The sequence below is a fragment of the Zootoca vivipara genome, chromosome 10, assembly GCF_963506605.1.
Source record: "Zootoca vivipara chromosome 10, rZooViv1.1, whole genome shotgun sequence".
NCBI classification, from domain to species: domain Eukaryota; kingdom Metazoa; phylum Chordata; class Lepidosauria; order Squamata; family Lacertidae; genus Zootoca; species Zootoca vivipara.
Genome location: NC_083285.1, coordinates 28,237,580 through 28,381,758, shown reverse-complemented (window position 1 = coordinate 28,381,758; position 144,179 = coordinate 28,237,580). Strand labels below are relative to the sequence as shown.

The 144,179-nt window shown below is 41.7% G+C and overlaps 2 protein-coding genes across 6 annotated transcripts; both read right to left on the bottom strand.

Annotated features, from left to right (window-relative positions):
• Positions 1-25,458: 25,458 nt before the first annotated feature.
• On the bottom strand, positions 25,459-58,107 carry KCNMB4 (potassium calcium-activated channel subfamily M regulatory beta subunit 4). The gene is made up of 3 exons (XM_035128030.2): positions 57,608-58,107; positions 41,777-41,904; positions 25,459-26,093 (listed from the first exon to the last, which is right to left on the bottom strand). The coding sequence occupies exons 1-3, from the start codon at positions 57,941-57,943 to the stop codon at positions 25,925-25,927; spliced, it is 633 nt and encodes a 210-aa protein (XP_034983921.1). The 5' UTR covers positions 57,944-58,107; the 3' UTR covers positions 25,459-25,924.
• Positions 58,108-70,368: 12,261 nt separating this feature from the next.
• CNOT2 (CCR4-NOT transcription complex subunit 2) lies at positions 70,369-131,019 on the bottom strand. Of its 5 annotated transcripts, none has more exons than XM_035126836.2 (16): positions 130,808-130,869; positions 97,357-97,426; positions 92,626-92,748; positions 90,174-90,240; positions 86,358-86,505; positions 85,726-85,908; positions 82,736-82,815; positions 81,618-81,743; positions 80,457-80,581; positions 79,079-79,199; positions 78,796-78,952; positions 76,347-76,408; positions 76,192-76,241; positions 75,551-75,651; positions 74,772-74,916; positions 70,369-71,615 (listed from the first exon to the last, which is right to left on the bottom strand). In XM_035126836.2, exons 3-16 carry the CDS (start codon positions 92,734-92,736, stop codon positions 71,529-71,531), a joined length of 1,563 nt encoding a protein of 520 aa, XP_034982727.2. In that variant the 5' UTR covers positions 92,737-92,748; positions 97,357-97,426; positions 130,808-130,869; the 3' UTR covers positions 70,369-71,528. The 5 variants fall into 5 exon arrangements, with proteins under 5 accessions (XP_034982727.2, XP_034982729.2, XP_060135649.1 ...); XM_035126839.2 differs by lacking the exon at positions 70,369-71,615 and adding an exon at positions 71,622-73,807; XM_035126838.2 differs by lacking the exon at positions 97,357-97,426 and having other exon boundaries at positions 130,808-131,019.
• Between the last annotated feature and the right edge of the window lie 13,160 nt (positions 131,020-144,179).

Genomic DNA, 144,179 nt, shown 5'->3' with positions numbered 1-144,179 from the left:
CAGCATTCATCAGCAATCCTGTTTCCTCAGCACCGCGGCAAAAATGAGATTCATTACCAGTAATACAATTACAATGTGTTGAGCAACTCTGAGGAAACATCAACTGCACTATATAAATTATCTCCGAGATCTATTAAAGTGTCATCTTTCTGCTGAGGAAATGAATCCTATTCAGTAATATATGATGTGAGAGCAAACATTTTGGATTGTACATCATTCTCCAAAGAATATAAATGACACTCCTTTTCTCATTTCCACTGCTCTTTGTTTTCATTTTTCTCCTTTGTACACCCTGTGTGTACAAACAAGACCATATCATTCTGTAGCTGCCAACAGCCATTTCAACCACTTCAGGAAGCCACACTTGTGATTGGTTCATGAATCTATTGCTCCCCATTGTTACCAAATTCTCTGCAGAATCAACGTCTGGTATGTTCCCAGAGACCAGATGAGTAAAAGTATTGACAGATTACAATGCTTTTGCATAAGATTGTTACCACTATCTGCTATATATTTTGGAAATGATTTGTCTCTTTGTTATGCCTTTGGACACCATTTATAGCAAAACTAAACTGGAATGCTGCTCTCCATGTACATATTGGGCCTCATATGAACTCCCCCCCCCTTTTTTTTTTACTGTATCATTTAGTTCTTGAATTCTGCTGAAGTACAGAGTTGATCTATTTAATTACTAGCTGCCTCATACCCAACATTGCTTGGGAATTCTAAGAAACAAACAACAACAACAACAACAACAACAACAACAACAACGCAGTTTAGAAAGGTTCGGTCCACCCTCTTGATTCAAATTTTTTAAAACACAGATGAAAACCTGCTCCATGATCTCAGGAACCATCCTCCCCATTCTATTCTGTGAAGTGATAATTGCTGCCAGCAACATAGACCACTGGTCCCAAAACATATGGGAAACCACCCAACTGGAAAAGCTAACCAACAAACTCAAACTAGCACGGAGACAAGCTACAGAGGATGCCTTCACCCCAGCGTGGTTCCCCTTTATTACATACACAACACAACAGGACAATGACCTATTGCCCCTTCAACAACATTCAAATCAATATGGCTCACCTGACCCAACAACCTAGCCCACCTCCCTCACACAAATAAACCACACCCCAATCAACTAAACACAACCAAGCAAGCTCAGGAACCCCTAACCTCTCATAATATCAATAATAAATAAATACTCAAAGAACCCACCCATGTGATGCTGACACAGTCCCCCCCCACACACACACTAAGAATAGTCAACAGAACGAAAAAACAATATCCCCATTTCTCTCCCCCCTCCCCAACTGCAAGATGTATATGACAAAAATGTCTCTCACCAAATGTAAACAAACTGTGAAAAAGACTGGATTCAAAGTGGAGACAACAGATGTACCGTTCCCCTTTTTATCTGTTTGCTTTGTAGCACAAAAAAACCCCAATAAAACTAATTAACTAATAAAATAACAATAATTGCTGCAAGCATCCTCATTGCTGTCACAGATCATTCCATGACATCAAAATGAGCAAGACTACACCGTGTGCATCACTAGAGTTCTGTGTGCAAAGCAGAACCCTTTAGAACTTTGGATCGTGTTAATACATTTTAAATGTAGGTACAGTCTAAAACAAAGACAAACTAAGCAACATGAAACTAATTTTGCAGTCCCTGCTTAGCAATCCAACACTTCTGATGAGCTGTGTTAAAGCTGCACATGTTATGCCAGTATTGAGTTTGAGTATTGGACTAGGATTGGGGAGACATGGGTTCAAATCTCCACTCACTTGGTGATCTTGGGCCAGTCACTATCTCTCACCCTAACCAACTTCACAGGGTACTTGTGTGGATAAAAATGGAAATAACCTTAAACTCTTTGGAGGGAAGAAAGGATATATTTATCTAATGACATGTGATTAATGTAATAATTCAATGCAAGGAAATCCCATTGAATTAAATGGTGCTTATTCACAGGCAAGTTGGTATACAATTGCATCCTAAAACAGCAGATTAGGCATGCATGATGCAGGGAGCTTAAGCCAATACAAAATTCCCTTTTTATGAAATACATTGTTAAAATAACATGAGAGGATAGTCTAAAGTTAATACTATTTTCTTAAAATAATAATAATAAAGCATTGCAGCAGAGACCATTGTTTCCTTTGCCAAGGCAATGAATTTTTCATGCTGAGAACTTAGTCCTACAACATTTCTGTTTATAAAACCAGAACTCTATGGATTTCAGGAGAACGAGGACTCCACAACCTCAGTTGATCCTATGATCCAGATCCAGATCCACTTCCAATTTTTCTTCATTTCAGCAGAGAAAAACTCAGCATATTATTATTAACTCTTCAACATCACTGGGACTTTAAAATCTTTAATGTTGGCTAGATTGTACTCTCTGTGCATGAGAGGGTGTGTGTGAGAGAGTGTGTATAAAGCACTACTATTCCTGCATCTGACTAAAAGTTTGCAAAGGATAAAATTGTGTTCCATTTAAATCATTAAGGAACATGCAACAGGCATAAAAGCAAAATGTCAAACTCGCAGGCCAAAAGCAGATTGCAAAAACAGGAGGCTAATCAAACACCTGGCAATTTGCACTACGCAGCTGGTGAATGAGTCTGGTAAGCTTGTTGTACTCATTTGTTTTGCTATCATTAAAAAATAATAGATACTATGGAGGGAACTCACTTGCTCCACAACACTCCTGCAAAGGGTTGGTGTCAGAGGTAGATGGCTTGATTGCAGATGCTATTACTCAGGGTCTGTCATTCCATGTTTTCCAGGATGCCTGAAAAATAGGTATGTGTGTGCTTAAATGGTTTGAGCTTTCTGCCAAATAATAATCTAATACAGTATCACATTTTAATCCAGGAATGGGGAACCTGCAGCACTTTCATTTCATTTTATTTTTAAAAGCATTAAGCAGCTCATTAAAAAAAATATTGTGGCACTGCCACTAAAATCATCATCATCATCATTTATTAAATTTCTATACCGCCTTTCATCTGAGGGTCACAGGGTGGTTTAAAATATAAACACAAAACACAAAACAAAATAATAACCCCCATGCCAGAGTTCAAAATATCATAAAATCATTTTTAAAAAATACAGACCAAATGCCCAAGCACTCAGTAAATCAATCCTCTAAAAGCTCTTGGCAAATCAGAATTTTTTTCAGTGAGAGATGAAATTTCAAAAATGCAGGTGCCTGTCTGATTTCAATGGGAATAGTGTTGCAAAGTAGGGGTGCTGAAATATACTCAAAGTCCTGTAGTGACTTCATGCTCTTTATTGCAGCTTGTAAAACAGTGAATAAAATGCCCCCCAAACCTTAGGCTTTTATATACAGTGGTACCTCGACTTACGAAGGTGATCCGTTCCGCGGCGCTCTTCGAAGGTCGAAGTCTTCGGTTGTTGAAGCGCCTGTTTTGCGCATGCACAAAGTGCGATTTTGCGCTTCTGTGCATGCGCCGACCGCGCACACCGCTTGTGCGCACGGTGAAAAGACTTCTGGGTTTGTCGACTTCGGAAGTCGAAACCTTCAGAAGTCAAGTTGTTTGGATGTCGAGGTACTGCTGTACATTATTTACACAATGACTCACGTCTGATTGGCTGATTCTGCTTCCCTCCTGGAGCCTGATTGGTCTTTTCCTGCAGGCCAATCAGTTGTTGCATTCTGGGATCCTACTTGCCTATTGTTCTAGGATCCAAGCTTAGAACATAACAGGTGCCATGACTATGCTGAAAGGTTTCATTTACATAGAAACTTGGCCTAGTTTGCTGTAGCCTCTGGCATAATTTCAAAAGCCATCTGCATAAACCAGGCCTCTGGCCAAAGGGATTTGTTCCTCCTCTGACAGCCTCCTGAGTGGGAAGAAAAAGAGAGGTGTCAGAAAGGGAGAAATGTGGTAGAAGAAGGAATAAAGGGGGGTGGCCCTGCCCTCTTTGGACTTTGGCCCATTGGTCCAGCCCACTATCAACATAGATTAGTTTTTGGCCTGATAGATTTATTACTTCCAAGAGAATGTGCCCCTCAACAACTCAGGGATGGGGGCAGGGGGAGGAACAGAGAGAATATCAGATTAGGCTGTAGATCACAATACTTTTCTAATGAAAACAGGGATGTCCTGACCTATTCTATTATAAATAATAATGTTAACAACAACAACAACAACAACAATACCCTGCTCATCTGACTGGGTTGCCCCAGCCACTCTGGGCAGCTTCCAACATATATAAAAACATAATAAAACATCAAACATTTTAAAATACTTCCCTATGTAGGGCTGTCTATAGTTGGAGACGCAGGTGGTGCTGTGGTGTAAACCACTCAGCCTCTTGGGCTTGCAGATCAGAAGGTCAGCAGTTCAAATCCCCGCGACGGAGTGAGCTCCTGTTGCTTCGTCCCAGCTTCTGCCAACCTAGCAGTTAGAAAGCACACCAGTGCAAGTAGATAAATAGATACCGCTGTGCTGGGAAGGTAAACGGTGTTTCCATGCACTCTGGCTTCCATCACAGTGTTCCGTTGTGCCAGAAGTGGTTTAGTCCTGCTGGCCACATGACCCAGAATGCTGTCTGTGGACAAATGCTAGCTCCCTTGGCCTGAAAGTAAGATGAGCGCCACGACCCCATAGTTCCCTTTGACTGGACTTACCATCCAGGGGTCCTTTACCTTTTTACTTATCTCCTTGGCTCAGGGGTTGCATTCCATGCTCTCCAACATTTCTCCAATGAAAATAGGGATGTCCTAAGGAAAAGTGGGACATTCTGGGATCAAATCAGAAATGGGGATGGCTTCTGTAAATCCAGGACTGTCCCTAGAAAATAGGAACATACGGAGGGTCTGGCAACACAATTGTATAAAATAACCATGTACTCTAGAGTAATCCCATAAAAGTACAATAATATTTGTTATAGGTCACCTCACCGTCAACAGATGTTCAAAGACCATCTACAGAAGCAGAAGACCATAACTTTGCAGCTGCTGCCTGTTGAACACACCAACAAAAGAACACATTGGATTATTTTTAAAGTCCTTGGAGGGTAGAATAGTGATTTTGACAAGCTCATTATATTTAACAAATATTGTAAAAAAATAAAATTAAAATAAATCAGATCCAATTGCATGTAGAAGTGATTAATTTTCCATGGGTTATTTGAAAGCAAAGTAAATAAATAAAATAGTGTTGCTACCGGTAAAAGCCAAGCAGCTAAACACATATTTGATAGAGGGAAGTTGTTTACAGCAGTCCAGGAATTATTCTGAAATATGTAGACCATAAATTCTGTTCTGACCATTGAAAACTTTAAAAGTATCTGAGGGAATATAATACATTTTATACGCTGCATTATTGTATCCATCTGTGTTCCTAACAAACCATTTACCAACCAAAGGTAATACAGTTTTTGTTGATTTAAATTATGTATCTTAAGTGTATTTTTATACTGGAATCAACAAATCCAAACTCTCTGAGCATGTGCCACACGTTTTTATCAACAGTTCATAAATAAAACAATTGCTTATTTAAAGCAGGCTCTTTGCATTCTACCTGACTACTTTTTTGTATTATGGATTTTCTTGTCAAGCTGTTCAGAGAAAAGGTCATCAGAAAGTTTGACTGGGGAGAAAAGCATTTCCAGGGAACTTAAAATTAATCAAACGCCCTTCCTTTATATTTCCGTGTACTCGTGTGTCACAGATAAATAACCCTGTCGCAACTGATCATTAACTTCTTTCTTCTAAGCATGTTTGCCTTTGTGTTTTTAGCAAGCAAAAAGAATACTCTACATTTATAGCCCCCTCCTAAACATGTTTAACCTGGGAGTCTATTTCACTCCCAAGCAAGTTTGCATAGATTTTCAGCTCTACAAATCCCATGCACATTTACCAGGGAGTAAACTAAAGCCCATTGAACACAGTGAGGCTATTTTTGAATAAAGGCTGTCTGGTTACTTGGTATATTATTATTTAAAAGGTAAAGGGACCGACTCTGGGGTTGCAGCGCTCATCTTGCATTATTGGCCGAGGGAGCAGGCATACAGCTTCCAGGTCATGTGGCCAGCATGACAAAGCCGCTTCTGGCGAACCAGAGCAGCACACGGAAACACCGTTTACCTTCCTGCTGTAGTGGTACCTATTTATTTACTTGCACTTTGACGTGCTTTCGAACTGCTAGGTTGGCAGGAGCTAGGACCAAGCAACGGGTCGCAGGGATTCGAACTGCAGACCTTCTGATCAGCAAGCCCTAGGCTCTGTGGTTTAACCCACAGCGCCACCTGCATCCCTAAATTCCAGGAACTAGAATTGTTGGTCTTTCAAAAAGCACCCCATGGCCCATGGGCAGAGCATATGTGGCCCTCCAGATGTTGTCAGATTCAAACTCCCATCAGCCCCTGCCAGCAAAGCCAGCAGAGGTGCCAACTTGAATAAAATATTGTGGGTGCCCAAGGTAAGCCCTGCCCCACATAATGGATCAAATGACAAGGTGCGCACACCCTATTTGAATGGCAATGCCCATCAACTTTGCAGGGGCACAGCTCTCTCAAGTATTTTATTGCGGGGGCCGAAGTTGCCATGGCCCCTAGGAGTTGGCTCCCATGATAGCCAGTGATCAGGGATGATGAGAAGTGGAGTCCAGGAACTTTTGGAGGGACAGAGCTTCCCATCCAGACTGAGCATATAAAAGGATTTCTCTTCAGTTTAATGGAGAAGAACGGCAGCTCTGTCCTTATGCCAATGGCAGTGGAGTTGCCACTTGGCCTGGTCCTTTCAGAACACTGGATTCCCAGGCATAGTGTGTAGTTTAGCACCAGCAGGGCTGGCCCACCCATGAGGCAAGGTGAGGCAACCACCTCGGGTGGCAGGCTCCACAGGGACAGCAGATCCAGCCTCCAAGGAATCGATTGCCGCCTGCTGCTGCCGCTACTGCTGCTGCCACTGCGGCAGTGACAGAAACGGCTGTGGCTCGCTTCTTGGAGGCCAGTTCTGCCACTTCTTTGGCAGCCCCACCCCAATGCCACTTCTACAGTGGCCTCTCGGCAAGTAGAAGGTGCTGCTGGTCTCCTCCCACCCCCAGGAAGGAAAATGTGGGGGCTGCCCTCCGAGGGTCTACTGGGCTCTGCACCCAGCTGACGTGATCCAGAACAGGCCCCTCCCCCCACCATGATGGCCTTTGATTCCCAAGGGGGTACCATTTTGTGGTTTGCCTCTGGTGCCAAAAATGTCTTGGGCTGGCCCTGAGCACTAACATAGGTCTCCTTTTTCTCCACACTGTCATTTGAAATCTTACCAGGGAGGTATGGAACTCAGAACCAAACTTGATGCATAAAATCCATGAATGAGATCCCCATTGTTGTTTCAATCAAAGAGCTTGCAGCTGGGTCGGAAAGCAGTACTGGGGTCTAGGGTTCCCATACCCTGAAGAACAAAAAACAGGACACATTTGCTGACTTCTGCTTTTAACTATGGGTCACGCTACCCGTGGAAAAGAGGACCTGTCCTGGAAAAAGAGGGCATATGGCAACCCCAAACTGCAATTTTATCTCTCAAACATACACACTCCAAGCTAAGGTTTTCCTTGCAGGGCACATAGCAGCTTCAGGGAGAAGGGGCAATTTAAACTGAGAAAAACGTGCAGTGGGAAAGGTTAAGCCTTCTGTCTGCCTTGCTTCTCCTTTGACTCTATTCCCTCCTTCTTGAGGCTGCTTTGGTTGGTTGGTTGGTTTAGAACAGGAATAGCCAAACTTGGCCCTCCGGCTGTTTTGGGACTACAGTTCCCATCATCCATCCCTGACCACTGGTCCTGTTAGCTAGGGATGGTGTGAGTTGTAATCCCAAAACAGCTGGAGGGCCGAGTTTGGCCATGCCTGGTTTAGAAGAAGCTTCATGATGTCACAAACGTCCCACTTCAGCACAGGCCTCTCACTTCAGATCTAGTTTGGCTCATTAACCACATGGAAATGGCAAGAGCATCACACAGGTCATTAAAGAAGTGCTCCTAATCCCTAGAAACTGTCATATACAGAGGTCTCCCTAGCTTAAGTACTGTCCACACAATGGTGGGCAGTGTCAATCCTTACACATCTGGATGCTTAAGTAATGTCATTTGGGACACAATTTTATTCGCTGTAGACATACATCTACAAGCTTCATTCTTTGATTTCCCTTTGCTCCCCCAGTCTGGGTTATGTGTGAAGTCTGGGGGCGTTCATGTTCACCAGAGGCTTCCAGCCAGAGCCTAACAATGACAAGGGGAACCTGCAGTCAAACTTGCAACTACTTTAGTACTATTTACCTGAGCTACTCCATGCCTTTTTCTTTTTCTTTCTTTTTTTGAGGGGAAGAGTGTTTCACCCCCATCCACTTTTTATCTCTAATAAATTCCAGACATCGTCTCCCATTGGACCAAGGAAAATCTATACAGCGTCGTCGTGAACCTTGGAGATTTAAAACAGAGGAGAAAAATAATTAACAGAACAAGTTTTTCTAATTATTGAAAAATTCCAAGGCAGGAAATAAGAGGTGTGCATTGTAATACTGAGATCATTCATAATGGGAGCAAACTACTAAGTGGAATGGTAAATTAATTGTGTTCATAAACTATAAAATTGATTTTCAGCTTTATCTCCCCCCTCAGTATGCTGCAGTCCAAAGGCAAACTACTATTGCCTCTGCTAGAAGGGATCATTTGAATGCTACCCCTCACCCCTTATACAGGAGGTCATACCAAGATAATTGGCTTCATCTGACCTTTAAAATGGATGTGCTCAGCAATTACAGGAACAGCAGCAAATCCAATATCTTTATAAAAAAAAAAGTGAAGATGGCCACATGAACATTCTGAAATGTTTCCAGCTTTGGTACATTAAATACTAACCTTTTTCAGAAAAGAATTGTTTTAGAAATGATTGCTCCCATTTTTTTCTTAATGCTGTTTGAGAAAATGCCTTTCCCAATCAGGTATTATTGACATAGGGGGAAAGTGCAGAAGGGATTATGAGCCATGTATTTTTCACATGCTCCGTCTCCTCTTACCGTACTTGAAATATAAGCTACCCTCCTTGAAACCGAATTAGACATTTGGGAGAAAGTAACTTGTAGCTTTTATCAAGTAAATTGTTTAGCTGAAATCTGTTTCTGGGCAGGTAACTTTACTTACAGTTGGAGTAAGGAGGAGTTGGCAGTCCTTTTTGGATCCAATACCATTGTCTCTCAAGACAGACGGATGCAAACAACATTTTATATATATATATATATATATATATATATATATATATATATATATAGGATTTTCTCAAACAGCAAAACATACAAAAATACAAAACACAAAAAGAGAATACAAAAAACAGAAAATACAACAATGCAAGAAAAAATACAAAAAATACAAAAAACAAAAATTCCAACTTATGACCCTTATTATCAATCTATTGACTTCCTCATTCCTCCTCCTTCTGCAATTCTTTACATATCACCCGTAGTAAACTCTAAATCTTATATAATTTCTAATTATTACTTTAATATTAGCTTATTTCTCTATCTTTTACATCTTATCCTTTTATATTGTGTCCAAATCTTACTTCTTAATTAAATTATCATTTACTTCTAACAATACTTATTTCACACCATTGTATTATCTACAACCTCTATTTTATCTCTCTCACTTCTACTAATTCCAGACGGATGCAAACAACTTTGTCCAACTGGGGAATGAAAAAGAATCTGGGATGCAACACGGCTGGGCTGCCTAGACTGATCTCCACTTAAAAATAGCCTTTCATAAAAATGGCAGAACATTCATCATCATCATTCCACCAGGGAAATGCCTCCCTATGGCCTCATCCAAATGAGAGCGTCCCACACAGTAGGTTGTAGGGAGCAACCAGGAACACATGGACCATATTTATTTATCTCTTGCAATTATTTATAAATCCTACCAAGGTGGCTTACATACTACATATTTTAAAAATAGCAACATATGAAAAACACATATACTTTTTTGGGGGGCAGGTATTTTAGGCCACCAACAGAGCAATCCTAACCATAACTACTCAAAAGTAATTGGCCTTTGAATTCAGTGGAGCTTACTCCCAGGTAGGTGCGATTCGGGTTGCATCCTAAGACTAACATTGTCAACAAGGGAAGCCAGTGATGCAGAAGAATATCATTATGAGCTCTGCAGACAAACATACGGAGTGCATTGGAAGGATGCTAAAATCAAGTCAAACTGCATTCTTCGGCCACAAAATAAAGGCAATCAGGGTAGAACTCAGGCAGAAGAAGAAGAAGAGTTGGATTTGATATCCCGCTTTATCACTACCCTAAGGAGTCTCAAAGTGGCTAACATTCTCCTTTCCCTTCCTCACCCACAACAAACACTCTGTGAGGTGAGTGGGGCTGAGAGACTTCAAAGAAGTGTGACTAGCCCAAGGTCACCCAGCAGCTGCATGTGGAGGAGCGGAGACGCAAACCCGGTTCCCCAGATTACGAGTCTACCGCTCTTAACCACTACACCACACTGACAGGTTTTTGCTGGTATGGAAGTGGCTTCCGGTATGTGATAAGGTGCTCCACAGTGATTTTTTTTCTAGAAAAAGAGGTCCCAGCACCATGAACGTCTCTCTTGTTCTCTTATAATGGCAATGGCACCCAGCTGAGAGGTGCCGGAACTGAGTTCTGGTGACTTCCGGCTGGAAAGAAAGTCCTGGTGCTCCATCACATTTACTTTTTGAAATCTAAAGAGATATTTTGATAGCAGGTGAGGATTGAGCACTGGGGTAAAAGGTGATGGAGTCCCAAGTGTAAAAAGAAAGAAAGTCGTAATACATTTTCCTCGATGGTCACATTTCACTGAGAGGGACCACATGAACGTTTCCGAGCACAGTTCAAAGTGTTGGTGCTGACCTTTAAAGCCCTAAATGGCCTCGGTCCAGTATACCTGAAGGAGCATCTCCACCCCCACCGTTTTGCCCGGACACTGATGTCCAGTACCGAGGGCCTTCTGGCAGTTCCCTTGTTGCGAGAAGCCACGTTACAGGGAACCAGGCAGAGGGCCTTCTCGGTGGTGGCGCCCGCCCTGTGGAATGCCCTCCCATCAGATGTCAAAGAAAAAAACAGCTACCGGTACCAGATTTTTAGAAGACATCTGAAGGCAGCCCTGTTTAGGGAGGCTTTTTAATGTTTAATATATTATTTTATTTCATTTTTCTGTTGTAAGCTGCCCAGAGTGGCTGGGGAAACCCAGCCAGATGGGCGGGATATGAATAATATATTATTATTATTATTATTATTATTATTATTATTATTATTATTATGAAGGAGAGATGCCTCTCTCTCTTCTCCCCACACAAAAACTCCACATCCCACAAATTGACTTTCCTTTGGTAGTGAATACGGTATGTTTTGGGGTTCAATTTTAGAGGGACAACCCTTCAGTAGGAAAGTATGTGAACATTGCCTGGTTGCAGGACTGAAGAAACAAAATTCACTCAAAGCTTTCCTCCTTAATCATCACTCTTACAACCTTAGAGACCCTGAAAAACGGTTCAGGAAAGTGTACATTTAAAAACTCCAAGAATGTTGAAGGAATCTCAAGGGGAAACATTGCTTTTGCATTTCATGCTCATTTGTTCTCATTTAGCTGTGAGCATATTAAGCTTGTAGCTTTTACAGTAGGCACATCACATACTTTTCTGCATACTTCTCCCTTCTATACACATCATCCTTGATTTACTTTTCCTGTGTTCCTTATCTCAGTAATTAAATGCAGCTCATTTGAGTGTCTTAGAAAACAGACAGTGTGAAAGATGGCATCTAAAGTAGGGGAATATTATTATACTATTGTGGGTACCTATGCCCCAGAGTAAATTGCTTATTCGGAACTTTCTGTGTGGCGCTTAATGTCACCCATGTGTAAAGCCTAACTTTACGGGACTCGTCCTAGAATTAGTCGTCCTACCATTCTGTGTATGTCACCATGAGGATGTGGTGGTGCTATTATTGAAAGACTGGATGCATTTAGTGCGGACATGAGACTGGGGGTCGTCCAGACTGGTGAAGATTTTTGCAGGTGTATTTTTTGCAAAAATAGTGCATTCATGGTGGATTTATACCAGACTGCCCCCTCATCATTCCATTCTATGAGTTGTTCCGTGATGCTCCCTCAATGTTATCACACTGTTGCCATCTTGCACTCTTGCACTGTAGAGCAGGGGTCAGCAAACTTTTCCAGCAGGGAGCTAGTCCACTGTCCCTCAGAACTTGTGGGGAGGGCTGGACCATAGCTGTCAACCCTCCCATTTTTCGTGGGAAACCCCCTTATTTCAATCAGTTTCCCGCTGCTATCCCGGATTGTAGATATCCCGTAAATTTCCCGGATTTCAAAGCAGTTCTTCTCCCTCCCTGCTGGCCAGGGAGGCTCTGCTCTGCCCCCCCCCGCAAGCGAGCAGCCAGCCACCACCCGGTAAAACACCTCGCTCGGCGGCTGACTGCTTGCTCCCTTGCCAAGTGCTGCCGGAAATCGCCTCTGCGCATGCCCGGGCATGCGCAGAACCAATTTCTGGTGCCACTCTGCCCATGTCTGTGCATGTCCAGCTTAACTAACAATGTTGGGCAAACCTCAGGTTTGTTTAGTTTGATTCAGCTTTATTTAATTTGCTCTGAAACCTTGAGCCAAATTGAATCAGACACTCAGTTTCTACTTCTGTGACAGAGTCAACCAACCACAAGAAGAAAAAGCAAGTTGGGTGTAAGTAACATCCCTGTAACATTTTATAAATCTGTGGAGAGAATTACCAATAACCAAGTTACAAGTCAGTTGTAATGGCCTCAGTAAGTGACGGTAAGGCATGATTAAATCTCTCTGGCATCCATCTAATAAGTGCATTGAGCTGTGATTTAAACCCCATTGACTTGGTGCTAAACATTTTCCTGGATTGCACCAGGTGCTTTTGAAAGTTATGTGGTACTCAGCTTCAGGTCTGAAAGCTACAATTTCAAAAAACCGTCGCTAAATTTGGTTAGGTTAGGTTATTGGTTTTCCAACAACAAAGTTGAGCTCAAAGCACATCACAGCCATAACAAAGCAGTGGAAAATTACATAATGTCCCCATCAATATAACACTATAAATAATATTTTTGAAATGTAAGGCATCCTAGTGCTGCAGCAATAAAACTGTTAGCACATTTGCAAAACTAAAATGAGTCAGATATGGTTTCAGATTGGATGAGGAACGGTGTGTTGAGATTCCTGCATTGCAGGGGGTTGGACTAGATGACTCTCAGGGTCCCTTCCAGTTCTACTGAAGGACCATGACAGAGAGTGGTTATTATTTAAGAATTCTATACAATATAATGATTTCCTGTCCAATATTTTAAGTATAAGTCTTTCCATCTTATGATAAGTCTTTCCATCATATGAAAGCCTTGCTCTGTAACTTCTACTTGAGAACAAAGAGGGAAGACAGTTAGATATTCAGTCCCCAGGTAAAAAGGAAGGAGGGAAGTACAAGCTAGACTCACAGGACCGGATAAGAAGGGAGGAGTACAGTGGTACCTCGCTAGGCGAATGCCTCACAAAACCAAAAAATCCTCGCAAACGAAAGCGTTTTGCGATTTCAATGGAGACTCGCAAGACGAAGTTTCCTATGGCGTGCTTCACAAAACGAATTTTTCGCTATACGAAGCGACTCGCGGGATGAATTAAATTCGTATTGTGAGGCACCACTGTATGGCAGTTTGGATTTCTGGAATGTATATGCTTTTTGTAGTTAAGTTTCGAAATCCTATGTAAGCTGGTATAATTTTAGTTCTCCTGGAAATCGTGTGTTTCAGGTGTTGCCTGTTTGTGACTGTCTAAAAGGATTGTGCATCCACGAGTGGGTGTGCAGTTTTGCGAACAATCGCTCTGCACCTTGCCATGCATATGCTTGACAATAAACCTGTTATAATCTGCTTGACTTTTTGTCTCTCTGTGTGACTCCATTGCTCCTGATGGGCTTAGGTCCATCATTTCAAGTCTATGATTCCATAATAATAGTAAAACCTGAAATCGTTTCAGATGTCCCCCTTGCTCTGCAGCTCTCAAACACACCTCAGGTCGACAGTTGTGTTACAGCTCATCCACATTCATGAACTGAAAATGTCACCGGAATCAAGTCCATGCCTACAAAAGGATATTGTATTGGAGGGGAAGAGCCCCTTCAACAACCTTGTTTGTAGGGCAGGGAACTCCCAGGCTTCCTACCCTTCAAATGTGTTCAGCAGTACAGTGGTGCCTCGCTTAACGAATGCCCTGCTTAACGTAATTTCCGCTTAACAAAAGGATTTTTCAAGTGGAGGTTGCCTCGCTAGACGAATTCGTTTTATGAAAAATTCGTCTAGCGAATCGCGGTTTCCCAGAGGAATGCATTGAAATTCAATTAATGCGTTCATATGGGCAAAAAAAAATATTCAAAAAAATTCAATGCATTCCTATGGGATTCGCTAGACAAATTTTTCGTTATAAGAAAAGACCCGTGGAACGAATTAAATTCGTCTAGCGAGGCACCACTGTACTCTATTTCTGATGCACAACAATGAACCTGGGCTACGTACACAATATTTTCACACCACACTAAACGTAACCGGCTGATTAGCACAATACTAATATATCATATTCTGTAATCACCTTAACACGAGACACACATAAGGCCCAAACCAGTCACATAATATAAAAAGTCTTCTAAAGTTTTTTAAAGTCCAAACCATATATATTGAATATTAGGCCCCAAATAAATCAATGCGTAGACAATGGTACAGCCAACGCAAAAGTCCATAGTACATGTAAGGTTCATATGAAGGTTCATAGAGTCCAGTACCATCAGCAAATTGGATACAATTGTAGATAATATACAAACAGAGGATTACAGGTACTCTGAAGGCTGTAATTTGCTGATGAAGCCAGAGATGGCGAAACAGGGATAGTTCAATCCGGATATCCTTGTCCTTCTCTCTTTTTATTACTTCATGGAATTGTTACTTCTCTCGTTTGGACTGATACTGAACTCCATGTAATATCAACAGTCTACGGTTTGTTGCCTCGTGGAATTGTCATATCCTATGTTTGGCTTGTACTGGACTCTATGAACCTTCATATGAACCTTACATGTACTCTCTTGGGCCCAGTGCACAGATTGTCCATTATACTGGCATCACCTAACATTCTGTAGTCTAATATGGCTTTGAACATCATTTACATTTACTGTTTAGCTTGTTTTACCTTCTCTACGCCAAGCAGCTGCAGAACTCCCCATCAAGCTGTGTTCAGGTTGTCCCGTATTATTCCTTTGTTGTTGATGGCTCTTTGCTGCCAGTATTATATTTTCTACAATTTATATTTGTTTTTAACTAACTTCCAAACAGTACTTTGCTTAATTTTGCCTCTATTCATTTACCTAAACTGCCATAGCTTTCAAAATATTTTCACTAAATTCATTCCATTTATAGTTTGGGGATATATTACCATGCAGATCTATGCATTTCATGCTCAGCTCCCTCGATAAAACATAACTTTGTTTTCTACTTCCCTGCTCATTTGTTTTCCTGTGTGGGCACTATTAACTTTCATGGAGCACAGGAAAACAGTGGGTTTTCTCTCTAAATCTCATAAAACATTGACCTAATAAAAACCACATTTCCTATTATTGTCTGAGCATGTTATTCAGTGATGGGGCTGGCGGCCGACTTTATGTTCTTTTTCAAGGCTCGATGCCTGATTACATTTTTATAGCGTTCTGGAACCACTTCAGGAAGCTGGTGAGGAAAAGAAATTACACAAATGCAAACATGAGGTGCAAATTACACAAATGCAAACATGAAGAAAATGGCCGCCCAGATGTTGTTGCTCCAGCTCCCATCAACCCCAGGCAGAATAGCCTATGGGCAGCGATGATGAGAGCCAGAATCCAATGGAAGTGCGAGAGCCACAGGTTCGTCACCCCTGCTTTAAAGCATTGGGCGGGGGGGGGGAGGGAATCTCTGGGATTCAAGACAGTTACTGCCAGTTAAAGCACTGAGGTAAATAAATAGTCTGACCTAGTAAAAGGCAGCTTCTTGTGTTCCTAAACTCTGTTTAATTCCATTGTGCTCATAATTTCACCTCATCAATGTGTCTCTGTTGCTTATTTGAAACTTGACAAGATATACCCGAAATAGCTAACTTTAATATTATGAAACTCAACACAAATTAGAGTAAACTCTGCCAAAACAAAAGGCAAAAGACAAAGGGGAAATTATTCCCAAGTATATAGGGAAATAATATTAAATTGAACGGACTGATAGCATTTAGGAATCTGCCACCGAAGTCATTCCCAGCTGCTTATTGATAGTGCCATTTCATGCTGCTTACTCAGAAGTAAGTGCCACTGTGATCAATGGTTCCGACTCCTAGATAAGTGTGCATTAGTTTGCAGACTAAGTGGCTAACAATGTTCTGAACTGCTGTGTAAAGATAGGTATGTAAATGTTATAATGCTGTTTTTAAAAATCAGTGCTACACACCATTTTTCAATTATGCTTACAGTTCTAATCACACTTTAACACAAGGGGTTCTGTTTTTTCAGATGCAGAAATGAGTTAAACAAGGTTTTAAAAATTGTCGCTGCATCACTGCAATTTAAAACAAAAAAATGCACACACTGTCATAAATTATAATAGTGGCATATTTTAAAACAACAGTCCCAACATAGGAGCACGTACATGGATTTAAGGTGCTTAACTTTCAGTAAAATCAGTGCTGTAAGCAGCTTGAGCCTATCCAATTTGCATTTGAAGTAATTAATGTGGGGCTATTCATAGGAACAAACCTTCAGTTGATCCACAAAGAACATTTTGCTTTTGTTTGAAAACCACCTGCTTATACAGATGACCATATAATTCAAGCCATGTGTTTATGTCTCACCTGCTCCTGATGTGTGGTAAAATCATATTTACTATTTGGCAGGATAAATCAAATGCTCAAAGTTGACTTACCTCAGGTAAGAGAGCTCATTCACCTTAAGGAATTTCACTGTCTGCATAGGCTCAATGGCTCTGTAACCTCTACATAACAAGTGACAATCAACATACACTCAACACAGACATTTGCAGCACATTAGAAGCTACCAGTGGTTGCCAGTCTGAAGTACCAACACTTTTTTCCTTTTTTTGTTGCCATTGGCAGCCATTTTGTGCTGGGACCCACAGCTCTTTTATCAAGATATGAACCCTATTTGTAAAGCACCTTAACAGGGAACTGTTGCTTTTGCCATGTCTTCATGTCCTGAACCCCTGGCCTACCTGGCAGCAGGTCAGCACGCCAATCCAAAGTTCAAAGTCTGGAGGTCAAGCCACACAAACCAACTCCAAAGGTCAGGAAGCACAGTCTAGGGTCGACCCAAGGAGCCAAGTCCAAAGTCCAGCAGTCAGGATACAGCCCAGAGTCAAACCCAAAGCACAGTCCCATAGAGGTCGAGGAGGAGCAGCCAAGCCAAGGTTCATCAGCACAGCCAAGCAGACACAGCACCTCAAGCACTGCTTCCCTTTAGTACTTTGCATGCTGATTGCAGCTTCTGGGCTTGATGTGACCCTCACCTGTTCCAAGCCTGCTCCAGCTGAGGAATCACACACCTTCTCCCAGAGCTAGTGAGCCCCACCTGGCCAACGAGGAAGCTTTGCCTTTGCCTGCCTCAGCCTCCTAGAGTGTTCCTCATGCCTCAGAGTCTGTCATGTTCGGGAAGACAGGGGCTCCTCTGGCTCTGGTGATGGGTCCTGCTGCTCTGGTTCCTGTGCAGTGATCCCCCATCCCTTCACTATCCTCCATCACCCCATATATTCTACACCTCTTGTTCTCCATCCTTAGCTTGCCCCAGTGTTTCCTAGTCCCGGCTACACCCCTCACTCGGATCCTTTTCCTCCTCCCTGCCGTCCTGCCAGTTCATGACACCTCACAATAAATAATGGCTTCGGCAGTGTCAGCCTGCTCACTGGAAGGACAGATCGTGAAGCTGAGGCTCCAATACTTTGGCCACCTCATGAGAAGAGAAGAATCCTTGGAAAAGACATTGATGTTGGGAAAGAAGGAGGGCACTAGGAGAAGGGGACGACAGAGGACGAGATGGTTGGACAGTGTTCTCGAAGCTATGAACATGAGTTTGACCAAACTGCGGGAGGCAGTGGAAGACAGGAGTGCCTGGCGTGCTATGGTCCATAGGGTCACGAAGAGTCGGACACGACTAAACGACTAAACAACAACAAAGTGTCAGCCTAAACAGGGCCCAAATGGCACCCCCCATCCTCCACTAACTTCAGCACTTTAAACAAGCCTTGCTGTCACCATTTATATACCAATTCCTGCTTTCACCTTTCCTGTTCGACCATCATGGTGTCCCCTGAAGTGGGTTGCTTCACCCTGATGCACAACCTGATACAGTGGGAAGGCCAGTAAGGAAAATTGAGTTTTAAACATTCCTGGAGGTCAGGGCTATGGATCTACTGAACATGGAGTGCAACCTCATTCTTAAGATAGCCATCGTGTTGGCACTTGGAAGGAAGGACAAAGAATGGCCGCTCCACAGTGTAAAGAGAATATCAAAAGAGGGCACAGATTTGCAAGTGCTAATTTATATGTATAAATGCATATTTAGAAATACATGTCTATATTTTTTTTTACCTCAGAAGACAATGAGGGCTATCTGTCTAAGGGCCATCTGTTGATGGGCAACTTAAAGGCCTCTTTGATCTCCCTTCTTTATCTTTAATCTGTAGTTGAATCAGACACACCTTCAAATAGAGGATTGCCCCACCATCCTAGGCTAATCCTAGAAAATCATCCAGGACCTAAGGTGGTGCCTAACCTGAATGTCTGTTTAACTGGAGGCCCAAATCATCCTTCAGGGTCTAAGGACCTGATTCCCTTGGCTCACCTGTTCTCTTGTCTGCTGACTCCTTAGAAAAACAGCACTAGAGATGAAAAATTTCCTTGTGATCTAGTATCTGGGATTGTCATAAGATTTGTAGTAGTAGTAGCAGCAGCAGCAGGGGTGGAGCAGGCAGGGGCAGGGGCAGTCCCCCCTGGGAACCGCCCTGGAGGGGGTGTCACTTGGGGCCATGCCCCCACCCCTCGCCTCTGCACAGCAGCTTCGGGGGGGGGGGAAAGCTGCAGGTGCGCTGGCTGAGCGATTGGGCGCCACGCGGGTGCCTGCTGGAGGGGGGTGGCACTCGGGGCTGCGCCCCCACCCCGCAATCGGCGCTTGAGCCTGGACGCTCCATTTAGGCTACGTTTAGAAGTCGCGGGGGCGCAATCCCCCTCTAACTAGCACACATGTGCAGCAGGATGCTGCGCATGCGTACAACGTAGAGGAGATTGCACACACACCCCCCGCGACTTCTAAACAGAGTGTGCAGGCTCCAGGTAGAGAGCTCACTGGTGCGGCAGGCAGGCGGGCTGCACCAGTGGACTATCTACCTGGAGCCTGGATGCTCCGTTTAGGCTCCGTTTAGAATTCGCGGGGTGGGGTTGCAATTCCCCCTACGTAGCGATGCATGCATTGTTATGTAGCAAAGCTGCACACACACACCCGGGGGCATGGCAATTTAGACTCATTAGAAGTTGTTTAGACTTGTTAGAAGTCTGTTACCCAGTGCTATTTTTCTAGAAAAACAGGTGCTGGACCTCACCATGAACAGCTCCCTTGTTTTCTTAGAATTGCAATGGTGCCCACCTGAGAAGTGCTGGAACTGATTTCCGGTGAGTTCTAGTTGGAAAAAAAAGTCCTGAATATACTCTTTAAAAATATACAAGACACCTACCATCCATATAAAATTATAAATGCGCGCGCACACAACAGCCACAGGAAGCTTTGGCAGAACACTAATTCCAGCAACATCACCTCAGCCCATCAAGAGCCTACAGGAAAAATGAAGTATTTACCTGGTGCTGAAAAGATGTCATTGAAGCCACCAGGTGGACAAAGAGCTTTATGGGCCAGTACATTGAACTGTAAAAAGTTCTATGCAAGAAAAGAAATGCACATTTTCAAATACAAAGGACACTATGGGGGACGGTGTCATCCATTATAAGGATATATCCTCTGCTATAAAACACATACCCAGCATCTTACATTATTCCTTCAATCATGAACGTTTCATCTTTCCAAATTTATCCATTACACTTCGTGATATTTGGAAGAATAATATATCCCTTGCTGAGACAGACGTACTTCTTGGTGTTCATTTGATCCCTATAAATATTGCTCAAGGGGAGCTTTCAAGAACCTCCAACCATTTTATTTTGCTGTTGGGTTGCTATTAAAACAGCACGATCTCTTTCTTTTTCTTTCTTGTATTATCTTTATCTCATTTGTAAGGTATAAGCAAACAGCTCTTTTGTTCCGTTAAAGAAATATTTCATATTCTTAACATTTTAGGTTAAAATATGCACTTCTTGGGAGATGATTGGACTAAAGGCAAGCATATACACTAGAATAAAAAGAAGTGGAGAGTGGAAAAAAAGTCATTATTCTCAATACAAACAAATGCTGAATAGTTGCTTCAGACCAACCAGTAGATGTTGCCTAAATGTACATGAACAGTCTACTCTTTCAGAATAGAAGCACACAAATGAATACTTGTTCTTATACTGTAAAAGTAATTTCTCTTCCATTTTTCAGGATTCAGGCAAATGCTAGACAAGAACTTTATTATCTCGTTTAAACAACAACAGCAACAGGAAACTTCTGTATCTACCCAGGTACACCTAGGTCTTGGGCCACTTACTAACTCCGCTATATAATGACACTAAACTCATCTCAAAATGGTCAAGCAAGTCATGGCCAGATCTCATTGACTTTAATATTACTTGAACAGAACTATTCTGGAATAAGTGAACTACAACCTCATATTCTGGATACAACCTTACTTCACACATGAGAATTGAGTCTCTCCTGTATGGCTCTTTTCTTAAGATGAAATAATTATGGAAAGACAGTTGTAGCTCCTCAAACAACGGTGTCTCAACCAAACATGATACGTTTATTATATTCAGACTGAATATACAAACCGAAATGTGCATTTGCATTTTTAAGGCATAGTAAAACTACGGTCCGAACCAGTGGCTCACACTTATCTTGTAGCTAAAAGCAACACATACAAAGCTGAATTTCAGAAAAGATGTATGGTCATGTTGAAATTATTTCCTATGTCAAATTTAGAGATCTGAGCAATAAAAAGCTAACCGGATTGAGATATCATAATAAAAAGAAACCTAATTGAAATACATGAAAGAGAATTAGCATCCTTTAATAAAGCTGAGCATCGGAGAGTTTGCTGAAGCAGAATTCTTCAAAGTAATGGCAATATAAATATTGAATAAAACAGAAAAATCGGGACAGTTGGCTGTGTCTTAAAAGATACATACACTCAGCAGGATGTGTTTGAAAAATGTGCAACCAAGAGGATCCTTCAAATGTAAATAAATAAAATCTCCACAGAACTGAGGAATAAAAAAATGCAGGTTTAACAAGAAATGCTAACGTGGTGACCCTCCAGATGTGATGGGACTCCAACTCCCATCAGCACCAGGCAGAATGACCAATTGCCAGAGGTGATGGGAGTCAACATCCCACAACATCTGGAAGGCTGCAGGTCTTCCACACGTTGCTTAATGGATCAAGTAGTTGTGCTGAAAGAAGTAACTAGGTGGGCAACAAACAAACCCTTAGTAGCACTTAAGAGACGTTGACATTTCTCACATGCTGTGGAAATCTCACGCTTTTTCGCTTCAAAGGTTCCGTAAAGTTTAGCCAAAAACAAAGCAAAAAGGGGAGGCATGTTCTCCTTGTCATATTGTCCCATTCTCCTGATCTGGGTGCAGCTATATAAGGGGGGCAAAGCAGAGAAAACCTTATTCCAAAGGATGCAACACATGCTTACCCCAAAAATTACGCTAAACAAGTAAGTCGCAGAGAAGCACCAATAATGTACACTTCTCCCAACAACCTCTAGAGTCTTACCTTCGGATCTACACAGAATATGCCAGGAAAGGCCCTTTTAAGTTATATGGAGGAGGAAGAAGATGGTGCAGAGAAATGCACAACCCAGTCAGCCCAGTGCCAAATTTCTAATTTGTGAAAACATCTTGGGCACTAGAGAAGGGGTACGATTTGTGGCATCTGCACTAAAGATAAATTCCTGGTGTGTGGCATGTTAATGGCTTGCTGCTGCTCGGCAAGGCCTCTTAGTTCGCCAACGTTTCCTCCTGCCAATCATTCACTCCAAGCTGAAAGGCAAGGAGGCGATTTACCTTCTCAGAACTGATTTACTTCCACTGAGCTCATGCAAGCTGCATGGGCCTATCAGATTCTGAGGTCAAAAGGATCTATAAAAGAGAAAACTGTCCAAACTCGCTTTGCCCCTTACCTTTGCGGAGAGTCAACTGGGCGATCGTGTCACAGTGGGCCTAACGGGGGGGGGGGGGTTCGGTCAATTAGCCTTTGAAGAAAATCAAACTGCTGAAGGAAAGCTTTCAATGAATTTATAACCGAATTCCACACAAAAAGGAAAAGAGAACAAAACAAAGGGCTTTTATTCAAAAGTGTTCATCCGCACTGAGTTGAGTTACGCTAAAAGGACGCAACAAAGAGGTTTGCCATAATTTCAGTCAAATGGCAAAATGGTCAGAAGGTGGCAATTTTCTGCGTTCTGCCAAACCTAACAATGCAAAACCCTGGAATGTTTTCCTTGGTTACCAAGGTAACAGAACCGCAGCATATGGAACAGAGGGCTCAAGAGCGACTTAGTGTAGCAGGCTAAAAAAAGATGTACTTGGCTGATCAATACAGCTTCACACAGTGATTTCCAAGGGATGCTGGTTTTGGGTAGGTATGTTAAATAAAAATCACACCCTTTAATCGATGACATGCACTTCCACACACTCCAGTGAAAGACACTCCCCGTGTGTAGTATATTTTCTTGGTTCCAGGTGGGAGAAAGGAGTGTTTTGTTTTAATTACATACTGCACTGCACTGAGACATGCAGACACATACCGTATATACCCTGCCTCCTGAGATCAGGCAGACTCCTTCACTGTACTCTTTTGGTTAAAAGCATTTAGACAATCCTACCCAGACATGTATAATGTTGATGTATGTTTCAATCTGCTTGTAGTTTATTGCTGATCTTATTGAGGGTTTGAAATGTTTTAAATAGCTGTTTTACTGATAATTTTATTGTTTCATTCTCTTTGTAAACCAATTTGAGGCATTTTTGTTTTTTGTTTTACCATCAAGTAGTGCATAGATTTTATGAAATAAATATACTACCCGCTCCAAGAATAATATGGAGGATTTCGCTTAATTTCAGAGATTTCTCAACCTCCAGTATCGGGTCTCCATTTCAGCCCATTACACGCCTATGTGCAAGCACAAGACTCTTCATCGGGCCTTAGAGCTGGAAATTAACAGAACCAATGTGAAATGGCAAGTGTCTAGCCATCACAGTTGAGAAGATGAAAACAGGTGAGTTCACAGCTTGAGTCATAACATAGTGCAGGACGTTGTCAGTTGACACACACCTTCATGTTTGGTGTTACCATAAATTGGGAAGAAGGTAGCTTAGGATCTACTGATTGGTGACTCAAAAATAGATTGGTGAGGATTTTGAGTCCCAGTTCTGGCTTTTCACTCCAGCTGCCAGCGGTGGTCCTTCTGTCCTCCAGTTGTCACCACAGGGGCTTCTGTAGAATCATCTTGCCGAGAGAGAAGAAGCAAGCTGTGTACAGATTACTGCTTGAAATGCAGCTAGTTCTTTCTTTTTCTCAGATCGAAGAAGTATTTCCTAAAGAACAACAAGGATTGTGGCTAACGTTGTGCGTATCCCGTTTCCATACTGGGAGCATACTGGACACAGAGTAAATGGGATTATGTACACAATTACAATTGTATTTTCTATGCTGTTATAACTCTCTCTCCCCCATCCCATCCCACAATGCCCATTGTTGCAGTAAACTTATACAAACTGCTTCATGAGGCTTGCCTGAAAAGCAATATATAGAAACCATATATAAAAGAAAATAAATCATACAACTGAAATGGCAAAAACAAATCTTCTTTGGGGGCGGAGGACAGAATAGCCAAATGATATTTGTGCAGGAAGACAGTGCGCTCAGTTCAGCTCTGAAACTGAAAACAAATGGCTGGGTTCAGAAGTCTTTCAATCTAAGGGCATGATTTTTATACCTAGCTCCTGTTGGTGAATCTCAAGGTTCTACTGGAGAAACAAAGTAGATTCCACCATAGCTGCCAAGTTCTCCCTTTTTTTAAGGGAAATTCCCTTATGCTGAATAGGCTTCCTCGCGAGAAAAGGGAAAACTTGGCAGCTATGGATTCCACATGACTGAAATTTGTTCACCCCTTATATAAGCCCTATTCTACTTTTCAAGAGCTCCTAACTTTAAATGCACGCAAGGGTGCCAACAAGAATATGGGAGCAGGGCGGGTAAGCAACTGATCGAGCAATAGGATTTAGGTGCTTAATAATATGCTTAGCTTCCACCGATCTCAATGGGATCTGGACTTCGAGAACACTTCCTGGATTTATTGTTTCTAGAGCTTAAAAATGCCACAATAATCAGACAGGAAGTATATTAGTTTCAGCAAAGTGTACTCATAATGAATTTATTGTTTTTTACTTCAGTCAACAGAAAACTGCTATTCCTGTTGCAACAAAAAAAGGGAATGCCACTGGGTTGGTAGGTTTTTATCTACAGTGCTATGAACTCAGTCCAGTGTCCCCGCTCCTTGGGAGAGGGGAGCTGCCCACAGAGGAATCGGCAATAAGCAGAGTCTCCAATGTACAGAGCAGCATATGAGAAGGGTGGGTATGATGAGATTATCCCTGAAATTCTGTTGTCAGTCAGTAGATAATTTCGGCTCGTAAACTAAAGGTAAAGGGGCCCCTGACCATCAGGTCCAATCGTGTCCGACTCTGGGGTTGCGGCGCTCATCTCGCTCTATAGGCCGAGGGAGCCAGCGTTTGTCCGCAAACAGCTTCCGGGTCATGTGGCCAACATGACAAAGCTGCTTCTGGCGAACCAGAGCAGCGCACGGAAACGCCATTTACCTTCCCGCCGGAGCGGTCCCTATTTATCTACTTGCACTTTGATGTGCTTTTGAACTGCTAGGTGGGCAGGAGCTGGGACCGAGCAACGGGAGCTCACCCCGTTGCAGGGATTCGAACCACCGACCTTCTGATCAGCAAGCCCTAGACTCTGTGGTTTAACACAGCGCCACCTGCGTCCCAGGTGTTTAAAATTCTAATTCCAAAATGGCACTATTGAGGACAATTAGGTCATCATGACACTTTTTTTGTCTTTAATTTGGAAGGTAAACCCACTCACAAAATAAAAACACAGACTAATAAAAACCAACCACTTTTTAATATTTCAGAAATACAGTCTATGAGAAAGGAAATAATAAATATTCAATACTAAATAATAATGGTAAGAAAGATCATTTTGCTAAGATGAAGTCAACCACACTTTGGGGGTCCTCCCCCCCCAAGAAACTGTCCTTCAGTCCATCAAAAGACCTGGAGTGAAGAGCCATCGTTCAGATTTCATAAAATGCAGTACAGCCAGTTTGGTGCAGCTTAGGGTCATTATTATTTTTTTGGAATAGACACATTTTGCTTTCTTTAGTGGCAGAAGCAGCTAGCTAACAATTCACAGCATCGCCAACCTAAGAGTAATCTTCAGGCATCAGCAAGACCAACAGCTGGTAATAGACTGGGAACGGGCATCGCTGGGAAGCGCCACGGGAGTGCCTGTCAATTGCATTTGGCACGGCTGACTCTCCTCCTACAAAATCCCCTCCGCTTTCGTCCAAGGAAAGTGAACTGCTTAGGAGTGCTTCCTTTTCTTTATCGCTTCTGCTTTGACAGCCAAGCTCTTTGCACATATGGTGAGGACCACAATGAGGACCCCAACCAGGAACGTCACCACCGGCCAAAGGAAACAGTGCAAAAGCACCGACTCGTCGTGTGTGCGTCGTAACAGTACGTCGTCTGGTCTGCAATAGGAAAGGCAGAATTACAGGGGGAAGGAAGCGAGAAATGCAGGACAGAAATACCAAGACACCCCAGAGTAGATTTTTAAAGGGGCGAGGCCTGCAGTGGAAATTGGTAAAAATTATCTCCAGTGCTTCAACCTGCAGGACCATCCGATTAGTGGGATTTCCCACCCTGTAAATAAAAGTCAATAAAAGTAAGAGGAACTACAATAAGTTCTACAAATTACCACCATGGTGCATGGCAAATATTAACTGGAAATAGAAATTCTAGAGTTTTCCGAATTTGAAAATGAAACATTACATAACAACTTCAGACTGCATAACATTTTCAATAAGTGCATATGTGTTGGGATATACAAAAATATTTTAATTTTCAAAAATATATTCAAACATCTTTTCTTTAAATTAAGCCAATAATGCAAGTGGAAAAAACTGTGACATACAGGATACATGGACGACAATTATTATCTCAAATCTTGAATTATGCCATCTGAGTTGATTTATGTGTCTAACACTATTCTGGCAAATTTCATCTAACAGCTGGAGTAGACGTCTAACCTCAGAAATATATATTACACAAGAACACAACAACGGAATCTGACGTGTTCCTGTGAACATTTAGGGCGCTTCCAGACAGAACGTTTTGCAAGCCTCCAGCAGACTAAGCCCACTAGCCTTCCAGGGGCACTGCCAACCCCCCCAAAACACTCTGTGTATTTTGTCTCTTTCCCATAAATGCAATAAAGCCTTTGACAAGGTGCCCCATGATATTCTTGTAAAGAAGCTAGTAAAATGCGGGCTAGACAATGCTACCATTCAATGGATTTGTAACTGGCTGACTGACCGAACCCAATGGCTCCTCTTCATCCTGGAGAGAAGTGACTAGTGGGGTGCCACAGGGTTCTGTCTTGGGCCCAGTCTTATTCAACATCTTTATCAATGACTTGGATGATGGGCTTGAGGGAATCCTGATCAAGTTTGCAGATGACACCAAATTGGGAGGGGTGGCTAATACCCCAGAGGACAGGATCACACTTCATAATGACCTTAGCAGATTAGAGAACTGGGCCAAAGCAAACAAGATGAATTTTAACAGGGAGAAATGTAAAGTACTACACTTGGGCAAAAAATAAATAAATAAAAGGCACAAATACAGGATGGGTGACACCTGGCTTGAGCAGTACATGTGAAAAGGATCTAGGAGTCTTGGTAGACCACAAACTTGACATGAGTCAACAGTGTGATGTAGCAGCTAAAAAAGCCAATGCAATTCTGGGCTGCATCAATAGGAGTATAGCATCTAGATCAAGGGAAGTAATAGTACCACAGTATTCTGCTCTGGTCAGACCTCACCTGGAGTACTGTGTCCAGTTCTGGGCACCACAGTTCAAAAAGGATACTGACAAGCTGGAACGTGTCCAGAGGAGGGCAACCAAAATGGTCAAAGGCCTGGAAACGATGCCTTATGAGGAATGGCTTAGGGAGCTGTGCATGTTTAGCCTGGAGAAGAGAAGGTTAAGGGGTGATATGATAGTCATGTTCAAATATTTTAAAGGATGCCATATAGGGGAGGGAGAAAGGTTGTTTTCTGCTGCTCCAGAGAAGCAGACACGGAGCAATGGATTCAAACTACAAGAAAGAAGATTCCACCTCAACATTAGGAAGAACTTCCTGACAGTAAGAACTGTTCAGCAGTGGAATTTGCTACCAAGGAGTGTGGTAGAGTCTCCTTCTTTGGAGGTCTTTAAGCAGAGGCTTGACAGCCATATGTCAGGAATGCTTTGATGGTGTTTCCTGCTTGGCAGGGGGTTGGACTGGATGGCCCTTGTGGTCTCTTCCAACTCTATGATTCTATGAAAGCAGGTGAGTTGGAGCTCCCATGGGATAACATTTAGACCACATCACCAATCAGTTTATATGACATATACTACATTTGCAGATATCTGCATTAGCAATAACTTCTTGGGAGTGCGGGTGTTCTGATGTGCATGTGAAGCACCCACACCTGTAAAGGTTTATCCATTCACGTCCCTGAAAGCAACAGTTCCATGAACACCTGGAACATTCAGCCAATGGGGCTGTTTCCTGTGAAGGGGCAAACCTCTCCAAGAGGAACCTCATGGGCAGTCTTGCACTCCTAGATCTCTGGGCCAGAGTTCCTTTCTGAGTCAGCAACATCTGCATGCAGCTTTGCAGATAGATCTCTGTTGATTGCAGCTCACTGGCCCTCTTCTTTCAGCCTGCCCCACCCCTGTAAGACTCTACTCACTTCCTTAATTCTGTTACATAAATGAAATTCATTCAAAGGCAGATTGTCTTGCACAGCATGATCTTTGCAGCATGGGGTCCCAGTTTCAATCTGGATTTGGTTGCCACTCCAAAGAGGAGAGATCAAACTAGGAGGACAAAGCAAAGCCTAACAGATGCTCTAAAGCAGAACAGTCTCGTAACAGTAAGTCGTTCCCCCTCCCCCTCCGCCAGCAAGTAATTATTCCAAGATGGATGACCCCCAGGGTGCAAACTAGTGATCCTCAGATAGTCATCGGTCTATTACATGCTTTCATTTACTGAACCCTAATCAAATATTTGTGTATAGCACTTTCTCCTGGCACAGGATAAAAGGTGCAGCTGCCAAGTCACAATGGAAAATAAACAATGAACTTATTTCAGCACAATGGGTGAGGATATATGCACAGCCCCCAAACTGCCATGCTAATTGCTTGCAGTATTAAAAAGTGGGGCGGGGGGAGGGAGAGGCCAACTCAACACATGGCAAACACCTTTCCTTGAACAAACAGAATCTCACTCTTCAACCAAGATGCTTAGTAGGGAGTACAGTGAGACCCACACTGGTTCCCAGCCAATTACAGTAACACAGCAAAAGTTAAAGCAATTTGGGCTGTTTGGGTTTAGGGGAAAAGGTGATTGTGGGATCAGAGAGGTATACAGAGCCATGTGGTGTGTGGAGAGACTCCTCCATCTCTCGTAATATTAGAAGCTGGGCTCATCCAAGAAAGCTGACTGTTGGAAGATTCAGGACAAAGTGAAGTACGGTACTTATTCACACAGCACATGGTTAAAACGATGAATTTGCTCCAAGATGTAGCTATGGTCAACAATTCAGGTGGCATTTAAAGAGGATTAGATGAATTCGTGGAGGTTAAGGCTATTAATGGCTGCAAGGCATGATGTCTATTGAACTACCTTCAGCCTCAGAAGCTATTTGTCTCCCATTGCTGAGGAGTTGCCGAGAAGAGCACTCTGCCCTCATGTCTTGCTTAAGGGCTTCCCATAAGTATCTGGTCCACAATGGTTAGGAACAGGTGGCTGCACTCCGGTCGCATTCACACCATACTTTTAAAGTGCTATGATACCAGCTTTGAATATTCACAACTTCTCCCAAAGAATTATGGGAGCTGTAGTTTATTAAGGGGCCTGAGAGGTCCCTGTTCTCCTCACAGAGCTACAAGACTTCAGAGTTCATGACTATTAAGCCACTCGGAGAACTGTAGTTTTGTGAGAGGAATAGGCAGTGCTATTTTTCTAGAGAAAGAGGTGCCGGAACTCAGCATGAACACCTCCCTCATTCTCTTAGAATGGCAATGGCGCCCACCTGAGAGGTGCTGCCGGAACTCAGACCCAGTGAGTTCCGGCTGAAAAAAAGCCCCAGGAATAGGGATCTCCTAGCAACTCTCAGCACCCTTAATAAACTACAGCTCCCATAATTATTTAGGAGAAGCCATGACGACATAAAGTAGTATCACAGTGCTTTAAATGTATGGTGCAGATGTGGCCTGGGCAGGTCTTGGGTTTGATCCAGCGCATTAATTCTTGGGGTCTTAAGCTAGCCCACACATTACATGTAAAATTTAAAACAGTGATGTAACATTACAGGTTGAAATATCTACCTTGCAGCACTTTGTAAACAGATTTCCTTATTAGTGAAATTTTGGAATCCCCCGTCCCCCAAAAAGGTAAAAAATGCTAGTAGCAGGGTCACCAGGGACAAGTTAAATGGCTTTGTAAACTCCACATCAAGGCGGGGGGGGGGTGAGCCTGTGACACCCTCACAGGCATTTCTGGAGTCCATCAGCCCTACCCAATGGCCACAGATGATGGGTGCTGGTGTTCAGCAAAATTTGGAGGACTACAAATTCTCTATCTGTACTCTACATTATAAAGTCGAACTCAGGGGTGGGGAGCCTTAGGACCGGGGGTGAATGTAACCCTCCAGGCCTCCAGCCATCAGGATTTTTCACCCCTACCCTGTCACACCTCACCTCTGGTCCTCCTTCATGCCCTCCTTGGGTGTTTTTGCCTAGAAGAAGAAGAAGAGTTTGGACTCCCTTAAGGAGTCTCAAAGCAGCTAACATCCTCCTTTCCCTTCCTCCCCCACAACAAACACTCTGTGAGGTGAGTGGGGCTGAGAGACTTCAGAGACGTGTGACTAGCCCAAGGTCACCCAGCAGCTGCATGTGGAGGAGTGGGGAAGCGAACCCGGTTCACTAGATTATGAGTCTACTACTCTTAACCACTACACCATGCTGTCTCTCCTAGCATGGAATGCATTCTTTAACTCTGCCCATGACTCTGGCTTGGCTGGAAGAATGATGGAGAGGACTGGATGTCTGTGGAAGGTACAGAGGTGAAATTAACATTCATTGCTCTGCCCAATTTTGCCTCTGGCCCCACCCACCAGTGGCAGTAGCCTTCAGGAGGAAATGCAGCAGCTAGACTGGTGACTGGGAGTGGCCGCTGAGACCACATAACACCAGTCTTGAAATACCTACATTGGCTCCCAGTACGTTTCCGAGCACAGTTCAAAGTGTTGGTGCTGACTTTTAAAGCCCTAAACGGCCTCGGCCCGGTATACCTGAAGGAGCGTCTCCACCCCCATCGTTAACCCCAACACTGAGGTCCAGCGCCGAGGGCCTTCTGGCGGTTCCCTGGCTGCGAGAAGCAAAGCTACAGGGAACCAGGCAGAGGGCCTTCTCAGTAGTGGCGCCCGCCCTGTGGAACGCCTTCCCATCAGATGTCAAAGAAAAAAAACAGCTACCGGTACCAGATTTTTAGAAGACATCTGAAGGGAGCAGGAAGTTTTTAATGACTGATGTTTTGATGTATTTTTAATCTTTTGTTGGAAGCCAGCCAGATAGATGGGGTATAAATTATTATTATTATTATTATTATTATTATTATTATTATTATTATTTGGCCCTCAGGCTGAGAGTCCTCAGCTGTCAACGAAATAGAAAACACAAGAAATAAATGAGGCCTTCTGTTTGTTTTCCATCTGTTAAACTGCATGCCTAGCCTAGCCCTGCCTACAAGTCGAACCTTCTTTTTTTTTTTTTAAATATTTTTATTAAAATTTTTCAACATAAGACAAAAAGAAAAAGAAAACAAGCAAGAGAAACACACAAAAACATGAAACCAGAAAAAAAATACACAAAAAATAAATAAAAACACATTCTAATTACTTGTTCCTTAAACCCTTTACATTGTCTTTAGGGACCTCCTCGGGTTTCCCTCCCTTTGGTCCCTTAGAGATTATTTAATTAGCAAATTCTACATCATTTTAATCACATTAAAGATCATACTTTTTAACTATCATCTCACATGTTATAAATTTCCACAGTTCATTTACTACTTAATTTCTATTCTAATAAATTACTTTCGCATGTTTTTTAAGATATAATTTAAAGTCTTTCCATTCTTCTTCCATCGCTTCTTCTCCCTGGTTGCGGATTCTTCCAGTCATCTCAGCCAATTCCATAAATTCCATCATCTTCATCTGCCAGTCGTCAATCGTTGGTAATGTTTGTAATTTCCAGTTCTTAGCAATCAGAAGTCTCGCTGCCGTAGTGGCGTACATAAAAAAAGACACCTTTTTCTTTGGAATTTCCTTCCCTACAATGCCCACTAGAAATGCTTCTGGTTTTTTAACAAATGTGTTTTTAAACACTTTCTTTAGTTCATTATAAATCTTATTCCAGAAGTCACTTACCAGTGGACACGTCCACCACATGTGGTAAAAGGATCCTACTTCTTTCTTACATCTCCAACATTTATTATCATGACTGTGGTATATTTTTGCCAATTTTACTGGTGTAAGATACCATCTATACATCATTTTCATTAGATTTTCTTGTAATAAGCTACACGCAGTAAATTTTATTGTGTGGCAATGACCCTCCCTCCCCAGAAATAAAGGACACGACACAGTGAATTACGTTTTAAGTGGGTGAAAAGGCCACAACTTTATTGGTTAAGGATGTTGAGCGGTATTGGCTTAGGCATTGGAACCTAACGACTATATCCGACTGTAACCCGTGTGTTACAGTCCGGGAGAAATTAACCACCAGGTAGGAGCCCCAGTGATATGTATCTACTGAGACACCTCCTGTGGCCACCGTTGGGGGGTGCTCTACGGCCCTGACCTCCGTAGGCCCAGGACAAAGCGACCGCCCCCGGAACCCCTTTAACGGGGTTAAATCTCCAATTCCGGGCAGAGGATGACGCAATCTGCCCCCCCATTCTTTATCTATGTAAATTTTCCAATGCCTAACCGCCAAACCAAGTTGTGACGGAATGCTATGAGGTAGGCGAAAAAACCAGATTGGCTAACCCAAGTGGAAAAAATCCTACCCGGCCCCACGGCCAACCGAGGCGACCGACTAATTCCATAGCAGCGTCGGCCTACCTGCCTGACTGCCTATCAAGAGGGCGGGTGGGTGGGTGATCCGAAGGTCTGGGTTCTCGAGGGAAGAGAGGCTGTGTTCCCGCCTCCGTCCTGATTTAAAGGTAGTGGAGGCCCCGCCTCCCGGCGCTACTGGTCGGCCAGGTATGACGGAGGCGGGAACCTGGGATCGCGAGAGGGCTGAACTGCAGCCCCCTCGCGAGGGTCGAGACGGGCCACGCCCACAACACCACCTCCGAGAAATGCGGAAGTGGTTTATTCACTTTCCACAGTTTCTCCCAATCCTCAATCATAATATTATGACCCACATCCTTTGCCCACAAAATCATAACATTCTTTGTTTGTTCATCTTTCGTATGCCACTCAAGCAGCAATTTATACATTCTGGAAAGTGTTTTTAGCTTGGGTTCTAACAATTCTGTTTCCAACTTTGACTTCTCTGATTGAAAACCAATCAATTTATCCATTTTAAAAACTTCATTTATCTGATGGTATTGGAGCCAATCGTCTAATTTACACTTTAACTCCTCGTAAGTCTTTAACTTAAATTGGTCTCCTTCTTGAATCAACAAATCTCTATATTTCGGCCAACTGGGTTCCGTATTAACTCTTTTTCGAACCTTGGCCTCTAATGGTGAAATCCATTTAGGTGTTTTTCTTTCTAACAAATCTTTATACCTGGTCCAAACGCTATACAATGCTTTTCTTATTATATGTGTTTTAAAGCCTCTGTGGGCCTTTACTTTGTCATACCATACATATGCATGCCAGCCATAAAGATTATCATAACCTTCTAGATCTAAAATATCTGAATTTTCCAACAGAAACCACTCTTTCAACCAGCAAAAGGTCGCTGCTTCATAATAAATCTTTAAATCGGGCAGGGAGAAGCCACCTCTTTGTTTTTCATCAGTAAGTATCTTATATTTAATTCTTGGCTTCTTCCCCTGCCATATAAATTTCGATAACACCTTTTGCCACTCTTTAAAACAATCCAACTTCTCAACTATTGGCAATGACTGAAATAAAAACAGCATCTTTGGCAATACATTCATTTTAACAGTAGCTATTCGACCCAACAGAGAAAGTTTCAGGTTGGTCCAAGTCTCTAAATCTTTTTTCACTTCATTCCACATTTTTACATAATTGTCTTTAAATAGATTCAAGTTTTTTGCAGTCATATTAATACCAAGGTACTTTACTTTCTTAACAAAAGATAAACCAGTTGCCTCCTGTAACTTTTCTCTTTCCTTACTGTCTAAATTCTTATCTAAAACTTTGGTTTTTGATTTATTCAATCTAAAACCTGCTGCCTTTCCAAATTCTTGGATTACTTCCAGAGCCCTTTGAACACTGGACTCCGGATCTTCTAATGTCAGAACAAGGTCATCTGCAAAGGCTTTAAGTTTATATTGTTTCTTCCCTACAGTCACTCCTTTTATTTCATCGTCCTTTCTAATCTTGTTGAGTAAGACCTCCAGGACCGTTATAAAAAGCAAAGGTGAGAGGGGACACCCTTGTCTTGTACCTTTTTCAATTTTAATGTCCTCTGATACCATATTATTAACAATAATCTTTGCTCTTTGCTCTGAGTAGATCGCCTTTACTCCAGTCAAAAATTTTTGGCCCACCTCCATTTTTTCTAAATTCTTCTTTAAGAACGTCCAGGAAATATTGTCAAAGGCCTTCTCTGCATCAATAAACATTAGCACAGCTTTTTTATTTATTTTCTGTTCCAACATCTCTAAGATGTCCACAACATTCCTAATATTGTCCTTCATATGCCTTCCTGGCAGAAAGCCGGCTTGATCTTTATGTATAAAATCTCGTAGGACCTTTTTCAATCTAGAAGCCAGAATACTGGCGAATAATTTATAGTCCACATTCAATAAGGAGATTGGGCGGTAATTCTTTACTTGCGTTCTATCCAAGTCCGGTTTGGGTATCAGGGTGATATAAGCTTCCTTCCAAGACTCGGGGGCCCCTCCTCCAGTCATGATTTCGTTGCATAAGTCTTTCAGAGGTTGGACTATCCAGTCCTTCATTAATTTGTAATATGTAGCTGTAAGACCATCCGGTCCTGGGGTCTTACCCAGTTGCATTTGTTGTATCGCTAGTTCTACTTCCTGTATCGTTATCTGTTGCGAGAGTAGGGTTTTCTTATCCTCTGGGATTTTATGCAAGCCATGTTTGTCCACGAATTTCTCCAATTCTTCTTTATCTTGTTTTTCTTGTTTATACAATTGTTTAAAATATTTCTGAAAACATTTTCTAATCTCTGTCGGGTGCTCCAGATGTTTTCCATCTTGAACAAGATGTGTAATAGTGTTTTGCTTCTGCCTTTTTTTCAATTGCCATGCCAGCAATTTTCCACATTTATTCGCTGATTCAAAGGATCTCTGTTTCATCCATTTAATTTTAGATTCTATTTCCACATTCATTAATTGGGAAAATTGTCCTTGTAATGCCTTAATCTCTTTTTGTATCTGTATATTCTTAGGATTTGCTCTTAGCTTCTTTTCCTTTTCTTTCATTTGATTCCAAATCTTTTCTTTCTTTGCATTATATTCTTTTTTCTTAATTGTATTTTGTTGAATCAGAAATCCTCTCATTACCGCTTTACTGGCATCCCATATAATTTTCTTACTGACAGATGTTCTCAAATTAATCTCAAAATAGTCCTTTATTGTTTTTTGTGTTTTTTCCAAAACATTTTCATTCCTCAACAAAGCATCATTCATTCGCCATCTGTAAGTGCCCTGAAGAGATGTTTTTAAATCAAGTAATACTGCATTATGATCGGAGCAAGTTCTTGGGCAAATTTCGGCCTTATTTATCCTCGGACCCAACTCTCTCGAAATCCATATGTAGTCGATACGACTCCACGATTTTTTGGCATTTGAGAAGAAAGTTTGGTCTTTTTCCAATGGATTTTTCAATCTCCATGTATCGATTAAGTCAAAATTGTCTGTCAGTTCAAAGAAAGACTTTGGAAGTCTTCCATCTTTGGATTCCTTTTGTCTTTGAGATCTGTCCATTAATGTTGACACCACTCCATTCAAATCTCCCAGTAAGCATAATTTGTAATCCAAATAATCCAAAAGTTTCTCGTGTAATCTTTTGAAGAAATCCGATTTTCCATCATTTGGAGCATAAATTCCCAGAATCAAAATTTTTTCGCCTTGAGATGTGACTTCGACTGCAACATATCTTCCCTTTTCATCTTTAAATATCAATTTAGGAGTTAACTTCTCTTTTGCATATATCACTACTCCTCATTTTTTAACTTCATCCGATGAGATAAATTCAAGTCCCAATTTTTTATTTTGTAGAATTCTTCGATGCGCCTTTGTGACATGAGTCTCCTGTAAACATATGATATCCAGTCTTTGCTTTGCCAGGACATGATAGATTTGATTCCTTTTCTGTTTTGAGTTCAATCCATTTGAATTCCATGAGAGAATCCTCAGCGACATCTTAAAGTGGTGCTGCAGCGCCCTCCAAGTATGAATCAGAGTCTAACTCAATCGGTTCGTCCACTCCTGGAGTCGAGGAAGGGAGTCCCAGTTTTAGGAGTTCTCTTTCGTGCTTCTGTAAAAAGTCTTTCTTCTGATCCACTGATTTGATTTTATATTTCTTCTGTCGGAGCTGGAAATTCAGACCCTCCGGAAATTCCCACTTAAAATTGATCCCTCTCCTTTTCAGAATGCTTGCCAAATCGGAATATTGGGATCTCAGGTCCAGAAAGAATTTTGGCAAATCCTTAAAAAGAATGACCTGTGTTTCTTGCACTCTCAAAGTTTTCTCGTAATGCAAATTTAATATTCTATCTCTTTGTTCTCTAGTTTGAAATGTTATCATACAATCACTGACAAAATTTTTATCTTTCTTGGATCTTGCACCGAATCTGAATGCTTTGATGATTTGTTGTTCCAATTCTTCCTTTGTAAGATTCCACGTTTTTGCAAACTCTTCAATTAATTTTGCCTTTAGATCACCTTCTTCTATAAGGGGAAATCCTCTGATCCTGAGATTCGTCTCTCTCTGTTTCATTTGTAAAAAGGCGAGCGCCACTTGTGCCTGATAGGATTGTTTCTCTAAATCAGGGACCCTTCTCTCTTCCAGCTCCACCACTCTCTGGTCAACTGCGACAACTTGAGATTTGACTTGTGATATATCTTTAGAGATGGCTCCTAATTCTTCTCTCAATTGCCTCACTTCCTGCGTGGTTTTCCGTTGTTCCAGGATATTGCGTTCCAATCCCTCTTTCAGTACTGGAAGCGTTGCTAAAGCTTTTAACACCTCTTCCTCGAAGCCAGAGGAAAAAGATCCTTTTTTCTTTAATTTTCCACCAGAGGGCTCTGGCCCTGACATATTTATTGCTTAGTGGCAAAAAAAAAGAAGAAGTGTAAAACCAAGAACTACCTCTCCACTATTTTCTATAGTCCAGATGTACCCTTATCAGAGAGGAGAAGTCAAAACAATCAGTCATTCAATTGCTGAGCCAGGCTCTCAAGGTCACCATATCAAAATGTTCCCAGCTTCAGTCAGCTATGAGACCCAGTCACAAAATATGCAGTCTGAGAATGGAAATTGAAACAGTTCTAACAAGAGTAATATTGTTGCCTAAAATTCCTGGCTTTTTTGGGTTAGAAAGTTGCAGATTTTGCCTTATACTAGTCCTTATTAGTCCTTATTCCTTTGACAGGAAGGCTGCAGTCAAATCAGTACTTGTCAAAGGGTAAACAAGAGTTCATGAATTGATTGTTCTCTACCATCACAAAGGAATGCTTGGCTAGAGCAGACGGAGACCCGCTTCCAGGGTCTTGAAGCGATCCATTAAAACTTTAAAACTTAGAACTGCAGGGTTATTTAAGAGACCCTGCTCTCTTTTGTAGTAAAGCAGAAAATCGCAGAAATAAAGGTCAGAAAGTCTCTCTTTATACAGTTCGCTGCGGAGGCTTGTCTTTGCTTCCAGCGCTACCGCAGGGGGGGGGGAAAACCCGACCTCCGTTTTGAAAGTTTTCCCAATGGCCAAATTGCTTGAAAATTATGGCAAACTTCAGATTTTACTCACTGTGGCCGAATTCAGATGCTTGTATATTTATTTTGAAGAAAGTTGAACGCTGTTTCACCGTCGGACGTCGGAGCTGCTCCGGAGAAGGGAAGCGCTATGCCTGCCGTGTCTCTGCCTTCCACCTTCCCCGCTCTCGCGCCCTTATTAGGGCTCTTCGGGGGGGAAGGGAGGTCAAAAAATGACAGCCGCCAGGTCGTCCAGGCTTCAGGTCGCTCTACCTGAAGTTTTGGGGGGCTGCGCGCTCTGCAGACCCCCCCAGGACCCTTCAAAGGACGGGAGAAAACCTCTCCCGCTGCCGCCGGTGCTCGCGTTCAACCCGGAAGCCCAAGTCGAACCTTCTAAACCCCATTTCTGTCTCTAGCAAGAAAGGACATCAGTTACACTGAAGGGCTTTGTAGGGCTGTCCACTGGACAGCTGCTAATGCATTTTTAGTGATGAACTTCTTTCTCCCTTCTTTTTACAAGCTCCGGCATGATCACTAAAGGGAAACATGGCTGGAGGCAAAATGCGAAAAACGCCCAAGCTTTGCCAATGCGTTTGCCAATGAAATTTAAGTTCATTAATATAAAATACAAACATTTCGAGAGAAAACAAACCCAAAGTGCCATGCAATCAATTACAGCTTTGCTGATGGTGAAAGTAATTAAGGCTGGTGCAGTGAGTCAGCACAACCTAACAGGTGCTGCTTATTGTTGGCATTCTCTTTCAGCATTGTTCCCCTCTCTGCTCCTGGTCTTTAGAGATGAGCATCTCTAAGGGCTCTTGATGTTCACTTTTTGCCGCCCTCTTGGGGAAGTGGACTGATAAACACTGCCAAAGAAGCAGTGCACTGGGTATCGAAACAGAAACAGAATGAAACTGAAGCTAAATTACAAAGGCAGAAATCATGATGTCCAGCAGTTCTTCTGACCTAGGAATGATGGTTTTCGGGGGGGGGTACGCCTTCCTGAGTAAGTTCTGGTTAACAGGCTTCTGTTGTTGTTGAACCTAATGGATATGATTGTAGTTACTAAGCAGAATAACTTTCCACCAACTGCTGACTCCCAACTTTTCAAGTCATGCTCAAAATTCATCTCCTATTTATTGATGTAATTGTGGCAATAGACCACTGTAATGAAGTGGGCAGGGGGCTGCCCTTGATGAAGGTTTGGAGGCTTCAGCTGCCAAAGAAAGGGGCAATTCAAGATACAGTGGTGCCTCGCAAGACGAATTTAATTCGTTCTGTGAGTCAATTTGTTTTGCGGAAAATGCGTCTTGTGAATCCCATAGGAATGCATTGAAATATTTTTTATTTTATTTTTTTGCCCATAGGAACACATTAGTTGAATTTCAATGCATTCCTATGGGAAACCGCGATTCGCTAGATGAATTTTTCACAAAACGAATTCGTCTTGCGAGGCAACCTCCGATCGCAAAACCCATTCGTCTAGCGAAAAATTCGTCTAGCAGGGCATTCGTCTAGCGAGGTACCACTGTAGTTGCTGCTGTTCTTCAGTGTCTGCACTGGTTTCCAGGCCAATTCAAGGTGCTGTCAATGAGATATAAAAGAGGCCAGCTTTAACCCTCTGTCTCACTGCAGCCTCATTGGATTGGTTTCCTACCTTGTTTCCTAAGCAGGGAATGCCCCGTTTGAAATAGGAGAGGACGACAGCTCCAATATTAACAAAGAGCAGCCCTCAAGGTCACCATGTCATGTTGCAAAGGAACATAGGACAGGAAAACTGCATGTAGGCTGGCTTTTAGTGAGGGGACTAATGGCTGCAAAGCCAGCCCATCAAATCCAACTTCAGCCTACAGAAAAAGGGCTGCAGTTCAAATGGACAGAGACATTCTCTCACACAGAACGGAATTCATAATATTTATCTGTTTATATCCCATAGGAGGGATCTAACTGGGAGGGGATCCAACGGACAAAAAACCCCAAGCAAATTAAAGCACCAATTGCAGAACATCACAATCTGTTTGTTTTGGGTCAAGATGAAATATGACTCCCTTCCAAGCTAACTAGTGAACCCTAGGCTTCAAACAACTCCTGGATGTCCCGTGTTAGCACCCCAACCCCAAGCTTCCATTTTCCACACAGAGGGATTTTTTAACCCCAGCGTGCATAAGATTCCCTTTTCTTACTGTGGTGTTTTACTCAGGATAGTGTTTGGACCGTATCCAACACTGCATCTCCTCTGGTGCGACAGACTTCTGTGCACACAAGAGAGCTGCTTCTTCCTCTCCTGGGCCTCCAGTCCCCTCAAATGCTCCCAAAATCACCTCCAGAGGGTTGGGGGACCCTCAAGAACAGAGCCTAGGGGGCACATGAGAGGAGAAGAAACAGAAGTCCCATTGCAACAGCAGAACTCAACCAGTGTCACACGTTAGATAACAATCCCTAAAAAAATAATTTCCTGGGAATGCTTTGTAGGCGATAAGCAGCAGCTGCATGCATCCTTAGGTCCTGGACTGACATTGCCCACCCACGCCAGTTGTTGGATCGTGCTGGACAGGAAAGATTATAGGAAGAAGAAGAAGAAGAAGAAGAAGAAGAAGAAGAAGAAGAAGAAGAAGAAGAAGAAGAAGAAGAAGAAGAAGAAGAGGAGGAGTTTGGACTTGATATCACGCCTTTCACTACCCTAAGGAGTCTCAAAGCGGCTAACATTCTCCTTTCCCTTCCTCCCCCACAACAAACACTCTGTGAGGTGAGTGAGGCTGAGAGACTTCAGAGAAGTGAGACTAGCCCAAGGTCACCCAGCAGCTGCATGTGGAGGAGTGGGGAAGTGAACCCGGTTCACCAGATTACAAGTCCACCTTCTTGGAGTGACATTTATTGTTATTATTATTAGAAGCCATGGGCTCCATGAGCTCCCTCCAGGATATGATTAGATGGGTCCCACTTCCTGTTGAACCTTGGGTGTATGTCAAAAATCTTTCTTCTTCAGCAGGCATTTTAAGGAATATTTTTGCTTTTACAATTGATTTCCACTGATTTCCTTCACGCACGCTTTCTATAACCTTTATGTACGCTGCTTAGAAACGATTGGAATTAAGCGTTCTATAACTACCTTAAATAAAGTAAGAATTAAAAATAAAATAAAATACTGGAAGACAGCTTGTAAATTTTTAACTGAACAGTAGGGCCTATACTACAAAATAATAATAATAACAACAATTCTAACTTCAAACGTTTATTAATTAGTGATCAGCAAAACTGTGGCCCTATTTGGGCATTCAGTTTACCCTAGCAGTTCGAAAGCACGTCAAAATGCAAGTAGATAAATAGGTACCGCTACAGCGGGAAGGTAAACGGTGTTTCCATGTGCTGCTCTGGTTTGCCAGAAGCGGCTTTGTCATGCTGGCCACATGACCTGGAAGCTGTACGCCGGCTCCCTCGGCCAATAACATGAGATGAGCGTCACAACCCCAGAGTCGATTACGACTGGACCTAATGGGCAGGGGTCCCTTTACCTTTAAGCCAGCACACAAGTAGGAGCAGAGACATGCTGCGAAGCCCCACCCCCTTCAGCACATCACATTTCACACCATTTACAGCCCTCCTTGAGTATGAGAGGTTGGAAGTGGAGAGCCGCCTCTTGCCTCGTGAAGAACCTAATTTTTCCAGGGTTTTCTAAACCGCCGGAGGAACTCCATGAGCAGAAGATGCTGCCGCATCAGATCTCTGGCCTCAGACTTACAGAAGTCTGCAAACGGGGAACTCAGCTGTTATGTACTGAGCTGAATCCTAGAACAATAGGATTCAGAATCAGCGGGATATGTTAGTTTTTTAAAAAAATGCAGATGGTTCACTCACCCGATTTCTCAAACAAAGTTTGCAATGCGTTTAACTGAAACACTTCTTTGATGCGTTGTCTAGAACCAGCCCTGGACCCTGACAGCAGATGAGCCAAGATACTCACCTGAGGTGTTGATTAAAATAGCACGTAAAAGGCTGAGAGCCAACTTCATCTTCCCAGTAAACCTGCCAGAGCTTTACATTTTCAGTGTTCTTCTGGTTTTCTCTTTTGCAGGGAGGGATATACGAACACTGTTGAAATAAATGGCACGAAGATGGCATCATTTTCGCACGCAACAAGCAAAGACTTCCAATTCTCTTTGGACATCCCTCAACAGTTTTTATAATTAAAACGAAAGCATATGTTTCAAGACTGGGCAAAAGGACAAGCAGGAGGTTTAACTGAATACTGTTGCTGTTTAACCATTGTTACTTAATGCTCAATGGCCTGACTCAAAGTGGGCGGGTCCACCATGCATGTCCCTCACCTCTAATTTTAGACAAGTTACATAAAAGGAATGCATGCATAACAGAATAAATCTGTCGTTCTGCACGTTTAAAACACAGAGGATTAGTTGATGTTTTATCTCTCATCAAAATCTATGACTTTGAAACTGGAAATAAAAAAATACAGATATATGCGTGTACAAAATCCTTATGCAGTGTTATAATTTAGTGATGAAGTTAGCCACTGGCACACAACAGGCATGGAGGTATTACTCGATTCAGAGACAAGCGAAGAAGATTAAGGTGCAATGAAGTGCAAGGAGATTAAAGCTCCCACCCACCTCGGTTTATCATGAGGATGGTGTTTAGTTCATTGCTAACCATAAATATTAAGAATATCTTGGCTGCTGCTGTTGCTGCCTCTTCCAGAGCACCAGAAATAATAGCTAAGTGAATTATGGGTAGCACAGGCTACACGTCAAAAACAGAATTTAGAGATCTGTCCACATAGAGGTGGATCCTTACCAGACCAGGGAGAGTGAGACTGAAGTTTCTGAGCACAAACATTATAAACCATACTCTTTTCCAAGCAGGCAGCTGGTTAGAACTCCACCTGTTCTCCAGGCCTAGTGCTTGGTGCTCTCCATCTTTATACATATAGTACCAACAATGTGTTTCAAAGGAATGAATATTCATCAACATGGGCGCAGATTCCCACCGCAGGCACTCAAGTTCACCTGAAGACCCCTAGACCAAATCCATCTAGCCTACCATGTCTAGTTTGACATTCCATGGCCTCAGGCAGATGCCTTTCCCAGCTAGAAACCACATATACTTATTAGCTGCAGGTGGTGGCAATTGAACTTGCAACCTCCTTCATGCAGAGCACAAGCTCTGATGATGATGATTTATGGCCCTCGTCCCTCACCCACATCCTTTCCTCGCCCCCAGGCTCTAACAAGCAACCTGCAGCTTGCCAGAGACAGACAGACCCTGAACTGGGTCTTTGTTAATGAAATCAGTGGCAAGAAAGGCATAAGGATCAAACACAGTTACTCTTGTCCCAAGTCTCTTAAATTGTCAGTCTCCAGCATGGATTAAAACTATAGACTGCTACTTAAGGAAACAGAGGAAGGCCTCAATGATGTAATTTAATTAATTCATCTTCAAAACAAGATCCACAAAGCAGATGGGCTGAGGCTGTTTTAAGCCAACAGAATATATATAGTTATAAATATAGATGGATAGATACGGTTATATTTTAGGCTTTAATCCACCTCACCTGGCCTAATCCTTTAAGAACCAAAACAAGTTGAGGGCTGCATCAAGGTATTCTGATTTCCTCCAAGATGACAACTGTTATGGATCCAGCAGCCACACTCTTGGGAGAGAGAGTTTTGTTCCTTCACATTTGCGGCACTTGCTAGTGCAGGAATAGACTTACTGGGTATTATGAATCTAAATCAGACTGTGATACTATAGAAACTGGAAAAAAATATTTTTACAGCTCCATGAAGTGTTTGGGTAAGATTTCAAATGGCAGCTAATTTGGTTTTGTTGTGTAGGAAGTACTCATGAGACTAAAGTACACATTCTGCCCCTCCCCTAAGCTATTGGTTTAGCAGATGGCAGATAACCCTACTGAGAAGTAAAACAGGAGAGGGGCAGAATACTCATCTTTTAACATGCACCAACAATCAACTTATTCATTGTAGTTTTTTTCTTTGAATAATTACAACGCATCTAGTTGCACAACATACAATACATCCTCAATGGCATGTCTAGGGAAACATGATGCTGATTCACAGGTTCATAACTTGACTTCCGTGCGCAAATGTGTCGCCACAGATCTAAGAGCACGGATTGAGCTTTCGTGTCACCCAATCCCAGTGTCAACCTCAAAGAAAATACTTTTCAATGGAGCCTGCTCCATCAGAGGCAAGTCCTCAAGTGTCAAACGATGGCAAATGAAGTGGTGAATGATCAAATAATGTGCATGTATGCCTAACAAGCTAGCTAGCTGATAGGAATGATCACCTTCCTTATATATCTAACTTCAAGAAAGAAGATTCCACCTAAACATTAGGAAGAACTTCCTGACAGTAAGAGCTGTTCGGCAGTGGAATTTGCTACCAAGGAGTGTGGTGGAGTCTCCTTCTTTGGAGGTCTTTAAGCAGAGGCTTGACAGGCATATGTCAAGAATGCTTTGATGGTGTTTCCTGCTTGGTAGGGGGTTGGACTGGATGGCCCTTGTGGTCTCTTCCAACTCTATGATTCTATGATTCTATTCTATATCGGGAAAGTGATATCCATTCTCCATCCAGAAGGCATTTGCCCCATGTTGTTTATAGTGGTAAATAAGCCAGCCAGGATAAGCAAATCTTGTATTCTAATCTATATTTCATCCATTTTTCCATGGGTTCCTCTGATGAATTCTTACGAGAATCCTTAACTGCCTTAGCCAGAACTTTCTTAGCCACTTTGCCCTGACCCTCAAACCAGCCAAGGTGTGTTGATTATGTGTAATTAGTCATTGTAGACGTGAGAGGACACAAGTTCTACAACAATTCCCTGGAAGACATCAACAGGATTTGGATTTTAGTTTTAATGGAGAGATCTACTCAAGCTGGCCCGAAATGGGTGTATCAGATATACAGCAGAAGGACTGATCGAGCAGAATCACGTCATTCCAAAACAAAGTGTGCACCTTATCTTGATTGTTCATTTTTGTAAGCCATCCTGGATTTTATTTTACTAGAAGAAGGATATAAATGATTTAAATAGATCTCTTGCAGACAAGTGGTTAAATAACAGGAAGTGCAGAGACATTGAACTGTCAGTTTTCACAACAGAGAGAAGTAAGCACTGAGATCAGATCCCCAAGGATCTGTATTAGAACTGGCACTATTTAACTTGACATACATTATCTGGGGTGAGCATGACCTCAGAGGTCATTGGTGATGGACTTGGCAAGGCACTATGTCAAAAGCTTTTTTGGAAATCCAAAGAAATAGTGCTTATCAAATCACCTCAATCCTCATACAAAAGGTGTGGAGTGGGGGGGGGGGCTGAACTGACCAAAGATTGGTCTTATTTAGTTGCAAATCAATATGGTTTGATTCTTGCAGCCACTAGCTGGTATACATTCTTGTTCAGGAAATGCATGATTTACATGGATTCATCCCGATACCTTTTATGCTTTTAAAGTTTTGAAAAATACCCGTAGGAACTCACTATTGTTATGCCACTAAACGGCTCTTTTAAAGTCTCTGTTGCCTTATCACCCCACAAATGTTACTATCCCGTTCAAAAGAGACTTGATTGTGTGACGTATGAGGACTTTTGGATATGGTTGGGAGGTTTTTTTTTAGGGATCTGTAAAATAATCAAAATGTATCTCCTCTATGCAATTCTTCTAGCGTTTGTTTAGTTAAAATTATGCCCAAAGAATTTACTTACCTAAACAAATATACCCTCTATTATGTACTTAGTCTCATCCAATTAATTAAAAACACCGCAAACCAAAAGGGCGAACATTTCTACAAGCGTATTAGAAACATCCGGTAGTCCGTGCTAAAAAGATGTTTTCAAGTTCATACATATGACATACTCACTCTTGGCTATTCACAGCCACCCTTCATGTAGCAACACACAAAAGTATTGCAGTCCATTTCTGAGCCTCTTTGATACTATTCTGTACATTTGAGGATCAACTCGCACAACATCTGGAGGGCCAAATTTCCCCAAACCTGCACTATATCTGGTCCTTAACCCAAAGGGGCTCATGTTAAATGGTAATCATGGGCCCCAATTGTGACTGGGTGCCTTTTATATTTTTTTTTACTTAATTATGAAGAAGTTCTTAACGGGACAGTGGATTCCTCTGCCCTTAAGCTGTCTCTTACAACTTTTAACACTGACATATGTCTTTACTAGTATAATTCGGAACCTTTGCATTCCTTCGTTTTGATGTCAACATCAAAGCAGAATTGCTAAGCAGATAAAAATTAGGTTATCCCAAGGTGCTTAAACACCTGCAGCATATAAGAATGAAACTCTACAGATCATCAAAAGGACAATGATTCACAAGGTTTTCAGGATTGCTAAAAAAAAAAAAACAAATACTTGAACTGTTCTATGCAGCTAGGACTTAAACCCCTAATACCCTGCAATGTTTTCATAAGCTGGAAACGCCAGGGCAGCCCTAAGTATAGAAGTGAGTGTGTAATCATAGGACAGCTGCACTAAAAGTAACAGCAGCAAAAGATGTCAGAATCACAGAATTGCAGAGTTGGGAGGGACCACGAGGGTCATCTAGTCCAACCACCTGCAATGCAGGAATCTTTTGCTCAACATGGGGCTTGAACCCACGACACTGAGATCAAGAGTCGTCTTGATTTACTGAGAAAGGCAACCCTGCTCAGTACTCATTTCATTAGATTTGGAGCTAGCTAAAGCACAGCACACAAAACACAACAGAGACAGGTCCTCTCTGTATTACAACTTATACTGAAGGTCTTGGAGCTTCCCAGTGCCTTACTCAGCTAACAAAACAGACAAAGCTAGACTGTGTATGTTATATTTCTGCTGATTATTGTCATGGCTGCTTTTAATTTAATTTACCAATTTATTGTAATCTTTGGGGTGATTTTATTTATCATTCACTGATATTTTGTTGACAATCATTTTGTTACATTATAAGCAAAACAAATCCTTGAATTTCCTTAATTGTTCCTTTTCGGTCGTATTCTGAATTGTTATAGAATGGCAATGTATTTTGGGGTTGTATATTTTGACATTTCTACCGTATGGGTTATAAACTGCCTTGGGTACAATAATATAGAAAGGCATGAGACAGTTAAAAAATGAAATGGAATGAAAAAGAAATTGGGAAAATTGGAATATCTCTGGCAGAAAAGCATGCAGCTATGTCTAGGGACAAACAAAGTGGAAATGGGTTCATAAACCAGGATGACAAGAAGGTCCCTAGCTTTCACTTTACAGGTGATCAGCCACCTTTTATATTCCTCAATTATACAATATTTTACTGTGTTCCTTCTTTGAACTCCTGCTTCTCTCTCTCTCTCTCTCCCTGCGACTCCACCCCAAATTCCTCTTGCCTCTCATAGCTAATGCACACACACATGAATAACTTCAGTAAAGTTTTAATCTTGGTTGCATAGTTAGTCTCAATTTCTTCCTTTAGCCTAACATTTTGTTGCTTGATGATTAAGCACCAAAAAGTAGTTCTTCAGGAGTTTCGGTACAAACAGTAAGCAACCCTCACAACACCCCTGTGAGTTAATTAAAAGCTACTGCGGCCACAGAACAGGCCAGAAGAGCCTGAAATACAGCACACTAATAAAATTGCCATCCAGGTCTGGGGAAGATGTTCAAAGTCGTGGACTCCCAAATTTGGCTGTATACTCCCAACGCATCCCCCTAGAGCACAGCATGAATAAGCAGTCAATGAGAAGGGTCTCTTGTGTTCTCACAAGTTAGTCCTATTCTGTACTGAATCCTTTTCGGAGCTGTTTTAGGTAGCACTTATTTCTTTAAAAAAAAACCTGCAGATATACCCAGACCTCACATTACCCACAACCTCATGTGCATTGGGACTGGGCGTGAAGGCAACACTCTCTATGTAAGGACCGATATAGGTACATTATCGTGGGATGCAGGTAGGCCCGGGGGCCAGATGCGGCCCAATTGCCTTCTAAATCCGGCCCGTGGATGGTCCGGACATCAGCATGTTTTTACATGAATAGAATGTGTTCTTTTATTTAAAATGCATCTCTGGGTTATTTGTGGGGCATAGGAATTCATTCATATTTTTTTTCAAAATATAGTCCGGGTCCCCACAAGGTCTGAGGGACAGTGGACCGGCTCCCTGCTGAAAAAGTTTGCTGACCCCTGGTCTAAACCACTAAGCCTCTTGGGCTTGCCGATGGGAAGGTCGTCGGTTCAAATCCCCGTGACGAAAGCATGTCAAAGTGCAAGTAGATAAATAGGTACCACTGCAGCGAGAAGGCAAACAACCTTCCCATGCACTCTGTTTCTGTTGCACCAGAAGCGGTTTAGTCATGCTGGCCACATGACCCGGAAAGCTGTCGGTGGACAAACACCGGCTCCCTCGGTGAGATGAGCGCCGCAACCCCATAGTTGCCTTTGACTGGACTTAACCATCCAAGGGTCCTTTACCTTTTATCTGTATGTACATTAGCCCTAACAACGAAAGCAGATTCTGAGACAAAGCCTAGCGAGTTGTGGCTCAAGTTCTATCCACAAAAAGGAAGACCGGAAAATACTATGTGACATGTCTTCACTAGCCCAGAAAGAGGAATATGAGAAATCCATGTCAAATAATTCATCTACTGGCCACCAGGAACCTGTAAGGCTTCCCATTTGCGCTGCCGATACTGGAGGCCAAACAGAGAAGGGATGAGGCAAGTGGCAATGGAGGGAAAAAACTTTTCTCTTCTGATATCCCACAGCTTCTCTACAGGAATAATCACTGCCAGGCCTTTCAGTACTTTTCATGATTAACCTGGTCCATCTCTGCTGCCTTCTTAGTCCTCTGAGTTTCAGTTTCAAGTTTCTTCACTTTTTCAATGTCAACTTCTGCTTTTACAGCACTACTCTGATCTTGGAGGCTGTTTCAACATGGGTCATATTTTATTATCATATAAGCTGCCTTAAGAATTCTAGGTGTGGGGTGCAACAGTTATCCATGCTCTGGGCAACCTCCTGGTTAGGCTACTGCAATGACCAAGGTGGAAAATGCACACAAGTGAGAACACTGCACTGCATCTTTAAAAGCTTAACATGAGTCGACAGCGTGATGCAGCAGCAAAAGACAAGAAGGCTGCATCAACAGAAGTAGAGTGTCCCAATCAAGGGAAGACATGGTACCACTCTATTCTGCCTTGGTCAGAGCACACCTGGAGTCCTGTGTCCAGTTCTGGGCGCCACTATTTAAGAAGGATGTTGACATGTGCAAAGGAGGGCAATGGCACACACAGCCTTCTGGATCCCATCAATGGTAACAAGTTACTCAGCCTTGTAAATAAGCCCACAAAAGTTACTAGCTTGGGAGGGGGAGAAAAGAAAAGCCTCCCTCTGCTGCAGCCAGCCAGCATGGAAATGCAAACCAAGTAGTCTTCTAGCAAGTAGACTTGCAGAGGAGGAACAGAACAATCCATTCCTCTTCCACTAACCTGTCCAGTTTCCATGCTTGTCATGAAGAAAAGGACTTTCCCTCCTTCACAGCTAGCATGGAAACCAAGTGGACTGGGTGGAAAGATCCATCTTGCTCTCTCCACCTTGCTCACTCGCCTGCATGGGATTCCTGATCACCAATGGCTACCAGGCAAGTTGTTAATTATAAGATTACATTTTTCTTGATCCTGGAAAGGAGATTTATATACAGATGTAGGCATGGCTAATATAGATGGTGATGTGCACGCTGTGATGATGCAGATTTGAGCCTCCTTTAAAAAGGGTGGGTGTGTCTTCTGCCTGCAACTAGAGTGGGATTAGGCAACATTGACTATCATTGATTTTGATGCAAGTTGTCCTAATACGTATATTTAGGATTATAGCCTTTATTCAACAACACACAAAATCTCGTCCATACTCCTTTCACCTGTAGTAAAGCAAGTAAATTGGAAAATTTCATTTTAATTGCTTTCTTTTTCTGATCCTGGATCATCATGACCTATCATAGCAGCCATCCTGAAAACCTAATACTTCACAAAGCAATCGGAGTTAGTGCTTTATCCCTTTTAAACAGCAGCCAGGCATGCAGGCACGCAGGCACACTTGAATTAATAGCAATGCTCAGAAGACACCTTCCACCAAGAAATGCTGTCTATTTCCAAAGTAAATACTATGGTGTCTCTAATTTTGTTTAAAGGCATTAATTCTCACTGTAGCACAAATACACATTTTATTAACGTTCAGTTAATTAAAACAATAGTTTGTCCATTTTTGGTTTTGTATTCCAAGCAGGAGGAGGTGGGGGGGGACTGGACGGGATATCTATGGGTCACTTGCTTCCCAAATCTTGTATCGTTGTTAGAAACTCAAGGCTTTTGCAAGTGAGTGCCCATGAACTGAGAACTTAAGGGGGGGGAGAAGCTTGCTCATGGGTGATAATGACCACCAACCCTGATGGCTATTTTATACCTCCATTGTTGGAGGTGGTTTGATCTAAAAACCCTCCCCTACACTACACCCTTGCCAATTCTGCCCCTCCAGCCTTGCTGCTCCATTTCCCCCTCTCCTTTGGTTTCCCATTGCCTTCTTCATCTTGCATATCCAATTGGGAAAGAAGCAAAATTTGGTTGCCGTGCAACCAAAGAACGCAACCTCTGTTGCATCCACGTTGTGCCTTCTTTGTCCCCCCCCCCACTCAACCAAGAAGATGCTTCTTTTTCTCTACCTCCACCCTTATTAGCAACAAACAAAACAAAAACACAGTGGCAACGGCTTTGAAGGGTACAATGCACCTGAACAGGGTGAGAAACACGCAGAGGAGTAAAACAGCTCTGCTAGAATCCAGACAATAACAACACGTAAAATGAAGATCAGCTATCCTTGAGCAAGCAATGGAATGAGAATTCTACAGAAGCATGGCAGGCTGATGAAAATACATACCGTACATGGTGGGGAACTTCAGGCCTGGGGGCTGAACATGTCCTGCCAGGCCTCTCTATCTGGTCATCAGAATCCACCCCTCGCCCCTCCCCCTTCACTGTTCCAGCTTTGCACTCTGAGTGCTTTTACCCATCTGACATTGTTAGAAACTCAGATATATAAGCAAGGTGCCAAATGGCACCTTTAACCTAGTTTATGGTCGCCACAACATAATGTCTATTAGCCAGAGGGTTGGACTAGATGGCCCTTGGGATCAGTTCCAACGCTGCAGCTGTGTGATTCTGTGATCTCAACCACATTGCTTGACTGTAGCTTGGCTCTTACAGCAACTCATTTGTCCCAGTATGCAAGGAGGAGAAACCCACACAGGGGAAATGGAAGGGGTATTAACTATGGACTAAAGAAGAGGGTTTTTTTAAACTGCAGTCACCAACCTGTCACCCAGAAATCTCTACGCGGTCACAATTGGACCTGTGCCAGTAGCAAAATGCGTCTGGCGCCTGCCTAGTTTCGAACGCTGGTCTGGAATGTGTCCGTGAACTCTGATAAGGCCTTTTTCTTGCCCAGGTAGAGGATAGAGGGGGCAGGTGAGTGTGTGGGTAGAAGCTACCCTACTGCAGAAAGGTAACATTTACGTGCATTGCTCCACCAACTTCTGCCCCCGGCCCTACTTAACTACTGGCATGCGGTCCTTGGCATGTTTGTGGCCCATGGGCTGAAAACTTACATATGCTCCTCTAAGGTGTGATGATCTGAAATGTTCCAGGCTGTAAAAACAAGAGAGGCCGAGCTCTGCCAATAGAAAAAGGTTCAAAGCGGTCTTCGACTTTTGACGACAAATACATCTTCAAGGCCTACTGGTAAATGGGAGGCCTCTGTGAGGCAAGGGAAGTTAGACACAGAGTAGCTTGACTAGAGTTTACCGGTAAACCCTCTCCTGATACAAGAAACACTAACTCATGGGCAATGAGAAGCTCAGCTAGTTGCATGTCCCCTTTGCCCAGTTTCATGTGTCTTGAACATAAAGTCTGAAGCATCAAAGTAGGGAGCTATAGAAACAACACATATTGGGGAAACTAAGCCTCGATTGTGCTTCCTATTCTACTTGGAGATGCCTCCAAGTTCCAGTTAATGACCATTGTTTTTCACTCTCTCTCTTATTTCCACAGTTTATTTATTGAAATCATTTTGTCCCCTTTCTTCTCATCTCTTTGTCCATTTCAGTTCACCAGGCTTCCCCTCAGGTGTGTGTTGGAAGAGCACATGCTGAGCAGTGTTCAGCAACTCCCCAACCCTCAGCCTCGAGACGGCCAGCACCCCTCAGCTTGGCCCATTCTATCAACTTGCTGCTGATCTTAAACCCATTTGCACCTGAAGTTAAAAAGGCAGAGTGGTAACCCTGTTTAAAAAGTGGAGCTCACTTTTTAAAAGTGACATACAAGCAACATAAGAATAGCCATGCTGGGTCAAACTAAAGATCCATCTACTCCAGCAAGCTGGTTCTCAAAGTATCCAATCAGATACCTCGATTGGGGGAAGGAAGTGAGTTGGCAGTCTCTCTAGAAACTTCTGCCCAGCTTCATGTTGCTTCATGGTAAGTTCAACCCTGTAACCACAGCTAAGCTTTGCTGCACCACTGAACAACTGGTTTTCTCTTTCCTCCTCTGCCCTGCACTGTAAAGTTTTCAACTTTTTATGCTCAAAACTCCTAACAGCCATTAATATCCTAACTTGATTCTGCTCAGCAGTTTCTTTTCATTCAGAACATCACGCTTATGAACAGCTCGGTGCTGTAAGACACCACAATCAATCACAATACACTCTTCCCAGCATTTAAATAAGGAACTTTCAGATTTGAGCCAAATAGAAGGGACAAAAGAACCCACCCAAAACTTCACAGCATCTTTTTAAATGATAACAGGGCATCTTCTTTGTATCACTTTGAGGATGCTTGTGAAACATGGTTGTCTCAGGACAACAGCCATTCTAAGCGGCTCTTCCAGAGCTACCCAAACAATAAGATGAAGCCATGAGCTACGTCACGAGATGACTAGCACCTTTCTACTAGATTCTCACCCCACACCTTTCCCTGTTCATTCTCCAACGCTGGCAGGTCCCTCCCATCAGTATAGACAATAAGTCAGATGGAACAATGGTTTGACTTGCAATGAGGCAGCTTCCGATGTTCCTAAGCACAATAGGTGTTTTTCCATTTCCTGAACCTGCTTAAAATATGTCTGTGCCACAAGGGAACACAGCAATGATGTAAGTAAATGAGGGCAAGACGGAGGAGAGGAAAGGGAGGGGATGATGGCAGATGCAGGCAGGCAGGCACCAAGGTCAAAGCTAAAGAACAAGAGAAAACAAAGGGGATGATGACAAACCCAGTCAAGACTTCAGATTTCTTGTGTTTTTTCGACTTATAGCTCAACTACCACAAGGAACAATATGTTTCCTATTCTACATCATATCTGGTCCTACCTTTAAGCAGAGTGAGGTAGTTACCTTAGGCAGTAGATACTGGGGACAATTAACATGCCCCTATCCCTGGAGCCGTTTCTCTTGAGCTTCCTTGGCCCTTTCTATCCTCCTAAGCTGGTGACTTGGCAGTGCCAATGTTTGCTTGTTGCTAGGATGAATTGGTGTCATGACCCTAGAGAGCAGCAGTGACCAAGCCACTGAGTCAGAAGCTTTGGCCACCAGTTGAAGAGCTGGACCAAGTTCCTAGCTCTGAACACGAGGCTGGCAGACAGGCACCTGCCGAACCAGATCCCACAGCACCAGAGTCTGTAGAAGCAGAGCCAGGACTCTCGTAGGCACTTCTCTTGGCACAAGGAACTGACTGCCTCCCAGAAAGTGCACTAGGTGAGAGCCCATGCAGCAAAGGAGAAGGAAGCATCAGTCTTCGGGTCAGAGGGTTGGCCTTTCAAGAACTGCAGTTCTTCAACAAAAAGGGCAGAGCACAGAAGAGGTGGAATTGGCAGCAGACACTCAGACGGTCTCAATTCACCTCCAGCCTTCAATGGAGAAAGTTGCTCACTAAGAGCTCTCCTTGGTGCTGAAAGAACTCAACCTGCCCTGTTCAGTGATCTCTTCCTGGGGATCAGAACAAAACAGTTGGCCGGCCATCTTGCCTAGTCGCCTTCTCACAACACATCACAGATAACACTGTTAGGAAAGGCCCCTGACCAAGGAAGGAGGTCACACACTTCCAGCAGACATTGCACATGTGCACAGATTGCCCACTCAGCTGATGCATACTGGTGCTACCATTGCTACATTATAGCCATTGTTTGAGCAGGCAGTGAGCAGGAACCAGTGAGCATGGTGTTGTAGGACAGGTGTTGTACATGCCACATGCCCTGCCTACCCTAAATTTGCCAGCTGTCCCCAAGTGCAGTGGAGGACACTGTCCCAATGCCAGGGTTGACAGGAAGTTTCAGCTGTCAGTCTGGTCAAACTATATGCATGGAATGAAAGGATAGCCCTATCTTGCCCTTATTTTTCTAGTGGTGACTGCCTCTGCTTCACTGCTGTTAAAAATCACAGGAACTACCTTGGACGTTTCCAAGACCTACCGGTGGACCTGATCCTGCATTTTGAGAATTAGTCGAGGCAAATCAGATCAGAGGTGAAGATGAATAGCCAGAGTTAGTTTATAAGAGCAGAAGTACTAGGAAAGCGGAAACACCTTCATTGCACATCTAACGGGCTTATTGTAGCATGAACCTTCAAAACCAACAGCCCGTTTAATCTGATGCTTGAGGTGGATACAGGAGGAGATAGCTATCCATTTATTTCAGAGGTTGCCTCAGGAATAGCCATGATTCTGCCACCCACTTTTTTATTGCTTTAGCCACCATACTTTTTTTAAAATGCAAGAACAATTCACCATACTTTTTTTTTAAAAAAGCAAGCGCTATTCATTTGCCATCTACAACTTTTACAATGAATAATAGACAGAGAGCTTTCGCCACCCGAGAAAAAGAAAGAAACCAGTCACACTTTTAAATTGCCACTATTAAAAAAAAGATGGTGCAAGTAAAAATCTCAAGGCATTATCTGGATTTCATTAGCACACATAAATTGCAGGATGCTCTCCGTCTCTCCTACAAAACAGAGCCCCATTGCTCCTGCTGTTGTTTTAATAAAACTCTTGTTAACCCCCCACACACACCTCAACCTGCACACTGGGTTTACAGGCCTGATAAGAACAACTGTAAGTGTACCCCCAGAAAATGTGAGGTGGAAATTTGGAAACATATGCCTCATATAGGAAACTTTGTCAGGCCACTGTTACAGGATGCAGCTGCCTTTTGGGTATACATTCAAGCAGCTGGAAGTTTGCAGCTGGATGCAGTGACTCAAAGAGTCCAAGTGAACCTATCTACTTGAACTGTAAGTGGATAAAAGTGCAACAAAAAATTAGTTGTACCACCCAATATTTGGATATTCAAGTGCTCAAGGTGCTTCACGTATGCTGCCCATGTTTGCACATAGAGCAAAGCCAAACTGTAAGGTAAAGGTAAAGGGACCCCTGACCATTAGGTCCAGTCGTGACCGACTCTGGGGTTGCGCGCTCATCTCGCATTATTGGCCGAGGGAGCCGGCGTATAGCTTCCAGGTCATGTGGCCAGCATGACAAAGCCGCTTCTGGCAAACCAGAGCAGCACATGGAAACGCCGTTTACCTTCCCGCTGTAGCGGTTCCTATTTATCTACTTGCATTTTTACGTGCTTTCGAACTGCTAGGTTGGCAGGAGCTGGGACCAAGCAACGGAAGCTCACCCCGTCACAGGGATTCGAACCGCCGACCTTCTGATCAGCAAGCCCTAGGCTCAGTGGTTGGACTCCCTGTGAGGAGATCACACCCATTTTGCTCCTCCTTGGTCCTTTTAACTCAGCGCAGCACACCAGGCAAGCCAAGGTTTGGCTTAGCGTATCATCCAGGTATGGGACTGTAGTTAGGATTTGTTCTTGGCTAGAGCTTGTGGTTAGTAAGGAGAGAGTTTAACTGCAAGCCCAGGTTCAAACGACACACTAAGAGCCAAACCTTGGCTTACCTTTGTGTAGTGTGTGATTAAAAAATGGGGGGGGGGGGTAAAGCAGGTGATCTATACATGAAACCCTGCAAGGCAAATCTGTATAAACATCTCTCATATTTCAGACAGGAAGAACAAGGTGGAGTGGTTCCCCAATGGCTGCCTAGGGAGCTCAGGGCAGAGATGAAATTTGAACTGGGGACTTTCTGTTTGCAGCCTAAGCTCTTTATTGCAACTGGGGGCGGGGGGGGTGTACAAATACATTTAAGTGAGATATCTGTATCTCAATGGGCATGGCCCAAGCATGTCACGGTTGCCTCCACTACTTCTAATAGATTCCGCTGCCTCAGGCAAGGATCAATCAATTTTGGCTCCTTCCCTGAAATTAATTAGAAATCTCCTTTCATTTTAAATCAGGTTCTGTACAGATTCCCCTCCAAAACCACAACTACTTTAATGCCAAACCCTTAGCAGGCACATCCACTGCCAGGAAGAGGTGAAAGAACAAGAACAGAAATGATTTATGGGGGAAATTTTGAACATTCACACTATACAAAGAGAACAGTGGGCAATTTACTTCACCCGGCTAAGTTTTCCGGTCTGTGAAATAGGAACACCAACACCTTACTTCACAAGGTTTTAAGTAGCAGTAGTAATATTCCTCCTGTGGCAAATAGAAGCTTCAGGTGAGGGGACAATTTGCATCAGGACCATGGTGCAGCAAAGAGGATTCAAACCTGCATGTTCATGTGTCCCAGGTCCGATCACACACACACACTCCACTCCTGGCAGCTATTTACAGTTTTCAAAAGATACAAGCAATTCCAATCCAGGTGCTTAACATCACTTGTGGTTTAAACCCTAAGGAGCTGAGGGTGGCTATGCCGTAAGAAAGAATGGATGTCTCAAGGTGGAGCTTTGCCACACAATGGGGATTTGAGGCAGAGCCTTTCTTGCACTCTAACCACTACAACATGCTGCCTGTATTGGGCGACCTTCCTTACCTTGAGGTGTAATGAGAGGGCAGAACAGCTCTGTTAGTGAACGCGCTCTGCACACTCTCAGAAACCCCGTTATATCAAATGCTCCAGCAGCGATCCCAATCAGGAAAGGGGGGGGGACAAGCCGCAATGGGGAGACATCCCCACCAGCGCAAAATGTCATCCGCGCAGAGTTTCCCAAGCTGCGCCTCTGGCTACTCTGAAAAGAACCGGAGCCCCGGCTTCTTACTGGAGCGAGGGACTTCTAGAGCGTGGGCGGCCCAACGGGAAGGAGGTCTTGCATTCTATGGAACGGACAGGATGTTCTGGGCTGCGGAACTGCGCTCTGGACTCGGGTCCCCGTCCAGTTAGAGGGACAGATCCCTGGCAAGCTTCTCTGGCACTGACGAAGCCGCAAGAGTTGCCAGCTGTCTCGAGTCTTGGAACATCCCGGAGCCTCCTGACCCTCTTTCTTGGTCCGAGAGTCGACCGCTGCCCACAGAGTCCAATGGAGACACCTGGGGACGCACGGAGGCGCAACAGGCTGCCCCTGCTTACATTCGCCCAACTCCAGGACGAGGGCACGAATCCTACCTGTGGATCTTTCTGCGAATCCCCTGGCGGATCGGATCGGCGAATAACGGGGCTTCCTTTCTCAAACCCCCAAAGCGCCCCAGTTCAAATCGCTCCCGTTCGTCCCCCTCCCCAACCTTCCTCCTAGGTCCCAAGATTTCAGCGGGTTACCCTCTGCACGTGCCCAGAGGCCGCTCCCGCTGGTGAGAAGCGCTTGCCGAGGAGGGTTACGGGGCTGCGCCTCCTCCGGGCTTACCTTGGGGTTGGCGAGCAGCTCGTGCTCGTCCTGGTGCAGCAGCGCCCGGGCGTCGGACTCGGAGTTGTTAACGTAGATCTGGAGGCAGGGGTAGAGCGCGGTGCCCTTGCAGTCAGCGCCGCACGTGAAAGTGCACTCGAAGAGCTCGGCGACCTGCTGCACCGACACCACCGTGCAGTTGGCCGCTTTGCCCTGCAAGTCCTGCAGGGCCGGGTTGAGCCAGCAGAAGCCCAAGATGAAGAGAGACAAGATGCCCGTGGCGATGAGGAACAAGCCCAGCCGGATGCTCTTGTCCTCGGCTTCGGTGTACTCGTAAGACACCCGGATCTTCGCCATCGGGATCGCGGGAGGCGGCGAGCAAACCAAACGGAAAGGCGGGCGGAGGAGGAGGAGAGGGGCGGGAAGAGGAGGAGGAAAAGCAGAATCGGCGAGGGGTTTCGGTTTTGCTTCTTGCTCCTTCCAGTCTAAGACGGGGAAGCCCCGCAAGACCCACTCCGTCCCGCCGCAGGGGGAGGCGCCTGGGGCCGGCGAGCAGGCAGGGAGGCTCCCCTCGCGGCGCGCCAAACAGGGCTTGCCAGGCGGGAAAAAGACTGGGGCGGGTTTGCGCTGCGCTGCGCTTTGCTACTCCAGAGGACAGGGGGCTTTCCCTGGAGTCTGGCGGCTCGCCTCCCACAGACTGGATCCGAGCTGGCTGGGAGCCTGGCGACATCTGCCACGAGGTAAGCGCCTTACGGCGGAGGAGGGAGCCCGAGCCGGCGCGCTGCCCTTGCTCAATCTCTTCCCTCCCTCTCCCCCTACCCCACGCCGCTCCAGGGAGGGTGTGGGGCGGGGTGGGGTGGGAGGGCTCGCCATTGACAATCGGAGAGAGGGACCCAGGCAGGCAGGCGGCACCACCTTCTCCTCCTCCTCTTCTTCTTCCCTCCTCCCCCCACCCCGCGTGCCGCTCCCTCATCTCCAGTGAAAGCGGACAGGGACAGCTCGGCCCAGGATTATCTCTTGTTTTAAATCCCGGAAGTGGAGCTTGATTACTCGCCCCGATTAAGGGCGTCCGCAGGGAGGCAAGTCTTGAATGGGGGCAGCGCCACGTGCAGCTCATTCAAGCGCCTCCAAGCGTGGGGGGCGGGGGGGGGAGACACGCACGGGAGTCGCGCTGGAACGGGAGCGAGCACGTGGCTCGCAGCAGGCACTCGCTGCCCTCTCCAGGCCGGCTTGCTCCTCTCATTTTTTTTTTATGAAGGGGTTAGCGCTTTAATCTCCTGGAAGAGACCGAGAAATCTCATTCAGTAATTTCTCGTTCTCCTCCCACCCGCCCACCCTTCTTGCCCTCCACGCCCGGCCGGCCCAGCTGGAGCTGGCCAACCATTAAGCTCGCAGCAGCAGCGACCGAAACCACATTCGTATCCCGCTTATTCTCTTGCGCCCGCGCAAAAGTTTCCAAACAGAAGCGGATGCTTTGCACGTGCACTGGAATGATGTGAAATAAAGGAGTGCCCATTATAAAATATGGTGGTGGTGATTTCCTGGCAATAAAACTTTAATTTAGTATTACTGTTATTTCAAATCGTGAAATAAGGTATCTGAAGAAGTGTGCATGCACACGAAAGCTCATACCAAAATAAAAACTTCTTCCGATCGCAAATCAGGTTCCATCCTGGGGCAAGATCAGCTCAAACTGCACAGTCCACCTGGGCAGCGGCGGGGGAACCTCGTTTTTTCTCTCCTGCGCAATGGATAGTACAGTACTTTTCCTTTCTCGAGAACGTCCCCCTATCCACGACCTGGGCTTTAGGGCTACAGAGCAACAACAACCATGGGATAAAACAACCAAAATGTCCTTACAATGAAGGGAATCTAAAGCAGGCATCCCCAAACTGCGGCCCTCCAGATGTTTTGGCCTACAACTCCCATGATCCCTAGCTAACAGGGCCAGTGGTCAGGGATGATGGGAATTGTAGTCCAAAACATTTGGAGGGCCAAAGTTTGGGGATGCCTGATCTAAAGCAACTCCAACAAACAAACAGAGCAGTACCATCCCAAGTCTGCTCAAAAACAAAAAAAAGCCGAATATACAAAAACCCAGTGGCAGGAATTGCCACTAGCAGTAATTAAAGGGGGGGGATTCTGGGAACTGGTGGCCTGGGTTTAATAGAAGAGAGTTCATCACAGGAAGCCTCAATTCCTGCCTCTGATTGGGTTAAATATTTCTCCAGTCGGAGCCAGGGCCAGCCCAAGATGTTTTGCTGTCTGAGGCAAACCAGAAATGATACACATTGGTTGGTTCATAGGCAGGGCCCTGATACCCTAGTGTCTGCTTCTTCCTTCTTCTGTCCTGAGGGATAGGGTTGCCATATTTCAAAAAGTGAAAATCTGGACAGAAAAGTTGGGCTTTTATTTTGCAAAATATATAAAAAAAATGAAGTTTTGGAGCTATTTTAAAGGAAACTTGCCAAAAACTACACTGCTAACATGGTTTTTCCTGGACTTTTCAGCACTTTCTGCCAGGACACTGTTTCTGAAGGCCAATTGCCAGCTATGTCCAGGAAAATCCAGGCATATGGCAACCCTACTGTGGACCCAGCAAAGGGGCTTGGTTCACAGCAGCTGCATCTGTCTCCCTCAGGTGTGGATCTACCACCCTTCCCAACTGTCCAGAGTCTGCCGCCCAAGGCAGCTACCTCCTTTCACCTCATCAGGCCTACAACAGGAGAGGGGTCAGGCCAGTGCCCTGTGGAGACTCCAACAACAACAGCCGCAACACATTCCCCACCAAGTGCTCAGTTGGGAAAGGGTCTTCCCTGCGGTGGCACCCCCAGATTTGGGATCCAGATTTCCTGGCAGCAGTGGGAGGGCACCGAGTTCAGCAGTGCTTTGAACTGCAGGCAGCTGCATACAAACCATACAGTTAAACAAGCCACTCGCCCAAGAATCCTGAGAACTTAAGGGCGCTGGGAATTGCAGCTCTATGGAGAGGGAAACTACAGTTCCTAGTCTGGCACTCTAACCACTCCACCACACTGGCACACTGGCATCCTACAAGTTGCTTTTCCGTAGATCATCGGCTCTGAAAAAGCCTACATGCTTTTATTGGGCAGTGGGAGCGGGGAGACAAAGGCATAATCTGGATGGGCACTGCTAATCCGATAGATGTTCCTGTTTGCATGCAAGCCTGAGCTAAATCCAACTTGCATCTCTAAGATCTGATGGATGGAGAAGCAGAGGCAGAGCTGGACCGGCCTTGGTACGTACGGTAACTTACTTACACACACACTGCTGCATGATACAGAATGCTGCTTCCCGTTCAGCAGCCCATCAGCATTCTTCATCCTTAACAACAGAAGCCATGACACTTAATTTCTCACCACGAGAGCCCAGAAGGCAGTCAATAACCACTATATCACTTGAGCTGGCCGCTATATTATAGATTCCCCCTTTCTGTGAACTCAGCTGACTACTGCAGTTCCTTCAGAATGCAACTTCGCTTCCTGGACTGTAGTTCAGGAACACCTGTGTGTGTGTGTTTTAAATCTAAAAGTCAGCAATGTCAGGAATCAACGTGGACCGACTAGGTCATAAGGAAGCATGAGTTCTGAGTGGATTTTTACAGGCCAGAGTTCAGCACTGGATGTGGAGCATGGAAGTATTAAAAAAAAAAGCATATAACTAGGCATACAACCCAGGACTAAGGGCCAAAGATGCAACACAGATTGTAGCCACAGGAGGCTCAGCCATGTAGAGGGAATTTAACCCTTCCCACACCTAAGGAAAATCCCCCCTCGGAAACTGCTCTTTGCCAGGGTGGGGAAAGAGATGCGGTGAGGCAATCCCCCAGACATTTAATACGTTTCATTCATATAAAAATATATGGCAGAAATTGTCAAGGTACTGTAACCTACAGCATGGGAGTTTCCTTCTCTTCCCCCGTGTTCCATTTTTAGGTTTTGTTTAATGATTTGGTTTTCATGCCACCCCAAAAGTCAATAAACGAACCCACAATTCTCCCTTTCACCTGCTATTCACACAAGCAACTGTGTAACAAATTTATTATAGCCTGAGATTTCATTTTACGGCCATATTAAATAACATTTCTCACCTTTAAGATGCCACAAGACTAATGTTTCCAGAGAAAAGTAATCTTTCTATCTGTACATACATGTGCACCCCTACAACCTGTGCAATACAGTAGAGGAAGCACATAGAGTAGGCTACATGAGGAAGGTTCATACTTCAAGAAAATTGTCTTCAGAACATGACAATATGCAGTTACTGGAAGCTTGCAAAGATAAGCTCATTGAGACAATCTCTCTCTGAAAACTTTCTGAATGATCTGTAGAGATTTGCACTACCATCTGGTTAATGCAAGATTTAGCCATTTCTGCAATTCTTGTTCAGTGTTTTTGTACAGTACAAAACAAGCTGGCATAGCTAAACTTTTTGCAAAAGGAGAGGCTTTCCTGTATACCATTGCTAAAAAGCTGGGCAAGTTAACCCCAGTCATAAATCACCTCTTCATAAATCACCCCACAACCTCCCTCATATCAATGCAAGGCTAATCACATCAACAGTAAATGGGGCAAAGAGAGGAGATAATGGTAGATATTAAACTGCAAGGACTTTCAGCTTTCTCCTTGCTAGTGCTCCAATGGCAAAGCCACAGCTTGAGTAAAATTCCAGATGGCTGCCCCATCCTGAAGACATTCAAAGAGAATGAGAGCCGGGGATAGTGAAGTTCCCTATCTGCTAAACATTGGTAAAAAGAGGCAATTGAAAAAACTATCACAAGTTTTAATAGAGTGAGTTTGGAGGCAGAGTAATGCTGCCATGTCCCTTGGGATGGGCATAGGAACCTTGCTACTTGTCTATCTTAACTCAGTATGGCCAACTCTGACTGGGTTGGCTCTCAGCTGCCTCTTTTAAATGGAAGATGCCAAGAATTGAAACTGGGATCACTAAGCTATGGCTGGAGCTTCTGTATTCTGGTGATGAATCATGATTGGCAAAATAGTGGGGGCCCTACATTTTAAGGGCAGCGACACTGGGGATTTAGCAGAAATCCTCATCACCTAGCTAGTGGGTAACTTCAGAAGTTTTCAAACATGTAAAGCAGGGGTAGACATAGTGCTCTCCAGATGTTGAACTACTATTCATATCAACTCTTTGATTGTTGGCCATGCTGGCTGTGACTGATGAAAGTCTGGAGGGCACCATATTGGCTACCCCAAATGTAGAGCAACTCTTAAGCATGTGTACTCAGAAGTCACACTGCATTCAGTGGTGGTTTACTCCTCTGTATGTTTAGGATTCCAACCTGAGTCTGTACAAATGAACTGCTATTGAAAGGACGAACCGTAAGCTGGTTCACATTGAACATCTCAAGCTTTTAAAAGATGTGACATAATTATATCAGTTTTCTCAGTGGTTTGCTGAGGTTAGCACCGTGTTAAATCCTGTGTGATAAGAGGTAATACTTTTAAAAATGAAAACACAAAACAAAACCCATAAGCTAACATTTCCTTTATGAACATGTCTAGTTTAGGAAACTTTTAAGATGATGCCTAAAAGTTTCCCAAACTAAAAATTCAGGGCTGTCAAGCTCATGGAAAACACACCTGTGTTTGAAGAGGTAAATCATGAGTGGAATCAAGAGAAGGAAAGCAATGCAGCTATGCCCACAGATAATTTAAAGCAGTCTAAACAAATATGAGAGCTGGGAATGCAGTACAGGATTACGGGTGGCACTGTGGTCTAAACCACTGAGCCTCTTGGGCTTGCTGATCAGAAGATTGGCAGTCCAAATCCCCATGGTGGGGTGAGCCCCTGTTGCTATGTCCCAGCTCCTGCCACCTAGCAGTTCAAAAGCACACCAGTGCAAATAGATAAATAGGTACCGCTGTGGCGGGAAGGTAAACAGTGTTTCTGTGCACTCGTCATGGTCCTCCGTGCACCAGTAGCGGTTTAGTCATGCTGGCCAGAAAGCTGTCTGTGGACAAACGCTGGCTCTCTTGGCCTGAAAGCGAGATGAGCGCCGCAACCCCATAGTCACCTTTGACTGGACTTAACCCTCCAGGGGTCCTTTACCTTTTACCTTACAGGTAAAGATCATGCACGGCATATGCACATTTCTTTATTTCAATAGAAATTTCCATAAGCTACAAGATGGGAAGTAATGAGTTGGCAATGGCAACAATACATAAATGGTGCCTGTCAAAGCTGACCTGATTACAATGATAGCGATTATAAAGGAACTTGAAGAAAAACCAAAACCTGTGAGATAGATGGTGGTGTATGTTCAACAGGGAGGGAAAGATAAATTTACTCGTGTATATGAAAAACAGAAAAATCTTTGTATGTTGAGAACTAGAGAAAGATAAATGAGTTTAAAGGAATGTAGAAGCCTGCAGCTAAAGAGCTAGTTCTGACTTAGCATTTGCCTCAGTTCCATATATCTTCGCATTATTTCGATTACTAACCAACGCCAGAGGTTATTTTTATTTATTTAAAAAAAACCCTTATTTCCTTATCTGGAATGCAGCCTCACCCCAAATGATTTTAGCAGCTCTCTCCCAAATAGGTGGCTCAATGGAGTTCTTTCTAATGCTGCATTTTAATCACTTCTACATTTTAATCACTTGCTTCATTTAAAAGTTTTACAAATGTGTTTATTTATAAGTTTTTAGCCCGAGTGCTGGTTACAACAATATAATATATAGTGGAACCTCAGTTTATGAACACCTCGGTTTATGAATTTTCGGTTTATGAACGCCGCAGACCCATCTGGAACGGATTAATTCACTTTCCATTACTTTCAATGGGAAAGTTCGCTTCAGTTTATGAACAGACTTCTGGAACCAATTGTGTTCATAAACCGAGGTACCACTGTACACCTATTAACACAGAATAGCTACAATGATAAAGAAAAGTAAAACCCACCAACTACTTTATAGGAGTGGGTAAAAATGCAGTAATGGGTGAAGGGACCCCTGACCGTTAGGTTCAGTCGTGACCGACTCTGGGGTTGCGGCACTCATCTCGTGTTATTGGCCAAGGAAGCCGGCGTACATCTTCCAGGTCATGTGGCCAGCATGACAAAGCCGCTTCTGGCGAACCAGAGCAGCACACGGAAACGCTGTTTACCTTCCCACTGTAGCGGTACCCATTTATCCACTTGCACTTTGACGTGCTTTCGAACTGCTAGATTGTCAGGAGCTGGGACTGAACAACGGGAGCTCACCCCGTCGCGGGGATTTGAACCGCCGACCTTCTGATCGGCAAGCCCTAGGCTCTGTGGTTTAACCCACAGTGCCACCCACAGTAATGGGACTGGAAGCTAATTGGAGAAAACATTACCCTGTTTTATCTTTTCTCCTATCAGCTTACATTAATATCCAAATGTACCTTGCAGATAGGTATGAAAGTTCCTTGTTTTACTATACCTGGACATGGCAAGTAATCAAAAGTGAAGATTCTCAGTACTCTGTTGACACACAGCGTCTTGCTTCCTTCCAAACCAATTTCAAGTGTTGCTTTTGGTTACAATCCAGAGAAATCGCAGGGACTTGCATCAAATTAATTCCAGAGGGTCTTGGTGTATTGCAGTTTCCATAAAAGCAATCCAGGCACAATTTACATTATTAAGGCCTTTTAATAATTTGAAAACAAAATCCCTTGAAATGAAAAAGTTTGAAGCCAGGATACCGTGCCCCATGTTTCATTTTAGCCACAGTCGTAATATTTAGTTTGAAGAATTAATGAATAAAGGAAGACTGCTAGTCAAATTTACATTTAAATTTTAGTCCATGTAAATATACATTAAAGGGTATGTAGTTAAGCTCATGGGGACAGTACCAAAGCTAATTTAAACACTGGTTCTCAGTTTACATCTTTTTATTATTTTTTTATTTAGAAATCGGCTCCAACCTCAGCAGTATCAAATTAAATAGACTTTTAGGAAGAAGAAAATACTAAAAATGCTGAAAGCTATCTGCTGAGATCAGGAGGATGTAGTCACCAAACCAGAACATTTAAGAGTATAGTTACTAAAATAAATGGAATTGCTTGCTTCAGAACCAGCCGTTTTCATTTAAAGTTAGTGCCTTCTATAAGTGAGAAATACTGCAAATAAATCACTCTACACAAAGGATACACAAGTAGAGTAGCATATAAACATTTGAAATGACTGCTGGTCCCACATACATATGACCCACTCTTAAAAGCATTATCATGTTTAAAATAAACAGAAATGAAGGATTTTTTTCTCATTCAGATTTTTCCTATGGGGGTGGATGGGAGATAATTTGAATCAAGAAGCCATAAGGATAATCCATTAGAACAGGCACAAACTTTCCAATTCATCTAATCCATGGATCCCTAATTCATCTGAGCTAGTGGGTACATTTGAAGTTTTCAAAAGGTTTTAGTAGCCCCACTGGGAAATGGCTGCCTTAAGGGGCTTTGCCAGGCACAAAATGGCTGCCAGGGCCTTGAGGAGGCACACCTAGCCACGGATTGTTGGGGGTGTCCCCTTGCTAAGCTTGTACTCTGTGTGCATTTCTTAGGTGTTGGGACACAGGTTGGCCAGCCGGAAGAAGGGGAAGCCAAATGGAAGACTTCCCCCAAAGATTCTAAAGGGTTGGCGAACTAAGAGTTACAGAACACCAAACAGGAGGGAAAAATAAGTGGAACTGCCCCCAAGAGGGAAACAAGCCTACAGGTGCTCAGACCACAGGGGCAGCTTTGAACACTGACCCCCAGAGGGAGGACGATAATATGCAAGACCTCTCCCCAGAGAGTGGAAACCCAAAATTCAAACACAGACCCCCCCCCCCGGGGGGGGAGACACACATCCTCACCTTCAGGAAGAGGAAAAAACAAAACACACAAATTCTGTTCCGTTCCTTTTCCCTGGTACCCAGTTAGGCCTCTATTTCCCACTTTACTTTCTCACACATCTACTTCCAAAATGCTATCTCACCTTCCATTCCAGTGGCTGCGCTCAGGAATAGAGGAAGCTTCCTTCCTCTCAGGTGGAATTCTCAGCCCGGAACCACAGAGATCCGGGAGAGGAACTAGGGAGGAGCAACGCTTTTTGCACTTCCTCCCCCAACCCTCTACAGTGCTCCAGGGGAAAATGGTAACTCTTGGCAAAGAAAGCCCTCAGGGAAGTGGAGGAATGTAGAGGCTCTGTGGGCTTCATGTTGGGAACATCCGATCTAGTCCAACGCCTGCTCCATAACACAGGAACATCCACTCAGCAGGTTCATTTAGGAAGCAGCAAGTTACCAAAGCAGAGCAAGTGTGTTGTGGGAAGACAGATGAGAGAGCAGTGTCCCACAATGCAAGGCAGCCAACCCCTTCCCTAAACTATTCTTTCGACCTAAGGAGAAATGCCTTCCTGACTGCACAGACCTTGTCCAGAGAGAGGCAGTCAGACATTATTATGAAGCCCCATCAAAATCAAGGACATCAGTAAAAGCTAACAAGTGCCCTCGTTTTTGATGCGACTTAAGCAGAACAGTTTGTCCTCTTGTTGTGGTGTCAAACACCAGGACAAGCTATCCAATGTTCTATGCAGTACTTTGGCCCAAGAGCTGCCACGACCCATTGTCAACCCTTGAGGCCACACAGAAAACTAGGCATGGCTGAGGCAGCACTCCCCCGCCCCATAAAGGGGAAAATGTTGTTAATTTATTCCATTTTGCCCTCAATTTCATTCCCTTGTTTTCATTCATTATTACTTCCTGCAAATCAATTTTGTTATTAACTTATTCCTTCCAGATTTGGTTTTCTACCTTCATGAATTCCATTTATGCTCCTTCTTCCCTCCTCCATTTTCATTTGCTCACCAATATATTGAAGAGGTGCTACTGCCTATGCTGTTTTTACCAGCTGTGATGTTTTGGGCAGCATGCAGGGCAGATTCGTCAAGTCTTCAGCTGCCGATGGTGGTATAGCAAAACAATGGGCCAGTGCATTAACCAGAAGGTTGATGGCTCAAGCCTACCCAGGGATGGCTGTGGACAGGATTCCTGCTTTCCAGGGGGTTGGACTAGATGACATCTGTGGCCCCTTCCAACTCTACGATTCTACGAGTGGGGCTATTGATAGTGCAACCAAAAACTGAAGCATCCTCAGAAAGAGATGATACAACAGACTTCAAAATAAGCCCCCGAGAAATGGAAGTCACCGCCAATGTAACAGAGGGCACATGAGCAAACCCAATGGAACTAAACAGCTGCATAAAACAGAAAAAGAGGATAAATCGGAAAAGTATTTTTTAAAGTTACTGAATTGTTGGAAGGTTCCCCACAGGCCACTTAAAACCTTCTGGTGGACCATATAGCCCACAGGACAGGTTAATCACCCCTGACTTAAATACCTTGCAAAACTACAGTATATTCTACAATTTTTACTGTTAATAGAATATTTGTGAATTCAACCTAAATTAGCTCATGCCCACTTCAGACCATTCTTTGGGTGATGAGCACACATCATAAAAGTTGTACTGCTGAAACTAAGCAGGTCTAACACTTGGTTAGAAACTGCCTGGGAACTATTTGCAAGTTGTTCCAAGTTCCTTATTTGCTATAAATAAATGTGTCCAGCACTTTCTTTAACCTAATTAGCTCTGCTCCCTCTATTGTGGTGTCAGCATCTTTTTTTGTTTAAATAATAAAACATGATTTGGTAGTGCCCATTTATGTATTCTGCAGAATAGGGATATGACGGACATTAGCAAAAAGCAGCATTATGAAATCTAAAAAAATCTGTACCCTGCCAATAAATGAGGTTTACATATAGAAAGAAAGTAAGTGCATATAGGACTAATTTTGGAAACAATTAAAACTTTCCCACCGTTGAGAAAGATAGGTTGTTTTCCAACTTACCTTGTGAATTGCCATGCGAAATTTCACCATCAAAATTGGCCAATGGTAGTATTTATACGACTGCGCAAATCACTATGAAATTGCTGTCGTTTATCTGTCAATATGAACTTGATGTAGGCAGGAGTTCAGCAACTTGCTGACTTCAGTTCAAGTCCTGCTATTATTACTGGGACTGTTCTGGAACAAGTGGATAATGCCCAGTTTCACCCTTCTGTAACCAGAACGATGACATGAGAGCTATATTTAAAAACACAGCAATATGTCCATTTAGTTTTATCTAAAAGGGAATACTTCACTTTTACCTAGTTGTTTCTCAATTTGGCATAAAGGATCATTAAAATAGCATTGAATTGCAACTCTCTTTCAAAAGAAAATAAGAGGTAGATAGTAAAATAAAAAAATTCCTTCAGTAGCACCTTAAAGACCAACTAAGTTTATATTTTGGTATGAGCTTTCGTGTGCATGCACACTTCTTCAGAGGTAGATATTTAATCCTATGGCAGTCTTCTATTTTTCTCGTGCACAAGCATTTTGTTCATATTAAATTCAATGTTAAATAGATCAAATGTGTGAATGTGAAGGGCACAATGGTTTTATAAACCACTACCTATTCTCAGCTTTATAACAATGATAGTCTAAAGTAGAATTCTGTTCTTGGCAGCATGTAATGCTTTATTATATTAACACCCAGCATCAACATCCTGTTCTTACTTTATTCATTTCCAAGTTTCGATCATGTACAATACTGTGAATTAGGCCACAATAAAGTGCATCTTAGAAGTATTTTAAAACAGGCCTTTGAAACAGCAACATTATTTATTAGGGCACATTGTGGGAGACTAGCTCATGCCTAGCAACCATCCCAATCTATAATGCAACAGGAACATTTGAATGCATGGGGTCCAGCATAAAATGAGATCATTTTGACCCCACAAAACGTGCCAGTGCTGATGTTGTGTGTGTGTGTGTGTTGTGGATACTTCCTATGGTGATGTTCTATGTTTCACAAATTAATAGATTGTGGAGAATATTTCCAATCCCATCCCTTTTAAAGGTCTTTGTAAATAACACAAATGTATTGAATAACTGAGAAACAAAACCAAGCAACTAAGCAGTATTTGTCACTGTGTAAGTTTCCAGCATTAACTGGCTGAGGAAGCACTTTGTTTTAAATAAGAAGAAGATAAGTTGTCATTTTATATTTTTATGTCTGTCATTAACCCAAAATACATATAAAAATGTAGAATTTATATTTGCTGTACACCTGATACAGAAAACATAGCAATGTTACTAGCAGCTGATTTCCCAAAGTCACTTGAGAAAAGAGCTAACAAATTTATTTTGCGCTATATAGAAAAAAGTTTTAAACTAAACATTTCTCTCGACATTATTTTGCTGTCTTTTCCCACTTTGGTAACTTCAGATAAGTTGTAACAACTTATAATATCCGATTGCAATATAATTCAGTTGACTGAATTATGTGTTAAGAGAAAAAGGATACAAACTAACCCCTTTTCCCCTTTGCCTAGAGAATAGTTACAGTGCCTTTCACAAATTAAATGCTTTTCATGTTGGTTTATTTAGATTTGAACCTCCAGGGGAAAAAATAGCCATTAAACGAAATGTACCTTCTGTGCTCAAAAAGTTTAAACAACATACTCATGACAAAAAGAAAGTTATTTCAATGTGAATTTTTGGACCATCTTCCATGATTGCCCATCTTACCCCATTGCTAGAAATACATTGCTCTATTATTACGTCAGCCTGTTCTGACATTAACAAGGTTTGATCACGAATTCAGACCTACAATGGAAACGTACGCGACTCTTATTCAATGAAGCTCCAGCAGCGAAAACTCTTCATTTTAAGTGCCACAAACACTTTATAGCTTAGTATGTTTTAATACTTCAACTTTTTTTTCTCATATTTTTCTCATCGTTGAAGAAGTGATATCACAATCTCAAATCAAAGTCAACACTGCAGTGAGGAGAGCTTTTCTACTTTATTACAAAGAGAAGAAGCCTTTATGTGGTCAGAAAATACAAGATTGATCTTTTTTTTCTCTTCCTATGAAACGCTGCTGTTCAAACAGCCAGAGTGAATTGTCTCAGTTCACTTCGTTAAGTCCCATCACATTCACTTGGGTATGGATGTCCTTGGCTGCTGAAATCTGGCCCTTTAGTGCACAGGGCGACAAAGACGTCCCCTGACCAGCAGTTCCAGAATGTCCCGTTTTCATATATTGCATCCATGCACACCTCCTAAAAATGAGGTACAGCAGGGCAAACATTTTCCAAAATAGATGTCATATATATAATATATACACATTCGTACATACATACCTTTATTCATGTGATGTCCAAAAATTTAAAAAAAATGTACACATTTATTACAAAATCGTAACAAAGACTGGACAGTGTTTTGCTCATTCTGGAAAGATGAAGCTCAGTAACACACAACCCTGGAAATGAACCAAAGGTTGTGGCAATATCTTTCTTCTAAACAGTCAGATATTCTTGCATTAAGTTGGCGAAAACTGCCTTTTCAAAAACTGAAGGGGAGTAAAATGAAGGAAGCAGACCTTGCTCATCTTTCCAAATGAAATACGAGAAGGATCTTCACATAAAAATGCACAAACATTTTTTTTTATTACCAAGAGTGCTACAATGAACAATGCAAATTTTATTGTCTATTTCTTGTTTCTTTTTTTCCTTTTTTTACATTTTGGAAACTAAGTGGTAAACTTTTGTCAGTGTACTGGCTTGTCTTTACAGACCCAAGCTTGTCTGCTGGCAAAAAAAAAGAGTAAAAAAAATAAAAAATAAATCCGACCCTGCTCAAACTAAAGAAAAACAAATTATAAATTTAGTTGTTGGGCAGCACATAATTAGTAAGGCAGGACTTCAAATGGTGACCCTTTTGCATGAGCCAATTGCCAGATCCTCATAAGGAATTAAAACCAGGATGCCTGAGCCACATCGGTTTTGCAGTTATGTTGAGTATTGTGCTGAGACAGCCATACCCCAAGACAAGGGAAGTCTTTAGAAGGCTTGCTGAGCAGGGTTGTAGTTGAAGGTGGATGGCAGATGAGGCCTTTCTTCTAGCTTGTCATATTCCAGATGAAACTCCTAGAAACCAAATAAAAAAGACGATCACTTCATTATCAGCAGATGGCCCACTAAATTCTATACGGTCATGTGTAACCCAAAGAAAAATGCTGCATCGGGGGGGGGGGGGGAATCTGCTAGATTTTCTCTTGACCATCTTCTCTTGGCCTTGTCTCCTTTTATATCATGATGGTGAGGGGAAAATAAATATTCTGCAACAGCAGCAGCAGCCTTCACTTTTGAAATTGGCTTTACAAAAGCTCTCCAGGAGCTACTTAAAAACTTATGGCAGAATCCAACATAATGCCCATGAACTTCCACTCTTGCAGAAAGACTTTGGGCTTCCTGTCTCCCTGCAACCCCAAAATCTGCTCTGGAAGATCATGGTAAAACACTACATACAAACTTTAGACTACCTATTTTCCCAAATTGTCCATCTACTATTTTCCCCATTTTACTTTTTTCTTCTGTGCCACATTCTGCAGATGAGCAGAATGCATAGCATATTCTACATTTTGGTAGATGCTGGACTATAAATTACATTTCCCCTGCAAGCTCTTTTATAAGGAGGCAGGGAAAGGCATTCTTGACAATGAAGAAGCAGCAACTTGTGAAGTGAGAATGATTTAAATTCTACTAAAGGATATATCTGGAATGTAAAGCTAGTCAGCCACCTGGTCACCTGTAAAAGGTAAAGGGACCCCTGCCATTAGGTCTAGTCGTGACTGACTCAAGGGTTGCAGCACTCATGTCACGTTATTCGCCGAGGGAGCCAGCGTACAGCTTCCAGGTCATGTGGCCAGCATGACAAAGCCGCTTCTGGCGAACCAGAGCAGCACATGGAAACACCGTTTACCTTTCCGCTGGAGCGGTACCTATTTATCTACTTGCACTTTGACGTGCTTTCGAACTGCTAGGTGGGCAGGAGCTGGGACCGAGCAACGGGAGCTCACCCCATTGCGGGGATTCGAACCGCCGACCTTCTGATCAGCAAGCCCTAGGCTCTGTGGTTTAACCCACAGCACCACCCTGGTCACCTGTAGCTGGTAAGAACTACCTCCAGATGATAGGCAGACATCTATTTGTTTTCATTTCTCTATATATTCTGCCCCTTTCTACTTCTGTGATCTCAGGGCAGATTATAAACAACGAAAGAAAAATGTTTGGCAGCAATATTGCCTCTCAGCTCAACCGCAGTGGCATGTGTTGGGAGCTCCAAACTGGCTCCAAATGGATTGGCTCCAAATTGTCCCATGTGTGAGCAGAAGGCGCTTTTTGCTCACATCCAGGAATTTCCCATTTCTCCCATGGTGCAATGCACTGACCCTCAGGAGCATCTTTCTGGGGGCTGTGATGGGGATCCGTGTACAGAAAGATCTGGATGCTTAAAACATAAATAACATAGGCCCATGAGGAATAAAGCAAGGGAGTACTATTCATAGTCAGAGGGTTGCCTAATAAAATGTTCTGTTCTTCATGGCCACTTAACTTACCTATGAAAGGATGGGTACAAAGAGCAAGACTTCTGCGGAAGATCTTACAAGGGAGGAATATGAGAGCAGGTAGGCCTTTACTTATGTCTCAAGATGTTCAGGGTTTTATAGGTAAAACACACATATTGAAGTGTGTACTCAGTGTAGATTTTTAAGCTCTGGCAGTTCTTTGGATCAAAGTTCTCTGAATGAAAGAGCTTTCCTGTCCATCTCAGTATCAGGGACAGATCTGCATGTTATGTGTACTAACAGTAGCAATCAAATGCAGGTTTGCGCTTGCCAGCATGTTTAGAAATACCCATTAAGCTTAATATTTTAAGGGCAAGACGGCATCCAAACACACCATTCGTCTTTCTGTGATGAAGGCTAACAAGAAAAAGTCTAGTGTTTCCTGGTGATCTGAAATAGCTATACAGTATTTTCTCATCCATTTCTTTTAAACAATGGTTTATTTACCTACAATTTGTATCGCAGCACACATTCAGGATAGATAACATTCAGTTCAGTTCAGTTCAGTTCAAAATTACAAAAACAACGTTTTTCAAAGATACAAAGTCACACTCAAACTCCTTCTCGTGTCCACAGGGAGCAAGACCAACTCCTAGCCATTCAAGCCTCCTGCTATGTTGGCTAGGACATGCCTCTGTCTCCCATCTTGTGTGTAAGCAATTATTCCAAGGTTTAAGTTGTTTCTTCTCCTGTCTTTAGATTGTGAGCTGTCTGGAGAGAAATGTCCTCATTTATACAAAATATCTATTACCGACCCTGTACTCAGTCAACAAATACATGTAATGTAATCCACATGTGATTTCCTTCCTCCTTTTGCAGGTATGGCATGATTTTAAGATGCACCTCCTAAGAATCCCCCCCCCCCTTTGCAGCCCAATTTAAATAGCTGCAGTTGAGAAAGAAAAATGCTCCTTTGCATCCCAAGCTTGACTTCAAGTCGGGTATACAGAAAAAGGGAAGTAGGATGAGTCACAGTGCCCAGAGTGTCCCTGGTTACCTCTTAGCAACAGATTCTGGATGCTGCAGATGACACCCTGCTTGAGCCTAAGCAGTGGTTCCCCACTGCTGATATATAGATTTGTGGCAAAATAAACTGCATTTTACCACTCCATTCACATTTCAACTAAGATTCACAGAAAAGGTGCAAATCATACCTCCTCCTAAGGTGAGCGAACTATTGTTTTAAGAGCCATTTCTAGAATGTGAAATCAAAACCCCAGAGGCTTTCTACGAAGCTGGTTGAAGGATGTTATCCTTACATAATTATCCCCATGACAATAGTTTTAATACCTTTCAATCACTTACACAACGAGGGGACAGTCAAAGGCAAAAGCAAGTTGAAAAGAAGGAACACAGTTCCGACTTAACTAGGGGATCTTGATATACTTCTGGGTTCATCTTCCGATAAGCATTTGTGTAAAAATAAATATGGCCGAAGATGGGCAACAGTCAGCGAACTGAGAGGGAACCAAGGTAATGAACGCTGGTATGCAACTGCCTCTGCCCCAACAGAGTCTCCTTCCACATAATCAGAACTTTTGGTGTAGGACAACCCACCCTAAATGTGCATAGCCTTTAATGCCCCCCCCCCTTTTTTACAAATACCAGTGAGAATGTGCACATAGTAAACATTTTACGTGCAACTTTTAAATGTTTCTCTGAAGAAGAAAAATACCTTGGCTACTTTTCTCCAGTTAAGACAGTCAAAGAAGTAGTATGTTCCCCTCTCATATGTATTGGTTTTCATTGTTGGCTCCATGCCTGGTGCCCTGGTAATCCATACTCTTTCTTCTTTGTGGTATCTCCAATCTCGGTTGAATCTATTATTATCCAATCAGGAAGGAAGAGATTCTGTTAGCTTGGCTAATTTCCATTGATTTAATCTTCTTTAAAACTCAAAATATATCTATGCCAATATGGCTGCTCAACATCTTTAACATGCTACAATAATCTAGCTGCTATCAAAGTTAGCACCTCAAGCAAAAAATTGAACATATTGTCCTATATGCAATGGTAATATTAGGAAGTGTTAATGAAATATTTATGCTCAGCATGAAGTAGGCAATACAAGATAACTGAACTGCAAGACTATTTATGAGAGCTTAGATTACGGGTCTTAGTTAATGGTTTCAATCTAGAGGATAAAGCGGTGTGTGCACACACACACCCTCCACACTACCGGTAAGTACTCCCAGTATTGTCCTTCTAATGAGTGATGGGTGTCCATTATCTGGCAGAGGTTAGAGAATAGGTTCTCCACCATGCAAGCACAAGTGCGGGAAATATATAAGCAGAAACCTGTTTCCTTTCACGTTTCATTCTTGCTAGCATGGAATTCCCTAACATGTGGCATATAAAATAACTTGCATTTGAAACAGCAATTTAAAAATTTTTAAATAACGAGAATAGTCTCCTTTGTAGCCTAATACAAAATTCACTGAAATCTGAACATACAGCTCTACTGCTGCTAATAGCTGTAATACATCTCCTCCATTCATGTAATAGAGATAAAACAGTAGATCTTCCCCATAGCGGCCAAGCTTTATTGCAGCCAACTGTAAAGGAAAAAAAAAGATGAACACTTTTTAAAGAAAGGAGTTTGCATAAAGGAACTAAATCCAATCAAACTTTTATTGACCTATAGTTAAGGGTGCTATTATGAGACAAATTACTCTGGTAGAATTCCAGCTGGCTTCAACGAAGCAGAAAGAGTGTAACTGGATTGTGAACCTATCTCCAAGCATGTTGCCAACACTTTTTCTAGCATGTATAATAAAACAATCCATTTCCCCCTCTAGCGTCTATTTCAATTTACCTATTTAGCAGTTGTAGAGCTAATGTAGAAAATATTCGGTCTTATAATTTTCATGTCCTTCACATAGTCACATTCATAGTCCTACTACTAATCTGTTTACGTAACAAGTATCTGTTAAAATAGTTTTCCTGAACTGTATTATCCTGGGAGAAGTAAATAATTTAATCTGTCTAGAAATCAAGTTTTTTGCTGAAATTATAGACAACTCAAAGAAACTTGCATTATACATTTCAACAGGCACACTTTTTGTTTATATAAAGGGACAAGACAGTATGCTCACCTTATCCCTAATGTGAATGTTCGTTAAATATTCAGATGGAACATGGAAGTCTAGATAAAGGAATGAAAAGCGATTTAATTCTGATCTCATGACATTGACTCTCACTTAGGAATTTTAACCACACACGTGCACGCACACGCACACATCCACCCTACCTATATCTTGAGGTCGACAAGGTGAAGAAGCCCAAGGTGATGCAAATTTGGGATAAAGATTTCTGCATGGGAAAAAAAGTGACTGAATTGGTATCAAGATCCATCTTTCTCCCAACATTTGTGTTATTTTTTCACAATACTACTTTATGCACACACAGAGAGAGGCTAAAATTCATACATTATCTAGACCAGGCATCCCCAAACTGCGGCCCTCCAGATGTTTTGGCCTACAACTCCCATGATCCCTAGCTAACAGGACCAGCGATCAGGGATGATGGGAATTGTAGTCCAAAACATCTGGAGGGCCGAAGTTTGAGGATGCCTGATCTAGACAACACAGTAGCCACTGAAACCCTGATTTGGTATGGCTTGCCTCCATTGAGCAACGGTAATGTATGAAATTGCAAAACATGTGGGCTGCTTGATCTTCTTGGTTACTTCCCATACCAATACTTCATCTCAGGCCTGAGAAGGAGCATACCACTGCTTTTCTTCTCTTGCTGAAGGAACTGCACCATTCCTCAGGTTTCTCATACTCCAAAGAGTGGGAAACAACTGTTCAGATACCAGCGGAGCTATGATCTTTCTTTTGAGGTCACAGCTTACCCTGTTTTCTGGTGGAATGGAGGGAATGTAGATGAATGAAATTTTCCAGCTGAAACTGTAAACAGGTTCTAAAATTCACCATGTATGGCCTGAAAACCATTACGATTTAACTACCTTCAAGCTTACTCAATTACCTTTCTGCTCTGAACATGGGATGTGTGGAGAAATAGTGCACTAAGGAACTTGTTCTTTGCATACACTCACACGCAACAAAGGAACTGGAAGCAGCAGAGCCCTGACATGCTATTACCAAACATTCCTATTTTTGCAAAAGCCCAATGCACAACACAAAAACAGAGTCCTGACCAAAGTAGCGACACAGGCCCAATAAAGAGGGGCATGGAACGAGATTCTTTTGGGGGACCAGATTTTTCTCTTCTCCCACCCCTACTCCAGTCAATCACATGACAATGTGATGCATTCCCCATCCATCTGTGACATTTTCAAAAGAGGATGCTGTAGCCACTGATTAGCTGGCTAATAGCAACCTCCTTTGAAAACGTGCTTTCAGTGCCTTCAGCTGATTCGTGCAGGGACTTCACAGAGACTCCATGTAACTGACCACCAGCTGATTGTCAGTCAGAGAGCTCCTCAAGTCTCTGCAAAGGGAAAAAATGCTCCTTAAAATGTAGTGCGGGGGGGGGGGGGTCCATCATGCTCCCTGGGACAGCCCCCCCAAAAAAACACATACGTTTAATAAACACTTTCAGCCATTCTCATGAGCCTACTCTACTAATATCACGTGTACATCCTCAGTTGCACACTTTTCTATGGAAAACTCAATAAATAAAATCAATGGCTATTCCTCACCTAGCAATAAGCGCAGCAAACTATGGTAATGCAAGTAGTCTGGCCGCTCAGACAACAAATAACTCAAGAAAAGCAGGAATTACATAGTGAAAACAAAGTATTTCTAGGGTGTGTGTGTATTATAAATGGTAATGATTGTGGCTGTACACCTAATATGACCTATTATATTTTCTTATTAATATTGGTTGGTGCAGTTCGTTGGTTACTGCAGATATAAGAAATTATATTATTGTGCTTTATTGTTTTTTTATTATCAAGGTTTTTTTTACAATCAAGCAGTAGATACATTTTATGGCATAAATATATTATTATTATTAATAATAATAATAATAATAATAATAATAATATTTCTATGCTTTTTCCTTTCGGACACTGCTTCAATATTCTCAAGTAAGTCTAAACCACTGAGCCTAGGACTTGCTGATCGGAAGGTCGGCGGTTCAAATCCCCACGACGGGGTGAGCTCCCGTTGCTGGGTCCCAGCTCCTGCCAACCTAGCAGTTTGAAAGCACCTCAAAGTGCAAGTAGATAAGGTAAACAGCATTTCTGTGCGCTGCTCTGGTTCTCCAGAAGCGGCTTAGTCGTGCTGGCCATATGACCCGGAAGCTGTCTGCAGACAAACACTGGCTCCCTCGGCCTATAGAGCGAGATGAGTGTGCAACCCCAGAGTCGTCCGCGACTGGACCTAACGGTCCGGGGTACCTTTACCTTTAAGTGTTATATAAGTGTTTTAAACAAAAAAAAATGTGCACGAGAACATACACTATTCACAAATGCAAATCAATATCTTGTTTTAATTGATTTGATATGAAGCATTTTTCCAATTCACACTCTTGAAAACAGAAGGAAATGAAAATAGGATCTTGGAAGCTTGCGGAGCTGAACTCAGCATCTTGAAACAAACTGTATTTTTTTGCTTTCCAATATTACATTTTCAGCTAGCAAAATATATTTAAAGCTTTGATTTTTCAAGATGGCTAGCTGAAGTCATTAGTTTGAACAACAAATGGTACAGAAACAGAAAACAACTTACTCAGGAGAGTTGAGATTGAGACCTAGAGTTGTCAAGTCATTTCCTAATGCGAGATGTACCATGCCGGGGTCTGTCTCTGCTGCCCTGATGAATGTTAACAAACCAATCATTCCAAACTGGTCTGTTACCATCCCTTGAGGAATGTTGGTAACCCGACCTAGGCAAACAAACCATGAGATTAATCCCAAAATGTCCAGAACAAAAAAACGTTTAAAAGCTTTTGTGAGACAATTTAATGGAAAACAGGGGCAGGAGGAGAGAAAGAAAAAGAGATTGAGCATACCATCAGGTAACACCTGGATCCCTTTTTTCTGCTGATTATTGTTTTGCGTTGTTGAACTTTTATCTCCAGGAAATTTAGGTCCATCTGCACTAGAAGATGTCTTGCCTGATGTATTCAAATTCTATTCAGAGAAAATGTAGCAAGAAATTTAGCATGAGAAAAGACATAGAACGACAAGTATACAATCCACAGAATCCCTTTAGAGGTGTACAGAGATACGTGCCTGTGTACCATTTTTTCCCTCCCAATGACAACTGTTTCCTTGTGTTAGAGGTTGGTCCTGAACCTCCCATGAGCTTTGAGTGCAGCACTGTAAGGGAGGACAACAGCCTTAAAACCATGGGCTCAGAAGACTGGCTGTGAGCATATTCAAGGAGTCCACAGCCCAACCCTTTGGAACAAGGCCTTAAATTAAAGCTGCAATTCTTTTCTTTTTTTAAGTATTTGCCCAGCTGATTTCAACATGTCATTTTTGCTATGAGAAATCGTGTGCATGCACACGAAAGCTCATACCAATAACAAACATAGTTGGTCTCTAAGGTGCTACTGGAAGGATTTTTATTTTGTTTCGACTACGGCAGACCAACACGGTTACCTACCTGTAACTTTTGCTATGAGGTCTTTGCAGGTCTCCTTTTTGTTCCCCATGTTTTATAGCATCTATATCAGGGGTCGAGAACAGGAGGAGGAGCTCCTCAATCCCTGCTGGCCATTTTGCTGGGTGGGTGAGTATGCCAACATGTCAATCATCTGGCGTTCTAAGTGTGTTCCCGATTCTTTGAACTCAAGGCAGGCTGCAAAGTCGCATGGCTGGGAATGCCACAGTGCAACCTATCATGGAAAAGGTTTTCTGGTACCGCTGATTAGCACCGACTGCAAGCTTTGCTTGCCATGGAACAGTCAGGAGTGTACTTGAAGGCTCTCTCTTGCTCCTTTGCAGCTGAATCTTTGCCTGCCCCGGGTAATAAATGATTTAAGATGTAGGGCAGGTGGTCGTAGTTGGGGGAAATGGTTGGCTTTGCAGGCCAAATTAAGAGCTGTGCTAGTCCTAATCTGGCTTGCAGGCTCCCCACTGCTGATCTGTATGAAGCCGTTCAATGCCATGAACTGGGAAATTTGAATGGGGCATCATCAATGTGTTGACAGCACCCAACTCTATTTCTCCTTTACAAAAAATTTAGGGAAGTAGTGGAATGCAAAGTTAGTACCATGGTACAGTAGTAGACTCTGAGGGTCCATAAAATGATGCTCAACACTAACAATACAGAAGTTCTGCCAAAGAAGGTTGAAGTTCAACCTGTTCTGGGTGAGGTGAATTCTTCCTGGATCCATGGGTTCAAAGTAATTATTTCTTTTTTAAAAACCAGGAGAAACTTACGGATTTACTGTCATCATTACTCGATGTTGGATCTTTGTAGTTAGAGCCTGGTAAAGCTGGGAAATCTTCATTGTGTATTGAGAAGTCCTGGGTTTGCTCACTTGCTGGTTTTGTTACCATTCCAACTGTGTTGAAGATAAGTGTACCAAATTAGATATTATATTTCTGTGCTGCTATTGATTTTTCTCACTTCCATCAGCAAAATTTTCTACCTCAACAGATAATGAAAGAAGAAATTAAAAAACAGGGAAAATATGTTCTTTCAATGTAGCAGTTTGCAGAAACCATTTTAAATGTACGGTAGGTCTATTGAACCAATTCTTCATAAAATACTTGATTATTATTTTTAAGTTAACATTCTTACAATTAACAATGTCAAGGTATGGGAGGGGGGCAACAGGATGCTTTAAAAAATAAAATAAACAGCATTTAATAGCAAACTACTTAATAAGAAACACTGAGCACAGTATTATTAAAGAAAGCAGTTCTAAATTGCTTGGGCACATTTCCTCACCTTATATCTTCTAACATACTAAGATAATTGGTAACCCAACATGGTCACTGCAATGGTTTATGGTGACTAAGTGCAGGAGAAATACTGAAAGCACTTAAGACTGGTAGATCTGCAGATACCCTCTAGACACAATCCTTCAACCCTTATTTCACACACAAAAATAGGCCAAGCTATTCAATATGGGAATGTGAAACTGGGCTAAAGAGCTGAATTCTTTGCTACAACAATGGAAAATCCATCAGAAATAACTGTCTAACTCACATATAGATAAAAAAATACGAAGAAGCATTTGAAAGTAGAATGGGGAGGTGGTAAGTGAAACCAAGAAAATGTATAGCACAAATGATCTGGCAATTCTCTCGCTTCTCTTAATTATTCTCAGATTAGGACATCAAAGTTCTCTCTTGATTTTAGGAACTCTGCCTCTTTCGGGCTTCTGGGTGAGTTGGTATAGGATTGCAGCCTAAATATGTTTTAATTATGTTTCTATTGGAACCTTGCGTTTTCCTTTAGCCCGAGAAATGACATTAACCATAGAACAGTGTCAAGTACCAAGTTCAACACACCTGTCTTCAAATATCCATTGTGCCTTCTGATAAAAGCAAACTAGACTGCCAAAGTACCAGTTTCAAGTGACACACACTCACCATAGGGTGCCCTTCCAGCTAGAGGGTTTATTAGTGGAGTTGGATTCCCACTTCCTTCCCTTCTGTTTCTGTCTGCTAGTGCCGGAAAATCTGAAAGGTCCAGTCCCGTCACATTTTCACTGCCATCTAAAAGTAAATGTAGGCAACTTAAAATTCTTCTCAAATATCCTCTCCCATAAAAACGACACTGCAGAGTGAATAATTACTAACTCTCAAGCACCAGGGTGATATTTATATCACTTTCTTGCCCCTACAAAAGGAAAGAAATATCCCAAAATGGAGAGATCAAGTTAGAGAGGGTCTCGCACTGCAAACATGATCAGGAGCTTAACGCAAGCTAGTAAAAATAAAATGCTAATTCTTGAATGGACACAGAAAACAATTAAAAGCAAAATAACAGTTCTAAAACCATGTGGCTATAGCTAGATGGCAAAAAAGATGAAAACAACAACATTACCAACAACATACTGGAACAGGTTCTATATCACAGTGGTTTATCACTGGGACTACAGATGATGCAGCTCTGGCATCACTATATAATTTTAATTTAACTAGTAGTTGTCTAGTGTTAAATTACCCAGTTAATGATCCAACAGTAGTTCAAAACATCGTACATGATAGAGGGTTTAAAGAGGGGAATTATGCCTCATGTCTAGCCAGCATATGCAGCTGAGTCCCAGGAAAACCAATAGTTGTGTGTCAAATACTACCATCACAATTTATGGCATTCCCATTGCAGTGAGAAAGTCCAGTGGCTGGGAATGGGGAGAAGGCCATCATTCTAGCATTGTGGTATTTGTTTCCCTTGAGATCCCCAGGGCTCAGCTGGAAGAGGGCTGCAAACCCAGAATAGAAATTTGGTGGAGCTGGGCTATGATTACATGCAAGACATTTAACACACATTATTTAAATGTCTTTGTAAAAAAAATAATTTCGTTTGCCTTCTAATTTATATGACTCAGAACTTAAGTCATTTATAATTTAAGAACTCTGAACATTTATTGAAAAACATCATGAATGTCTACACAAATGTTGTAATTTTAGGGGGAACCCTAAAATTGTATACAAAATGTGCTTCCAGCAAAGTCTCTCAAGTGTGCAGTTTTAAGTGGGCTTACCTGTTCCATTAAAAATGTTATTTGATAAAGAATTATTCATTCCAAACGCCTGATTCCTGTTCATTCCAAATCCAGACATACTATAAAAAACAAACACATAAAAGTAGAGTATTGGAACAAATTTAAAATCACCTGTGGGGGATGAGAGAAAATGATACATGACTAACACCTAATTAACTGTTCTTATATGACTCCCCAACACACACAGCTCTGCAAAACAAACATTAATTTGAACACAACATAATGTTAAGTTTAAAAAGAAAGCTCAAAATTTAAAACAAAAATCTTTATTATACTGTACTGCTTAAATTTCAAAAATGTTTTGGTCGTCTTTCAGATCAGGTTGACTACATTGGCTAAAATAGGTAAAGAGCTAACTGGCTCCTGCTGGAAACCTAAATAGATCCTTACAGGGGTTTTTTAAAAGGATCGGGGATTTTAAGTTGACAGCCCTTTGAGCTCTTAAAAGAAGCAATCCTTAGTACAGCTAGGATCCCATGGAATGTTGATAAAGGCAATCCATGTGAAGAGGAACAAAAAACCTAAACCCTCTGATAGAATATAATGGCACACCATTGTATTCAATGCTGGTCAAAATGTTAGAATGAGATTGTTTCAACTTTTCCATGAATATTTAACTTAATAAAAACTTAAGTGGAACCTTGCACCAAATGAAGTAATAAAACGAGCATTTTAGTGGGTTCAATGAAGCATCTTCTCCACATATGCATACCCTGCATTTGTTTAAGCAGGGTGTGCAATCCAAGGTTGCTTTGCCTTGAACAAATCCTTTCATGGAAAATGTTAGAACAAAGTGAAAAGTGCAGCTCTGAGGAATTGCAGAAGTAAGCATCCAAGCAAGCTCTCAAAACAACAGAGGAAATTCAAAACCTCCCCAGGAAGTAGAGATCACTTACAATACTGAAAACAATCAGTATATGGTAAAAAGGGAAAGAAAAAGGGGCTCTTAGTTGTTTCAGATTTGAAATATACTCATAAAAGTATAAAACTATTTTAATACTCAGTCTCTCTTCCTGTTTCTCCCTTTCACCAGCTGTTTGGTGTTTTTTTTTCTATTTAGCTACTTCTTCATTTACTTGATAGCTTGTTTTAGTATGTTATTCAGAAATGGGTATCTGACGGTCAGATTCAAGATTCTTCAAGTGAAAAGAATGGAACTGCTAATGAATTATCAGTCGCATTCTAACTGACACACCTGCCTTCAGCCAGAAACCTGGCTGAACAGGTTTCTTTTTTAACAGTTCTTATTTAAAATAAACACGTTGCAGGAGCATATACAGTTCTTTGTTAGCTATTGCCCTAGTAGTTAGTAAAATTTGTAAAATTTATGTCTAACACTTGTATTCTTAAAACACAATAATAGCAATATTGCACCTCTTCCAGACTAAAAATGTTCAGAAAATGGATATTACACTGACCAACAGACCCAGCAAGTGAAAAGATTTCTCTATGAAACAGCTGCACATACACAGAAGTCTTCACTGTACCAAAAATTCTTGAGAACTGAAGCCAGTTAATAATTTAAGAAGTTTTAAAAGAAACCTTGGCTAAATTTGATAAAGTACTGATATGACCTCCCTTAGATATGGGAACTTGCTTATTAGCAATTGTATTTATTTCCTTATACGAAAATTTACATTACCTATACTGCAACTTAAATACTAAATATATAACATTATTTTACTTCCTATCACCTCTTTCAAGTTATTCTGTCTGGAATTATTAATAGATGATACCAGTGTACTAAATATTATTTTTGGTCTACAAGCATCCAAGACTGAATCTCAAGCAGGTTAACATGGGTGACTAGAAGGTGTTCGTTTCAAGTTTGCTTTCTTTTCCTAGTCCTTTTAAAAAAGCTTGGATCAGGAAGAGTAGATAATAAGCACTCTCTCAGGCATAGGCAAACTCGGCCTTCCAGATGTTTTGGGACTACAGCTCCCATCATCCTTGACCACCAGTCCTGTTAGCTAGGGGTGATGGGAGCTGTAGTCCCAAAACATCTGGAGGGCCGAAGTTTGCCTATGCCTGCACTATCTTATCCAGAGAAGCCAGTTATACTTGTGGAGGGGCTTGATCTGTTTCAGTGGTGCTGTTCTGGAAGGAAGGGCAATTTGTTGAACATGGATTTATGTCAGAAGAAGAGAAGTTCCATTACATACATGAAGTTCATGTATTCATATTGCTCCTTGAGCTGGGAGAGTTGATACATTTAACACAAAAGCTTGGCAATACAAGCTAACTACTCCTAATGCATCATGCTCACAATGGCTCTTCCTTATCCTCTCTTGTCCCTCATGCACCCTCAAGCTCAGCTGAGTTGGCAACACACTGGAGCAAATTTTGGGTGGCTGGGGTGGGGAAAATGGAAGTCCTGCTGTGCCAGGGGAACGCCATTGGTGTAGCATTCAATACAATCCTAAATAATTATGTTTTGATTTTAGTTTGTAGGGCTGCAAAAACTGGTGAAAGCATTTCACAATAAACCCATTCACTTTCCCACAAAAAAATTGACCTAATTTAACTCATAACCAGGACGCAGGTGGCACTGTGGTCTAAACCACAGAGCCTAGGGCTTGCCGATCAGAAGGTCAGCAGTTCGAATCCCCGCGACGGGGTGAGCTCCTGCTGCTCGGTCCCTGCTCCTGCCAACCTAGCAGTTCAAAAGCACGTCAAAGTGCAAGTAGATAGGTACCGCTCCAGCGAGAAGGTAAACGGCATTTCTGTACGCTGCTCTGGTTCGCCAGAAGTGGCTTAGTCATGCTGGCCACATGACCTGGAAGCTGTACGCCGGCTCCCTCGGCTAGTAAAGCGAGATGAGTGCCGCAACCCCAGAGTCGTCCACGACTGGACCTAATGGTCTGAGGTCCCTTTACCTTTACCTAACTCGTAACCCAGCCTTAAAAATTCAGATTGTTTGCTTAGCTCATATAGCAGCAAATTGGTTCCTAATACCAAATCCGCCTTACCTGTTCACAGTAAAAGGTTGTCGAGAGGGTTGTTGCTTTGGCATACAGATTATGCTGGGTGAGCTTCGATTAGGGCTGCCTAATCCCGAACTACTCATGCTGTTTGTCCTGCTGGGAATTCCAATGCCCTGACCGACCTGGGAGTGGTTCATCATATTCCTAGGATTCATAGGCAATATACCCCTGTAAAAGAAGATCCAACAGATACAATGATGTTCAGCAGACTATCATTATTTTGAAGCAGTCAAAGCAAACCATTCTTTTCAGAATTGCATCTAAACATACGCATATGAAGAGCTGCTTGTATTGTCTACCTTGACTGGCAGTGGCTCCCAAAGTTTTTCCCCTAGCTCGGTTTCAGATTTTTTAAAAGGGGTGAGCAAGTTTAGGACATTTCATATATAGTGTCATATTTTAACAAGCTGTACAGCAGAATGTGAATATTATTTTCCAAAGGCTGGGATCAATATTGCATTACAAGCTTTCCTCCAGTACCCTCAAACACAAGCTGTAATCTAGAAAATTAAAACATTGTTCTTTTTATGTATGTGCACTGCAAAATAATTTAAAGTAAAAACATATGCTACATATTTTAGGAGCCCCTGCAGAAATTAAGTGCTGTCAATAAATACCTGCTCGGAGATGGAGGCGTGTGAAGTGACATTGTTGGTACCCCTGTTGTTGGCGTTACGTGGCTCGGTAACTGAGTGCCTTGCGATAAGCTGCGATTTAACTGAGGGGTATTGTTGCTCATTCCCCTCATTGGAAGGCCTAGTGCACCTATTGGAAAAAAGTCAGAGGAGTGGCAATGTACAGAATTAAGGAAGACAAGTATGGTTTTCGCAAAAATGGGTATTCATTCTGATTTGACAGCCAAATGTGCTGGGTAGGTTTTTAAAAAACAAAAATGCACACAATAGGCTATCTTTTTATGAAATCAGTTCGAAATTCAGTGGGGGCCGTTTCCAAACTTTTTTTTTTAATTGGGTAAAGGGAACTTCATTTTGGAGATAAATTGCTTACGTATATATTAATAGAAAGTTTTCCCTGAAATCTTAATGTGTTTGATTGACAAAACATTTTTTAAAGTGAGATTTTCAAGCAGCATCTATGTTTTCAGAACTTATTTTAAAGTTGAAGGGCACCATAAGCCTCCTAAGCAAATATTGGCTCCAAACAAATTTCACCAACAGAAACTGTTCCATTTGCTTTAAAACATCCAGATTTTTAAAAAGTGTATACCTGAAGTCTTCATTTCCAGTATTTATTGGTGGACTGCAATGTCACTTACATTGATTGTAAGTTCCATTGGCTTTGTTCGGGCTGTGTTAATTATGACAGGAACAAACCTAGTCTATCCCCAGACTTGGATGTTTCCTCTCCCACTGCAACGCCATGAAATCAGAAGCTGTTGCTTCCCATTTAGATTAACCAAATTAGCATTTCATCTGACTCCTAAAAAGCAGTTAATTTTAACTATGGTTTATGGGGGGGGCTCAGCTTCATAAACTATGGTTTGAAGTTAACCACAGTCTGTTTGAAACAAAGCAAGATTAACCAGTATTTGCTGGGCAGTTAATCAAAAAGAGACCTGACCACTTCACAGCTATGCAAGAATGAATGCCAAAGGAAACTAGGCATCAAAACATAGTCACTAAGTGCCTATGATTGAAATCCTTCACCAGCTCACTAGACAATGGCCTGGTTTTCACATTATAGTTATAGAACCACAGAACTGTGCAGGCTTCTGGAGAGGAGCTTAAAGCATCTTCGCTCCTCCCTGTTGTTTTCATTCTCCCTTCCTTTTAAAAAACTCTTAAGCCAAGTTAAATCAAGGTTTGGCTTATTGTGTCATTCGAACCCAAGGTCATGTATAAGCTCTCTCCTTGCTAACTGCAAACTGCAGTCAATGTTCATTATCCTCTTTTGCAACACATCTGTGAATATGGACGCAATGAGTATGATACGAAGTTTTGCTTGGCGTCTAGATCACCTGTAGTACCACAAACTTCTGCAGAGAAGTTTCCAAATTCTAAAAATCAAGCCGCCTAAAGGTATAACAAACAAAAAACTATATACCTATATGTTAAAAGGGGATATAGATGGGCTTTTGTTTTACCCAACTTTGTTGATATACAAGCCCCCAACTTTCGACTCATTTGCCCTTGTTAAAGGTAATGTATTAAATATTCAAGTAGCAAACCTACTGATTTGCCATTGATCCATTGCATGTGACAAATTTGTTTGAAAATATAGAAACATTTTTTCATGTGCAATAAGCAAACTGGGACTACTCAAATTAAAAAAGAACAAGAAGGAAGATCAGAATGGACAAAATATGTACTGTCATCAGTTTTACAATATGTGTTGTGAAAGAAGCTGTTAGTATCGGTTTGCCTAAGAGCAATCAATAGTTCTTTTACATGCATCAATTGGTATGTATTTATTTTGGAGTGGCTTATAGGCTGTTTTAATCTTCATTGTCATAAAATATATTCAACTGATTCCTATGTGTCTGCATAACTTGGAATTTTGAATATGGTATACTATTTATCTCAACATGCTGTGGCTCTTTTTAGGGTCTGCTACTGGGTTTGATTTCATTTTGGGCTTTTGCCCACGGTTTCAGAGACAGATCTACATAATATTAAAAAGCAATTGGAAAAGGAGAAGGCATGCCCTTGGTACAACTTTTCACTTTCCATTTTCAGTCAACAAAGAAATATGCTTCTTAAAGAGTAGACTATATTTACATTGCAATACCTTCTATATTATTAGTGAAAAAATAAGTGGAAAATTAAATTGAAAATTAAATTGAAAACCACACCCTGGAACAGTCATTATGCCCAAGAAATAAAGTTTAGGTCATTACTTTCAAAATTCTGTACTATTTATATTAATGCTGAAAATGCTGATTAATTGGTACAATATTAAAGTCGATTAAAAGGCAGGGCATATGTGTCTTTTGTTTTGCCACAGGGAGCTCTAGCAAAGATCTTTTAAAAGGTTTGCACCTAGCCATTTCCCTGAATGAGCATTGCCAATATCCCTGACAGCAGAGACCCATTCATCCATGTGAGTCTGGCTCTTCAGGCCTCCAACAGTTTGGGCTAGGGCTGTGATTAGCCTTTGTTCTGCACTGGGAGCTGTCGCTTCATGTGCCAAAACCAACATTACCAACTGAATTATCTAGCCAGGCTTCCTACTGTTTGCTACTCCTGCTTGCTCTTCACAAATTTGGGAAAATGTGTGCCACAAATACCACCATGCCTTCCTGCTCATGAATATGGGTATGGAGAGAAACAAAACATCAGGCTATCAACATGATTGGTATATTTTTTTAAAAAATGTGGAATTCTAAAACACCTTAGTTGTGAGGAATTCAATCTTAGTAATCATGAGAGCAATTCTGTCTATATTATATCATAACTGGCTAATATGAAGCAGGGGAAGTATTAGCACATTGTTACACCACAGGGAACATTTCTTGTGGGCAATTAAGAGATTTCTACATTTGCCTGCTGAAATGAAGATAAATTCCTAGACAGTCTTGTAAGGCAAAGGAGTTGCTTTTGTCTATTTTCACTTTTAATTCCTGTTGGCAGTTTATCCAGACTTGGAAATAATCCTGACCTACTGAATTATTTCCAGATATCCCCTTAACTAATAAATTCAGCCCAGCTGTTTTTCATTTTAGAGTCAAGGAGAGGTTGCCCACCCCAAAATTCATGAAAAATCAGCTGTATTTAATAGCTATATAACCTGATTTGAACTTCACATCAAACCATAGTTAAAACAGACTATTGTTTAATGTGATCAAGCAATGTGCTTGTTGTACGATGCTGAAATTGCAAGCACTTCCTTCTTCTCTCACTCTTGCCACACTGTCAGGAAGCAAGTTGTAGTATTGTCCGGTGTATTTCTGAAACAAACCACATGATTCTGTTTCCTCCCAACAAACCACAAGTGGTAAGCCAAGCCGGTTTCTGATCATGGTTTGTTCACAGAGAAATAAACCACGAGGCCAGATTCGGACAATACAAGCTACATGCCTTATTTTCACGCAGGACAGCAGCAACAAGAGCAGAAAAGATGCAATTCAGCAGCATGCACCAGGACCATGCTTGTTCACATTAAACCATAGTTTATTTTAACTATGGTTTAATGTGGTGTGTGAACTAGGCCACGAGAGAGAAAATCCACTGCCCCATAGAGGATATTCAGCCTCTTGCAAAAGGTTAACTCTTGTAACCTAGGAAAACCTCCCTATTAGACAGAAGGTATTGGTTAGAAATGTATGTTGCACTCTGTTGACCTTACAGGAGTTGGTTTAAGATACACTGAGATCACAGTGGTAGGCAAAGAAAAAGCAACATTAAGCCAGCATGTTTGCAAAACAACTTCTACAAACTTGTACATTCACATATAACTTAGAATAGAATACTTACTTTGATGCCCGTATAAACTTGCCCCAAACTGAGACAGCTGACCTGATGTTGAAGGTGATGCCAGCATCTAAAATAGTAAATAAAGAGTCAGTCAGGGATAGGATAACAAAGTATTTCTACAATATTAAACTCTTTAAGAAAATTAATGAAAGCAGTTGTGAAATCAGTTTCAATCATCTGCTGCAGGCAAGTTTTAACTGCAATTCATGTGTTTGGGGCAAGCATGTGCAGGTTTAAAGTGGGGAGCTAAAGGCAGTGTGCAGAGAAGGCGCTGCTCCCAACCTCCTAGTGAACTCTGGCACCCTTCAAACTTTCTTTGTGTGTTGGGTGCATACGTCTGAAGTGGGGTTCTAAGCATGCTCATATGAATATGTGTAAAAGTAGTAACACAGGGTTCTTGGCTAAGAACAGGCTTCTAAGTATGTTCAGCGGAACATGGTTAGAATCGCCCTTCTATGGATCTTGCATTTAACACCAGAAGTTTGGAAACAGAACCAGCAGTCACTAGGAGTGGAGCCCTGCATGCATACATGTGCCCTCCCCACTTTATACCTACAAACTTTTGCCTGAATAGGACTATTGTTAGTTACATTTTGCTATACGGAGCTGCATACAAGGACTCCGTTTTAGTAAACTGAGATTAGGAAGGCTCTCTAAACTAGTGACCACCACTAATAGAACAGATAATGGAACATACAGGAAGTATCTGAAGTTACAAAGGCAGCACTTGTACTTCTGCACAGAAGCTCCCAGGTGCCCCTCTCCTACAAAATATGCTCTAAAAGATTGAGGTTGAGAAAGACTGAGAAGCTCCCAAGGCACCATGGGGAGTTGCAGGAGGAAGGGGGAGGTTGGAAAGCTGCAAAAACACAATGCAAATAGGAATGCACATGGGGGAAATTCTGGAAATAGTTGGATGAGCAATAGTACCAAAAGAAAAAAATACTAATTCAGGCTCTAATTCAAACTAATCACATTTAATAAAACAATTTGACATGAAAGGAAGGAAGTTTCTCAATGTGACACTCAGAATGCAAGGCTATCCATGATTTATTAATACTCTTGATTCACCATAAATTTCTAACATCCAAAATTATCATTCAAAACTCACGGAGAAAAATGCACATTTTCTGCATGCACACATTCCGACTTATCAGCACAATAAACCTAACAGAGATTATCTGACTCATTATCACTGACCTAGTTCTCAGTCTGAGCTGTTTCGCTTAGACTGCAGGTGGAAATTTACATAAAGCATCTCTCTACATAGGTAACTGTATGACAGGGTGTTCTTGCTTAGCTTTCCAGATTTATTTATTTTTTCAAAACAGAAGAGTATTCAGTCATATGAACTTTCTTCCACCTGTAGTCTGAAGTGGTACTGTCCAACAATAGGCTTGCCACCTCACTGAAAACTAGCCCACTGAGAACTTTATCACCAGTAGGCAGGTCACCACGAAGTAATAAAGCAGAAAAGCTTATTGGAAATTAGAAAAGTGATTTTATTTTTCCTTTCTCAGGCCACTGATGTATAAGAAATGCCTCAATAATGTAAGTATTTGTGGCATGGGGACTAGGACAAAGAACCCGGGGGGGGGGAATTGGATGGAATTATTATCAAGGATGATAAACCACATATGCCAATGAAAAGCCCCATGAGCATAAATAGCATTTCTATCTCTCTGAAACACTGAATACTGGAATGTTTGGAGTGATCCCTAGTTTGCATTTAGTGCAAAAGAGCCACTGGACTATGAATAGGTGCATTATAAAAGCTTTCAGGAATGACTGGCGGCAAAATGGGGCCTCCATATTTACAGGCAGCACAGCAATAAACTTCATATTCTGAGTAACTGGAGAAGATTATTTCCTTCATGTCCTGTGTGACAGCTTCACAAGGCACAAAAACAACCTACCCATTTTATAGTTCCTAGTTAGCTGAAGGGCATGCATTGCCACAGATCTGTGTGACACAAACATGAAGCTTGCAAACACTCAAACACTTATGTGTGCGCCTAAACATATCAAATATTTTCCAGTTGTTTATTCAAGAGATTTTGCCTACTGTGCCTGCTTTTGTAGTGTTTTCTTTCATATTACTATTTTATTGTGAATTTCAATCAGCAAAAGCGTCCTTGAGTAAGATGTACATATTGGAAAGTTGGAGCAAAAATGCTTACATAAATAAATAAGGTGGTGCCTAGAAATCTGATTATGGCACTAAATATGTTAAATGCTAGCCAAGAATGCCATTTTTCCCAGTTAATGGTTAGATCTACACTTGAGGACTTGAGCTTTCCAATCTATCGCAAGTGTGAACACTTATGCACATTCTGTGCAGCATGTATGGTAATTCAAGCCAACTAACTCTGGTATCCCCGATTACAAAATCATGTATTTTTTAACCAGTTTTTAAAATGGAAAAAATAGGTTAGTGTTAATAAAAACTTACATCTTTTTCTGATCGATGTGGGAACATCGAAGGCTGGCCGTAGTACATGTTTTCATCGTGGTAGTCACTGTCGACTCCCTCTACAAACTTCTTTCTTGAAGCACCAAACATGCTGTTTGTCACCTACATTATAAGAATATGGCATTAATCTCTGGAATAAAAGTAAATTTAATGATGCTTAATTTAATGATGCTTAAAAATACACATGCATACTCCAGTTCTAACAGTTTGCTAAACTATGGTTTACTGTAATACTCCTCTACAACTTTGAAAACCAAAGTTACTCATTATATTTGAATCTCTCATTTGGGGAATCAACTGAACTTAAACCAGGATTTGTTTCCCTAAACCACAGTTGAAGTTAACCACAGTTCTGGTTTTGGCTAAAATGATCACCGGTTGGCTGAAAACAGAAATGAAAGTTTCCAATCTTCTTGTGGCGGTGACAAAGAAGGGAGCAGGAAACACAGAAGCCATAGTTTAGTGTTACATCTGAACCAAATCATACACATTTTTATGCAGCACCTCCAGCTCCACAAAACGTGTTAAACCCAGCACTATGTATAGCTTCTCTCAAACCAAAATTCTACGTGCAGAAGAGCAAACCAGTTCCCTAGCTATTGATGGTTAACAATTTGATCTATACATGCCTACTCAGAAGTTCAATGGGAGATACTCCCAAGTGGGTATAGGACTTCAGTCTACACCACTCATTTGTACACACTACTATTAAATAAACAATTGTATGCCCTCACAATAATACCATGAAGTAGGCAACTGTTATACCTACTTTGTTAATGGGCAGTGGAAGCTGAGAAATGCATACAGTACAAATCTCTGCTTAGTCGTAACATTCTTAATTCTTTACCAACAGGGCCGTGTGTTTGGGGTACTGTAGCAATGAAGGGCCCAGACAGTGATAAAACAAAGTCATATATGATGATGTCCTTCTTAGGCCAGCTTCTTTTATATTCAGCCACTAATGTTCAGTGAAAGTTATTGCTCTCTCTCTCTCCCCCTTTACAGAATGAAAGCCATTTTCGTACTTTAGGAACACAGACTACAGAATATTATTTATATCTTGGTATATATGTTTGGTATATTAAAAGTACAGTTTAGTCAGACAATAATTCAAAATTGAAGTTACAAATTGAGCTACAAACTGCTGAATTGTAAGGAACCTGAGCTATAAGGAACCTCTTTGGTTTTGCTAGTTTATGAGGAGCAGGCAAGAACCGATAAAAACAGAAGAAACAAAACAACATTTGTAAAACAAAGCAAATTATTATGTGTCCTACAGTACTTCAGAGTGTCAAGCAGACATAAAACACTCATTCCATAAAAACAGCTGAGAAAAAGGGGGGACTAGGCAACAAAGATTCAATAAATATACCATACAGGTAATTTAAGTACACTTTCAGCTCTTTTTTGCTACCCTGTACTATGCTCCAGTCCTCTGAGGCCTAGTCAAGGACAGAAGCAGATTCACCAACTATGCCAACAAGAGGAAGCCCACAAGCAAAGAAGGCATTGAAACCTTCCTCCATCTCCTGTGACAATGGCAGTGCCCCTAGAGGCACAAATGCATCTTGCTCTTTCAGGCTAATAGTACCGTAGTAGTCTCTGTTTACAACTCAGGGCCTGTTTGTCCTCAATGCACAGGCGCTGCAATGATCTGACACTGTACATAGTCTTACAGAAAGCCTTTGTGTTACATAGCTTTTAGAAATCATTTCAGGGGAGTAAATATATGAACACCTTGGCTTAAACATTTTTTCCATCATTCTAAAAGAAAATATTCCATAATCCATTTCCCCCCCCCCTGAAAAAAAACAAGAAAGCCTTTTTTGGAGTGGGTGGGATGGACTCCACAGTTCCCCCTTCACTCCTCTAATTCTTATGTCACACCAAAGTAAATTCTGGGTTTCCCCAATACACTTAACTAGCGCTCTCACTTCACTATTGGCACACAAATCACCAACAAAATGGAATGCAGTATTTAACAGGCTAAGGGGATTATCTACTCTTTTACTCTAGCTGAGCAAAGTGATGATGAGCTGAGAAATTGTTGGTGGCAGCTGCTGCTCCTAGCAAGGGTGAAGAAGAGTAGAGTCAACCAAGGTAATCTTGCATGCAGTGAAGCCAGAAAGAATGTTCTTTGCCAACTTACTCTCTTCTCATTATAACACTACCCTACCCTACTATTACTTCCATCACATTGCCCTCACTAAAAAAAGAAGGCGGAATTGCTTTGTGGTTATCAATACTTGCACTTGAAGTTACAAACTGCCAGCAGAAAGACATACTGTAAATCAGTAACCATAGCAGATTTAAGTTTGATCTTGTTCCTTAGAAGTTTGTGCTGTACCTTTTACGCAGGGAGGAAGGAGGCACAATCAAGCCTCACCTGCGATATACTGTCAGGTGAAGGCACCATCATGCTCTGGCCCTCAAACAAGTTCTGGGTGAAGTATTGATACCCAGGCCTGGATAGCTCAGTTGCTTAGAGTGTGGTGCTAATAATGCCAAGACTGCAGGTTTGGTTCCCATATGGGGCAGCTGCATAGTCCCGCATTGCAAGGGGTTGGACTAAGATGATCCTCAGGGTCCCTTCCAACTCTATGATCCGATAATGCCAAGGTTGCCTAGTAAACATAAGGAACTTTCATGGAATGTTTCCCCATTTGCACATCAACTATAGAGACAATGATAGTCCACTCATCTCCTGAGCAGAGTTGCCATATTTAGCCAAAGGAAAATATAATTTCCTCCTTTTTTTGAGCAAGTAGTGGAGCAATAATAGTATTGTCATTTCACACATTTTACGCTAATGCTTGCTCTCTTTGAAGAATCTTCATTAGGCACGATTTTTACCTTCCTAGCCTCAGTCTCAAAGATCAAAGTACTTTCTTACTCCAGTGATAATTAGTTCCAGCCTCCCAGTTTTCCCATATTCTTCTATGACTGTTTTTAAAGGATTTAAATTGTAAGATTTTCTGAAATTCAAAGAACTATAAATCTTTATTCATTCCACCAAAACTAAGAAATTGTACTAATTCCTCACCTGTACTCCATCTACTGATGGCTACTTCTTAACAAGCACAGCTTTTGAAATAGGTACTATTAGCAATAACGTATACTGGAGTCTACTCATAAGTATAAACAAGATATATGAACCTGCTTTTGGAATTCTTGGAAAAACTAGGTCTGTCCCACAAGCCAGTGTGGTATAGGCACTCTCATCATTTTTATTTTCATCAGGAGAATTGCCTCCATGTGCACTCCCACAAGGGAAGAAAGAGTGAAATCTGAAGCATCTCTAAGTGGCAAGGGAAAACATTGACTTGAGTACCCTTCCCCAGCCAAGACAAGGGATTTGCATTGCCAAGTATAGGCATACAAATAGCCACATGGCTGTGGTAACAGCAGCTAGGAGAAAGATGTTGTCATAATGGGGTAGATAGTATGTGATCAGTTCAACAGTAGTATACACCTTGTCTGAGAAGTCATAAAAGGGCAGAACAGATTTTGTAAGAATAACAAGCTTTTTAAGGGAAGGCAAAATCATATCCAGATTTTAGATATCTAGTGTTTAAGGTTACAAACTGTAAGACTCCTCTTTGAAGATATTTAATTCAAATCATGTCTGATTAATTATAGATTGGAGCTGGGGGGGGCAGGGAATTCTGTACATTTCCTCCAAACAGCTTAACATTTGCTTCTGACACCAAACAATTTGGCATTCTTGCTCTCCCTCAAGTTTGCTCAGGGTCTGTCCTTAGTACATAATGCAGACTCTGTTTCCATATTGTCCTTCTAGGGGTTCTCCCAGCCCCACCAGAGCCCAATTTGGGTGATACATAGGGGACGGGGAAGGAAGAAATCCTTTCAATCCTAAGCATGCTTATCAGGAAGGAAGGAAGCACAGTGAGATTTACTCCTGTGCAGACAATACATAGGACTGTTAAGGTCAAGAGGGGTCTTAAGGCTGAGCAGGTTTTCCATCACAATATGTTAGCACAAATACCAGACAATTATCCCAATCTCAAAAAAGGAACACATGTGCATCAATCAGGGCTTCGTGTGGAAGGCCCCTTCCAAAAATCTTAAAATCCAGCTGTTCAACTGCTTGGCTGGAACATGATGGAAAAGCAAGGAACTGAAAACAATTGCCTACTCCTACTTCCAAACAGCTGAGCAGTACTTTTCCCTGAAGAGTTATGTGCATGCAGTCTCAAATGTTGGATCAGTGAGAGGCACTGAATAAACATTTTAATATTAAGGTTCAAATAAATACATTAAATAAACATATCTTTTAACAAATGGCCCAATGGGCTCTCAAGGTGGCTTTAAAAACGCCAATGACAAAACCACTAAAATAATGTAGAAACACGTACACAGTGTATACTTCAGTTATGACTAACTAAAACAGTAATTCAACCACAACAAAGTGTTACCAACTCAGTTTAAAAGCAGCAATTTGCCTTATTAGAACTATAATATTGGAAGCAAACTTCCCACTTGGGCATTTCCCCCCTCCCAAGAATTCCAAAATATTTTCACAAGAAAAACACTCATCTTACAAACCCTCCACAATACTGAATTGCCATTATATGCAAAGTTTTTTTAAAAAATTGCAAAATTTCCTACTTCATTTATTATCTGTTGACAAACATTACTAGAAAATCTTTCCTAGAATACCTAACACACACTAAGAAAATATCTACCTACCTAAAAACTGTACTTTTGCCCATTAACTTTTTTGTGTCTGTTGAAGCAAGCAAGCTTTGATGGACACTTCCTGTAAATGAAGTAGATTAAGTTATTAGAAAAGTTGAGGGAATCAACAACTTTAGCAAACACAATAGGTTTTATTTCACTATAAAATGAAAAATCATATTGTAAAGTCAAAGGTTTATTTATATGTTACTTACAGAACTGAAATGATCATCAAAAGCATTGACCTTGCCATTATGAAATGTGGTACAACATAACAATATATGAATTCTTTAATGGCAAGGTATTATTGCCAATGTTAATTAATGTTTTACAGGATTAAAAAAAGGCTATCAAAAATTAGCTACAAGTCTTCTACTTATATGCTCCTTATTTACTTACTGGGAACATACCAAATGCATTGACCAGGTCAAGGGTCCACTGAGTCCAGAACACTGTCTCCAACAGTATCCAACCAGGTGCCAATACAAATCTCAAGCATGGGCATGGATGGAGGCAGTATTCTGAGTTTTTGTTTTTTAGTGTGCCAGATGGTAACCAAAACAACGATAACTACCCGGCCATTGAAATATTGCCACTTAATATGGGCATCAGTGTTAGAAACTGAGATATGAAAGCTAGGAACTAAATGGCACCTTAAACCTAGGTTATAGGTGCCACAAAGGATTGTCTAGGCGCACTTTTTTATAACAAGAATACAAAGTCGAAAATGAATAAACTGCAGCCTGCTCCTCATAAACTGGCAAAATCACATAGTCTAGTCCTCATCTGAAGGCTGCCAAAAAAAAAAACCAAAGCCATCCTTCCCCTGCCTGCCCCCCTAATATTCTTATTATCTCCAGTCTTCAGAATGACTGGCAGTGGAGAGGCAGAAAAAGGTCTTCCTTTCCTTCCAGCAGTGGCAATTTTAATCTGAAATCTTAGGCGCAGTACTGCACCCAGAGCTCAAAAGCTGCTCGCATTAATGAAATTCCCTACTGCGAAATGCACCAATGAATTTGTCTCATCTTAGTATGTTCAGCAGTGTAAGTTAGAACTAGAATTAATGGGAGGAGTAGAGAAAGACTGGGGAAACGAAGAAAACATGAGAAGGAAGTGGAATATAAAAGCAACCAAGGAAAGAGAGGAAGGGAAGTCCGTCAATGATTGTATTATTTAATGTAATATTTTATGCATTATGTTATTCTTTTTTCCTTTTTTATTACTTTCATGTTTTTTCTTCTGTTGAAATGAATCAGAAATGCAATAATAATAAAAAAGAATTTGTCTCATCTCCTTTTAAAGCCATCCTGGTTGGTCGCCATCACTGCCTCCCATGGAAGCAAATTCCATGGCATAGTTTAACTATGCCCTGTGTGAAGTAGTACTTTCTTTTGTCTCCTTCACACAGCACATAAATAAACAAACAGTGGAACTCATTCCCACAGTAGTCACTTCTGTTTATAAATCAACACAAAGGTACACCGATACTGTCAAGTTGCTTTTTGTGAACTGGAAAGTATTATGTTGATATAGATGTAAATGTTACTGAAACACATTAAAATGTTATGCAGTATTTTACAGTTATAAATTAGTTTCCCACTGGTTGTTTTTTCCTTTGCCGCCCTAAATTTGAAGACTGTGGATACAGAAGAGTGTTCGATAGGGCCAGTCCATAAGAATAAAATGTTAAGGTGAAATGTACTCTTAATGCAACAATTCAAGGGAATTACTACTTTCTCCAGCACATGAAAATAACTCTGACTCAGTACAGTTGCTAAAGGGCTGAGCCTTCCTTTATGATAAGCAAGTGACCCAGATTCACTTCCTTTAATCTGTCCTTTTCTAACAGCATAGAGGGCATAACCCATCATAGTCAGCCCAGGAATATGGATCTTAACAGCATACAGAGAGAAGCCACAAACAATGTGTAAAATCTAACTGAAAAAAGGACATGCTTCAATGCTATGCATGCATCTTCACTTATACGTATGCCCCTTGAAATTCAAAGGGCCTTATTCTCTGTTAAGTGTGCATAGGGATTGAGGCCTCAATAGCAGTTACTTTATACACTAAAGTGTATGAGCTTTAAACTAAAAAAGTTGTTAAAACTGCAGTATTTCATTTCAAGCCACTTGTGCAGAACTGGTCAAGGGTGCTAAAGGAGTTTCATCAATGTAGCTAGAGCAGCTCCATCCTCAATCCTCTTCTTCTTGCAATATACATACATATGATGCATGGTGGGGCTCCCTCAGCTGTAACAGCAGGAATTTGTTTAAACAGCAGCTCCATATATGGCCCCAGTCCAATACTACAAAAATAAGAAATACAAAGGGGGGGAATTCAAACCATCTCTTCCATTTAAGAATTCTTTGTTCTTTCTATGGCTACTGCAGAGGCAAAAACTGCCATTCATTATATGGCTTCCTTAACCCCACTGTGTAAGGACAGGAAACGAGAATTGGGATTGTTCACTAATTTAGCAGCACCTGCATTTCCAAGGGGAAGGAGAAAGAGTGAGACATTGGCACCGCATGGATTTGCCCCCACATCATTTATTCCCCACCATACCAATGCGAGAGGTAACTGCTGGGAATGATGGGCTATGACAGTCATCATCCAGCTACCGAAAGAATGACAAGCAAAACATGAACTGCAAACTACAGATTATGCCCAAGCCAGATAAAAACTAATGAAATAAGGAAACAAAAGACTTGACTCCATTATAGTTTAATGATTGCATTTTCAATTAATTAGAAACTTTTATTATTGAAGACTGTTTTTATGTTGTACCATTTGCAAACAGCCTTTAAGACCGCTTACTGAGATAAAGAATAAATTACAGAGAAATATTACAGTAACTCAAGTTTAATTAAAAAAACCTCTCCTTAGCTTGATAGTACATCTCTCAAAAAAGTCAAAAGGTACACAAACCACACTACAAAATATAGCAAAGCTATAACGTTACATAAGTTCTGTTCTATCATTGCTTATTTTCTCTAATGAGTTCTGGTAACTATTAAAACTGAGCCACCTACACAACAGACACAGCGGTTCCGTCACTTATTTCTGATCATTTTCCCATACCCAGGAATTATAGATGGTGTATATTTGCATTTATAAACACAGAATATTCTAAAATGGGGATATTAAAATATAGCAAAACAAGTATTAGAAATTGAGATATGAAAACTAGGAGCTAAATCACACCTTAAACAAAGGTTATGGGCGCAACAACGGAATGTCTATTCTCGCTTTTTTATAACAAGAATACATAGCTGAAAATGAATGAACTGCAGCTAAAATATTATGTTCATTTTCCACATAGTCTAGTCCTGCCCCTGCCCACTCCACAATATTCCTAACAGGGTCTCTTCTCCAGGCTTGAAAGAGTAGCTGGAAGTGGGAAGGCAGAAAAAGATCCTCTTTTCCTTCCACTCTGCAGTTTTAATCTGAAATTTTAGGTGCAGTACTGTACCCAGCGCTCAGAAGTTGCTTGCGCTAATGAAATTCCCTGTCGCAAAGTGCGCCTAGAACAATGGGAGTTTCGAACACTGAGCAGAACACTGCCGAGCATGGCTACCTAGGAAAAATTTTATTCTGAAACTCAGAAATTTGAAAGATTTTAAATATTTAAGCGAAATATTTTTCCAACCCTGGAAATACAAGACTGAGCAATATGAAGATACAACCCAGACTTCAATGACATCTTTTTCTATCTTTAAACTATGGGTATCTCGTGTCCCCCATCCATCAGGAACTAAAGAATCTCTATATTCAAGACCATAGTCTTCTCTCAGCAAAATTACCTATGTGATCTAATAGCTTTTGTTTTTTAAACCAACTGTCTTTTAAATTGCTCCCTACTGGATCCAGCATCCTGCATCCCATTTCCCACAGTTGCCAGGCAGATGCTTTTGGCAAACTCCCAAGCAGGACATAAAGAACACAGAAGAATGCACTAATGGATGGGGATAGGATGATAAGGCACCATTTTTAGCCAGCTAGGAAAAGCCTGGGCCATGAGCTTACACAGCTCCAACTCTCTTCTCTCTCTACTTCCATGCAGGCAGGGGTCAAAGAGTTGAAACTAGTACTGTATGGACATGCCACATACAGAAATGAAGCACTGCTTAACAGAAGATGCCTGAAGTCTCTAACATATAACTAAACACTTGCATGCACACATACAATTTTTGTACACCACATCGGGCTTGGCAGCACTATGTGGCTTATACTGCACAAAGGAAAGCAGGAGCACACTGCCATGCTCCACTCCCTCCAGAGCATCACTTTCCCCCTTCCAAGAGTAGAGGACACTCCTTGTTTCAGAACGTGACCACCCAACTCATGGAGGGCTGAAAAGAATAAAAAACTCATGCACTGGAGTGGGATGGAGTTTGGCAGCATTCCCCTCCTCTTCCTTGCACAATGACAAAAGCCTGAAATATACGGTGTTTGCAGAAATCAATGCAACTTGTTCACGTACACCCAAGAAATCAATATGGCAAAATATTCTAAGGCAGGGGTTCCCAACAAAATTTTCTCGAGGACCCCTCATCGAGCCGCTATTGTGACAAGGACCCCCATTAATTCCTAATCCTAAAATTAAAAAGTGAGAGCCAGATTAAGTCTTTTTATATTTTATATTTATACTTTTTTACAGTTACAACAGAGTACTCCATCAGTATACAGTTAGTTTTAATTTTCAGTTCTTAATGAGATGAGTTAAATCTGTCCTTGGAGTCCATTATTTCTGAAATATTAGGTTCCAAACTTGAAACTTTCACTCTGAAATCCGACCGCATGTCGAGCCGATTCCTATATTTGTTTTTCATGAAACACATGGAAGAAAATGCTTGCTTTGTTTACAAACACTACTGTTTTGCAAAGAGGCAGTGCGCGCCAGGGAGGAGGGAGGGGAATGGAGAAGACAGGGTACCTGCGCAGTAGCGCACAAATGGAGCCGACGCGCGCAAAGCATCTTGGGGAGGTGAGCGTTAGTAGAATGCGCACACTGCCTCTTTGCAAAACAGACTCTGCGCTAGACTCTGCTCATGCAGGAAGCAGCCAAAACAAAAAATCTGTTATCATACGAAATATATTTAATATACTTTTTTATTCTAATAGCATCTTGCGGACCCCTCTGGCATAGCTTGCGGACCCCTGGGGGTCCGCGGACCACCTGTTGGGAACCACTGTTCTAAGGTATGCTAGAGATGGCATTTGAATGTGTCAGGGTGGATTTGATTTAAATCAAACTGATTTAAATCACGATTTAAATCACTAGTCAGTAAGGCTAGATTTAAATCATAGTTTTCTACATAGACTAATTTTTGCTGGTATAACTTTAATATGCAAGTAGATGAAGATTTTTAGAATAACAACTTTTCATATTAGTTTTTTTATCCCCAGTTTAATAGGTTAATCATTCATATTTGGACAACTTTACTGTTGTACTTAGGAAGGAGAAAAATAATCATTACCTTAATAATAACAATTTAAATAGATTTATTCAACCGAAACAATAACATTATAGCATATGTTATTTGCTTAAACAAACATCCATGTTTGTTAACTAATTTGGCTAAACAAAAACGATATATATATATTTTAAGAAACTTAGACTGTCAGCCCAGCCTACACATGAAAAACTTAAATACTGTCCACTCCAAACAATCAGAAAAATATTGTTTCTATTCTATTCACTGAACGTCTTGAAACTTAGCACTGAAGGGGTTGTTTCTGTATTCATAGGTTTGTAGAACAATAGGATTATGGTCTTTTTCTCAACTCTGTTCATGTTATAACATTTTTGCTGTGAAGAAGAGGCATGTGATCTCTGTTGAGTCAAATTCAGTTTTGAGAACTGCAAAAGTAAACCAAGCACCTGTAATAATATCTTGTAGGCAGAGAAACTGCCCAATAATCTTACAAAAACCTCTGGAAGAGCATGACATTGTGAATGGATTAATGGAATTTATTTAACCAAAAAATTAAACATATACAACCTTATTCTACATAATTAAAAAACTAATCTTTATTTCATGATGGAATAACCTTTGGATGGTAATATATTTTCCTCAATAAGCATTTTATTTAAAAAAATCCAATTTAAATCAGAAAATCGATTTAAATCAAAAAAATCCAATTTAAATCAAAAAAATCCTATTTATTTTTTTTTAAAAAAAATCATTGATTTTTATCCACCCTGGAATGTGTTATTCTGACAATTTTTTTATTATGTTAGGCTGCGTCAAGTGGAAGTGGAAGGATCAGACACTTATTTCATTTATTTGAAAATGAACTTTTCACACCCAGGTAACTTTTCTGAATGGGCTTTTCACATCCAGGATGGCAACAAGAGGAAATCAATTACATTCCAGAGGAAGGCATTTACTCCTACCTGAGCAGGTTAGAATATGCGAACCAAATCAAATAAATGAAATAAAGAAAGGAGTAATATTTACTCAACTCACATGCAGCACATATGGAAAACAATATTCAATATTTTTAATTTTCCACCCTGAGATGATCCAAGGTGGCTTAAGTATGTTGCAAAGTCATTGGTTAGAACAGGTGATCCTTGAGGAAGAATTTTAACACGGATTTCTGATCAGCTTTTGGAATAGCTAAACTCATTTGAAAAGCTGCCTATCTGGCTAGAATCAGCAAGCAAGCTTAAAATAATCAGCCTAGATGGAGTATTTGTGGCTTGCCATTGCCTTTGCTGTCAACTTGCCACTCAGGGGCCAAACCCGAGAAAATTGTATTGTTGCAAGTTATTCTGACACAATTAATAATGTACTGTAATATAGCAATGCCAACAGAACATTAGGACATTAAAATGTGTTAAATTGTAAGATTTATTATTATAAAAAGGGGTGGATGGGAAACTGCTTTCTGGATTTCTCTCCCGTTACTACAAAATCTGGATGAACCAATTTGTGCTGATACTAAATTAAATACAAATATTATAGCAGATTTCAGAATAGACATTTTAACTGATGCTGCAGCAAAGTTATGAAACAATTTCTACCATGGCTCCCTACAGCAATAAAAGAAATGAAGTACAACTAACAGTCTTAATTCAAATTCTGATGAAAACAGAATTTTAGGACTGCTACTTAAGAATAGAATATTCTTCAGAGAATATCTGCATCAACAACAATTTTATCTTGTTTATTAACAAGAGATATTAACATATTCTTTCCTTTTTAAACATGCCAAAGATTCATCCTAACACTGCTTTTTAAATTCATTTCTTGCATGACTGTCTTATCATATGTACATTCCCCAAAGAGAGAAACCTACAGAATACTCTTAAGGTGGTAGCCTCCTACACTTGAAACAAGCCTCTCTCTGCCTTTGAGGGCCTTCAAAACACAGCACAAAGTGAGTTCTTCACTCACCGTACCTTTGAAGGCAGAAACACCTGCAAATCCCAGTGCAAGTTCAGAAGTGGACCTGACCTCTCCTCAAAGTCATCTGTGAATGCCAGAGGATGTGGGCTTGGGCAGGGTACATAATGTTAGTTACGGCCCCCTTCACTTTTTCCCCTAAACTAAAAAAAAAGCCAAATGCTGTAGATCTTTCCTTAGAGGATAGTTGCTCCACACACACCCTAATAATTCTGGTGACCCTTTTCAGCACCATTTCTAGCTCTATAATATTCTTTTCAAGATGCAGCAACTAGACCTGTTTACAGAATTTCAACTGTGGTTGCGCCATGTACAGTATTTTTATAAAGGAATTGCAATATTGCCAGTTTTATTTTCCACCCCTTTCCTAATGATCCTCAGCCATAGACTGAAAAAGAGGGCCAACTGTTTCCTTGAGCTATCTATGACAACACCAGGATCCCTTTCCTTGTAAGTGAAGACCCCATCACTTACACTTTACACTTATTTGACTGAACCACAATTACCATTTAAATACCAATTCACCCAGTTTAGAGTGATCCTTTTGGAATGCCTTGAAATCCCTTTTATTTTCTCACCCCAAATGACTTGGTGTCACCAGCAAACCTGTCTACCTCCCTGCTCACCTCCAGGTAATTTATGAACAAGTTAAAGAACAGGGGTCCCAATCAGGGTGGATAAAAATCAATGATTTTTTTAAAAAAATCAAAAAAATCGGATTTTTTTGATTTAAATCGGATTTTTTTGATTTAAATCGATTTTTTTGATTTAAATCTGATTTTTTTAAAATAAAATGCTTTTTGAGGAAAATATATTACCATCCAAAGGTTATTCCATCATGAGATAAAGATTAGTTTTTTAATTATGTAGAATAAGGTTGTATATGTTTATTTTTGGGGGTAAATAAATGCCATTAATCCATTCACAATGTCATGCTCTTCCAGAGGTTTTTGTAAGATTATTGGGCAGATTCTCTGCCTACAAGATATTATCACAGATGCTTGGTTTACTTTTGCAGTTCTCAAAACTGAATTTGACTCAACAGAGATCACATGCCTCTTCTTCACAGCAAAAATGTTATAACATGAACAGAGTTGAGAAAAAGACCTTAATCCTATTGTTCTACAAACCTATGAATACAGAAACAACCCCTTCAGTGCTAAGTTTCAAGAAGTTCAGTGAATAGAATAGAAACAATATTTTTCTGATTGTTTGGAGTGGACAGTATTTAAGTTTTTCATGTGATTTAAATCGACTATGATTTAAATCAAACCTTACTGACTAGTGATTTAAATCATGATTTAAATCAGTTTGATTTAAATCAAATCCACCCTGGTCCCAATACAAATCCTTGAGGATATCTCCATTTTGAGAACTGTCCATTTATTATTTCTCTCTGCTTGCTGTTCTTTAGCCATTTGTCCATTCATAAAGAAGCCCGTTAAAATAATTTTCACCCCACTTTATATATTGTATTAATCTCAGGTAGATCATTTATATAGAAGATCAAAGCAAGGATGCATACACAGAAAGGATCTAGGCCATAGCTGCCAAGTTATCCCTTTTTTTTAAGGGATTTTCCCTTATGCTGAATAGGCTTCCTCGCAAGAAAAGGGAAAACTTGGCAGCTATGATCTAGGCATTTCCACGAAAAGGCACGTTCACTATAGAGTACTAATATTCAAAAGAAATACTTTTAACTCAGTAATGTGTTCACTGAACACCAGGCGTTTCTACTAGTGGCTTCTCAAATTACAATTAAACAAGCTATATTGTGTCAGTTCCTTTTGACTACAACATAATGGGTCATAGAAGGTACAGTAGACATCTGAGGAAATAGATGTGGCAATAGATTCAATGAAACAGTGTCACCTTTCCTTCCCCCTCTCTCTCCACTGAGATATATTAATAAAAATGTGAGATTTCTATTATTAAGGCCACCAAAGTTGCTGGCCTTCAAAAAAGGTCTGCCAGCTCTCAGCAGGCTGAGAACTCTGTCCTGCAGCCTAATCCATTTTAATGCCGGGCACAGAGGAGGGGGCTTCTCTCTTCCAGCTCACTACTTTCTGAGCTGAGCATAAAGGAGGGACCAGGGACTTCTTCCCTCCTCCACCAGTCTGCTCACTCAGCTGAATGGATTCCTGGTTACCTATGGCTTCCAGGTTAGCGATTAAAGACAAGTCTGAGCTAGTGGACTGCAAAGTTATAAAGCACAACAAGCTCTAGGAGGGCTTCTCTCTAAAATAAAAAGAAAAGGGAGCATTGAATGCTGGAAAGCAATGCATTCTGAGGTTTGATGGAACCCTATGTTATGGGGGACAGAAATCACATTATTAACTAGTCAGGAAAATAGTTCATCTGGTTAGTACAGATGTTGGTTGATGACAGACATCATCTTCAGCTTTCTTAAGCAGGACAGCAGAAGAGCGTATTTATTGCCTTCATCTCCTACCTTTTGCTCTAAGGACATTGTTCACACACACCCTCATCAGTTAATGCCTACGACGACTCTGCAAGGTAGGTGAAGAGGTGGCAACTGACTCCAAGGTCACCCAGTGAGCTTCATGACTGGGGATTTGAACCCTAATCTCCCAGGTCCTAGTCCAACACTCTAACCACTAAACCACCCTGGCTTCCTATGGTCCTTCTGCTATGGTGCAGTTCTATAAATTGAATCGGTAAATCAATATGGGGAAAGCAAAATGTACCTTAGAGAAGGATCTGAAATATTTTTCTTGAAGCTTGGATATATTTTATTCTGGATGTTGTCAACTGCTGTGAGATTTAAAATATGAAGTGGCATAGAAATAAAAATGAAAATAAATTCTATTGGGGGGGAGGGGATGGTGCCTAGACAGTCCATGATGGCAACAGGGACAGAGGTTTAAGCTGGCATTTGGCGATTACCTTACACATCTGAGTTACTAAGACTGATAGAAACATGGGAAGCTGTCTTACACCATTTAAGACCACTGGCCCACCCAGCCCAGTATTGTCTATGCCTGATTTTAGGCAGGAGTCTATACTGGCCCTATTTGGAGAGGCTGGGGTTTGAATCTGTGTCATTCTGCACACAAAGCTGATGCTCTACCACTGAACCCTGCCCAAAGTTCAAATAAATCAGCATCCGAAGCCACATTTCCCTGAACAAACCAGTTAGAATTAATTGTTGCTTGCAAAGTTGAGACATAATGGGAAGCTGCAGGTTATAAGAAACAGAAAGTGGAAGCTCTTTATCTCTACGCTCACATGCAAAGGAAGGGAAAAGGGAAGGAAGAGAACCTGAGGCTTACTTATAGTTTATAGTTTAATCCAAAATCATTAAGTATGAACTATTTGGTAAACCTCACTGATAAGCAATTGCCCTCAACAAGTTTGCTTTTCCAAAGATACTACAGTGGAACCTCAGTTTATGAACACTACGGTTTACGAACGGCGCGGACCCATCTGGAACGGATTAATTCACTTTCCATTACTTTCAATGGGAAAGTTCGCTTCAGTTTATGAACGCTTCAGTTTATGAACAGACTTCCGAAACCAATTACACCCATGCTTTGGGTTAAGTACGCTTCAGGTTGAGTACTCCGCGGACCCGTCTGGAATGGATTAATCCACTTTCCATTACTTTCAATGGGAAAGTTCACTTCAGTTTATGAACGCTTCAGTTTAAGTACTCCGCGGACCGTTTGGAACAGATTAATCCACTTTCCATTACTTTCAATGGGAAAGTTCGCTTCAGTTTAAGAACGCTTCAGTTTATGAACAGACTTCCGGAACCAATTGTGTTCATAAACCGAGGTACCCCTGTAAATAAAACTACTTACTTGGCATAGTTTTTATATATCTTAAGATACTTTTTTCTTGCTTTAAAGCATGTTTACCTTACTCTTCTGCTGAAAAGGCTCCTTGAGGGGCCCACATAAGATCAAACCAAAAAGCTAGGTAGCCCTTCCTACAGACTCACAATCATTCTAAAATATGTGACACAAAAGGAAAAAGTGATGAGGAGGAAAGAGGAAAAACAAGCTAACTCAGGTACAAATAGTTTTTCATAGTTCTTCTAATGACCAGCTGACATCGAAGTTCAGGGAGAGAAGCTAATGGAGTGCCCCTCCTTTCCATCACTTCCTCTGCTGCAAGCAGATTTGTCCTCATCAATGATAAAATACTTTGCACTGTTCTGCTAAGGAAGTTGAGAGTTGTACCACAAAGCCTGCAGTCCTATACCTAATTATTTAACAGCAAGCTCAAATGAACTCAAGTTTTACTTCTGAGTAGGCATTCACCAGACTGCAAAATCGATTGGATGGGAAACACATTTTAGCTTTCATCATATATCTATTTTCTGATAACACTGTCTATGTTCATGTAAACAGTTACTTCAACCTAAAGAATGAACTGTAGAGTTTATTATTAACTTCAATATTATTTACTTAGAAAAGATGGGCACTAGTAAGTCCTTAACTTCTGTCCCAAGGATGAGTGATTACTCAATAGTAAGTCTAGCTGTGTTAAATTGGGCCTGCTTCCAGGTAGTGGGCACCAGATTCCAGCATCGGTTATGCTACTGTGAACAATTACCTTCGTGCAGTAAGTTAGTTTCTATACAGTGGTACCTCGGTTTATGAACACAATTGGTTCCGGAAGTCTGTTCATAAACTGAAGCGTTCATAAACTGAAGCGAACTTTTCCATTAAAAGTAATGGAAAGTGGATTAATCCGTTCCAGAGTACTTAAACTGAAGCGTTCATAAACTGAAGCGAACTTTCCCATTGAAAGTAATGGAAAGTGGATTAATCCGTTCCAGACGGGTCCGCGGAGTACTTAAACTGAAGCGTTCATAAACTGAAGCATGGGTGTAATTGGTTCCGGGAAGCGTTCATAAACCGAAGCGAACTTTCCCATTGAAAGTAATGGAAAATGAATTAATCCGTTCCAGATGGGTCCACGGTGTTCATAAACCGAAAATTCATAAACCGAGGTGTTCATAAACCGAGGTTCCACTGTATACACTTACATACACCTCTCTATCCTCCATCCAGGCAAGCAACAGGCAGTAACAAGAGTTCAAGGAAGCATTCCAACTAGGCAAAAACATTCAAGGGGTGTGTGAAGCATGGCTGTTGAGGGATGCGCATGGGAAGTGAGGGTGTGTGACCTAGGGACCATCCAAGCACAGGGAAGCCTGAGATTCAACATCACTGCCCTAGGCAAAATTTACTCCTGGAGTTCAACAGACTCCTGCAATGCTTTGTATTGGGGTTTCTGTTTTCTGATACAGGATTGCACAGATCTAATTCCCTCCACCACCACCACCCCAAAAAAAACCCTCCAGTACCCGTTAAGTGATATTTCCAAATAAAAATGTAATTTATTATACAGATGGAATGCTGTTGTTTTATCTATCCTATTTTGAGAAGTTGATGGGAATAGAACAGGCCCCAGAGCTTCCCTTTCCTATTCGTTTCAAAAGCAGTAAAGCAGCTTAGTACGTTAAATGTAAATGGTAAGAAATTGTAAATGGCGGTGGGAGCTGAAACACCACAGGACAATTGATCCCACAATTGTGAAGAGGACACGCAGTGGTTCATGTTTGCTCAAAAGTATTTCCAACAGCCACTGGAGTTCACAACTCCAGTAAGGTAAGAGGTTTAAGAGTTATTTATCGTTGTAATTTACAATAATTTTGTTCTTTGCTTTTCTTATTGTTAAAATTTAGTTTAAAATGTTAATAAAAAAGTAGAACTTATTTGTCGTAATCCAGCACACACTTAAACTTGTCTTATCAGTGGAACTTAATGAGTGTAACAGTGCTATTTGAAAGCCATTTTGAAATATATTTTTGAAAGATTAATTATAATTAAATTATTTTGTAGTTTTCAAGTTTAAGTCACTGCTTACAATTATAACAGTAGTTTACCTTCAGATATTTCAAAGTGTTTTCAAGAGTTTGGGGTATCTTAGAAATCTTAACAATCATTAAACATTGCAGCTAAACAATATGTGCACTTATGACAATGAAAGTAAAATGGGGTTTCAAAAACAGTCAATTCATGCAACTGTTTTAAACTGATGGGGCTAACTGATTCAATTTTGAATAGATGTCTGAAACAAGACAATGGAAAAAATGGAAATGTCCCTACTGTCCACACAACAAAGAATTAAAATGTAATTTACCTTGCTAATAAAGTAAATAGAAGACAGCACTACAGAAAATTCAACATAGGAGAAATTCTACTCCAAGCCATTCTGTCAACAGGAGTTTTGCAGAAGCTAATCTTTGTCTCTTAACATTTAGAAATAAAGGAAACCCTTGCCAATAGTAAACAGAAGACAACTTTTTTAAAACAACATTTTATTTGATATGTATCTCAAGTTATGCAAACTTTTACAAATTTCTATGTATTTTTAATAAACAAAACTGTGTATAAGCACACATTTTAGAAAGATAACTTTCCAATAAAGCTAGACCTTTCAAAAAAGGAAGCCAACTTCAATATACGTACCTAAATTTGTCAGCAATTCCAGTATAGAATCTACTTCTGTGTTTTTAAGTGGTTACCTCCCAGTTTCAATTTCTATAATCTCATTCTTCTCCAAACCAATTTTCTGGAGAGTCAACTTTTAACCTCCAAACTAACCAAACTTTTTTTAAAAAAAACAAAAACATTGGTACTGATTCACAAGTGAAGCAGGATTAATATCTTATTAATTTCTCTTGCTGTCAGAAGGGGTTAGATATATTCTGTTAGTATCTGAGCTCCTTACTTCCTCCTAGATGAATGAGAACGGAACAGTATCACTGTAATGGGGAACAATATGGAGGACTTCAGAAGACGAGATAGAAAACATGCAGACATTATCTTAGATTCCAAAGAATATAGAAACTATATTTGTGATATTCCATGAATCAGTTCTACATTACCGTTTTCTATTATATGTATATGTATATGTATATGTATAGTTTGTGCCATTTCAGTGATCTACTATAGCCCAGGGACCAAGTACTCACTGTTGTACTTTCTAGCTAGCTTTTGAGACAATTGTAATATAGAGAGAATACCTGAAGAGCCAAAGGTTTCTTATTCTGAAGATGGAAACTCCTTATCTATTTCAGCTTTTAAAATTTAACCTTAAAGCAGTTTGCCTCTTTTTAGCAGTGCAAACAGCTGAAATAGAAATATCAAAGAGTGGAAAGATATTGAACAGAAGGAAAGGATGAAAATCAGCTTCCATGCCGGAAAGCAATGATCTGGCACAACAGACCAGGAAGTCGGTTGCATGAACTCTGTAAGATCATTCTCTCTCTTCCTGCAGTATGGTTGGGAGCAGACTTCTTGCGTTTTTTTGAAAAACAATTAACAGGATGGTTTTAACATACAGTTGTGACACAAGACCATCTATTCCACTCCACCCTAGGCATCCTCAACTTTGGAGACTAGAATGTGGCTGAAGAATAAATTTTTAATGGATGAAGAAAGGGCAAGCAGGAAAATTAAATTTACTTTATTGACAAATTCTAAAAAGAAGCAGCATTCTTATGAGTTTGGCACTGTCAGCTTTGATGGTAGCTTTGGTGCTCTACTATTGCTAAACTATAAAATAGAAATGCTTTACAAGGGTTCAACAACCAGGTGAGAGCTCCTACATTAGAATTACCTGAGTAAGTTTCATGCTGGTACTCTCTAAGCTTAGAGGGTCTCAGCCTGGTGTTGGGCAGACTGGGGGTGCTGGTTGTCTATCAAGCCCCCTGTTGCCCAAATGCGCCCCTGACTAAGCTGGCCAAAATTGTATCTCACATTGTGTTGGAGGACTTCAGTATGCATGCAGAAACTGATGTTAGGCCTGCTCATGTCAACCATGGGGCTGTCTCAGTTATCAGTCCAACAAAACGAGTAGTGAACACCCTCAATGTAGTCTTTAATCCAAGTGATGAGCAGTGAAACCAAGTTGGGACAGGGTGCAATGCAGTTCCTTGTCTAACTGACGATCTTGTCAGAGCCCCAGTTGCACTATGAAATAGTAAACTGAAATGAGTGGTTGACATGATCACTACTAAGTGTCCTCTCTGCCGTTGTGGAGCCCCAGTGATTCTTTTGTATTCTGAAGAGCTTCGTACCATGAAGCAAACTAGATGAAGACTAAAGCACAAATGGCGCAAGTCCGACTCTAAAGCAGACTGAACGCTTGTCAGTGGGCATAATCTTGTCTACCATGGTACAGTACAGGCTGCAAAGAAAGCTCATATCACAGCCTGGATTGCTTCTTCTAATAGCAAGCTGGCAAAATTATTTCACAGTCTGGAGGTTACTGACTCCCACTCTAGGGGTGGGAACTTTGGTGCTTACAAAGACTTGCTGTGACCAACTGGCTACACAATTTGAGGATAGGGTTGCTTGACTTCAGAGTGACCTTGACTCTTCAATAGTTCCAGATGAAGTATCCAATACCAGAGTTGGTGGTGTGTTGTGGGATTGGTTTCAGCTTGTACAGGCCACTGATGTGGACAAGGTGCTGGCGGTAGTACATCCAACCATATGCCCTTCTAACCCTGTCCCCAACTGGCTTATTAAATCTAAGGCTTGACTGCTTGGCTCCAAAGCACGGTTAACACTTTCCATGGTGCAGCCTCTCCTTTAAAAAACCCAGCTCTGGTCCCCTTGGATTGGAATAATTACTAAATATCCCTTCTTGGGGGAGGTGGCAGACAGGATTGTAGTGGGACAGCTGCATTCTTGGATGACACAAATTATTTAGATCAGTTCCAATCTGGGTTCAGGCCCGGCCATGGGACTGAGTCTGTCTTGGTCGCCCTGATACATTACCTTTCCAGAGAGTGGAACAAGGGGGATGTGACCTTACTCCTGCTTCTTGATCTTTCTGGGGGTTTTGGTACCATAGACCAACCATAGTATCTTCCCAGACTGGTGCTATGAAATGTGAACTAGAAGCACTGAATTGTAATTGTTCTGGTCCAACCTTCAGGACAGAGTCCAAAGAACAGAACTAAAAGAGTGCTTTTTGGGGCCTCAAGCAGTTATACTATGACACTACTCTATTCCCAGTGCTACTTAATATTTACCTGATGCCACTGGGAGCAGTCTTTAAAAGAATTTTGAGGCAGAGTGACATCATACACTGATGACACTCAGCTCCATTTCTCCATAACACCTGAATCAACAAAGCTAGGCAGGCCCTGGACCAATGCCTGGTGAAGTGGTGAGATGGATAAAGCAAAGTAAGCTGAAATTGAATATTGGCAAGACTGGGCACTGTGGGTGAGTGGCTCCTATGTCCAGAAAATTAGTCCTAGATGGGTTTACTCTTCCCCTGCAGGAGAAAGTATATAGTTTGAGTCACAAGAAATCCAGCTAGCCTCAACGACTGTAAGCACCTTTTTACCAGCTACAAATGGTGCAACAGCTACAGCAATTCCTGGAATGGGAGACCTCGACCACAATAGTTCAGGCATTGGTACTTCATCATTAGATTACTGCAATGCACTCTATGTAGGGCTTTCCTGTGGCAAAACTCATAGTTTGGAACCAGTGTTAGAAAGTGAGATATAAAAGCTAGGAGCCAAAATGCTAGAAAGATAAGTCATATTCAAGTTACTGATGTGGGTGATTTCCACATTATTATGATGTGGTTAAATGCTTCTTCATGAGCAATGTGGATTCATAGAACTAGAATGTGGTGTGTCCAACCTGGAGTAGAATCAGAAGGTTTAGCAAACCTTGCAGCAGAAGGCTGATACTATGACTGTTCTATGCAACTCCATCAGCTGTCCCTTAAGGGCACTGGACTTAAAAGGAAGCAGCTGTAAATATTATCAAGACTAGGAATAGAAGAGGAATGGATTCCAAGGCAGACTCACATGATCAATCTGGGCTGATCATAACAGTACATGTAAAGGTACATGTAAAGGGGCCCCTGACCGTTAGGTCCAGTCGTGACCGACTCTGGGGTTGCGGCACTCATCTCACATTATTGGCCGAGGGAGCCGGCGTACAGCTTCCAAGTCATGTGGCCAGCATGACAAAGCCACTTCTGGTGAACCAGAACACCACACGGAAACACCGTTTACCTTCCCTATTTATCTACTTGCACTTTGACGTGCTTTCGAACTGCTAGGTTGGCAGGAGCTGGGACCGAGCAACGAGAGCTCACCCCGTCATGGGGATTCGAACCGCCGACCTTCTGATCAGCAAGCCCTAGGCTCTGTGGTTTAACCCACAGCACCACCCGCATCCCCTAACAGTACATGTAGTTTAGCCTAATTTATCTTAAATATAATCAACTACCAAAAGCTTTCAACGTAACTATAGAGGAAGATATAAAAATGATCTTGAGCTGTAAACACGAGAGGGGAGATGCTCAGGTGGTGTTGCATACATTTCTTGCTGGTGGTGCAGTCAATATCAAATCAAATGATACAAACACACTCATAATGATGATCTATGCTCTCACTCACATCAAAAGGCAGATTGGTTCAAGCAGATATTCAACAGATTCATCAGCATAAGGAAGATCATGCACAAAATTTGAATTCCAGCCTCTCTCAAACATGTTCTAACAAGTTCTGCCAACACAAGCTACTTTACAGAGCCTCCTAACAAGTTCTCTTCAGGAAAGTTCTTAGGACTGATATGCTCGACCTATTTTCAACTCTTGGAGATAACAAAACCTTGAATTCTGATACAAAAAGGGATGCTACAACTTTCATCCAACCGATGGTCCACTCTGGAAAGAAGATAACTGTAAACAGTCATGTAAGGCAGTTTGCCACCAAAACAATTCAGATCCTTACAGCTGAAGTCTTCAACTTTTTTCAAACCCAGGCTCCACCTTTACGCAGACATGCATCTGAGGATCCATTTCTTAATTTTCTTTATCATTTGTGGTAGTGCTGCTGTTGTAAAAGGTAAAAGTAGTGCTGCTGTTGTAACCTACTTTTGATCAGACTATGTCCAGCAATGAGTCCCAACCCATCAGCTGAATACTACACGTCTAAACTGTCTGATCAAAGGAGTAATTTTTGCTGCATATGATTTGTGCTGTCTGAAACAAAACGTGTACAGTCCACCATCTGTACAGTCCACACTGGCCCACTGATAAAACTATTCCAGACCAGTTTTCATGGTAAAAAAAAAACCCTGTAAGCTACTATTTTATACATGTAGAACAAATAACCCATCAGTACAGCCCTTAGTCCACTGTAAAGATCAGGGACACAAAGAATGAAACAACCCAGCATATCTATACACTACTTCCCAATGCTTGTTTCCTTTTCTCTTCATTCTGCACATGTATTTTCTTGGCTGAAAAATGGTACAACTGTATGAAAGCAGGTAATTTTTGGTTTTTATTCTATAAAAGCATCCACACAGACCACATGGGAAGAGAAGCTAAGAAATGTGGTAGATTGCAAAGAACAACCAAAACACATTATTAGGGTAATGAGTAATGAATAAACATTGATTATTATATTTTGCACTGTTTACAATACAGCATACAAACAACTGTTGTACAAACTACTCCTGTAACTTATTTCCAAGTAAACACTCTACACATAAAATTTAAACTAAAAAGTTTAGCATCTCCCAAAGGTATATGTACTAGATGGTATTTCCTTCTTTGACACAACCCTCCCAAAAAAATTCAGTGGGAATGTGGCCAGCTTCACCTTTAAAATGTGCCTGTTCCAACTAGAGTTGTAGCTAAGCTTGTTCTGCTACTTTAAGAACATGAAATATATTGGGTGATATCCATTGTTAGTCATGTACTCAGAATTGACTCACCAAAAATCAATCATACTTATTTCAGTGGAACTCCTGAACATGCTAGTTTGGTATCACCTATTACGGTATGTATAACAACTGATAAAATTGGTAAAGTATGGTATATTTGTGAAAATATAACTTGCCTTTGTTTTATTCAAACAACAACTACCCAAAGATGGAGATGTACGTTGTTACAACCCCTGGTACATACATATATAACATATACAGATGCTTCAGGTTACAGACTCCGCTAACACAGAAATAGTACCTCGGGTTAAGAACTTTGCTTCAGGATGAGAAGAGAAATCACACGGCGGTGTGGCAGCAGCGGGAGGCCCCATCAGCTACAGTGGTACCTCAGGCTAAGAACAGTTTCAGGTTAAGAACAGACCTCCAGAACAAATTAAGTTCTTAACCCGAGGTAAGAAGCAGAAGACATCAAGAAGAGATGGCAAGAATACACGGAGGAATTATACCAGAAAGATATGGAGGTCTCGTACACCCCAGGTAGTGTGGTTGCTGACCTTGAGCCAGACATCTTGGAGAGTGAAGTCAAATGGGCCTTAGAAAGCATTGCTAATAACAAGGCCAGTGGAAGTGATGATATTCCAGCTGAACTATTTAAAATTTTAAAAGATGATGCTGTTAAGGTGCTACACCCAATATGCCAGCAAGTTTGGAAAACTCAGGAATGGCCAGAGGATTGGAGAAGATCAGTCTACATCCCAATTCCAAAGAAGGGCAGTGCCAAAGAATGTTCCAACTACCGCACAATTGCGCTCAAGGTTATGCTTAAAATTCTACAAGGCAGGCTTAGGCAGTATGTGAACCGAGAACTCCCAGAAGTGCAAGCTGGATTTCGAAGGGGCAGAGGAACCAGAGACCAAATAGCAAACATGCGCTGGATTATGGAGAAAGCTAGAGAGTTCCAGAAAAACGTCTACTTCTGCTTCATTGACTATGCAAAAGCCTTTGACTGTGTCGACCACAGCAAACTATGGCAAGTTCTTAAAGAAATGGGAGTGCCTGATCACCTCATCTGTCTCCTGAGAAATCTCTATGTGGGACAAGAAGCTTCAGTTAGAACTGGATATGGAACAACTGGTTGGTTCAAAATTGGGAAAGGAGTACGACAAGGTTGTATATTGTCTCCCTGCTTATTTAACTTATATGCAGAATTCATCATGTGAATGGCTGGACTAGATGAATCCCAAGCCGGAATTAAGATTGCCGGAAGAAATATCAACAACCTCAGATATGCAGATGACACAACCTTGATGGCAGAAAGTGAGGAGGAATTAAAGAACCTTTTAATGAGGGTGAAAGAGGAGAGCGCAAAATATGGTCTGAAGCTCAACATCAAAAAAACTAAGATCATGGCCACTGGTCCCATCACCTCCTGGCAAATAGAAGGGGAAGAAATGGAGGCAGTGAGAGATTTTACTTTCTTGGGCTCCTTGATCACTGCAGATGGTGACAGCAGTCACGAAATTAAAAGACGCCTGCTTCTTGGGAGAAAAGCAATGACAAACCTAGACAGCATCTTAAAAAGCAGAGACATCACCTTGCCTACAAAGGTCCGTATAGTTAAAGCTATGGTTTTCCCAGTAGTGATGTATGGAAGTGAGAGCTGGACCATAAAGAAGGCTGATCGCCGAAGAATTGATGCTTTTGAATTATGGTGCTGGAGGAGACTCTTGAGAGTCCCATGGACTGCGAGAAGATCAAACCTATCCATTCTTAAGGAAATCAGCCCTGAGTGCTCCCTGGAAGGACAGATCGTGAAGCTGAGGCTCCAATACTTTGGCCACCTCATGAGAAGAGAAGAATCCTTGGAAAAGACCCTGATGTTGGGAAAAATTGAGGGCACTAGGAGAAGGGGACGACAGAGGACGAGATGGTTGGACAGTGTTCTTGAAGCTACGAACATGAGTTTGACCAAACTGCGGGAGGCAGTGCAAGACAGGAGTGCCTGGCGTGCTATGGTCCATGGGGTCACGAAGAGTCGGACACGACTAAACGACTAAACAACAACAACAACAACAACAACCCGAGGTACCACTGTATAGTCGAGTATAAGCTGATCTGAATATAAAACTGGGAAACTTATTGACTCGAGTATAAGCCTGGGGTGGGAAATGCAGCAGCTACTGGTAAATTTCAAAAATAGGTTAAATGGTAGGTTAAATGTTTTTGAATATTTATTTCAAAGAAAAACAGTAAACTAGCTTAAATATTGCCAACCTGTTGGCATCCAATATCTAGGCCTCCATTTATTAATGTCTGCCTCCTGAATATTTTAAACAAAGAGTGCAGATTCGTTAGGAAGGAATGCATAAATAAATGTTGAGGCAAATTAAATCAAGTGTCCATGCAATCTCCAGAGTACACAATAAAGCTAGAAAAGGCTGTTCTCATTAACATTTTTTAATGGCAGCATGGCATGAAGCCACACAAGCTTCTAATTAGAGGAATGATGTAGGCAACACTCTAGGTTGGTAGAGGTATGGCTTGATCTAATGCTAAAAAAAGTTCCCAGGTTGTCTGACTTGGTATAACCACCAACCAATTCTTATATGCTCTTACCTGGGATTAAATTATCTTAATCTTAGTGCAACTGACTCCTGAGTAGGCAGACACAGATTGCTAACATGCTGCTTGGGGGGGGGGGGGCATTTTAAAAATGCAACTGCAGAGAATAGGAAGACATCCCATGGGCAAAATGTAAACTCAGCAGATTGGCTAGCAGATTGGCTAGCGTGTTAACGGAGCATCCAGCCTCTATTAACAAAGCTTCAGTATACGCACTCCTAGGATTGTTCTGCCCTTTTTCTGGTGGCAGATTTACCTTGGGGAGCCATTTCACCTTGCTTTTCAACATAGCAGCAACTTCAGATTGGCAGATTCATTTTCTGCTGTTTTGCAGATGCCCCTTTCCATACCTGCAGAATCTTAATAGCTGATCTCAGGCGGTGCTGCGCTGAATACCTTCCATGTGTGTGAAAGGTGAATCCTTAACCTCAATAGATATACAAGGAAACTTTTTTTAAAATGCTATGTCCAGCCTTGGTTTTTTGCCCCTTGATGCAGGAAAGAGCCTTCTGCTATTCAAAAAGCTAATTACTGTCCTTGGGAAGGGAGAAGGTATGCCAGTATCTCTGTGGATACTTGCAGAAAATCCTATCACCCTGGGGAGGAAACGGCACAGCTGGAGCATGAAATGTACATTTTCTCATTGTTCTAGGAAGATCGCAAAGGTGGCGGAGGAGGAAGAAGTAGCCCGAAAGCAGCCCTTTCAGGCTGCTCATTCCTCTGCCGCCGCCTTTGCCGCTGTTGGCAGTGGCGGAGGAGGAAGGAGCAGCCCGAAAGCACTGCTTGTCCCTCTGCCGTCGCCTCTGCCACTCTCAAGAGCAGACATAGGTGCCACGGTTTGGAGAGGCACAGCGCAGCATCTCTTCCAACCACGGCTCCTGTGCCTGCCCTTGCCAGAGGCGGGTGGAGGCAGCGGGACCAGCGGTCCCTCCACCACTGCCAGCCTCACTCAAGTATAAGCCGAGGGGAGCTTTTTCAGTACAAAAAATATGCTGAAAAGGTCGGTTTATACTCATGTATATACGGTATTTGACAATTAGGAAACTAAAAAAGAAAAGATAATAGAAAAGATCAACATTGTAACAAACAAAAAGTAAGTTATGTTATCTGAGCTTAAAAGCATTTTCACACATAAACATAAAAAAATCATTTCTGGAAAAAGCTCACAGATATAAACACCACCACAATGTAATTAAGGAGTTGCAATAAATTTGAATATCAAATACACTTTATAATACTATCCACTGTTACTTCACACAGCAAGCATCAACGTAACTGAGTAAATAATGATTAATTTTATTCCAATCCCAGTAAATATTTTTTCCTTAAAACAATAATATAATTTTTTTATTTATCTAAACAGTATTTGTGTCTGTGTTTTGTATAGTTTATATAATTTATTTTATATATGTATTTCTTTTAGCTTTATGATTGCTTATACGGTTTCTTTTTAGATTATTTTCAAATTTTGAATTTTTGAATTTCGTATGATTTGTATTAAATTTATTGATTAATATTTAAATCTTATTCTTTCTTTCTTTCTTTCTGTGTTTATATGATTTGTAATGCTGAAATATAAAATAAAGCATTAAAAAAAACAGTATTAACAGTATTTGTGTCTGAAAGACCGATTGCTTCCTATTCTGAATTTTTACGGCAAGCTTCAAGGTCTTCAGAAAATGGAAGGTTTGAATGAAATGAAAATGGCTTCTCAACTCTTTTCACATACAGAGGTACATCAGTTTAAGAACAGTCCGGTTTAAGAACGATTTGGTTTACAAACTCTGCAAAAACGGAAATAGTGTCTTGGTTTGAGAACTTTACCTCGGTCTAAGAACGGAATCCGAATGGTGGAAGGATGGATTAAGTTTGTAAACTGAGGTACCACTGTATCTCATCTAAAGGAATCTCATCTAAACCATCCATCACAGATGGCCATTCAAACTCCACTTTAAAACCTCCACCTTCCAAGGAGCTCCATTCCACTGTCAAACAGCTCTTACTGTCAGAAGGTTCTTTTTGATGCTTAGTCTGAATCTCCTTTCTTGTAACTTGTAACTTCTTGTCAACATCATTCTTAAATTCTGGTGGCCAGAACTGGACACAGTACTCCAGGGTGTGGGCTGGCCAAGGCAGAATACAGTGAGACCATTACTTCCCTTGAATGGGCAGGACACTAGACTTCTGTTGGTACAGCCTAGACTAGCATTAGCTTTCTTTGCTGCTGCATCACACTCATGCTTAGCTCATGTTTAGCTTGTGTCTAAAATTCCTCAATCCTTTTCACATGTACTACTGGCAAGCAAAGTCTCCCCCCCCCCATCTTATATTTGTGCATCTGGTTCTTCCTGCCTAAGTATAGAACCATGCATTTGTCCCTACTAAAATTCATTTTGTTACTTTTGGCCCAGTTCACCAATCTATTAAGGTCATCTTGAATCCTTGATTATGCATTCTACACCCTCCCAGTTTGGTGTCTTCTGCAAATTTGCTGAGCATCCCCTCAATTCCTTCATCCAAGAGGTTTGTAAAGATGTTGAACAATGGGCCCAGGACAGAAGCCTGCAGTACCAGCTTGTCACTTTTATCCAGAACGACAAGAAACCATTAGTGAGCAGTGCACTCTTTGGGTTTGGTCAGTCAACCAGCTACCAATCCACCTAACAGTAACTTTGTCTAGCCCCCATTTTACCAGCTTCTCTGCAAGAATATCATGGAGGACTTTGTCAAAAGTCTTATTGAAAGATACACTACATCTACAGCATCCCTGGTCCTCCAAGCTTGTAACTCTAATCCAAAAAGAGAAATGAGATTTGTCTGTCATGACTTGTTTTTGAGAAACCCATGCCTGCATCTTAGTAATCACAACTTTTATAAGTGCTCATAGACCATTTAATTACCTGTTCTAAGACCTTTCATAGTGCAGACATTTCTGCGGGGACCTCACCTGTCTCCAATAATTCTCAAAGATTATAGACAGGCTCTGAAATTACATCCACAAGCTCCTTTAGTACCCCTGGATGCAGCTCATCAGGGCCTGGAGATCTGAAGTCATTTAAAGTAGTTAGGCGTTCCCTTACCACCTATTTTCCTATATTGGGTTGAAGCTCTCTCCTTGCATCATTTATTGTGTTATCACCAGGTTGGGCACTGCTTTCCTTTTAAGTGAAGACAAAGGTAAAGTACATGTTGAGTAGTTCTACCTTCTCTCTGCCACCCAAGAGCATTTCCCCATGCAGAGGACCTAATACATAGTCTTTCTTTCTTTTGCTTTTTCAAACATGGTTGAAAAAACCTTTTAAAATTATTTTTACCCTCTCTTGAAGGCCTGAACTCATTCTGAGCTTTGGTCTGCTTGACCTTCTCCCTACATTTGCTGGCTGCTCATGTATATTCTTACTTTGTGATTTCCCCTTTCTTCCATTTCTTGTTAAATCTCAGCTCATCTGTAGCCACACTAGTTTCTTTAGATGCCTCCCTTGTTGGAATTGTCTGCATTTAGGACTTCAATATTTCTCCTTTAAGTAACTCCCATTCCTCTTGGACTCCCTTCTCTTTGAATATTTCTGACCATGGGATCTCACCCAGAAGTTCCTTAAGCATTTTGAAATCGGCCTTCTTAAAGTCCAGGGTGCATGTCCAACTACACTCAACTTTCCCTTGCCTCTGTCATGAAACCCAAGAGGACATGATCACTTCCTCTCAAGGTTCCCAGTACTTCCACTTTGCCAACCAGTTCCTCCATTAGGCTCAAGACACATGATCTCCTTGTTGCTTCTTCAAGCTTCTGGGAAATGAAATTCTCAGTGAAGAAACTGAGGAATTTGTTGGACTTTACATTCTTGGCTGGGATTGAGTTCCAACAGATATCAGGGTAGCTGAAGTATCCCATGATTACTTTATCTCTCCTTTTTGAATGTTCGATAATGTGCTCTAGGAAGGCAACGTTCATATTTTAAGTTCCAGTATCTTCTTTATACTATTATTCTATGAAGATGAAAGTGTTTTCATATCAGATTGATTTCATTAATGAAATCCAAATACACATTCTTAATTAATGTATTTCAAATAAGAACAAATATATTTCAAATCCTAATGGGCTTGAACAGTGTTAGAAAGTGGGACAGAAAAGCTAGGAGCCAAATGGCTTTTGGGACCTAGGTTGTGGGAGTCAAAACAGATTGTCTAGTCACCATGGGGGGGGACTCTATTTATTTTGATAAGCATGAACTAATACGCAATTCACGTAAGTGACACATTGTTAGTATCAATTTTTTAGCAGAATTTGTTAATACATGTTTAATTTGGTGTTCACAATAAAAATATTGGTACCATACTTCATTTTTTTCTAACACTCTACTCCTTATTGTTAAACTCTTTGACATATTGTCTATCCTTAACATATACTTTGAGGTTTCAAAGCACATGCATTTCAGTAATCTTTGAATGTCAGACAGGTGCAGAAAATAGTAAGTATCCAGACTTTTTAAGGTTCTCGCAAATGGAGAATCTTTAGGTGCAAAATGCACCTGGCACCCTGCTAATTTTGAACCCTAGACTTAAAGCTTAAAGCTTTCCAAGATACTAAAAACTAACATCTCTTGTTAAATTTTACTACACACACTCTGCACTACTCTCTCCCTGGTACCTAGAGAGTCCATTCCTTTTATTCTTGTGCAACTTAACAATGCCAAACAATTTCAAGGTCACATGAAATATAAAAACCTGCCATCTTCATCAAAATTATCTTTTAATGTACAGTGGGTTGTCCATTTTCTGTACCTCTAACAGAAACTGGATGAGCAGACATTACAGGTAACAACATTTATCTCTATACTATGAAAAGGTGTATCTGCATATTGCATAGCAAAAGCACACTAATACGTCAGGCAGAGGTTCATTTGGCTACTTGGCAGCATTATAAACAGGTTCTGTTTTTACATACTTTAGTTCAAAAGAGCCTCCTAGCATTTGTATACTTCATAACCCAAATAACTGTTTTAAAAACCATCAATTACAGTCCCTCTGCCAAGACAAAGAAATTGTATGAGCTATGGACAGAGGCTCTCCAACTGCGTTGCATTCAAGGCCTATATTTAGTTTGAGGAGGAATATTTTTAAAAATGAAAACAGAATTCTAGTATACAATTTTTTCCGGAGAAGAGGTCCAACCCTAAATAAAGTCCTCACAACCCATAACTGTTTAAAGGAAGCATGTAGCTACCTGGCAGAACAGTCAGATATTTTCTGATCTGAAAGTCTGTACTGTTATTTGTAACAACCAAACAGCACACAATTTCCATAGAAAGATGGGATATAAGTTATTGTAATAAATAAAGTCACAGGAAGCCCCAAAGTTGATTTTAGAACCAAGAGTGGTATCCAAACAAGTGTGGCTTAACTACACCCATGAAAACTATGGCTATTTTAAGCTCATTTATTTCAGTGGATCTAGTCAGAGTACAGTGGTACCTCGGGTTACGAACACGATCCGTTCCGGGACGCAGTTCGTAACCCGAAATGGTCGTAACCCGAAGCGCCATTTTGCACATGCACAAAGCGCAACTTTATTGCTTTGTGCATGTGCCTAACCGTGCACGCCGCTTCTGCGCAAGTGCAGAACGCACGCGCGGTGAAAATACTTCTGGGTTTGCGTAGTTCATAACCCGAGGTGTTCGTAACCCGAGGCTTAGTTAGATACAACCCTGAACATCCAGAACTGGATGTTCTGAAATGTTTTTAAATCTAAATGAATAAATTTACTAGTTTAGCTTTTGAATAACATAATTTGAGAGTACTTAATATACAAAAGTATTATCAGTAAAAATGTAAACAACTTTTTAATGGTATGTGTATGCTAAAAAGGCAAGTTTAAATGGCAGGCATATCTGAGTCCCAACACACAAGACTACTACTTGTATACGTCAGAGCTTTACATTGTCCACTTCTCGGAAATAAATAGGAAAAGCTTCTTATCACAAGGAACCTGCCAGGAGGCCAAATCCTATGCAAAATTTTGAATTAGGTTGCAAATCTTTCTGTAACTTGTAAAAGTACATTTTTGACTTTTAAAGCTAGTTCAAATGTGCCAAGAGGTTTAATGATGTCACAGGCTACTTGTTAAGCATTTCAATTTCATCACTAAAACAGTTCAATAACAGTATTGACTCTGATTAATACCCAAGGCTGCAAGTCTATATCCACTCATCTGGGAGTAACACCACTGAACTCAATGGGGCTCATTTCTGAGTAGGCATATATTGTGTATTTCACACATAACTGCTAAAAACAGAAGCAAGCAACAAGCTAAAGTGATAAATTAAAAGTGCTCAGGTGAACATACATATAGAAACAGGTAGAATCTCCATAATATATTGACTTGACTATTCACTACCCTCTTTGACATTCTAATAGTATTTCTTCATTCTATGAAGACATCTTATTATACAAACAACTGTTATCACCTTCACCCTCATGAAATTTCATGTCTAGTGTGTCACAACGTGTGCTGAGATACCTTAACAAACCAGGAAGTGCAGGAGAATTTCAGAGGACAAAGACTGCCTCAAGTATTATATACTGTCTACACAGAAAGCAATTCCATGTGAAAGTGACATGTAAACAACACGTTACTTAAGTAGTACATAAATAATTATTGTGCAAGCATCTACTGTATATACATGTTCTGGGAAACTGCTGTCAATCAGCACGTGGAATTTTATTGCCTGTAAATATTACATAATTAGACCAAATTATTATCTGATATGAAGACAGGAGTGCATGGCATGCTCTGGTCCATGGGGTCGGGTCACGAAGAGTCGGACACGACTAAATGACTAAACAACATTACCTAATATATTAATTCCATCATAAATAACCATTACATGTTCATCTTAAGTTGCCTTAAATAGCCTTTTAAAAAAAGAGAAAGAAACTCACACTTGCATTACTCTGAAACTACTGCAAACAATTTTATGAAGGACTTAAGAAATAAAGAAACAGTAATGGTCACAGTGTGGTAACTTTGGGAATATCTATTTTGAATCCTTGAAAGAAACTTGATTTTATATCATTAATTTTTGTATTTCAGACACTCTACTGAACATGGAATGCATTTCTCTGCATGTTTACTCAGAAATAAGTGTAACTGAATTAAAGTGGGTTTACTTCCAGGTACACTGCAGTTTTAATAAGCAAAGAGGAATGTATCTCCATGGCAAATTGTAGAACATGGTAATGTGCTTTAAGTGGCACACTTACATGGAAGTAAGCACCACTGAAACAGTGGAACTAGTTTTGCGCAAACATGAACAGGACTGCTCTGCAAATGAAGTACTGCCACAATTCATGACTTCCAAGTAATGTATAGTTGGATCCAGAGTTCCCTTGCTTTCTGTGAATTCTATCATTCCCCTGGAAAGTCTGTTCCAGAGGGCTGAGAGACCCTTCTTAACAGTGTGTGAAGTGGTGTGGGAGTCTACACTGAGAATCAGCCTCCTCGCACCCGCCTGCTCCCCAGTTCCATCAGCAGGAGCCTCCAATGGATTGCAGTCCCTTCCATTTATAGGAAGGCCAACTCTGAATCCAACTCTATGCATTAACGATGGGCAATATCAATCATTATGTTACATATTAGTAATTCCAGAAAATGTCACCTACTCCATGCAACTTTTAATCACAATACTCAAGTTTAACAGGTAAGTTGTACCGTATGTACTCAAAGTTACAGTCTTTAAACAGTTCAAAATTTTGTGCAGTGAATCCATACACAAGTCTCACCATGGAAAACCAAACTCTACGGTATAAAAATATCCACCAGAGACATCAGAAGAGCTCTGCTTCAGTTACATGAGTATCTGACAACTTTTCAGGGAGCATCATTGAAGTACAACTTTTTGAGTTTAAAAACAAACTACTCCTGATAATTACTAATCATTTTCTGCAGTTACTTTAGTACATAAATCTATACGTCATGTCTTGCTTAAAATGAGAAGAAACCTCAAAGGCAGTGGTTTTCAACCAGTGTGCCATGGCTCCCTGGGGTGCCTTGAATGATAGTCAGGGGTGCTGCAGGCAACACTGGCCTTTATCCCTCTTTCCTTTCTCCCCCTCCTCTGATGCCCTCTTGCATCTGCCTCCAAAAGACTTGCACAACTGTTTGTTACAGCACCCCTGGTTACAAGCTTCTCAGGTGAATGATGGCTCTGGGACTGGCCAGGGGGTGCTTTCCAAGTCCTGTAGGGCAGTGTGAAAAGGCACCTCTCTTTGGGGCAGGGAAGGCAGCTCAGACCGGAGGCGGCAGCTGCAGCTGCCCAGAGGACTCCCAAGGAGAGGGGAAAGGAGGCTGAGGGAACACTCCACAAGGGAGCATGCTTGAAAAGGGGCGAGGGGCTGCTGACTCTGAAGGCAAAGGGTGACATAACTGGGCTTCTAAGACCCACAGAAAGAATGTAGCTGGGTCAAAGGAGCTGTGGACTCAAAAAGGTTGAAAATCTTTACTCTAAGGCAGTGGTTCCCAACAGGTGGTCCGCGGACCCCCAGGGGTCCGCGAGCTATGCCAGAGGGGTCCGCAAGATGCTATTAGAAAAAAATATATATTAAATATATTTCGTATGATAACAGATTTTTTGTTTTGGCCGCTTCCTGCATGAGCAGAGTCTAGCGCAAAACTAGAATTAGATAGAGGCAGTAGTTCTGCTGTATGCCGTTAGGTGGCGCTTTACAAACACTACTGTTTTGCAAAGAGGCAGCGCGCGCATTCTACTAACGCTCACCTCCCCAAGATGCTTTGCGCGCATCGGCTTCATTTGTGCGCTACTGCGCAGGTACCCTGTCTTCTCCATTCCCCTCCCTCCTCCCTGGCGTGCGCTGCCTCTTTGTAAAACAGTAGTGTTTGTAAACAAAGCGTTGTTTTTCGCGGAAGCTACAGTTCACATAGTTAAAAATGGACCGTTGGTTAAAAAGTGGTTCATCTCATTAAGAACTGAAAATTAAAACTAACTGTATACTGATGGAGTACTCGGTTGTAACTGTAAAAAACGTATAAATATAAAATATAAAAAGACTCTTAATTTGGCTCTCACTTTTTAATTTTAGGATTAGGAATTAATGGGGGTCCTTGTCACAATAGCGGCTCGATGAGGGGTCCTCGAGAAAATTTTGTTGGGAACCCCTGCTCTAAGGCATAACTAATGGTGATGGATGGAAAAATTTCCAGCGCTTTTTCTGTGGAAAATTTCCCATTCAAGAAGTCCATCAGCAACAATGTATGGATCCCAGTTGCAAAAAAATAGGCAAGTTTTTAGCTTTGCTCACTAAATACAAGTAATATAAACAGTGTGTAATTAGATCAAACTTTATGACATCAGAAAAATTACGGATGAAATTATCCCCATTTGCACACATAAAAATTCCAGGAAAATATTCTATTCAATTTCTTTCTGAAAAAGCCACATCACTGATAATATTTTATCAACAAGAAGAAGAAAGTCATGATCTGTAACAATTTTCTGAAGTCACTGAAGTAGTAGTTCACCCTCACAAACAACAACCAGAGTAGCTTTTAGAACTTACACTACATGGACTTTGGTAGAATCTATGCATATCTCATTAAGAGCTGAATACCCATTTCTGGTTTTCTTTTAAAGAATGGTATTACCTGCTTGACATTTTACATCATACTGTATTAGAAATCTATTGGTGTGCATTACTTACACAATTTTCAGTATCCAGCCTTGTCAGTAACCTTTGTTCTTTATTAACTTTCCCTTAAAAATAATTTTTCTTAAACAATGGTATTTAAAAGATTTCCCTGCACACATTCATGGCATCTTTAAGATCAAAGCTGACAATTTCTATTTCAGGAACACCAATGTTTGTTGTTGTCATCTTTCACCAAATAGTAAATGAAGTGAACAGTGTTTCTAGAAATGATTTGTGCTTTATGATCAGATGTATTATTTTGTGTATCGTATTGAAACAGCTTCCATGTAGTCTTTTTAATGTTGATTACTCTGTGTGTGTCTACAGATTAAATTAATTACCAGCAGCAAAAGACAACTGACTTTCCACTCCACTCCCCAAATATTTCACAAGTCATTAATGCTAAGTATTACTCCCACCATAAGTTTTTTGGAAAAGCAAACTGTAAATTAGGGACTGAAACAATACAGTACACAAATTCCAAGTAGAAAGCTCAGCAGACTCACAAAACTGTTTCTGAATCTTACAGCCTATACCTAAAATCTAGATGCCAGCAGGCCAACACAGGACCAAAACAACCAGCTGCCTGGGATGCTTACAACTCCCCTATAAACTTTACAAGAGCATGTTAAGGTCTACAATATGGACTCTGGAATGCCACATCACAACCACCATGCAATTGTAAGAATCACCATGATATTTGCTTAAAAAGCAGGGGCTATGCAGGGGAAGCTTCAATGCAATCAGTGTTCTAACATGATCTGTTTTGCAGGTTGCAGTTTGCCACGACTGAAAGATGTGCTACATACAAGGCCTCAACTTCGAACTTTTTTTTTAAGCAGCCAGGTATCAAAACTTCTTAATGGCCCAAACCATCTCTGTCTCATCAAAAACCTCACTCCTGCTCACTAAATGCTGACAGGATCGGCCACATTATTACACACAGCTTCAACGCGAACAAAGGGCAGCCTTGCCACTTCCTCCAGGGAGCTGCTTCTCCACCCCACCCCCACCCCCAAATGCAATGTTACTATTTACACACAAACACACACACACACACGTTATCAGTTTACCGCGGGGGAACTGCAGTGCATGCTCCCGAGCGAGCAAAACAAAAACAAGCCCATCCACGCAAGAAAGACCTCGTCCTGGAAGACAGCGCAACCGCTCACTCGCAAGTTTGTTCTGCAAACCTCGTCGGGGGCCGGAAGGAGGCTCTTCACAGCCGCTGGGTCGTACGGCTGCGGCGAAACCCCCACCTCCACCAGCAAATGCAAAGAGAACCCTCCTTCTCCATCCCGGGCCTTGCATTCTAATAAACAGGCCGCCGAGGCCGCCTCCCGCTTAGGAGAGAAAGACGCGAGGCGGCGGGAAGGGGCAGAGAGCTCTGCTTTGTCGCTTCCTTACCCGGAGCCTCAGGCATCGGGGGGGACGCGGCGCTCGCACCCGGGTGGCATAAAGGGCAGCAGCGCGGGAGGCGGGAAAGAGGGAGAAGAGCGGAGGCGGCCGCGACTAGGCCGAGCGGCGGCTGGGCGGGAGGCGCAGGCAGGACCCGACCCGAGTCGGCCGGCGGCGGGAACGGAAGCAGTGGGCCCAGGGGAGGAGCGGCCGGGCAAAAGCAGGACGCGGCCCTGACGGGCCTCCGCGGTGCCGCCTCCCGCGGCGGGGCTTCCCACCCACTCCCTCCTTGCTCCGGGCCGGGCCTCGGGGCTGCCTTCTCAGAGCTTGCGCGTCGCCTCGCTCGCCCTCCTCCTCCTCTTCCCCTCAGGCATCTCTCCCCCCCCCCGCTCCTCTCCCTCAGAGAGAGAGAGAGAGACAAAAGCAAACGGAAACCGAGCGGGATGAAGCGGGCCGGAGCCGTCAGGAAGGCCTCCCCCGGCGCCCGCGAGCTCCCCCGGGAGCTGCCGAGCTGGGCCGCGGCGGGGGGGAGAGGCGGCGGAGGGGGGAGGAGAAGCGGGCCGAACTCACCGCATGAATTTTCTTGTCCCGAGGATCCAAGATGGCTGAGCACCCTGCACGGAGGATGCTGGGGGAGCGACCTTTACCCTCTGACCCCGCCGCTGCCGTCGTGACCTCGCCGTCGCCGCTGCCGCCGCCCGGCAGCAACCACGGGACCAGCGCTCGATGCCGGCCTGCAGGCGCCTGTCGTCCGCCAGAGCCTCCGAGGGGGGAAACGCGGCCTCGCTTCTTCGGGCGGGCGCGGAGGAGTCTCGCTCTCGCGGCGCGGAGCCCGGTCGGCGGATGGCGCTTGCGAGCCCGAGGAGGAGGAGGAGGATGTCGGCGACGCCAGGCCCTGCTGAAGAGAGAGCGGCCTTGTGGGAGAAGAAGAGATCCCGAGACATCCGGGGGAAGCGGGCGGGCGGGGGGAGCCGTTATTTACGCGCTGGGAGGGAGGGAACCTTTTACACACGTCTTTGGGAGAGCGAGTTGTGGCGCGGGGGGTCGCAAGAGCCCCTTCATCTGAGCCGGGGGGGGGTGAGGAGGCTCCTTTCTCCTCCCGACCACTGAGGCCAGGATAGTCCCTGGTTTATTCCTACTCCAAAAGCTACGCTCACCCTCCCACCCCAGGTGATAAAATTCCTATACGAATCTAGGGATTTGAATGCACCTTGTCATGTGTGATGGCCTTCCACGCGTGTTCTGTCTGGCACATAGACAGGGCTTCCCAGTGTGTGGTGTCTTTTGGGTAAGGATTCGGCCATTTGCAAAGCAGGCCTAAGAGTAGTACCCGTTTCTTCATTGAGGAATGCCTCAAAAGTTTTCAGACACTTCTCTTAACGATGGGGAAATGGTTTAAAGACAGGGTTTCTCAAACTACCATCTCCCACTGTTTTTGGACTACAACTCCCGTTGTTATTATTGTTGTTGTTGTTAAAATTTGTAGACCGCCCTTCATCCATCACAATTTAAAGTATTAGCACAAACAAATGGTACAAAAGCAGAACCAGTGGTCAGGGATGATGGGAATTGCGGTCCGAAAACAGCTGAAGACCCAAGTTTGGGAAACCTTGGTCTAAGACAGGCATGTCCAACAGGTAGATCGTGATCTACTGGTAGATCACTGGACATCTGTGGTAGATCACTGGTAGATCACTGGCTCTCCCCAAAGCAGCTCAGCAACTTTGGCTCCCCTAAAAAAGCTCTACATCTTTGGCCCGAAGCCCCCCAAACAGGTCTTTCCTTCCTAAAAAACGCTCAACTTTAACCCGAACCCGCCAAAACATGGATGGCTTTCCTTCCTAAAAAAGCTCAACAACCTCAACCTGAACCCCCCCCCCAAAGGGGGTAGATCACTGCCAGTTTTTAACTCTGTGAGTAGATCACAGTCTCTTGGAAGTTGGCCACCCCTGGTCTAAGAGATAAGTCCATAGGATAACTTGTGACACAGTAAAAGCGAGTGGTGAGCAGTGGCTACATGGGAGAAGGGGCAAGGACAAAGTGGAGTTAGAATCATTTTTTTAAAACTACCATAGCCTCCCCGCCCCCCGAAATAGTTTATGGCCCGTTTCCACATGATGCTATAAAAACCAAAGCAATGTGCCTATAAGAAATTGTACTTCCCTGCCATTGTTATGTCCTTGGCCCCTGTGCATATATTAACAGTGTTTGAGTGCAGCACCCACCTGGACTGTGGAACTGGTGTGCTAGCACCAGGTGCCCCAGGTTATATGAGGCACCAGATACGTGTAACACCATATGGGTCAGTTCTTGGTCATCTACAAACGTGTTTAAATTGACATACACACACTCTTGTTCCCCCTTACAGAGAAAAGGTGGAGCAAAGAACGGTAGCCAGTAAGAGACCACAACACCTCTTAGAGAGGATAAAGTTCTCTCATTTTCCCATGGGGGAAATATATACAGTATAGGAAAGTTCCAATAACATAATTTTGAAATTCTTTGGTGCCAGTATGAGAGTAAATCTTATCCATTGAAAAAGAGTGGGGCAGAGGTAAATATTTTGTAATCCCTATACTCCCCACAGCAGATGCTTAGTTTGTTGCCCTGAAGACTACCATTTGTAGTATTTTCCATCTCTTGTTCTGTATAAACTTTTAAAGAGTAATATATCAAAAATGGTCTCAATGGTTTGTTTTTTTAAAAAAATTACATGAAATCCATATTTATAAAGAAAGAGCAGGAGCATATTTAATTTTCACATTTCAGGGCATAAATTAACTACTGAAGGATCTAATACAGGTGACAAGGTGCAAAATACAAAACTTATCTTTCATGCAGAAGATCTAAACATACTTTGAAAGAATTCCTATTGAGTTCAGTGAGATCAGGTACCCTCTAAAAAGCGTGTTTAGGTTTGTGTCTAGATTTGTGATTTATTTGAGTTTGAGTGGTACAATTGTGTTTTCATCAGAACCTTTGTATCTGATTAAAGGCCATGTCATACATTATTATACAGATAGCACCTGCATGTAGGAAATTCCCTGCAAGCCTCAGCCAGGTGCTGAATTGCAATTTCATCTGCTCTTGCTGTGGAACAAACACATGATCTGCCAATAAATGCTATCAATGTAGGAAATATGTGATTTTTGAAGTAGCTCTGGTGCGTAAGTGATACAGGGAAACTCCACTACAGGCCTAGACATTTGGGGAAGTTCTCCAGCTGTTGCCTTCCCATCCAGAAATGAGAATGATATTCCTTTCTTACAATGACAATTGTGAAACAAATCTTACATGACTTTTGTAGAATATTATTGCACTAAAGGACTGTAATTTAGGTAGAATTTTGCAGGCCACCTGGATTTGTCCATCCATCCAAAACTATTTAACCATGTATGTGTATGTCGTGTCCCTATTTCAGCATCATATAACTTTTGTAAAACTTGCCATGACAATAGCAGTGTGTGGTTATTCCAGCTAATGACCTGCAAGAGTTCCCTGGTACATAGGCAGAGTTAATTTTATAATACAGCAAAGCCACATTTTGTGCTGATCTAGACATCATTTATCAAGCAGGTAGATTGGATGTAGCTTCTATAGGCACTACCAACCATACCCACAATTGCTGCCATTGGAGAGTAACTTTCTCTCTGTGCATGACTTGACACCTTCGTATAATCAGATGGTCTTTAATATTTCCACTATACATATAATTCATAGTAGCCCAGTATGAGCTATCAGGTTGAAGGGTGCCATGGCAACACTTAATTGATTTTATTTTTCAGTAGGGTGTAATGGGATGGTTTGTGTAGGATTTGGAAATTTGGCAATAACAGTTTCACTATTTAAAGAACCCAGAAATAGCAGAGTGTCTTAATGTAACTAGCTCAGCACATTTTCTGCATTTAAGTAGGATTTACCTACACCATTGGAGATATTTTTGTGTTCACTTCCTTCCAAACATGTAGAATTGAGAGGTTGTAGTTCAGTGGTGTGTTTTGCATGGAGAAGGTCCTAGGTTCAATCTCTGACATCTCCAACTTTTGTAGAAAAGGTAAGGTGATTTATTAATGTTTTAAAATACAGTACTAGTTTATTCCCACTGAGCAGAGCATGATTTATTTAAAGCGTTTTTCATTGCTCTTCAGCTGAATGGGCTCCCAAAAGAGACTTCACAGGATAACAAAATGGTGGCAGTGATGACCACAAACCTGGATGCCTTTAAAAGAGGGATAGACAAATTTATGAAGGATAAGGCTATTGATGACTACTAGACATGGCGGTCATGTTCTATCACCACTGTTGGAGGCAGCATACTTCTGAACATCAGGTGCTAGAAACCACAAGAGAGGGAACGGCTGTTGCACTAAGATCCTGCTTGTGTGGGCATCTGGTTGGCTGCTGTGAGAACAGGATGCTGGACTAGGCAAACTACTGGCCAGATCCAGCAGTGCTATTCTTACAATCTTATAAATAACAAAGAAGACAGTTGGTAGGCTTGCACTCCATAAGACACAATACAAAAGGGGGGTGGGGAGAGAAGAGGGTAAAAGCAAACTGAGACATCCAAGTCTTAGAGGCTTACAGTGATTAGCTTGAATAGAAGCTGGTCAGAGATGGGAAGACTAGCTTAACCTTGTGCAAGGATTTGACCCGAATTATACAACTTTCATTCTCTTTTTCTGGGCCAGTCCATACAGTAGAACCTGGGGAGAAGTCTCCTTTCTTCTCCCAAGGACCGAGGCCTTAATAGTTCCCAGTAGGTTCCTGCCTCAAAAGTTACAGGGTTCCTCAGACGTGATGAAATCCCAACACGAATTTCTACCGTCCGTGCAGGAATTTGAATGCACGTCGTCATGTTTGATGCCCTTTCACACTTGTCATATGGCACAGAGACATGGCTTCCCAGTGTGCAGCACACGTGTCTTTTGTGTAAGAATTTGGCTACTTGTGAAGCAGGTCTAAGAGTAGTACCTCTGTGCTTTGAGGAGCAGATGTTTGCAGCTCAAAAGTTTCAAGGAAAGGGACATCAAGAGGTCTGTTCCATACTGTGTTGTAATTGGGCTTTTAGTGTACTCTTGTTACATATCAGGTGCAGTCTGTATTATCTTTTTGGTTCCTGATGAAGGCCTTCCCACAAGCCTTTTAATAAGTACAGGTTTTTATCCTAGTCTTTAACTGCAATCGACTAGAGATTGAATTTATATATGTTTTTATTGTTAATCACTTCAAGATATTTCCTAGGAAGCAATTCATAAGTGAAATCAGTAATACTGTAATCGGTGGGATTGTGAAACCTGCATTTATTATTTATTTAGGAATGATCAAGAGTAGCATTTTAAGGTGCCACAAGAGTCTCTGATTGTTCTTGGTGCAAGAAACTTACACAGCTAGCCCTCTGGAAATAGTTATTAGAGTTTTCCTGTTGTTTTTAAACCAGCTATGCACTTGTAGAAAGCATATGGAATTCTGCTTATTTTATTTCACATTATTGCATTAAATAATCATAGTAATATTTATTATTGTTATATACTTATCTATATCCCATCTTTTTCCCTGTTGGGACTCAAGGCACCTTACAGATAAAACCTAGAATTGCTAAAAACACAGAAAAAACAATCATTAAAATCAATTACCAGTAAATATTGTTGAAATTAAAACTATATACATATATAAAATCAGTTCAAAATATACAAATAAATACAATAAAAAATAGCACGGGACCAGCCATAAAAATAAGTAATTTGACCAGAATATAATGTGAGATTAACTGAATAATGAGAAAATCATTAACATCTCTAGTATGTTTGACAAGTACGAAAAATACAGTTTTACAGAAACAACTACTATTCAATGCAGTAACTATGTAGCAGAATGTATAAAATAGTTTCTGTTTAAAATCAAGCCATCAGTACTCGGCTTGTTGACATGAGTAAAAATTTGATATAAAATATTGGGAGAAACTGACTAAATTTGAAACACTGTTGCCTCAATTCAGTGAAGCACATATTCCTGTAACTATGCAGACAGTATGAACAACCTTGACAAACATGGAATAGTTCACCAGCTATTCAGCCCAGAAACGACTACCGTATATGTGATTGACAGTTATGCTTCCCAAGTCCTGACCCACTACAATTCAGAGGAAGAAGCTACAAAACATATTATAACTTCACAGCAACTGGCAGATGGTACCAGCTGCAGTGGGCTGTTGCTCACCGCTATATATCACCCTCTGGGGTGGTCTTGGTCTACTTCAGGAGTAGCTAACCATTGGCCCTCTGGATAGTGTTGGACTCCTCAATTCCCATCAGCCCCAGCCAGAATGTCCAGTGGTCACAGATAATGGAAGTCTTAGACTAGCAACATCTAGGCAGTGTTTTCCAAACTTGGATCTCCAGCTGTTTTTGGACTACAACTCCCATCATCTCTAGCTAGCAATACCAGTGGTCAGGGATGATGAGAATTTAGTCTGAAAACAGCTGGAGATCCAAGATTGGAAACACTGATCTAGAGATTACTGGTTAGTCACCCTGGTCTACTTCTTTCTTGTCTCTTCATGACATTGGATCAAATGTCCTACATCCCTTGTGTTCCTGGATAGCAGAGATCTATTATTAAGTCCCAAACCCACAAGTAAACTCCATTCAGCTTAGTGGGACCTTATTTTGAGTCAACATGTATAGGATTAGTGCTGCCAGTCTCCTGCTGAAAGCAAAAGTGCTTCCTGCTCTGAAGGTAGGTGTCAAGTGAAGAAGATACAGAAAGATTCACATAATTAATTTCGTGTGCAAGATCAAAGTACTGAGATGCATAGAAACTCGAAGAAGAATGGGGAAATGACATATTGTGCGATGATGTCTCCTGGGAAAAGGGTAGGTGAACCAGAAGTAATTTACAAACGTTGAAAAGAGCACAAGGATCCAGTGCAAGGTCAAATGGTTTGAGATTAATTCACAAGAGACTATATCATTTTAACTGAGCTCCACTTGTCCCTTGCCATGTTCTAAATTCCTCCAGATTTCCCCACACACAAGGAATGGTGAAACTTAGGCCTAGAGTCAAATGCAGTCCTCTGGTCTTCCTTCAAGAGATGGCTGACTGCACTTCAGAGGGCAATGTGTTCCACAATCTAGGTACAACCACTCGGAAGTCCCTTTCACCCCAAACAGATATCTGGAAGTACGTGTACCAGAAATTGTTGTTTATATAGGTCACAAGACTAATGTAATATACCTTCAATATTTTCCTGAAAACCTATCGGGAACTAGATCCCACCACACTCCTAAACTGTGTCCCATTGCTGCACTGCTTTTTTTAAATTTAAATGATAATTTAAACTGCTCTTAAAGTCCCCAAAGGTCTTACGGATAATTTAAACTAGCCTGCCTGCCTTAAACCATACCTTGTCTCATTCCCTGTGATCATGTTAAAATAACCAGTGTTTCCTCCCTCTTCTTCCTGGGATCCGTTAAAAAAATTCATTATTTCAAACCCTGAAATACTGGCGTGCATATTCTGCCCATGCCCCTCATTCCACCATCAGCACTAAAGCACACATTCTCTTTTCTCTAGGCAAAACAAATTCAGTTCCTTTAGCCTGAAAATCCTATTGGGTTTTTCCTTTAGCCATGTGATTATTTGGGTAGAAGAAACTATTTTCAGCTTGTCAATATCTTTTAACAAGGTTTTCCAATTTTACTAGTGACAAGAAAAATAGTGTGAGCACTGCTCCTTTTGATAGTTTGAAAATGCTACTTCTCAGGCAGTTATCTTCACCTAAAACATACATGCTTTTATTTCTGTATACAGTATAGCAAGTTCGCGGGGAAATTTCTTCACTGCTAGCTGCCCAGCTCGCCCATTTACTGAAATCATTTAACAGTGTTCAGCTCTGATCTCAGTCTGTTTTAAGCATCTCTTTATTTTGCAATACCAAAGTTTTATGGCAAGTGCAATCTAAATCACTGATAAAAAACAAACAAACCGCTGAACAAAAGCAGTCCTAGCACTGACTCAGACGAGCCTAGTGGAATGTAATTGGATAACACTTTCTAATTTGATTTCAAGCCATTTACCTTTCCCACCAATGGGCCACAAATCTTATAGCAGTTTCTTGAAATCAACGATTCGAAAGCATTATAATAATATGGATGGTGGAAAACCCAAGATATAATGCAAGAAGACAACATCTTTACTAAGCCAATTAGTTTGTCAGAGATTAAGCATGCTTGGTATGATATGCTTTTGTTCTGTCAAGGACCACCACGGTGTAAGCAGAGGCTTTGCTTATACACTGGCTGCAATTTTAAGTGGGGTTGAGCAGATATTAACAACAGTACAAGCCTTACAAACTGACACAAGCAACATCAAAGCTACAGTGTATAGACAAGACCTCGGCCATCGCCTTCTATGGTGAATTATCGCTTATACTTTTTGCCCAGAATAACAGCATACAATATTAGAGGAGGGCAATGACATTGCTTTGGAATCTTTTCTTTCTTTCCGTTGACCAGGAGTGAATGTTTTCATCAGTCTATTTTTCAGTAAAGATTTAAAATTCTTCCCCCGAGTATTCACATGCACACACACACCATGAAAAATCTCCTTAAACCCAGCGATGTCATTATAACGTAACAAAGTCAGCAACTGTCTATGGGTTTTGTGTATTCAAAATTGGGCACCATCAACAGGTTCATAAGGATTGCCATCAATAAAAATTGAAAGTTGTTGTGTTTAGAGGCACCCTAGGAAGATGTTTAAAATGTTAAGGCATCTGCTAATTCATTTATTTACTTGCATTTTTTCTTCCAGATGAGTGATAAGCTGATGAGCGATTAGAAAAGATGTGGAGAATTATCTGAGAGAAAATACACTGTACACTGAGGATTTTGGAAACCAGGGAGCCTAGATATAAGGCTTAGCGAAAAAGAAACAGTGCAATCTGATGCATGCTTACTCGGAAGTAAAGTCTCACATCATTCAGCAGATCTTAGCAGAAAAAGATGCATAAAATCACAGCCTAGCAGTGCAATGCTTTGCGTGTTCAGTCCCCCGTTGTGTTCAGTTACTTCTGAGTAATGTGCTTAGGGATTGCAGCTTGAGACTATTTAAGGAAGGGCTGAGGCTAAGAATCTATAAATGCATTGAAAAACACACACTTTTGTGGCACCAGCTCGATCCATAGCATTTAATGGTTAACTTTGACTTTAAGTTTCACTTTATTGAGGTCAATGGGATTTGCATCTGTGGGGCAGCTATTAAACCTCACCACAGCTGTTCCAAGTCCACAGAGTGCTAAAGCTCACATGCCTTAAACATTCAGAGAAGCAAAGCCTGAGTAAGCTGTCCAGTTAATATAGAGTGAAGGTTGAGAAAGGAGAATGGTTGTTCTATATGACCACTATAAAATGTTCACCACCGCTATTAATGGTGATGTCTAATGCTGTACTCTTTTAAAAAAATAATATTTAACGTAGTCACAAATTCTGAACTGCTTGCTGATTTAATGCCTGTGTTTTAATATAGGTCTGTATAGGCTTAGATTAAAATCAAAGCAAAAGAGCTTTGTCAATTGCATGCTGAAAAGAGAGTATCAGATTATTTCAGCTGTTTAATCTCTCCTCCACTGATCTGCACTCGGCTTGCTTCAAATAAAAATAACTTTATACCACTTGCTAAATCCAAGGTGAAATACTGTATAGCACTAACTTCTTTTGTAAATAAAGATCAATTGTGCAAGGATATTTTTCCCTGCTGGCATTCAAAACGCCAATGTGACTTCAATAATCCTACATCATCACAAAGGCTGAGTGGGACATCAGGAGATGGAGACCTCCATCTTGGTGCCATGTCACGTGTTCGCCTTTTCCTTCACCCCAGCAAATGTAAAGGCCAGACTGGAAGGCATGTGTACAAAAGATGTCCTCAAGATGAGCTGTAAACACGTTGACTCAATGTAAGGAGGAAAATAATAATAATAATAATAATAATAATAATAATAATAATAATAATAATAATAATAATTTCCCCAGCCACTCTGGGCGGCTTCCAACCGAATATTAAAAACAATACAGCATCAAACATTAAAAACTTCCCTAAACAGGGCTGCCTTCAGATGTCTTCTAAAAGTAAAGTACCGGTAGTTGCTTATTGCCTTGACATTTGCTGGGAGGGCGTTCCACAGGGCAGGCACCACTACCGAGAAGGCCCTCTGCCTGGTTCCCTGTAACCTTACTTCCTGCATTGAGGGAACTGCCAGAAGGCCCTCTGCGCTGGACCTCAGTGTCCGGGCTGGACAATGGGGGTGGAGACGCTCCTTCAGGTATTCAGGACTGAGGCCGTTTGGGGTTTAAAGGTCAGCACCAACACTTTGAATTGTGCTTGGAAACGTAGTGGGAGGTAATGAAGATCTTCCAGGACCGGTGTTATACGGTCTTGGTGGCCACTCCCAGTCACCAGTCTTGCTGCGCATTCTGGATTAATTGCAGTTTCCGAGTCACCTTCAAAGGTAGCCCCACGTAGAGCACATTGCAGTAGTCCAAGAGGGAGATAACTAGAGCATGCACCACTCTGGCAAGACAGTCTGCGGGCAGGTAGGGTCTCAGCCTGCGTACCAGATGGAGCTGGTAGACAGCTGCCCTGGACACAGAATTGACCTGCACCTCCATGGACAGCTGTGGGTCGAAAATGACTCCCAGGCTGCGCACCTGGTCCTTCAGGGGAACAGTTACCCCATTCCGGACCAGGGAGTCCTCCACACCTGCCCGCCTCCTGTCCCCCCAAAACAGTACTCCTGTCTTGTCAGGATTCAACTTCAATCCATTAGTCACCATCCATCCTCCAGCCGTCTCCAGACACTCACACAGGACCTTCACTGCCTTCACTGATCTAAGAGGGAGGGAAAAGGGGGCTTCTCTTCCTGCTGCCACCATGCACTGTGCAGGAGATTTGCACTACTGTATCTTGTAACACCTGCTGCAGGCTGTATACTGAGAATTGGGTGGGGTGGTGCAGGCATATGACTAAGCATGAAAATATAAAGGTGCTTCTGAGCCAGCCAATTGATGCACCTTCCAGAGTGATACCTGCTTCATAGGTGGGCAACTTGAGTTCTGAAGGCCACATGGGGCCCACGAGCTCATTTTATGCCACTCCTTATGCTTCCATATGAAGCCCCATTTCCCCATCCTATCAGAGTCCCTCCCTTCCTGCTTGTTTCTCCACCTCAATCTTATTGTTTTAGTTTTTCTCCCTATTTCAGTGCAGTTTCAAAATAACCGAAAGGGACAATATTTTATTTGATTTAGCAGGTGGCGCTGTGGGTTAAACCACTGAGCCTAGGCCGGGCTTGCTGATCAGAAGGTCGGCAGTTCGAATCCCTGCGACGGGGTGAGCTCCCGTTGCTCGGTCCCAGCTCCTGCCAACCTAGCAGTTCGAAAGCACGTCAAAGTGCAAGTAGATAAATAGGGACCGCTACAGCAGGAAGGTAAACGGTGTTTCCGTGTGCTGCTCTGGTTCACCAGAAGCAGCTTTGTCATGCTGGCCACATGACCCGGAAGCTGTACACCGGCTCCCTCAGCCAATAATGCGAGATGAGCGTGCAACCCCAGAGTCGGTCACGACTGGACCTAATGGTTAGGGGTCCCTTTACCTTTACCTAAATTGATTTTTTTAAAAAATATTTTCCTAGGCTTGAGGTGTAAGTGTTTCCTACAGCTGTAGGAGCACAAATTGTTATGCTTCTCTCTCTCTCTGGCACGCGACAGTCATAAAGGAATTGTTTTCACGTGCTTTCCAAAATGGTGTCTGTATTTTTTTTAAAAAAAAAACCCCACTGTGTATTTATTTGAGAGCAGCCCTGTCAATCCAATGGGGATCCTGAGAATTCTAACCTCAGAAGCCATGGTGAAAATGGCAGTAGAGTGGTCTTTATGCCTCTTTGGTTAATTCACTTTCGTCTCTGGCTCTTCTTACCTGGTACCAAATGACAACATTTCAAAGGGAAGGGCATTTCAAAAGTGAAGGGCCACAGCCCCAAACTCTCTCTTGGATTACTAGTAGACTTAATTTAGAAGGTGGAGGCACCTGGAAGAAAGGCTCACGTGATGATCTTTGGACAAACAGACTGATGCAGGTGAAAATCATCCCAGAGGCATTCAGGGATCCAAGACATTGTAAGATCAGCACAGTAGTTTGAATTGAAAACAGATTGGGAGCTAATAAAGCTGATTCAGCACAGGTGAAGTATGATCCTGACGACAGCCTGACAGTCATATTTTGAACTAAGTGCAGGCTAGTTAACTTTCTCTAAAAGCAGGCCCACATATGACATCGCAGTAATCCAACCCAGCGTGGAGGAAGAAGGGATCTCCTTTCAGATTTCTTTACCATCTCTTCCCTTTTATACTAGAGGCACTTCATGGGCACTCAGTTTAGATGGCAAATACGTTTGCAGTGTGCTTGCCAAACCACAGATATGGTGGCAACATTCAAAGGGGAGAGATGTTAATATGCATCAGAAACTGGACTGTGTTTTACAGGTGCATATTTCCCATTCAAAGGTATGTCGTTCGTATCTTAATACAAGTATATTTATAGATGCACATGGGCCTTTCAAAAGTTACAGTGTTCACTGTGCTCATGTGCAGAAAGCACATTTGCAGCAGAAAAGCTACTTTGAAATACTTCCTACTGAGTTCAATGAGGCTTGCTCCCAGGTAAACATGCATAGAATTGCAGCTTTATTGATGTAGCCACCCAGGTGGGTGGGGGGCATGTGGATTTTAGTATCTGATACCAGAAAGTATTGTTGCACACCACCCCAGTTTTCAAGTGATGCGAGATTCCAGGGTTCATGCTCCCTTTTGGAATGAGGCACAGCAGAGACTGTGGTGTCTTTATGATATATGGCTTATTTACACGCGTATAAAACCTGAGCTTACGATGGAGGGGTTCACAAACATCAACACCCCAAATGTATGTTATTTCTCCCATAGCTGCAGCCTTGGATTCAAACAGACATCAAACATTGCTCTGTGTCTCTGCCTTCTCCCAGCTTGCTGTGTTACTTCTGTCCTACATCACTGCAACTCTTTTCTCCAAACTCTGACTTTGTTAAGAGAGGGGCCCCCACCCATTCTTCATCTCACACGGAGCCCTTTAATTCCCCATCACCTCACTGGGAAGCTAGCTTGGCTATTCCAGGAATTGGAAGTCTTGATTAGCTTTTAACACCTGCTGGATCCAGGGATTAGAGGGGTCTGGCATACTCTTAACACTCCCTCCTCAAAACTCTAACTGTGTAACCAAAAAGCCACTGAATTAGAGATAACTTAGCCACACTTTTCTACACAGATCACATTTCAGTTTATTTCATGCCTGATCTTTACTTTCACCAGCATGTCAAATAACATGTACAGTCGTACTTTAGTTGTCAAATGCCTTGGTACTCGTCCGTTTTGGCTCCCAAACGCCACAAACTCGGAACTGAGTGTTCCAGTTTGCAAATGTTCTTTGGAAGCCGAACATCTGACATGGCTTCCGCTTGAGTGCAGGAAGCTCCTGGAGCCAATCAGAAGCTGTGCCTTGGTTTTTGAACATTTTCAGAAGTTGAACAGATTCCAGAATGGATTCCGTTCAACAACCAAGGTACGACTGTACAACCAATATGGGCCATTTCATGCATTTTCCCCCTTTCTTTCTGAGATAATCTCTATTGTAAGAAGAAATGTGAGTTTCATTTCTTCCGAAGCATAGTTTGGGCAGGCTGCTTGATGGTGCTCTTTGAAACCAGGGGCGTTTTTACATAATTTTAGACACTATACCTCATGTTCTTACAGCCCCCACTTACTTCAAAATGTGGTAAGTCACCCCAATGCATTGGGGGGGGGTTCCTTCCTGCTCATTCTAGTCAGCTGCTTGTGCACCAGAATCCTACCCC

What these genes read in the sequence shown, in the direction of transcription:
- KCNMB4 (XM_035128030.2), bottom strand. Translation starts at nt 57,943, where the DNA reads ATGGCGAAGATCCGGGTGTCTTACGAGTACACCGAAGCCGAGGACAAG. An exon ending in AGCTGCTCGCCAACCCCAAG is followed by an intron (nt 41,905 to 57,607) that starts GTAAGCCCGGAG and finishes TTATTTCAACAG; the next exon opens with TGTTCGTATATCCCTCCCTG. An exon ending in TATTTTAATCAACACCTCAG is followed by an intron (nt 26,094 to 41,776) that starts GTGAGTATCTTG and finishes TTCCTATTGCAG; the next exon opens with ACCAGACGACGTACTGTTAC.
- CNOT2 (XM_035126838.2), bottom strand. Translation starts at nt 92,736, where the DNA reads ATGTTTGGTGCTTCAAGAAAGAAGTTTGTAGAGGGAGTCGACAGTGAC. An exon ending in GTAATGATGACAGTAAATCC is followed by an intron (nt 79,200 to 80,456) that starts GTAAGTTTCTCC and finishes TTCTCTGAATAG; the next exon opens with AATTTGAATACATCAGGCAA. An exon ending in CTCAATCTCAACTCTCCTGA is followed by an intron (nt 76,409 to 78,795) that starts GTAAGTTGTTTT and finishes TTTCCCATGCAG; the next exon opens with AAATCTTTATCCCAAATTTG.